The sequence below is a fragment of the Manacus candei genome, unplaced genomic scaffold (assembly GCF_025592945.1).
Source record: "Manacus candei isolate 608988 ecotype Guabito, Panama unplaced genomic scaffold, ASM2559294v1 h1tg000009l, whole genome shotgun sequence".
Lineage (NCBI taxonomy): Eukaryota > Metazoa > Chordata > Aves > Passeriformes > Pipridae > Manacus > Manacus candei.
The window spans coordinates 2,481,888-2,603,783 of NW_026138057.1; the positions used below are offsets into that span (position 1 = coordinate 2,481,888).

General features: G+C 41.8%; 1 protein-coding gene across 3 annotated transcripts; it reads left to right on the forward strand.

The window, feature by feature from the left end:
• Positions 1 to 41,043: 41,043 nt before the first annotated feature.
• ANO1 (anoctamin 1) lies at positions 41,044 to 121,273 on the forward strand. 3 transcript variants are annotated; one of them, XM_051776931.1, is made up of 27 exons: positions 41,044 to 41,305; positions 74,291 to 74,469; positions 77,611 to 77,937; positions 80,316 to 80,414; positions 81,918 to 82,069; positions 83,352 to 83,406; positions 85,864 to 85,915; positions 88,512 to 88,577; positions 89,074 to 89,129; positions 90,636 to 90,677; positions 94,160 to 94,224; positions 94,796 to 94,930; positions 95,889 to 96,049; positions 99,271 to 99,353; positions 101,812 to 101,883; positions 103,774 to 103,851; positions 105,070 to 105,144; positions 108,856 to 109,057; positions 110,241 to 110,352; positions 110,492 to 110,549; positions 110,662 to 110,762; positions 111,396 to 111,541; positions 112,692 to 112,844; positions 114,400 to 114,452; positions 116,066 to 116,250; positions 117,529 to 117,634; positions 118,594 to 121,273. In XM_051776931.1, exons 1-27 carry the CDS (start codon positions 41,248 to 41,250, stop codon positions 118,852 to 118,854), a joined length of 3,132 nt encoding a protein of 1,043 aa, XP_051632891.1. In that variant the 5' UTR covers positions 41,044 to 41,247; the 3' UTR covers positions 118,855 to 121,273. The 3 variants fall into 3 exon arrangements, with proteins under 3 accessions (XP_051632891.1, XP_051632889.1, XP_051632890.1); XM_051776929.1 differs by lacking the exon at positions 103,774 to 103,851 and having other exon boundaries at positions 41,046 to 41,305; XM_051776930.1 differs by lacking the exons at positions 88,512 to 88,577; positions 103,774 to 103,851 and having other exon boundaries at positions 41,046 to 41,305.
• The last annotated feature ends 623 nt before the right edge of the window (positions 121,274 to 121,896 follow it).

Sequence of the window (121,896 nt, forward strand, 5' to 3'; positions counted from 1 at the left end):
TTTTTTTTTTAAAAAAAAGGCCGTTTCAAATCTGAAAATTACAGAAAAAACATCAAGATTTGAAATGACTGTGAGATTTCAAAATAAATATGGAGTGTAGAAGTGTATACTATATACTGATTCATCCCAGCTGGGAAAGGTGCTAAGGTGAAGAACCTGCAATGGGAAGTTCAGCTAGACCTAACTTGGGCATAACTTTCTGGACTGGTTAGACAGGGAATTTAGGGTGAATAGGTTCCAGATGTAGACACCGTGGAAAGGTCTGAGTCAAAAATAATGCTCAGAGTGTTGTCCTCAGCAGCAGAAATTGCACTGCTGTTGTTCCTAAGCTTGAGAAAAGGGAAGATATGGTTGATGGCCCCATGCTTTGGAATGGGATCCCCCCAGAGAATAAAGATGATTGAAAAGCAGTGGATGCATTACTCATGTAGTCACCAGCATTTTTCAGGTGTGATCAAACAGACACTTTTTTAATAACTTCATATATTTAAAATACACAGAGTGGGGACAGGTGGGTCGAGAGCTGATCTCTGTGAGGTTCCCCTTGGTTCTTCCATCAGGAAGGAGGAAACAATGAAGAAGGAGGGAAACCAGCCAGGAGAGGGCAGAGTCATAAAAGCTAAGGGAGGAGAGGACTGGAGGGGGAAGCACTGGTGGTCAACAGTGCAAACCACTGGAAAACGGGGAAGGGATTCGGATTTCCAGCTTCGTGCAGGGTGGGCTTTGCAAAGGGCTCCAGGGGAGGGAACGAGGCAGCATCTGGGACAGAGGAGAGGGGAGGAAGCCCCAGTCCCAGCTGGAGCTTCCACATCCACTCAGCTGAGTTACACTGCAGATTAACGGGACTTTGGCGACCTACTTTCTTAATCTTGGTGAATGTAAGACTTCAGCAGAGAGGCTTTTTTTGAAACAGGATGCAGTTTAAGGCAAGAATGTTCCCTCAAAAGTAAATAAACACGAAACGGATAGGATGTTATGTTCTATTAACACTAATCATGGACTTTTCTGATTGTTGAATTTTCTGAACACCAGATTCCTGTCAAGGCTGTTCCTGTTCTCTCTCTCTCTCTCCTTTTTGGCTCAATGAGGTTAAAAATCTATTATATTTATTGTACATCATTCAGGGATGTTCAGGGATCATTCAGGCCTTTTATGCCTTCAGTACCTTGAATTTGCATGATGTCTATTGATGTCTATTACACAAGCCTTGGTGTTCTGTATTTGAGTTGACTGATTTTATCATAAATGCACACAACTGAAACGGTGCCCACTCATGTATGACTTTAGCCTGATGTGTTGTTATCTTTAAGTTATCAAAAGTTCCACCTGACATAAAAACTGCAGGCACCAGCAGCAGTTGCCTTTCCTCAAAATGATTGTTGAATTTATTTCCAATCTCTGAGGTTTTATACTTGAAAACAGGCAGAGTGCACATGAAAAAGCACGTAGAAATTATGTGTTTGAGGTACAAATACTGAAGGAAAGCAAATTGTCTTCTTGGTTAAAGGAAGGGACTGTGCCTATTTCTGCAGCCCAATTTTCCTCAGCTGCTGCTGCTGTGCTCTCACATTATGGCACCTGAAGGGAGGTCTCCCCTCCTCGTTTGATCATTTAGGGAAGTATTTACAGATATAAATTGTCCTCTTTGATACCACTAAAGAGTGCTTTCAATGACTGAATTAAGGATGAACTAAGAAGGTCAAAAGCCTTGTGGAAGTCTGTCTTTGGGATGTGAGTAGCATAAGAAACAGAGCACTGCAATGTTTTCTGGTTTAGCTATATGGGTACTATGCACAATTATAGACATAATATATGGTTATTTATACATATTTATGTATGGTTATTTATGCATGGTTATTTATGCATAGCCCAGCATCTCATGAAGTAATTGTGGAAGTCTTTTCTCCTATGCTTACATAACTCAGCAAATGACATAAGAGTTTGGAAATACAGCTACTATTTAAATAAGATGGATGAACACAGAGTATAATGGAATTAGACTAATATTCTGCAAAGGCAATGCATCTCCTTGTTTGTCTTATGTAGATAGACCCAAAGCTCAACGTGCTGAGTTACAAGTTCATTTTAATGCCAGTAGAGTTACAAGTTTATTTAAATGCCAGTAGATGGAGCTTGACACCTCTTGGCAAGATCCCCTCAGTTTAGAACAGCATGGGAATTCTTACTTGAAACAGAAAAGTAATCTTTATTCTTTTCCTTCGGGTTTAATTCGCTGTTGTGGATAAGATTTGCAAAGAAAAACACTGTCAAAACCCTACCTGTTGAAAAGCAGATCCAGATACTATGACTGTGCAGAAAGGCAGTGGGGAAGCTTATTAATGTTACTTTGAAAGTATTGTGCCTCTGGATTGTTTTGGACTGTGTATTTTGGTATAACTTTTCACAGAGAGTCAGCAGAAGTCTTTTATGCTTGTGTAAAACTGAGGGCAACAAGACTTAGTGTGGGGCTAAGGAAGGCATGCTCTGAAAAGTTTTGGTGCTTAGGGATAGAGCTAAGCAAAGTTTTAAATGCTTTGCTGATCCTGGCCTTGGTTGGCCTAATTTCTTACTAACAAACACAGAATAACATAGGAATGTTTCTCTCTTGTGAACACAGAAAATGCAGTTCTTAATCCATGTATTTTGAATAAATCCTGATCAGAGGGGTTGTCTGCCTCATTTTCCTGTCCTTGGGAAGGCTTTACAGAATTGGTATCTGCAAACTAAAAACACTTGGTAAGATAATATGTAGGCTCTCCCACCCTGGAGTTATGAGCTGTTTATTTTCAGGATTACAGGTGGTTTTTTTCCTCTTTTAGATAGTTATTTCTTGTTGTTCTCTGGGTACATAATACTCTCTTTCACAAAGGAGTAACTCAGAAGAAGTCTTTGGTCCTCTGGACAGCAAGACGCTGATTCCCTTTTTCATTAGGAAACCACAGATGCTTGAGAAACATGGGGAGAGGACCAAAGCCAGACCTAAAAATCCTCAATAAAACATGCACAAGAAATGATGAGAACTGAAGGTTACTGTGGGAAGCTGTATTTCATCTTAAACTGCAGCACATGCCATTGCAGTTCCAGTAATGGCCACAGAAACAGGGCTGACCCGGAGGGGTGACAGACCAGGCAGTGGGAGGAGGTGTCCACGTCCAGCCTGAGTCACGGTGAGTTTGCAGATAAAATGCAGTAAAATAGTTTGGCCAGGACAGTGTGAACAGACACAAGGAGAGATAAAGTCAAGTGATGCTTTGAAGGTGGTCTGATCTCTAAATATGCCGGAGATTAGAGAGGCTGTGAGAGGACCGAGGCCTTGCTGAGCAGGGGCTGGATTGTTATTCCCAGCTTTTTCTCAGCATGGGGAAACGAAGGAGTCGTGTTCCTACAGATAATGGTGCAGTGCTGCCCTGCACCCTTCTGCCAAGGCTGTGCAGCCTTGCCTGGTGTCAATCATCTACAGAGATAGCACAGAGTTACACAGGAACAATCCTGACCTCAGATGATCCCCAGTGACTGCAGGAGGACACGGTGTGTTGAACCGAAAGTAATTTTTTTTTTTTTTAAATTCTTTCAAGTCAACTTCTGTGAATAAGGGCCAAACAAGATGAAGAAACTCCCACCACTACTAAAGCTCATTCCAGTGATCTTGCATGGGGCACTCAGCAAGTGGCACCAAAGGGTGTCCTTGATACAGTTCTTTGCTTCGTTTCTAAAAGAAACTCCACTCTTCCTTGTGTCTTGTCCTTCTCCTTTGGAAAATGGACTAAGCTATGTCCTTTGCCACTTTCCAAACTCTTCAGAGTTTATTCTCCTCCTTGGTAAGCACACAAGAAACAATGCTAATGGTCCAGGAAAATATTTGGAAGTATATCTTTTTTTAATAAACCTTCTAGAAACTGATTGCTCATTCAAACAGCTTCAGTGACATAGGATCATGGCCTCGCTCAGAAAACCCCTTATCCCATTGTTTTTACTATCTTTTTACATTTAACCATTCACTTTATTTTCTGTTGCCCACCTACTCTGTGCTATTATATATCCTTCAATCTGGAGATGGCAGATTGTATGTTCTCTGGTAATGGGTTTGTTACTTCTTTCCTGGAGCACTTAGGACATCTTCAGGCTCTGGAGCAAAAGTAAATGCTGACTACTCCTTTTGCTGCAGAGGAATGTTACAACATAGTCCATTACCAGTTGATTAGAGGAGCAGAAATAAACCTTGAGCATGAAGCTGCAGTTCCCTGCTCAAATGACACCAAACCTATTTATAGGCACGGAGTAGGCAGAAAGTAGATGAGGAACCAAAACATTAAGGAAATAATTTTCTCAGTCACTACCAGGCAATGACAGAATTATCTTACCAGTATTTAGCTTTTGATACTGGAGAGCAGAAAAGTGTGTGAAGGGCTCTGGGACAGCCTCACACGACTCCCTGCACTCCCAAGCAGGAGCACCAGAGTGTTTAGGGGCAGCTGTGGGAAGGCTGGGCAGTCTGAGGTGGACAAAGGTCTGAACAGAATGTGCAGTGTCTGCTTTTCCAGGGAAGTGACAGAAATTAATGACATCCTCCGTGGTATTTTTAGACGTTCTCTAATCCCTTGCTCCTGAGGACCCAGTGATGAGTAGAGTAGAAATGATCGTGATGGGACGGTGCCAACATCCAAAGCTGGCAGATGCTAAAATTGGAAGCACTGAAAGCTCTGATGGATGGGACAAGATTTTAAAAGATTTGAAATTTTTGGATGAATGCATTGAAAGTCGGACACACTGAAGTGAGAGCGAGTGATTTTATTTACTGACTCCATTCAAATGACACAATCACATAGAGTAATACCCTTGGTGGAGACAAGAGGCCCATTACTACCATAGTCACAATCTTGCAGAGTAGAAATGATAGAAAAATTTATGGACCTATACTAAAGTTTGATTTGGGCAGAGAGCATTTTGCACCAAAAAAAATTACATTTAGGCCTCACTGTGACTGGATTTGTAGTAAATTGCCATTGACTGCTTTGTCAGGGGAGGTCACGAGACATATAGCAGGTTATGGTACAACATAACTCTGAGCCAGTCCTCTGGGAGTGAACATTAAAGAAGGATTAAACAGCAGGAAAACCTGACATTTGAATAGAGACACATGTGAGGTCACACAGCATAAACTTCTATTTTCCATGAAGTAAAACATTTCTGCATTATATTGGTAGAGGCTGCCAGGACATCCCACAGGCTGTAAATGCTGCATTATAACTACAAGATCTTTAATGATGAAGATAAAACTGGCTGGCTGTGCTCTGCTTCACATCCTGAGTGCTGGTCATTGAAAATGGGGAGGAAGAATTAACCATTCCCTGTTGTCTTACTCTCTTTGCTTAGCAAAAATTGTCCAGTTTAAACAAAGGTCTTTCTTTAGGGACTCTCACTCCAGGACTTCAATGCTGTGCAGTCCTGCATGGGCTTGGTGAACTCTTCGCTTCAGCCAGGCTGTGGTCAGGGAAGAAGGGGAAAAATGAGGTCATCTCCTGGAGCTGAGCGTTATTTCCCAGCTGGAGAATGGGAAATCATTTCCCTGTGGACAGTGATTGCCCTCCTTGCTGCTGGTAAACATACAGGTCCTTCTTGCACTTTCTGCAAGACTGTTTTTCTGGGGTTTTGCTAAAGAGAGGGGTTTGGATGTTTGCTCAGACAACTCAGCAGGTTGAATGTGTTTTCCTATAAAAATGTTAAAACCAAAGCAAAACTACTTAAGAAGTTGATGTCTGAAATCATATAAAACTCACTGTTTGAAAGGTATAATTTAAGAAAGGTATTTGAAATCCATTTCCTTTGATTTCAATGGTATTATTTAGGGTTTATGTAGAACTAAGTGATAACAATCTTCAGCCTGGCCATAGCATCTATATCACAGAGCTACAGAGGAATTGACCTTTCTCAGGAATGCTTCTTGCTACAAAACAGCCAAACCCTTCTGAAACATCAGCCAGGGTGTGATGGGGGAAAAGGAGAAAAATAAAGAGAGAAGGGGGAAAGAATCAGGTCATTTATCTGAGGAGGAGAAATTAATTCATTGAAAGAAAGAGGTTTAGTTCTAGAAGTACTGAAAACGTGTAACAGATCATCACAAACCTGAAGAGGAAACTAGAGTGAGAATGGTGCAGGCAAAATGAAGAAGGGAGGTTAAGACCAGGCTGGGAATTCAAACTCTGAGATTTCACCAAGGTAGTAAACACAGGAGTAATCTGCCAAGTAAGGCCATTAAAGAAAAATGGATGACTTGTGGGGAAGACAGATGTTCTTTAACTGAGAGAGTGGATTTAAGGTTTTAGTGGCACAGCAGGAACACGGAGAAGAGATAAATGTAAAAGGCTTGTTGGACTCAGCACACTTTTCCTTTTCCTGTTCAGCAACGTGTTCAACTCCTGTCTCTGATGTGTTGTTTCTAAACAAAGACAAGCACAGGTCAGAGGAGGACAGTTCAGCCAGGTAGGAGAACCTCAGCCAGATGAGCTCTCAGTGAAAAGCCCCTGAAAGTAAGAGGAAAATAACACATTATGTCAGGGAGGAATCTGAATTGATTTGCCATTTCACTGGAATCAGGTAACGCTGTCTCCAAATTAAGGAAGAGGCATATAAAAATGTCAATAGTTAAAACCTGTCACCTGGAGGGCAGGGAAGAAGAGTTCCCCTCCCCCCCTTCCTTTGGCAGTTCCTGAAAATGTTTGCACAGCTTTTATTGAGTGATTCAAACGGGTCACAGACAGAGGGAAAGACGCTCAGGCAGGTCATTGCATTCTTCATAGAGCTGTTGTTTGAAAGTTAGGGGGAGATGGGAGGCAGAAAACAGCAATGGACAGAACATGGAAGGTTTTTTATTTATTATTTTTATTTCTTCAGGAAAATATGTGTATGCAGTGGTTCTCCAGTGAAAGGGAAACTTGGAGGGCCTAGAATTCACCTGCATTCCCTGATGCACTCAGGGTGTGAAGCAGAGCACAGCCAGCAATCTATACTGTCCCAAAAAATACAAATTCAACCTGTTTCAGTTATCAGTCACTTCACAGGAATATTTTGTGCCTGCTGCCCTAGAGAACAATAATCTCTAAGTAAGCCCTGAAGAGTCAGCTATTTCCACACAACCCTGTGACCAGAAGCTGATGTCTGACAATCATTTTTGCTCACTTATTTTCTTCCATACGCAGAATTCTTATTTTTTTTTTCCCACAGAGAAAACAATCATATCTTCTGACCTCCCTGCAGTCTTATTTCTTTTGCTTTCCTGCCTGGATCCCAGACCAGCACCAATTTTTCAGTTTCTCTCTTATTCTTTTGGGGAAGGACCTACAACTTTCAGCACTGATCACCTTGAGCCACGCCTGAGGATTTCCCTATGACCTCTTCCACGTTTGTCCTGTTATCCCTTCTATGCCCACCTAGTTGTTTGGTGCAGGTGAAGCTGTAAAAAGTGCAAATATTCCGTGAGATACCAAATTTCACACTTGTCTTACAGCTTTACCCTCATGGATTGGAAGCCCAGGACAGCAGGCTGGGGGGGTTTTGTTAGACTGCTCCTTTCCCAGGTTAAAGCTATCCCAGTCACTATCAAGACTCAGAAATTAAGAATTGAAGCTCTCTCCTGTCCCCTCCAGATGACTGGTGAAATCTGCCACATGGAACTGTCTTTTCCCAGGTCTCTTCCCTCCCTTCCCACTTTCTCATCCATCCCTAACACTATGGTAAGAGTCATCATCATTTCTTGCTGTTCTTGGTGTCTTATTCAGATTCCTGCTTGGACATCTCAGCCCACAAATCAATTTTAAATCTCTGCCTCAAAGGAGCAATAAATCTACTATTTTGTGCATTCTGGCTCTCATTTCTCCTCGTGAGCTTTCTTGCTATTTTCACTCCATTTTATACTTCCCATCAAACCTGTTCCCATCCCATTCTCCTCTTTGTCCACATGTTTTTCTTGCAGGTTTCCCTCCTTATTCTCTGCTCATTTCAAATAAATTCCTCCTTATAACACACTTCTTTCAGTAAAGTTTTCAGTGATGATCCCACCCACACACCTTAATCAAAGTCCATTGGAGACTGTGCAAAGGCTTTAATGGACTTTGGATCATGCCCTAAACATGGTGGTCCTTGTGGAATAAACTTCAAGAATATTTAGTGAATCCAATTTAGTTTTCTTCCTGAAACCTAAATTTTTTTGGGTGTGTTTAAAGTACACCAGCTATTTTATTCAATGTAACTGGATGTATTTGTAAATTTAATCTGAAAAGGAATAAATCTTGGATAATCTTCAAACCCAGAGATTGTCTAAATAAGGAAAGGATTGAAAAGAAAGGAAAACACCAGGAAAGTAATGGATTGAGGGCTTCCTGGAGACAAGAAGCAGGTATAGCCAAATGCTGGAGTCGAGGATTATTTAAAATTCCTTTGACCAGTGTACTTCTTTGTGAAATGGATCAAATACTGTTTCTATTAGATGACAGGGGTTCATTTCCTTTCCTTAGATAAACACTTTAAGGTGCCAGACTCCTCTGTGAGATGATAAATGACTTCCTAGACGTCATCATAAAGGAAGTTGTTCCTTATAACTGTTCTAAATCTGTTACATATCAAATTTCCTGTGCATGGCTGCCACTCTGCAGTGCTCTCCAAACTGTATTTCACAAATGCTCACTGTGTCTTGTAACATCAAGACACTCACTTTCCAGCTCCATCTTTGGCACTGTTCTCAAAACACAGGAGGTCATGGATTGGATTTGTGAGTTAGTATAACACATCCTGCCTACCTTGAGTTACAAAAAATACACAATTTGGATGAGTGATTTATGAATTTATAATTACAGATGGGACTGTTCTGTTTCAGTTCAGCCTGGTGAAGCTGAGAACAGCTGAAATCTGCTTATTTCAGTGATAGGAAATTCAAGAAGAAGGTTATTGCCCTCTTTGTTTTGGAAAATGTGGATTGTGGTTTATATGTCATCCTGGAAGTAACAATAGAATCTGAGATTCTACTTGAGCTCATCTACTATCAATCTGCTCGAGCAGATTGCCTGATAGACCAGTAAATATCATGCCAGGCCTTTTGGGTCTTCACCCATTCCCTTTGAAAATAAATTGTTAAAATAAGGCTCTCTTTTTGTGGCACTTGACATTTGAAGCCAAGCTCTCCTTTTCAGATCAGAGCATGCGTTGTTATCAAATTAATGTCTTCATTGTCATAAAAGAAAGTTGCAGAGTCACAGGAAAGTAGTGGCAATTCTGTAAGCAGAAGGCAAAATACCTGATGTCTGTCTCTGTGGTTTCTCATCACCAGATGTTCTTTATGTTGAGATTTGAGACGTGTGTCTGAAAACAGCTATTTTTAATTAAATATTTTTGTTAATTCCTAGCCTTGAGACACACGAGAGCCACTCGTTTCCATTGGCCCCCCCAGCCTGATTTTTTTTTTTTCCTGTCTCTGTGTGCCTGACAATGTCCTTTGGTATTCCTCAGCCTGAGTTTCCTGGGCCTCAAATTTCCTTCACCAAAAAAAAAGTCCTGTGAGACAAACACAATTTGTCAAGCATTTCCATGTGATCTTTTCTTTCACCTAGCAAATTATTCCCCTTTTCACACAGCTCTGCTCCTGGGCTGGTTCTGTAATACCATCATTAAGCAACACACGTTCCTAAAGCAGCTTTCTGGATTGACAAGTTCACAGGCAATTAAATCAAACCACTAAGACATAAACATGTAGTAACCTGAGGCACATCCCATCAAAGGCAGGCACTGTAATGACATGCTTTGTGTAAATGTTGGGAGAATGTTACAGAGGGGCACGGCTGGAACAGCAAGAAATGTGTGTGGGATGGTTAAAGGGATGGTGAAAAAAAAACACAAGTCCTTGACATAGGTGTCTGTATTATTATTTTTGTTTTAGCTTTAAAGCTGTTTGGAACATGGTCATTCTACTGCTTTGCCTTCCAGTGAAAAATCTGAAGGTCTGAGAAAACAATAGTTTAAGTTATTCCAGGCTGGTGTTTATTAGGCAACCTTTCAAACACTAAATATGTTAAAGCCCAATCTGGTTTGGTCAGGAAAAATTTAACAAAGCAACATGTGAGTTAGCACAGAAAAAATCCAGCAGGAATGGGATCTACCCCAGGCTATTATGAAGCATTAAACAGAAGGGCTGAAAACTCCCTCTCTGAATTAAAATGGTACAACCAAAGCACTTGTTCATGCACTGTAGAGGTCACATTATTTCAATGTGAGGTATCTAGTCTGAATGCCTGCAGGTATCCAATGTTTAAATTCTATGTTTAAATTCTGCAGCGTTTTAAGGTGCACTCAGAGGCTGCTCCTCAAATCCTAGAGTGGTTGGCTTCATGAATGGAGAAGAAACCTCTCTTAGTCTGCAGCACAGTGCCAGGACATACAGAATACAGATATTTAATAGAGATGTTTGACCTGGGCAGAACAGTATCTGTCAGAGCCCACAGGGAAAGCCTAAATGCTTCAATCACCTGAAGAGACTGGTGGCAGTAAGACCCAATTCCCTGGGGAATCATCACTTGGATTATGAGAGATCAGAAGACAGTTCCAGTGATATGCAATGTTTGTGATGATGTTACTGTAGCTAATAATGATTTTCAGCATTTATTTATTTTGTTTAATCTGTCAGCCTTCAGAGAGGTGATTAGTACTGTTTTTGAAATCTTGTCCTCCCTTAGTTTTTGCCAGTGAAAAATTCTTTTATATTCCATCCCTCCAATCAATCTTTCTTAGTGTCCCTGAGAAGATCCTGCTTTTCACCTTCCACCTTAGTGGGGTTGCCACTGGCTTTGTTCTTGAGACTGTAAATCAATCCTCAACACCAATTTTCACTTGATCTTAATTTTCACATCACTTAGAAAACCTAAAAATGTCAAGGCATCTGAGAGTGTGACCAGAACCCTGTGACTGATGCTGGCCCAGTATTTCTCCATTTTCACACTGAATGGTCAATATTTTAGTATTGCCTTTTCTTTTCTATTTTGATTACAAGCTCCATGTGAGAGGCAAGTTTTTTGGGCTGTGTGGCACAACAAGCTGAGGTAGAAGAGCTCTTACCTCTGCAGCTCCCAATATGAGAAAGTATTAGAGGAATATGTGGTCTTACACCACAACATGCCCAGGGTTCCAAAATGTTTACTTTTATTTGCATGGGTTTTTTGAGATCCAGTGGTCCCCATCAAAGATTCCTCTGATGATGAATTGTAGCCCAGGGCTCAGCACAGAAAGTGCAGAAAATGCCTTTCCCTAAGAAGCTGTCAAGGAAAAACTCTCCCTAATGTGACCCGCGAGACTGGATGTACTCCAGCACAGGGGAGACCTTTGAATCTAAAATGTATATAAACATGAGTACACAAATCCAGTAGCAATACAGAGCTTAAAAAATGTCAGGACACTGTCTTTACAATAATAGCTCAGGAGCAGGACAGTTTCTCGTGGCTGCTCTGCCTAAAATGGGAAGCAACAGCAGGGCTGGGAAGGAGGCACCACGACTCGCTGGAGCCTCGGTTCGTGTGATGGAGCTGACACCCATGGGCTAGCTGAGAGTCTGCCTCTTGGTGCCTCCCATCTGATAGAGCTTGTTTGAAAAGATATTTAATTTTTCAGTCTTGGAGATAAGGTCTCTCATTTATTTATGATGGTGCAAACTCCTCTGGTGTTAAGAGGAAGCACCGCGGCGTCTGCCCCGAAAGGCACCGAGGTACCTCTCAGTGCCCTGAGGGGCATTAAGGACTTCTTGTGTGCCCATGAAGGAAATATTTTGCAGCTTTGAGCAATACATTTCCTCAGGACCAAACAAGATGTAAAAAAAAAAAAAAAAAACAAAACAAAAAACCCCCCAGAACTGAGACAAATGTCTACATTTTTAGCTGACTTTATTAACTGACAGATCTCCTGGGCCTTAAAATGTATCAAAGACTTCCCAGTTGAAATATGATGTAGATAATGGTTGAATATTAGCACTAATTGTACCTTGTAATGTTTGGGAAAACTCAAAAAGGGCTGAAAGGACAGCCAAGAAAAGCTGAGAAATCACTACCATAATTGATTTAGTGATGTGATAAGGCATGTATAAAACTCTCTGCTTGCAACTGGAAGACACCTCCACTGGTTCTGATTTGTTGCCAAAAGTAATAAAAGAAACAACAACTGAGGAAATACAAAGGCAATCAGGAGTGTAATCCATCTTCATGATCATTATCCTGAAATAAAACATCTTGTGAAACACAGAAGTACCAGAAGTACTCGAAGCAAAAAGGGACTTGTACATTGATTTGAATATTACTGCGCGGAGAAAAAGGAAAGGGGAAATGATTTTTCCATACCTGGTTATAAACTGCATAATCTAAAATTGCTTGATTGAAATCACAGAATCAAAAATAAAAATGGTGACGAAATTTGAGCATCAGAGGCTAAACCCCAAGAACATTGACAGAAATGGATTTATTTATTTCCCTGTGGTGGAGATGAATGACCCCTGGAATTTTAGCTGTACTTCTTGCCTGTTTTCAATGTTCTTCACTGTTTTCAATGCTCAGTATTAATTTTGCCAGAAAAAAAAAAATCCCCAGACCTCCAAACTTTTTAATTGCATAGATGGGTTTTTGTAGCCCAGTTTTGTGGAGGGTGACCTTTTGATAGAATATTATTTATATTCTTTATTCTCTTTAGCTTACTCCCCACAGAGAAGAATTCATAGCACTCGTGGATATAATTTTGCAATATGCAATTTTCAATGTCTGCCACAAGAACAATCACTTCTAATGTGTTTTTATGCCTCTTCTTGTGCTGCTTTTCACACCAGGCCCTGGAACCTGACAGTAGGCCCTGTCACTATGCCAGAAAAAGCAGTTACAACATTTTTAGCTCATTTTCCAGCTTGTTGCCACTGTGATGTTTTCCCTTTGTTTTCGCCCTGGTTTATGCATGGTTGGAACACGATTTTATGTGTCAACTGTTATTGTACAGATGTCCATGCACAGCTGCTGTTCTTTTCACAGAAACAGGCAGAAATCTGGATTTCCACTTGTTGGTCACCAGCTGAGGCTCAACTGCTACAGTGGCCTGATGTCTATGTGTGTTTTTGGAATATAACATTATATTGGCCTGTCAGGATGGTAGATCAGTTGTCATCAGGCTTGTTTGACAATAATCCTAGAGATATTTGCCAGGTCTTCTTCCCACAAGAACAGAATTCAGAAACACAGGTACTGGTAAATCAAATTATGCTTTGCTGCAAAATCTAAGCTAAACCCAGAGTAAGGGCTGCAGGATGACAAGGACATACCATGTGTGGTTTTATTGTGTAATTAGGGAGCAGAAGGGTGCCCAGGACTAGGGTAGTGCTGACGGAAAGCAGCTGGGCCATCAGGTCACAGTGTGCTCCGAGTGTGACAGACACTTGCCAGGGAACTGAGGCTGTGACATCTCCAGGCCAAGAGGATTTTAAAATCCCAGGTCCATATGCTGCAGTCTGTGCACAGAATCTCAGTGCACAGTGTTTTAAAGGCCTATTTGTGTGTCACACATGGGAAAAATATTAGTGAACTTCTGTGTCCACTTCTGGGTGTGCTAAAAGAACATTGAAGGGGTGTTTTTTCAGAGCTGTTAATTATTTGACTCACTGATCTAAACTTCACATACTGAATGCATTTCTAGGTATTGCATCAAATAGTGCATGTGTCTGTAAGGTTATTAAATATTAATACTGGGGAAAGGAAGACTGTTCTCTCTTCTTCCTCTTCTAAAGTCCTCCTTTGATTTACTGCTTTCTGTAGTCCCAAATGTAAATAGTGTCACAGCAAATAAGTGTTTAGTGTCTGTGAAGTTTATTCTATTGGTCTATTTAGGTTCTTAAGTCTGAGTAATAATGCATATAAATTAGTGGCCAGTGAGTGTTGTTTAATTATCTAGAAGCCTTGCCATTGACAAAGTGACCTGTGCTGCCTTTCTTGCCAGGAAGAATTGAAGCTGTTATGTTAAAGTCTGGACAATCTGATGTAAATATTTACCCACTCAATAAAGAGGTGCTAAAAGTAATTCAGCCTCAGGATGTTTTCTCCTGGAGATCACACAGATCCCCATAGGAAGCCAGCTTCATGTTGCACAGGGAAACTCAGATGTCCCTGTAGTAAATGAGCAGTTGCTCTAAGAAGGTGATGATAAGAAGTTTGGACTTGATCATAAGCCCCCCTGAGAAAAATGATATACACACAAAGGGAGATCCAGCTTTCTGTCTGTGCTCCCATATGGTGTCCATCACTGGGGGTTGCCTGAATTTTTTTACTTGTGAAAGAAGGTCAATGCAAAGACATGGATTTGATGCCCACAGTCATCTAGTGCCATCTGAGATGTTCCAAAGTATCCTACCTGGCTTCTACCTGGAGCTCCAGGCGTGTCCTGTCGATCTCCCGGGACATTAATATCTCAGCTAGGCTGGGGTGGCTCAAATGGGATGAGCCAGGGGTGGGTGAGCAGCTGAACAAAGTCCTCATCCTCAGGAAGTCAGAATGATAAACCTCTGCCCAAGGGCTGGAGTTTTGGACACAGCTTCTGTCAAAATCAAGTCACCCTGCAGAGGGTGATTTTTGTTTTAGCAGTTTGTTTCTCTATTCCCTCCCCTGAGGGACAAGGTAACATGGTGTTTGATGAGATGAGCCATTTTTAGTATCCTCTTTTTCTTCTGAGACTTTGATAGGGTTTGATGCTCAGGATGGTGTCAGATTCCTTGGCTTCACGTCACTGCCAGAGAACTCCAACCATTCTCCTCTGGATGTCCATCACTTGCCATGACAAGATCTGTCCGAGAATTTGGACTAAGATCTGTCCCAGATCTTGGAATCCTGTGAAGGATTCCTGCTTGCTCCGTGTGGTTGCCCCTCTGCCACCTCCAAGTGCTTGTTGCACACTGCAGGCTCGCACTCCTGAACATCACGCGAAGAACAAGAGGACCACAGGGCTTGCCAGGGCTGGAGTTCCTGAAAAGATACAGTAGGAGAAGCAGTACATCTCACATGGCATTGCCTCCTGGAGCACTTTGGAAAACCTCAGTGCCCTACAGGGTTTGGGTGGCCCAGGCTGAGTGTGGGGGTGCCCTCAGAAAGGCTGCAGAGCCCCACACGGACAGGACTGAGGGTGGTTCACTCCTCTGGGGACTCTCAGATGTCCCACAGGCAGGACAGAACAGAGCCAAAGGCTTTCATCTCCTTAGCTGCCACCGAGAAAAGCACAAGAGGGCAGTGGAGAGGTAACCCTTGATGTCATTAGTGAGCAGTCAGTGGTGCCAACCCTCTCCTAGAGGACAAAAAGGGAGCAGTGACTGCATCAGCAGCTCTGGGGAGCCAGGTGTGCTGTTGTCTGTGCACGGGATCATGTAGCCACAGGATAATTTGGGGTGGAAGAGACCTCAGAAGATCTCCTGTCCAAGCTCCTGCTCAAAACAAGCTCAAGCTATGGGGTCAGACCTGGTCACTCAGGGCTTTACCAGCTGGGTCGTGAAAAGCTCTTCACGCTCCCCTTCATTTCCACCCATTATCCTCCACGTCAGACAGATTAAAGCCAATGTGGGTACATCTGTGTTGAACTCATACCTTCCTTCAGAAGCTCAAGCTTGTCCTAAAAGCTCTCTTTTTTTTTTCCCCCAACAAAGAAACTGGGGAACAGAGAAATTCACTTTGCCTCCCCTAAATTACAAAATTTACCTTATGTTTGCTGTCTGATCCAAATTAAGGATAAACATTGTCAAGATTATAAGGGAAAGAATATTTTCACTTTCAGGAAAAAAATGTAGCCAAAATTAAAGCAGATCTGCTGAGCTTAAGTTGTTTTCAACTTCTTCAAAGAGAGGAATATCCTAGTTTTCAATATCGTCTTCCTAAACCAGTGATATTTGCAGAGAATTATAGCAAACCCTTTCCTGGGATTTTTGTTAGAAGCTACTAGCAACTTGAAAAAGAAATGGCCTGACAATGACTATGTACACACATATTTGGAATGCCAGAAACTGCTTTGCATATATTTAAAAACACTCAGACAACAAGGTTACTGGCTCCATATACCCCAGAGCTGCCACTTGTTTGGATTCCAGATAAATACAGCAACAAAAAAACAATAAAGGAGCAGGGATGGATTTTTAGCCCCTGCTAGGAAAATACCCCAACGCTATTCTTGATTTGGTTTATGTTTGTCCTAAAGTGGAAGATGAAGAATGCACTCAATAGAAATTTGCTTTTAGGGTTTAATTTTTCTCCTTCGTTCTTCGCGACATAAAATGTGCTTTTACAAGGCATCAAAATCATAAATTGACATAACCAGAGACAAGCTAATTTAGATCTCGGGGAATCTGGCTCCACATGTCTCAGATCAGAGCTTCCAAGCTCCTCTCTCTCCTTTTCCCCTTGCTGTTATCTCCCTTGCTGTCTCAGAGGGGAAACCAAAGGCTCCGACCACCCACGGTGCATCCTCAGCAGCTGTAAAATGTAGGTGCCCAGAGCCAAAATGCTTTTTCTTCCAGCAGTGGCATCTCTTGTGGCTGGGCCTTTGGTTGGCATTGGGAATCAGGTCTGATGGCAGCCAGGAAATTTCTTTGGAGATGCACAAGGATAGCATCCTTGCAATGTTTCCCTCAGCCTGAGTGTTTCCTCCGGGGAATTTGCTGCCCCAAAGAGAGAATCTTAGTTGGGGAGGGGTGTTACTGGGGGGTTGTTCTCTGTTCAAGGCCCAAATGACTCAGATTGAGTGTTCTCAGCACTTTATGGGAAAACAGCCATGGCCCACCTTGGCTTTTATGGGCGAAGAGGAATGTGAATCAAAAAATTAAATTCACATAACTTTGTGGGTGGCCTTCTCTGCTATGCAGAATATCTTTGTGTACACTCATGTCTGCCATGACTTTGAGAAAAAGCCCTTTACTTGTACAGCAACAAACTCATAAGTCAGAGTGTTTACGTTCCTAAGCACTATATCATATTTCCCGACAAAGTCAACGAAACAAATTAAGCAAAACTCCACTTGGATTCGCAGAAAACTCTGCAAAAGTTCTTACAGCTCCTGGTTCTGGTGGTAGCTAAGCGTGCTGGGCTTTATTTTCCTTTTGCTAAAAATCACAAGCCTGGCCTAGTCTTGACTTTCGCATCTCGAGGAACGGAGGATCAGGTTAAAACATTCTTTAAAAACCACGTCCCTCTTCTTTCAGCTGCTCCAAAGCTGCAGTTTTCAAAGTGACCTCAAGGGCTGCTCGGCTTCACGGGGACCTGATGTGTGTTTAAAGTGAAGAAAATGACGGATGACAGGGTACTTTGAACACGCATTTTCCTGACTTGGGTCATGAGGCAAATGAATAACTAAATTCATTCGATGAGAAAGCTGTAAAAGCATGAATATATAAGTGTTTGCCGGGCTGGATTGTTAATGTGGTGTTTTCCAAAGAGGCATTAAGTTTTAGAGAGACCCTGCTTGTAGCCAGTGAAATGCGTGCAGCAGAGCTCCTTCACAGCACATGGGGCTGCACTTCTTCACTTATTTTATATTTCTGATCAGTTTTGAAACATAGGAAAAACAAAGAAGCATCCAGGCCTGCACCTAAAGAAAAAGGATATCTTGAAAGACAAGTGGATCTTCACTTTCAAGCTGGTTTTGCCTAACCAGTTGCAGATTCACTTTCTGAGGCAAGGCAGCAAGGAAAATATTTCAGCATAAAAACGACCAGCTGTTATTCAGGGGATACTCCCACATTTACCTCATCATCCTTCTGCAGCAAATACTTTCTTCAGGAAGGGGCCTCAGGAAGTTCCTCACCCAGGAAGTCCCACTGACTCTAATGGAGTGGGGCCATATGAGTAACCAACCCCAGAGTGTAAAGGCAGTTCAGGAACTGGCCTTTCACTGTCAAGCTCCTTTAGTTGTTCATTTAAGAGTTTCACACCTCATGCACATTTTCTACACTATAACAAATTTCGAGATTAAAACTCCATGTAAATTAAGACTATGCAATAAATCATATATATACACTGCAAATAATATGCTATGTTATTCTTAAATCATGTTCTAGATAAAATGAAATTTGAATATTTGGATATTAAAATACGGATTTTCAATGATGTCTCAGCCAGCTTTCTGTTGATATTTTATTCTTTATATATATTCATGACATAATTTACTAAACAAGAGTTGAACTTTGCCACGTTGCCCGTCTTTCTCCAACTTCTTTAATATTTTCTAACAAAAAAATTACAACACTGCTGAAAATCTACTGAAAATCTATTGACCAATATATAATGACAGGAACATCGTGCCTCTTAAAAATATTCCTCCAAATTCACCCTTTATCTAACTTAAAAAGAAACAATTGGAGTACTAAAGTATGCATAGTTTTACAGGCTTACTCTTAGCCTCCATTTTTAGAAACACAGAACAATTCCTCCAGCTTTTTAAAATAACTGAGACTTAATATGCCATAAAAGCATACTGTAAATATTTCTGTTGCTGTAATGGTGTCCCTGTTACCACAAAGAGTTGCTAGGATATTATCTGTGTCAGGAAGTTTGTTGTGCCTTCATAAAGGAAAACTAACAGTCATTTTGATACATTATGCAAATAATATCCTGTTTTCTCAACGGATTCCTTTGGAGCAACCAAAAAACCTCCCAGTGCAAACTGATGGACTCTGCTGTTGGCATCCCTGCAAGTAACACTTTCCTTTTTCCTGCAGTGATTCCAGTAGTAAATAAACCTGTGCTTAATGGAATTTAGTCCTAGTCATATTGCAGACACACCTATGGGAAGCATTTTCTAGCTCAGAAACAGGAAAAGTGTTTGAAATGTTATAAATAAATCGTATTTCTCATCAAAATAATATTTAGGAAAGACATTGCTAAGCTGACATCTCTGTTTCACTGGTGGCTATTTATGATGTCTTTAATAGAGACAGTCAAGTGATGAATTTAATAATTGCAAAAGAGAGAAATGGTTGCAAAACTTTTCTCACCCCTATGTCTATGACATCTTAAAAGAACCTGTGATAGAATTTTGTGTTATTAGAGTACTTATAACAAAAAGAGGAAGTTGTTTTCCCTTCAAGACTCATAATTTCCACTTGGGTTGTGTTTGAAGTTCCCAAGGTGGGGTTTTGGGTTTGTATGTGCAGCAAATCACTTCAGCCTAGCTTAACTGCAGGCAAATAGAGTCCAGCTTAACTCTGGGCAAGGCACAACTTTGCTGTGCTGCTTTTGAGCACTGAACAATGACAACCAGAAAGTGAATTTTATTTAAACAGAAAATGATACTCCCTGAAATTATTGCCTTAGAATCCAAGTAGGTCACCATAGAAAGTGAAAAAAAAAAACCAAACCAACATTAGTGGTGAAATGTTCACCTGGAAATACCAGCAATAACAAAAGACTTGCAGTGTCTGTTGGCATGTTCACATATATATAAGAGGTAAAAAGTAATTTGGGGCTTTGCTACTTGTTATTCCAAAGAGTCCTTTAATTCCTCAGTCATTCATGTTCATTATTTTGTTCTTTTTTGAATAAGGACTGAATGAAAGTTAAGGCCTCCCAATTATGGCTCTTGTTCCTTGTTGCAGAAATCCAGTGATGTCAGTCTTTGATTAAACATATATGATATAAACTGTGGCCCAAAATTTAATCAGATGTACTTAATTTGTGTGGGGCTTAACACGACTTTAAGGTTGTTTGTGTTAATTGTCTGTGCATTGCTTGGTGGTGGTGATTTGCAAAAGGCTTTAAAGCTGCACAAGAACATTTAATGCACTATTTCTGACCCAGCTGGGCAAGGAAATGTCAATATGATGGGAAGGTCTCGTGAGATCTCCAGTGTGAATTCCAGGAAAAAGTTATTCAAACAAGTATGAAGTGAATGACACCGAAATCTGTTTTGGTTTGACTCATTGCTAATTTGGTTTTCTAGGTGACCACTGAAAAATTGAAAGGAGGAAAGGAAGTATTTTTTTTTTTTTTGTGAGATAATCAAAATGGAATCTATGGTAAATCTGGTTTTATCCAGCACTGGATTTGAGGTTGAACAATAGCACAGTGGACTTATTATATTTGTTCTTTAGACAAAGGGAATTGTGAAGAAAGGGAATTAGATATCTTCACAGGATTTGTTTCTTAATTATCCAAAAGTAAGCTATGAAAAAAATTCATTATCCTATATCCAAATACATGTCCTAAATGGTTTCAGGTGTAGAAAACTATCCCCATGTGTTGGTATCACAAGACCATTATTGATTGGTCAATCAGAATTATTTAGGTTTTAAAGCCACTGCACAGGACCTGCTTCAGTAATGAAAGGAGAACGTTGTAAGAGGTGTTCTGACCAGTCTTCAAAAACCCAAATTTTCCTTGCCTTTAATAAAATCAGCAGCAGGTCCTGAAGAAAACAGCACCAGGACTGATGGGGCTTTGAAACTGGATCAAGCAGGGAGGAAGTTTTTGCCAAGACACAAGGTATGAGAGCACCTTCACCCCGTAACACATGGCCCTTATCTTCTGACAATTTTACCTGTTCATCTTGCTCCCTTTATTGCACTATCAATTCCCAGCTGTCACAGGTCTTAGAGACAGCCCCAACTAGAGAAAAAGGTTTACAGAAATGCTGGTGACTTGGGGCAAATATTTTATACTTTGAAGAACACTATCTATAACAGAAAGTTAGCTGGAAATATTCTTTATCAAAAATGAATTTGTTTTAATCACTTCAAGAACAAGTGGCATATTACATGCATGTATTTAGCATTTATATCACTGATGCATTTATTTTAAAAAAGTGAATTATGAAGTATTTATTTTAAACTGTGCATAGGAATAAGGATGGACCTGTGATGTACTCAAAGATATATTGTTATTTTTCTTTTATTCAACTGTCTAAAATAGTAGTGGGGTGGTGGCATAATTGGATAAAATATACCTACTACAGTCTTTAAAGTAAATATTGTATCATAGAGAAATCAAGTATAAAAATAGCTACTGTGCTATAATTTAGATGAAGAAACAAGTCACATTTGTCATATGTACTATTTGAACTCCTTTACAATGACATACACCGTTATTGTAGCACAGTTCACACAGCACATAACTAATTTTAGCTGAGAACATTAGAAAGAACTATGAATTTCTAAGGCTAGAGGTTTTTAACGAAATCATTTAACTTGAAGGGTTTGAGAACAGAATGTATTTTGGAGGATTAAAGTGAAGCAATAATAACATCACGCCGATTATTACTTTCAGGGAGTCTAAATATTTCATCACTGCTAATTCCCACACAATATCACCCATTGCCTTTAAATCAATGGTCTACATTTCACTAGGTAAGAAATGAAAAGCAGAGAAACAACTTGGGGTTTTCTTCAGCTCTCCTGATCTGTAATTCAGGTGAAGCTCTTCACCATTTACCTGCTCTCAACAATCACTACACACCAGCCTCCAGCTCTTTTTACCTCATATTCTCCCACCAAGATCGCTCAGCACCTTTATTTTGGTGCAAAAGGCACGAAATCTTAATTCTGGTGAAGCAGAGAGCAAAGCCTGGAATTTGTAGACTCTCACCAAAGATGCAGCCTCTGTTTATGCCTTTTACTTTTGTGTATTCGTCCTCTGAGGAGTGAAAACCCACTTGGAGAGCAAAGAGTGTTGCCAGATGCTTTGTTTGTTTTGGTAGGGTGTCTGCAGCACAGTGAGAAGGACTGCAGCTCATCACCAGATTAAAAAATTTCCAAAACACAGTTATATTCAGTCTCTTTAAATTAAGTAGGTACACATCCCCATTTCCTTAGGGAAATGCACTTCAAAGGAGGTCTCTCTGCAGTGGGAAGAGAAGGGTAATTTCTAAGGCACAGAAGAAGAAGAAGAGGGAATAAAAGCTGCCACCTAAGCTTCAAACTTAATTTTCCTGTATAACAGTTTGCTATCAGGTTCGTTGAATCCCAAGTTCTGCTCATGGGCAATAGGATTGACTGTGGGATAAAAAATTCTCTGCTTGTGGGATGATTTGAAAACAGGCACAATGCCAGCACCTCCTTCTGCTGGGAATCACCAACCCAGAATTCAGGTTGGTAATTTTATCCGTAGCTGGTGTAAAGTGAAAATCTGAGCCATGTAAAGTTCTGGCAGCAAAAATACAAAACCAGATTGAGTTTATCTGATTTTTCTCACAATCTGAAGAGGCAGGCTTACAAAAACGTTTAGCAGTTTTGGTGAGCCTCAAAATCTACCTGGATTAAGCTTTGAATTCTAAAGCTGATTTGTCTTCCAGGCTTGGGGAGATAGGGAGTGAAATAACTGTTTAAATTCATGTAGGAACTCTGTACTGGACCCGAGAAGTGAACTTCATTTTCCTGAATCCTTATCCAAAGCCTTCTTAGCAACCAATCCGTTTTTAAAAAATTAACAGTAATTTTATTGAAATATGGTAATGATAATGCCCAAATGTGATCTGTGTTTCTGAGAAGGTACAATCTAAAAAGACCTAGAATAGAAAGAGATACAGGCACAGAGAGATACTAAAGGTCATGCATTACGTGAATTAGGTCCTCTGAGTACTGCTACCCTGCTATCCTTTTTCCTGCAGCTTTTGCTGCACTTTTGGGATTCCTTTGAGAATCACGACATGGAAACTCCCATGGACCAGCACTTTGAGACAAGCATCAGAATCTTGAGCAGTCTGCGTGCAAAAAGAGCCAGGTTTCTTACAGTTTCATTCTGAATACTGATCATATTTTGCAGCCACTTCATATAAATCTGATCACTTTAATTCAGACTAATTATAATGCAACTCCTTCCCATGCACTGTTTCCTGGAACCTGGGTGTTTTTCCAAAGCACAACATATCTTATGTGATAGAACTTGTGAAAACTTCTAACTCTATTTTAATGCTCTTGGTTAGAGGTCTTACAACTGGTTGGTCAAGCCTACAGTTTGCCTTGAAATGTTCCTGGGATCTCAAGAGCAACTCCTAATTATCAACTGCTGTTAATAACCTCCAGAAACACCTTTGGCCAGAGCGGTGCAGGAGCTCACTGTGGTGTGGTGGAGCTCTACAATGAGGGTAAAAATCACCTACAGAGACAGCAAAGCTTCTTTCCAAGTCACTCCATCTCCTGACGGTTTCCAAAGGAGCTGGTGGCCATCCTAAATGTCACAACCTTTCAGACAAAGTTCAGGGAGCATGTCCTGGATGCTGATCTTTCTCTGATTTGCATGCATGGCTCCGTGTGCCTTTTATACACGTGTTGGTGAGTACATCATAAACCACACTCCACTGTACACACTTCTCCCACTGGGAAGATGGGAGAGCAAGCCCGTGGCAGATGTCAGTCTTGTTGCTGAAACACTGATGAAGGGCACTGAGACAAAGCAGTAGTAAATGGGGTATAGAAATCCATGGAAAAGATGTATTTCTACATCAAAGTCCATGACATGATGAATCCCGTTGCTACCACTGACTCACACTCCCAGGCAGAAACTCTCCAGTTGGAAAATGAGAAAGAAGAGACCTCAGAAGGAAATGTCAGGGTAGTCATTTTCTCATAGGACTCTTTTTTTTCTTTTTTTTCTTTTTTTTTTTTTTTTGGCAGCTGGAGATAGTGGCTCTGCAATAACATCTTGAAGTTTTGAAGGGGGATCCCTCCAGAACGGAAACGTCCTCAGAAGGACCATTTCCCTGATTGTGTTCAAGCCTGTGGGAAACTATTACCCTATGACGAGTTCTTCTAAACGAGATAGGGTTTATATTTGTTCTTAAATTGTGCTTTTATTTTTGGCAACTCCCCCACTGTGACTTTGACATCTCAGAAAAAAAGACCCTTCGAATTCTCAGAAGCCAGAAATGCCCCTGACAGAACTAATTCAGAGCTGCCTTCATCAGCTCTACTAGCTTGATAACTTTCCATTCAGTTATTCCCTTCTCTGCTAATTCTGGAACAGTTGTTGTGCATATTTAAAAAAAAAAAAATTAAGACCATCTTGCTGGACATTTATAATCCAAATCAAGAGAAGCAAAGAAAAGAGCTCTCTGCTTAACCTGACTATATTTCTAGTTCATGAAGTTTGGATTTTACATAATGAGACTTAGAAAGAGGTGCTGAAAATCTTGGGAAGCAGCCCAAATTTTGGGGTATAATTCTGAATGTATGTTGAGAGCTTTGGGGTACCTTAGTTTTGTGTCTAGGAAACTTTACTCCACTGAATTTCAATCGTAATTCATCTCAGCTGTGACTGTAGTGGCTCATGTGGCATTGAGCTGCTTCTTAGAGGGTTTTTCCCCTTCCACTGCAGACCTTGCAATCTCAAGGAAATCTTCTGAGACCTGAGAATGAGACTGGATCCATTTCTAATTGCACACCCCCATGAGAAGGAACGGATTTGCCAGTTTTCCCAATGCCTCCAGTGACATTTCTTCATCTCATTAACCCCTGGAACTTTATTAATGTGAAGTGTACTCCTCTAATAGACCATTCTGCTGATTATGTGCAATGTAAGGACAAACTCCAGATCAATATTTTCATTTTACTGGTTGTTCAGATTTGGCAGCCACGGTGAATGGTAAAATCTGCTGCTAATTGAGGGAGAGATTCCACACAGAGAGAGAAGCTGACACCTTTCCAGACACTCAAAGCAGAAGCACAGTCCAATATTTTGTCCTTTACTTGACCTGTAAGTCTTCCAGTTTTCACACAAGGGTGAGAATTTGGTGACTCCTGGTGTTACACTTCCCACCAGGCTCTTTAGTTGCAGTGAGAAACAACTGCTGGAAAAGTTGATACGAAGAGAGTAATTCAGGTTTTGCACCTGAATTCAAATATTCCTACTGTGCTTTGTGTTAGAATTTAGCAAGGGTGGGATTAGCTCCTTTGCTGAGCATCACTACATCGAATATTACACTTCAGTGACCATTATTTTCAGAAACAAAACTGAAAAACCTTTCTGAAATTAAACCAAACCACTCTTCAACGCTCGCATTCAGCTCAGAGTTAAGATTTCAAATTTATACCAATAGACAGGTAATCTGGAGGTTTATGTTATGTTTTCTCATGCCTATGAGTAGGCAGGAACGATTAAAGCAAGTTAAAATCATTGAACTCTCCTTTCTGTTGTAATTGAACTTGGAAAAACAGTGCTGAATTTTGAGTTTTCAAAAAGTTAAAGACTATTTTTATTTCATTTTTAAAGTTGTTGTGTTCTTGTCATAACAATCTTGAATTACTTGCCTGGTAGTGTCAGGCACTTACAGAGCCAGGTAATGTCAAGTATTAAAAATCTTTTGGCAGACTCGATGCCATACCCAAAACAAAATGTATGAATTTCAAGGGAAGAGAGAGTCTTTTGCTTGGTCTGAGTGTGCCAGAATGTCTCTTCTCTATTTTGGGGTGATCCCAGATTATCTGTGAGGGAAAAGAGAGGGTGTAAATTCCAGTGCCTTAGCGGGGGGGGTCTGAGGATTGTGAACTTTCTCCTTTCACAATGTATTTGTACAGGTAGGCTTGCCCCCTTTTTTGTGCTGTAAAAATCCAGTGCTTATCATGCTGGTGGGTTTTTACAGCACCTCTGCTCTCAGCAGAGCACACTCTGCTTTGAAGGAATCTTGGATGAGCAGAGTCTAATCAGGCAAATTATCTCTCCTCCATCTTCCACATTTTTTTTTCTGTTCCACTTGTACATTTGAAACCTTTATGATATGCCCATATAAAGACATTCATCCCTATTTTTTGGTAATTTAGCACCTCTTGAAACCAGACTTGCCACCCAAACTCATGGGCAAGCATTGACATGTGTCTTGTGAGATCAGCTTCTTCCCCTTGAATAAATGCCATCAGCGTGTGGGGAAGTTATGTGATGATTCATGTCTGAAAACTGTAGGCCAGGACAATGCTTTTAAAAGCTGCATCTAAGTTTAGGCTTAGATTGCAACAGATAACTAACCTGGAAAATGGGATGCAGAGCAATGTGAAAACCCTGACACAGGCTAGACTTCCAGTCACTCAATATTGCGCAATCTAAGATAAATAGAAATTTTGGTTATGAAGCTTAAAAAAAACCCCTCAGGATGGAATGCTTGTTGAACACAATACTGTCTAATTTCTACTTTGTCAGCTGTAAAATTCATCTCCTCATTAAAAAAAAAAAAAAAAGTTTAAATAAGCCAAAGTTTATGAAACATATGTTTGCGTTTAAAACTGTTTTGCTGTTCACTTTGAGATGACTTTGGAGACATGGCCTGTGTTATAATACCACTTCCATTAAACATTGGAGGCTCAGCTTTTTTCCAAAAAAATTCACACAAACATTCTGCTCTTAATCCAAACAGAGGGGTTATGAACTGAACCTTCAAACAGAAACTCTCAGTATTTGGCTTCTCAGCTCAGTAGCACCAATATGGGATGCCAACCAGCATGCAGTGTAATTAATAATTGTTGTAAAAAAAAAAAAAGGTCCTTAAGGCAAAATACCCAGTGCATATAGCTTGTCTGCTTTTTTAACCAAATAAGGGAATAGGGCATTTCACTGTTTATAATAGCACCATGAAATACGATGTTTCAAACTGTTAAAGAAAACACATTTAAACTTTTCCTACCCATTTCCAAGTTTCTTTGACTTTTAAAAAAAAAGTAAAAAAAAATAAATATGGCTACAACTCTCTGGCAGATTTATAGGAACCTCCTCTTTTCACTTTTCAAAACACTTTATCAAAGCTCCAGAGATGAACAACATATCACCCAAGTTCTGGCAGTTATGCAAAGGATTGTACACACAGTTCCCAAAGAGTAAACATGCAAAAATCAATTCCAGGGAATGACAGAAAGCGGAACTAATTAAAGACACCAAAGCCAAAGAGATCATTTTCTAAGACAAACATGTCAATATTTATCACATAAGTGAAGTTGGTGCCCCAGTGAGTCTGGTGGTGTTTATAAACATACATCTGGCACAATAACCTGTTGGTAATTGCAAAATGAATGCTAATAAAATATGTATAAATACTTAAGCCCTGCATTAGGCAACTCTTAAAGTATTGCTCTTATCAAAGCTTAAACATCATATTGTCTGACAGCATCCTGAAGTTCTGTAAGGCCCAAACATTTGTCATTGTTTCCACTTACATTATAATTTTTTGACTTAAACAGAGTTGCTTTTGGTTACAGCAGTGCAAGGAGACAGTTCAGAGCACGAAGTCCCCATTCCACATCTTTCTTTCCTTTATTTTTATCACCCTGCAAATCCAGTAGCTGTTGAACAGAGTTCCCTTGGGCTCTCCTGCTTGTGATGCCATTCCTATCCCGTGCTGATTACCCCTTCCTCTTGCTGGAGGTTTTCTTGGCATCAGACCCAGGCCAAGGCAGATGAAAACACATCCTCAGGATTTTATTCCCTGCCACTAGTCTGCCTTGTGCTTTGAACAGAAAGCTTAAATCAGTGGGGCTTCACTGCCCAGAAAGAAGGGCAACTAAGTGCATTTAGGAGGAAAGGATGTCTTCCTCAGTCCTGACAAAAATCACCAGAGCTGTTGTAATTTTTAAAGCTTTGCAATACTCAAGGTGATGCTGGTGTGGTTCTGCCACATGAGGTTTTTCTCATCAGCTGAGTGTTTGGTGTTCAGTGACAGCAAAGCTACGCTCTCCCAGAACGCTCAAACTACTGCCAAGGCCTCCCTTTTTTCACAGCCAGGTTCTTTCAAGGCAAAGGAGTGCATGCTTATTAGTGCTTTGTTTTGTTTCTACCGTGGTGTGCCACTGAAACAGAGCCACTTGAAGAGGAGGCAGCTATTGCAGGTCACTGGAAAAGCACTTCTGTGCTCTGGTGCCAAAGACAGAGGGTAGAAAGTGGGGAGAAGAGATGAATGAATGAATGTGTTACACGAGCTCTGCACACTTCAGTAGCCAGGCCAGTTATCCTTTTCTGATTCCCTGGTGTATTTTATTATCTAGTATGGCTGAGGTTTCTAACTGCTTCTGAGCTTTACATGTGTCAAAAGCATTCAGGAAACACTGATTCCTTGTAAAGCACAGCTCTAGAGCTGATCAATAAAATTCAGCTCTGCAGATTGAAATTCATATCCCCCCTCAATACAAATTGAGTATTGCAAAATGAAGGGGCAATCTGCAGCAAACCTGCACAGCAAAGAAAAGTTAAAAAAGAGCACTATGGCTCAAAGGCTGTACTTTAGAGTTTGAGTTTTTGGCTTTGGAAAAGTCAAGGTACTATTTCTTTCTATTTTTTGATTGTCTTGGGTGGAAATTTGACTGTAACAGCAAGAAAGCCAGGTTGTATTCATCATTTGACTTTATTTCTACTTGGTTGGTTAGGAAGAGAATTTCCTGTCTGCAGGAAAGTTCTGTGCTTTGGAAAGAACACTATTTCAGGTGGATTGAAACATTATATGCCGGAGTTGACATAGTGAATGAAATAAAGTTCAGGAAGTTTTCATTGCTGCCTGAAAGGAAATTTTATCAGACCTGACATCCCTGATGTTAGAAGTTCCAGTATTCACAAAGGGGCATTTTCTAACTTTTCTGTGACTGACTCTAGTTCAGGCTCTTTATAAGTAGCTCTTTGCCCTTTTCAGAGCTGCCTCCTGCTCTGCACCACCACCAGCATGTGTGTTGTCATTCTGAGATGGTTTGAGGAACTGGTTCAACTGAAAACAAAACAAAACTTCCCTTTTATTTTTTCTTGTCCCTATCCAGCCAAGTTACCTGAGTAGTTTCTTATAGGTTTGCATGCCCATAGTTGAGGGGAAGGAGTGAGTGCAGCAATAAAAGGCCCGGGACGAGGGATGGATTAAGCCAGTGTTGCCACCAAAAGTTGTTCATGGGGGATCTCAGTCACTGTACCATTTCATTATCATGTAAGGACTACCTTGTTTCCTCAAATCACCTCCTCCAAATCCCCCCAGAGCTGATTCATATGTCTGAGGAAGATGTATTAAGTACCGCGGGTGGATAAGAAGCAGATGTTTGATGTGAATGTTAAAAATTCCAGGACAGCTTTTGCAATGACAGAGACTGCTCTGGTGTCCTTGGCCAGCTTCCCTGTATTGTGTGTTGTTTGGATACACTGCAGAGATGGATGCTGCAGTCATGTTTAGTGTAAGGCACCTATCAGAGGCATCCCAGAAGCCCGGGGCACACGTGAAATATCCGTAGATAAAAGAGGGAAAGATCATAAACTCAAGGAAGGCAGAAAGAACAAAATGTATTTATCTAAAGGAGAAAGAGGAGGCGATCCTGAACACAACTGCAGGAATAATGACTCCTGGAAAGTAAGCAAAACACGAGGATGTCAGTGCACATTGATCAGTGCAGACCTGAACAAAAGCATCAGGTGATGATGCTCAGTTGGCATTTGTAGTGAACAAGCTGGTTGTTGAATGTCAGACAGGAACAGCTCTGCTTGAAGTGATGTTGTGCAAAACAGCACAAGCAGCACTCGAGCTTTTGCAAGTGCAGGAATTAACAGTGCTACAAACACACACACACACAAAAATGCTTGTATGGTGAACACCATTGGAGACGTGGCCTAATGCAAGTAAAATCCTCTACTATTTTTGGAATTAAGTAAAAAGAGAGAAAAATTTGGATCAGCCAACAGTTGGACACTCCTAAACTAACCTGCTCCTCACCTCCACTCCATCCCACCGCCTATTCAAGATTAAGTGATTGGAGAAAAAGCCTCTCTCACACACCTACAAGCTTTCTCAAGTCAGAGATTTCCCTGATTTCAAGGGCTGGTAAGTGCAGCGGGAGCCCTGAGGGTAAGGTTGGAAAAGCCAGGCTTTGGTCTCAAGTTTGCAGAAGTGATGTGGTTCTTTTCCTCCTAACTAGGCCTGTTGTCAGTAGTGGACAAGGTAAACATTTACACGTGGGGAATAAAGCACAGACGAATTAGCTGAGTCACATTCACAAGCAAGGTGGTTAATGGTGTGAAAAGGATTCACACCTCTTGACTCCCTCTTCTGTGTTTTATCCACAAACCCATTTTTAAGTCTTGGGATACTTCTGAGTTTGTGATGAATTTAAAGAACACATTACATCTTCAACACACATATATACATTTACAAAGCCAAAAGAGTTTTCTCACTCTGGAAACCACTTATAAACAGTTCTACCTACATTAAATAGGTAAGAAATAAGAAAAAGTATTTTAGTGGCTGCAAGCAACTGTATTTTCATGTCCACAAGTCAGAGCAAAGAAACTTAGCAGCTGTGATTACACAGCAGTCAAAGGTTATACCTGCAAGCAATTAGTGCAGAGGGACTTTTAATCCAACAGTGTCCTGGTCTCTCCAGCCTCCACAGAGACCTTCTGCCCTTTTTTTGGGCCACAACCACCTCTGTCTTTGTTGTGGGACAGATAAATTGATAGTAGAGGTTATCCCACGGGCAAGTTTCAGTATCTGAGACCCACATGTGGCAGACAGACAAACACAACAGTGAGCAGGCAGTTCATAACCCAGACGAACACAGAGAATGGGAAAAGCAATTCTGTGCAGGTCCAAACATAGCCAGTTATCAGGAAAATCTGAGCCATGAGATCTGTGTCATTGTACAACCATTTTCCCAAGCAGAATAACAGAAGGCTTGAAACCTTCATACTTGGATCATCATCTCATGAATGGTATAATTGACCTGTGTATGGTATGACTACATTGCAAAGACATTTTAACTCTCTATGGGGCTGTGCAGGGGCTCAGCTGTGATTTTTAAATGAAAGAAAACAGTGTAACACTGGGAAAAAAATGTATTTCCTCCTTGTGGTTGTTACCTGCTGACTTAAGCATCCTGCCTAAACAAGCTCTCAGTTACAGAGCCCCCATGAGACCCCATTTGACCTGGAAAGTGTTAATGTCTTTGAAAACTCCTTCCACCAGTGTTTGTTTAGGCTGGGAAGAGGGAAGGGCTAGAGGGAGAGTTACCTTGAGAATCAGAAGAACATAAAAAGAAAATCCAGGAGGAATGAGGGTGCAGCTAAGAAAGCAGGAAACACCTCAGGAGGAAACCTTCAGCGTCTGAAGTCAAAAGAGGAGGAAAAAGGGAAAGTCGGGAAAAGCTGAAAAGAAAAATACTCTGCCAAAACCATTCACTGAAGCCCCAGAGGTGCCTTTGCTTCCATTCACTGCACTGAAACATCGTGTTCCTTTGAATGCAGCTCTCTTTTATGAGCAGCAGTGGGAAAATGAATAGCAGCTGATGTTTCCCATACGGAACCTTCCAACCTGACACGGGGCCTTGCAGCGGGGCTAGAAAAGCACAGCAGCAACTCAGCAGTGACAAAGGTGCTCAAGCAGTGCTTAGATGGCCTTTCCCTCACACCACAGCTCTGCTCTGGGGATTTTCGTGGGCTTGGGTCTCGTGCTCACTCTCTGCACTGGGATAAATTCCACTGTTCTGCTTGTTTGTATGTGCAGATGCCCATATTTCAGCAGGTGGGATCACACCATATTAAGAACTTTCATATCTTAATTTATCTCCCAAGACTTCCTTTTTAGTCAGCTTTATTGTGGAAATACAAAGAAATTGAGAAAGGACTGGAAATTTGAGTAACACGAGCATAACTGATACTTCTACAGTAAAACAAACAAACAAACAAAAAACTAATGGTCCTTTATCTCAACTTTGCATTCTGGAGGGTATTTGGTATTTTTTTGCTTCAGAGCTGGATTCCTCCTTTACAAAACCAAGAACACAGGATTCCACCTTCCTAGGGAAGCACCTGTGGTGGGAAATAATCCGAATTCTACCATGTAAAAGAAATGAGGCAGCACAAGATGCACATGGCAGGGATTGCTTTCCCAGTCGTTTCAGATTCAAGAGAGATAAAACATTACATTGCTTTCCTTTATTTCCAAAATCCATCTCATTTCAGAAGGTTATCAGGAGTCGTAACAGGGTTTTTTTCTGATTTATTGTATGTGAACAGTTTCTGTCTTGCTCCACTGGCTTGTTGGTGCCCCCTCGTGTTTAAAAGAACATGATAAAGATCAGTTGTGTTCATAGAGAAGAACTTAAATAACCATACCTAAGAAAGGTGTGAAAATTAGGGCAGAGGGGGGGAAAAAAAAGATTCTTTAAAGCTTTTTTTCAGAGTTTAAAACAGAGTTTTAGCTTGTAATTTTTCAGGAGTGTTTTTGCATTATTCCAGATGTTACTAAAGCCACTAATAAATTACAGGCACTTATAAGTTTATAATAAGTGTATTTTTTTAAAGTATTTTAAAAACACTCAAAAGGAACACTGTGATTTCTTCTCTTCATTTAAGTTTAACGTTCCCATGCATATAATCAATAATTAAATAATACTCTCTGTGTTCTGATGGTGAAAGGTATCTGTGGACTTGTTTTCAGGTACTTTTATCTCAAGGTGTGTGAGTTGTTGGGTGTGCAGGTTGCACATGAGAAAAAGGAGCTGGAGCAGAATCAGCCTCTGGAAGTTCTCTTAGTTGTGTCACTGGTCCCTTTCAGACCTTGTGCCAAGTACCTCACCTCATAGCTCTTGATATCCTCATCCTCAGTACATGTGTTGGCATCTTCCCACGGGAATTCAACCTGCTGTTAAAGTAAAAGAACTGTGTAGAAAAAAATTATATATATATATATATATAAAGTCTTGTCTTTTTAGCATTGGAAAAGCTGATAAAATAGGCCAAAGAAAAGTTACATATGTGGTCACTAATGACCAGATCTCCCCCTTATTCTTGTGCAGCAATGCAGGATGGGGGGAAAAAAAACAACCAAAAAGCCTGGTTTTCAGTTCCAGGATGAACACAGATGGATTTGGGTCAGTACCATGTTGGCAAGTAAACATTTTGCTGTGGTCCTGGAAGAAAATTGTGTCCAGCAAGTTGGCTGTGACTCAGGAGCATGAGAGGAACCCTGTCAGCAACCCAGCAGCTGAGAAGGCTATGGCAGCATGTTATGGGATGACCAGACACGGGCTGGGTGGGTGGCAACCATCCCAGCTAAAAAAAACCAGAACCCAGCAAATTTTAAGAGCTCTTGAAGATCCAGTGTTTTGAAAACAAGAGCTGATTTTGAGAGGAAACTGCCAGAACCATCAGAAATTTGTGTGAATGTATCTATTTCCCACTTTGACCTGCATAAATGATTCACACAGAACTTCCTAAAACCACTCAAGTTCAGTTTTCCTCTGTGCTGTGATTTGAGTTCTCCTGAAAAACAGCTCCCCTCTGAGAAAAAAAACCCAACAGACTCCTTCATGTGGTACCTCTTGGATCACAGTCCTGACAAAAACAGGTGTGGAACAGCCTTTCCTCTTTCCTTGAGGACAGTCCGGAGGGCGAGCTGCAAAAAAATTCTCAAATGACAGATCAACTCCTGAGCGGTGCAACTAAAAAGATTTATTGAGATTAGGGGGAGAAGGTGGCACTGGAGCTGAAGGAATGGCCTGGATGTCACACCTACCCCTGACACGAGCTAATCAGAGAAGTTTGACTTTGGCTTAGTCACGGTGAATAAGGCTCCAGGAGCGCACAAACTTTTTTTATCAAATCTTTTTATCCCTCCTTGTCCAGCCCTCCTCTCTTATCTAAACCTAGCCCATGGCTACAGGCTTTTGAGTCACCTTGGGTTTATCATCCCTTCCTCCTTTGCCTGACTTCCCACCCTGACTTTCACGTGCTTTGAAGAAGGCAGAGACCTGTGGGAACACACAGGACCCAGTGTCAGCCACTTGTTTTTAAAACACCAATGTGTGTGTGTGCTCTGTGCTGCAAGTGAGGCATTTTTATGGCTCATTTGTGTGCAATAACAAATGGCATGGCTCTGTTAATCTTAATTACCCATCTGGGTATAGACAGGCCAGTTGTATTCACAGATGAAACGCAGGGAAGTATGTGGTGTTCAATCCCACCAGGAAACAATCACCGCTGCCTTATTTCATTTATATAGATTCAAAGCACAACATAAAAATGTCCATATTCTTTCTTGGATCCATTTGATGTTCAAAGACATGCACATGGAGGATACAACCATCCCTGACTAGCAAGACCATCTGCTCTGTCCTACTAAGATCTGCATACCCTGTCTCAGAGGGATGACTGCATATTAAAACATCCTTCTTCAAATTCTTCTGTATTTCTTTCTTTTGGTACCTGCCCTCCAGAAACACAGCTTGAGGCTGAAAAACAGAACACTACTTTAACCAAGCTCACCATTCTCAGTTTCTCAGGCAGGTTACTGGTATTCATGTTTTGGAAAATGTTGGTGAATCTCCATGAACCTGCTGTTGACTCAGCCCCAGATTGGGTTCTCAGCCCATTGTTCTCTTGTTTCTAGGGAGTTTTCACAGAGATCCCAACTGAAATCGTGATTCAAGTGTTTAAATCACAAGCACCTTGGAGATAAACTGTGAATATTTAAAAAAAAAAAAAACAAAACAAAAAAAACCCCAACCCAAACAACCAAACACACAAAAAAACCCCGGTAACCACCAGTTGTAACACAATATATGAAAGTATAGAATCTAAACCTACAATCCATTGACAGTCTCATGTGCAACTTCATTGGGAATGTCTCATGTCCATGGAAAGGCCTTATAATATTTGTAGGTAATTGGTGTATAGACCATTTTAGGGCACTGTAAGAATTAAATTCTTAATTCTTAATAAATAGAAATAAAAAGCAGACCCATGAGCATGTGGAATATTATCCAAATATTAGTGCAACAGGTTCTTTGCTGTTATACCACAAATGGTACTGTTACTACTTTAGGTCTTCGCTCATTTACAGAAGTCCAAATTTTCTACTTTTTGGGAAGTGTTGTTGTAAAATAATGGTCTGAAATTGTCAGCTGCCACTGCAGAAAATGCCCTTGTGACAGGATCACACATCCCAGCGGTGGCAGAAACCTGGAAAGTTAATACAGGTTTTTCCAGCTGTGGCCACACTGCCAGCTGGAAACCCCTGAGTGAAGAGGAGCAGCCTCAGCATCAGGGAAATGGGAGCTGTGGGAAGGGAGGGATCCTTGAGAAGTCACCAGGGAATAAAAAGGCCTTGGGCTTCTTGGTTTGTGGCATCTGAGCTGGAGGCAGGAAAGGGAGGTCAGTCTGGGCTCCTGGGGCTTGGGAGGTGGGATGGACAGGGAGCAAAACACCATAGTTTGGGTCTGTAGGTGTGACCTCTGTAATCCTGGGGGGCTGGAAGAACCAGCATCTCCTTCTGCAAGCACTGTCAAGCCTCTGAGCTTTACAGAGCCTAATCTCCAGTGGATAACAAATCTTGAGCTGTTTTAGTGGCATATCTGCTGATAATGAACGAGGATATGAAAGTATTTAGGTCCTGGCATGTGAAAACCATCGGTGCTCACGGCAAAACTCCCATCACTGTTAATGAAGTGCTAAAAACTTGTCTCTCAGTGGGCTGCCAGTCTGTGCAGGACGGTAATTCTGCTGTAGAATGACTGTAGCACATGGGCTGCAGCCTTCCAGTATCCAAGCCACTTAAAGGGTATTAGCCTGAGTCATTGTTAGTGCCTCTTTGTGTCTTATAACAAAAGGCTTCGCTGCTTCAATTATAAATGGTGAAACAACTGCAGGTTCAAAACGAAGTTGCAGAAGACACTTAGACTAAATACCTGTTGAGGGAGATGCTGGCTCCCATAAATGCAAAGAGTGGCAAGTGGAGTCACAAGTAAAGGCTTCACCTTTTTTTACTCTTTATGATTCAAGTGACTTAAGCTCTAGGAGTAACTTCTGGTAAGCAATTTTATATATTATATATATATATATCTTTTACCTTCATTGCTTAAGACCAAAGATGCAGGGGCAGGTTGTAGCATGCAGCTGCACTTTGCACATGGGAGCACTGTGGGTTGATTTTTGCTTTGGACTGTACACCACAAAAAAAAAAAAAAAAGAAGCAAAGATACATGAGAACTATTTTGATTTTTCCCATCAGATTCAGTTCAAGAAGGTAATCAATAGCTGCTCCTGTTAGTCACAGATCAAAGAGCAGGGAACATACACTGCTATGTCTAATGGAAATGGCCATGGACCAGCAGACTTACCCTATAGCAAGAAGGGATTGAGATTAGGAAAAACTTCTCTAAATGCAAGGGTAATTTTAAGCATAGCACCAGATTCCCACAGGAGCTTGAAAGGGATGATGGCAATCTCATCAAAAGGAGTCAGGAAACTCAGATCAGCAGTAGCTTGGGTCCAGTTGAATCTGCCTTGGGACAGAGGGGGGGACTGGATCCAACTGCAGAGAGTTTAAAAAAATTGGGAGTGGGCTCGGTTTCACTCCCCCACCCCTCTGGCTGGTGCAGCTGTGCAAGCCAAGGCTGTCATAATTTCCTTCCATCAGTAGCAAGGGGAGAATCAGAGACCAGCTGTGACTCACATGGTCTGAGTCAAACCTTCTCCTGTGAACACAGCTTACAGCATCTCCTAATTTCATTTCAAAGCCCTGGCTGGGCTCTTGGGTGGTGTTACTTTCAACTGTAAATTGCAGAGGGAAGAAGTGGGAGGTTCCTCTGACTTTTTGTAAAATGACACTTGGAAACTTGGGCAGCATTAATGGGAAAACCCTGCGTGTTTCCCACCCTAGTGCCTAATAGCAACTAGTGAAAGTGTTTCATGGGGACGTGAGAAAGGGAACAGTCCTCATGTATGTAGAAGCAGGGAGAGGATTGTCTTTTAATTTCTTTTTTTCCTTCATTTTCCACTTCTCTTACATCGTCTAAACTTGTGAAAATCAGTCATCCTAAGTATTTATTCTTAATTTAGGCAACACGTGACCCCCAGCCTGCTTCTGTCACTGGCACAAGGCAAAGACCTGCAAGGTAGTGGATGTTTGTCACTACAGGCATTGTTTTATTCAGTCCTTAAACCACCTGCAGATTTGAGCACATGGTGCATTGTTACTTACAAACAGCAACGTTTTTCTCACTCAGCTTTGGCAAAATGTTAAAACACACACACAAAATTAAAAAGAAAGAAGCAGAGACGGTTCACAGAAGTAATATTTAACATAAGCATGCACAGAAGTGCCTGTGCTTGACGTGAATGAGTTCAAAACACACAAAATATTCTGTGCTTTAGGTACATGAGCTCTGGATATATATATCCAGCCACGAGAATTGCCATACTCTGAGGTCCATCTAGCCCAGGACCCAGTGTCTGTCAGTGGTAAGCAGCAAGAAAAGGAGATTAGAAACAGAACATCCTTCCCCACAAATGCCTTTCCAACCATCAGAGGCTTAAGAGCTTACTCAGCTGAAAATTATAGCCAGACCACTTTGTACAGTAGACACCACCGGAGCTATTTTTCACAAATATTTCTCATCCCTTTTCAAAAAAAAAAAAAAAATTGCTTCTGACTTGACTTGTATCTCATGAAAATGTAACAATGCTCTGTGTCCATAGTTTTGTTATATTTACCATTATATAGTAATTTACACAAGAATCTTATGGTTTCAGTTTATTACATGGAAAAAACCCTTTTCTTATTTTTTTCATCTTGCCACCTACTAATTTCTGTGGGTATACCTTAGTTTTTATATTGTGACTTACCATTCCCTGTTTATCTTTCCCACGTTGCCTGTGCTTTTGGGGCTCTCTGGAACATGATTCTGTACAACACACCCACTTTTTTTGCTTGTGAGTCAATGACAGGCAGGGAGTGTGTTGTGTGTAGTGGTGAAGGTGAGGAGCAGGGGCTCCACTGCAGTCACAGCCACAGCCAGGGTTTGTTTCACCATCATGTGATTGTGTTCATGCTGTTTTCGGGAGGCTGCCAGGGATATGGGCTCTTATCTCTGGATGCCCCAGCTGAACAGAGAGCTGGAGCGTATCCCTGCCTTCACTGAGTGCCCCTCAAAAGTGTAAAAGACCTCATAAAAATAGTTCAGAGGCAACTCCAAGGCAGGAAGGAGGTTGGTGGGCTGGTTGGTGGGTTGGTTTGGCGTTTGGGATGGTGGGGCCGGCGTCACACGCAGGCATTTCCCGGGAGCGTGAGCACCCTGAGCACCCAGAGCCTCCGCTCAGCTTCCAAACACAGGAGCCAAGAACTGCATTATTATTGTTATGAAGGTACGCAGTACATTTTGCAGGAGCAGACTGTGAATATTTCCAGCAATAGGTGTGGATGCCAAGCTTCGCTGTCGCCTTCCTAGCCGTTAAGAAGGCACTATTTTGTTTTATTGCACAGACAGTAGATCCTCCACCCCTTCGCCACCCTTCTCACAAGTACGTGTTGGGATGGCACACTGGGTTTATCACACGCTGAGGAAGAAAACTGGAGCTGGAGTCTCTGCTTCCTGTCATCCCAAGAGCCTATTTTAGCTCGTGGGGCTCTTGAAAAGACAAATCGTGTTTCCTCTGCTCTCGTGCGTGGTCGGAGCCTGAGCAGTTCTGTCCCTTCAGGTGCACCAGTGGTCCAGCCCGTGGTAATCTGCAATTAAAAAGCCCACGTGCCCACACAGAGGAGCCCAGGGAATATTAAAAAGTAAAGAAAATAGTGTGGAGAAGCAGGACAGAGGGATGGAGGTCAGGCAGGCTCCGTCCAGATGTTTTCCCATTATCTTTATATCAGTTTCCAACAACAGGCTTCTCCAAAGCAGCTCAAGGATGTGCTAGAGCTCATCTAGGGGAGAGGGAAGGAAGCTTGTTGTCCTGCCTCTCAGTACTACTGGGTGGAGCACAGGTTCCACAGCACACGGAGATTTTTCCACTTCCACTCAAATCTGGGCCATGTCAGCCCCGGGACCTTCTGAAATAATACCAGGCAATTCATGTATTTTAATTTTCAGGACACTTTAAAAGTAAAGATTACCCGTTAACACTTAAACAGCTGGAATGAGGCAGTAATGTCAACTTTATTTTTATTTTTTTTTCCACTTGGGGAGCTGGAATACAAGCTTAATTTTGGAAATCCTGCTTGTCAGACTAAAACTTCCTAAAGCCTCTTGCAAAATGATGCCATCAATCAGCTGGTCCACCTCTGGCTGGGCTTTCAGTAGGGAATTACCCACAGAAAAGGTATCACTTCAGTGGTGAAGGCACATTCTGTGCTGCCCTGTCCATATATCCAGGCTGGGTTCCCACCCCAGCTGTACTCAGCAGATGCTCGTGGAGTTTGTGGTCATGATGAGATAGGACACTGGAATCCAGCATTATTTCCAGATTTCTTTGTGTTTCACATCCGTAAAACAAATATATATGTTGGTCTCATGCCCACATTTGGTTCTGTCGCAAATCTCCATCCAAAATAAATTAATTTCAGGCAAAGGGAAAAGAGCACGTTCCCAAGTGCCTTTGATCCTGGGTTAATCAAGCTGGTAACTGAGGCTTCAGTGCAACACAATCTACTCGCCCTCTCTTCTGCTAAGAATAAACTAAGTGATGGGCATTTTAAAAATAGTCCAATCCATACTGTCCCAAAAAAAATCCCAAAAGTCAAAAAAGGAGCTAAAAGGTATGAAATGTAGCCTGAAAGCATCCGGGCTCAAAGCCTTGAGGGTTTATATTCCACGAAGGAAAAGTCAATGCATGTAAATTCCCTGGGTTATGTATTTATTATAACGTGTTTTCTGTCCCTCCTGTCAAACTTCCAACCAACCCAGGAAAGATGCTTTTACAATTTTAAGAACACTGTCCCCCAGGGATATCTGAGCTGTAACCTGCTGTCTTTTGGGTAGCAAAGGGGGGCTGAGGGTGGAACTAGACCCCTGATCTAAGTGAGAACAGTGTCTGCTTGCTGTCACCAGGTGGGCACCCCTCTGCTACCCCTGGGCTGGGCTCCCTGATTCCTGAGTACCACCAGCAAGATGCCACTCAGCAATGTCCCTTTTGGGGGTGCAAGGGGACCAGGAAGGGCCTGGGTGCAGCAGGAGCTGTGACAAATGTGGGGTGCTTGGGGTCTGACTGCCAGAAGCTGGGAAGCCTGCCAAGCCTGCTTCCTTCTGGCAGAGCCCTTGCACGCTTCTCTTCGAGTTTTTGAGGGTTAAGTGCTTGTCTGAGATTTAAAAAAAAAAAAAAATAAATAAGGGAAAACAGTCAGAGAATGGTGCAGATAAATGTGTGTCAGTTTTGCCTAAGAGGGTTTCTGCAGCACAGCACAGGCTCTGGCAGTGAGTTTGGAGAAGACCAAGGAATCCGTGGGGGGCACTGAAGAGGGGTTTAAATCCGTGGGGATGAACAAGCCTGGAATCCTGCTCAAAATCCTGCACAAATCCTGCAGCCACCCAGCAGGAGGTGTAAAAGGCAAGTGGCAGCTGTTTTACAACTCACATTCCTAAAAAACAAAGTTGAGAAAATTAACCCGGTGGTATTCTTTGAGGGTGTGACTTGGTTGGTGCGTACGGTGACATCCAGAGCATCCCTCCTGGACCAGAGCTGGGAGAGGAGGGGGGTGGCAGTCACAGCCTCCCCGGGAGATCAAAGAACATGCCGAGTTGGAAGGGACCCACAAGGACCATCGAGTCCAACCCTAAGCCCTGCACAGGACCATCCCCAAGAGACAGGGCGCCCCGGCAGCCAGCGGGGCGGAGGACAAGCTTTGTCACCGCTTCCCCACTTGCCAACCCTGTCACCTTTCCCACTGGGATAGCAGGAAACACGGGGCGGCGAACCGGGGAGGGGGCCGGTCACCCCCAAACAACGCGGGGCTTCAACAGCGCACCCCGCCGCGCTTTTTCTTTCTTTTCTTTTTTTTTTATTTTTTTTATTTTTTTAAATCTCCTCTTATTTTTGCGAGACGGGGAGGCGCGGGAGCGTGATAAAAAAAAAAATAAAAATTAATAGGAAAGGGAGCGGGAAATCACTTAATTGCGGCTCGGTGCGAGGGTCTTTAGCTCTGTTGGCGGAGCGCTCCCCACCGCCGACCTTCCGCGGGCGCTCCGCGCCCAAGGTCAGCGCAGGTACGCGCGGGGGCTCCGCGGGGGCGGCGCCGCCGGGAGGGAGGGAGGGAGGGAGGGAGGGAAGGGAGGAAGGGAAGAGGGAGGGAAGGAGGGCCGGCTGCCCGCGGAGGGCCGCGCTCCGGCGGGCCGGGCCGCCCGTATTTAAAGTGTGCCGGGGGCGGCGGAGCCGCTCGCAGGGTGAGCGCGCCCTCCCCGACAGGCGCCGCGGGGAAGGGGGGGAAAAAAGGGAGGAGAAACAGCAGCAGGAGGAGGAGGAGGGATCCTGGCAAGTTCGGTGTGGTACCAAGTCCAGGCGGGCTGCAGGGCTCGGACGGGCGATGGATAAGGATGAGATCCACCTGCGCAGGCTGCCGGCCGCCGCGCCTTGGGGACCGCGTAAGTGTCGCCGGCCGCGGTGGGGACGGTGCGGGATGGGGAGCGCTCCTGCCCGGCCGGGGACGGGCTCCGCGGGCCGCCCCGCCTGCCCCGATAAGGGATTTATTATTAGCGTTTCATCGACTATTTTTAAAAATCCAGAAATAATCTCCGCGGAGTAGCGGCGGAATGAAATAGCTTTGCCCCATCTCCGCCCCCCCCCAAAACGGTGTAAAGTCCTTTTAACCTGACTTAATATTGTAATTAAAAGCTCGTCTAGCCCCGGGAAGCCAATCTAATTGTGGGAAATTGCCGGAGTACAAAGTATATGTGACAAATCCTTGAGGTGATGATTGCTGTTAGTTCACGCTGTGCCGCGGAAGTCGAGCTAAAAAAAAAAAAAAAAAAAAGAAAAATCTTACTAAATGAAATGGGTCTGTCCGAGATTGTCAGTAATGCTTTTACAGAACTGACTAAACCATGTATCTGGGTATCATTAACTAATGTGTGCAGCAAAATAAATTATATATATTGGAAGGGGACAATACATTCCTTGGCTGAGAAGTTACAGAGCGTTTGGAGCCAAAGAGCAGATCGTTTAAGTGGTAGGGGGTGGGAATTTCCTTGGCTTCCCTCTAGAAATAAATCACAGCTCGGTGCCTGTGTGCATGCATGTGCACCCACATGTGCATTTATATAAAATCTTCACACACACACACCCTGTGTATATAAAACCTTCGCACACAGGCATTGGAACACAAATTTTGTGAGTACTATTTACTGAGCGCATTTTTCTCCCAGTTTAGAGACAATAAAACTGGGACTGAGATGCTAACCAGGAACATACTGGAACACATTTGATTATCCGGCTGAATTGTATACAAATGAAGTAAATTTAGCATGGCACCATTTATAAATTCCACGCTTTACAATCAAAATTCCAAATCTAACTGGTGGCAGCTAAGAATAGCACAGGGAGCCCTTTTCTTCACTCCCTCTTTTTGGATTCCCACGAAAACCGTTATCCTGGAGCCTACTCATTAAATGGCCAGATATTTCATCAGAGTTCAGCCCATTTCTAAAAGAAATGCTGTTTGCTCATCAAACCATAGGCTGGTCAGAGCGCTCAGAATGAAAACTTTAATGTCTGACACAAAACAGGTGGGCTTTGTATCTTAATACCGGGGAGACTGGGTTTCTGTGTTCTGCTGGTTGTCCCACCTTAACTTCTTTATGAAAATAAGGAGCTTGAACTTTTCAAAACTGTCATGGAAAGCAGGGGAAGCCGAAGTGTTGTCACAGTACATTGACGGAGATATCTGTAAGAGGACTACATGATAAAATGGCACTAGAAACTCCACCATTACTCACGGGGCAGGTGGCAATTTATCATGAGGCAATCGCAGCGATAGGGTGAGAGTCCTGAGAAATCTTTTTGAGTGGCTTTTTATCTTTGGAAAATGTAGTATTTTGCAGTGATGTTATTTAATTTACTGAGTCACCCATTAGCAGCACGAGCACTGTACACCAGCTTCATTGATGAGTTCAAGGAGCAGTTTTTGCTCTCTGAAGTGCATGTTTGTGTTTCTGTTGATAACCTATCCAAAAGAGCTTGTTTGTAAAAGCTGGTTATAAGATGAAACTCCTTTCTTATTACATGGCACAGCCATGTATTGGGGTACAAATCCTACCCAGTTGTTTGGTAATTTCTGCATTTATTGCTGGAGAGACGTGTGGAGACCCAGCCTTGATGTTTGTGCTTGGTCTTTGTACTCAGAAAACCTCCCCCAGACAGCAAAGGAGACTTGCTTGTTACGAGGAGTTGGGGAAAAAATTTGGGGTCAGTGAGAGGATGATGGAAGACAGGAAAACAAGGGGGAAAAACCTGTGCTCCTATAAGCTCTGGGTAAATATTATCTGTCGCCTACATCCAAAGGACTGTTTAACTTATGGCTCACAAGGAAAAAAGTGACCTCAGCACATTATTTTTGGCTCTTTTGGTGGCATGAAAGGACAGGTGTCCCCAGCTACATCTGTGCCCTAAGGAGCCAGGCGTTGCAGCTGATGCCTGTCAGCTTATTATATGCAACTCCTTCTTTATGTCCTGGGGTAACAAGTGCATCTGATAAAGACTGGATGAGGGTCAGAATTGGGGTGGGCTCAGGGGAAAGGTACTGGCATGTTGGCTTCTAAGAGGATCATGGTGATGTCCTGTCACTTCAGAGAAAAGCTTAGAGGCACGGGGGACAAGTGCTCAGGACTGAGCACAGGTTTAGGATTCAAAAATTCCCTGAAAACCCCCTTTGAAAACTCTCCCATGGGAGAGTTTTGTCACCAGCTTAAATGTTGTCAGACTCTCACCCCAGAAAATGAAATGTTTTTCCCCTTTTCTCTGGAATACACTGCTCAATCCAAGGCTGGGACTTCCAGCAGAGCTCTGTAGGTTTTTGGTCCATATTGCCCTGCTCCCCATGGTAGCACTGCAGCTATTTCCATTAACAGTGAAAATGATGAAGCATATTAGGCTAATAATTAATCAGAGATGACAAGGGACTAATAACTGTATTGATTTAATTAGGACTTCTTTTCCAGCTCTGTAACTTGCAGTCATGCACATCATTAACTTAGCATTTTAATTTGCTGTGATAACTTATTAATTTCTGGGGGCGAGCGCGCGCGCGGCCGGGGCAGCAGCTCCGACTTTGTGCCTCGGTCCTGCCCAGGACTGGCAGCAAGCAGGGCGCTCTGTCAGCCCCTGGGAGCTGCTCCTTCAGGGCACCGAGGCAGTGGGAATTGCCGAGCCAGGTGTGGTGGGTGAGCCGGGAAGGCACGTGTGGCTCTCCGGCCGCTCGCTGCGGTCGTACGGGCGTGACGTGAAATATGGGGTAAAAGCAGCGTGCCAGAACGGGAGGAGGGAGAGTGACCCTGGGAAGGAGCAGCAGTTGTTGGCATCGGGAAGGGAAAAATGTCCCTCCTGACTTGCGCTGCACCCTTTGAATTCTGGCGATTTCGAGAAGAGGAAATGCTTGGGGACGTGCTGTGGTTGGAAAATAAGGCTCACTTTAAATTAGAATCACTTTGGGGAGAGGAGGAAAGGCAGGGGCTGTAACAGGCATGATAAACAGGAATTTACTGTGTGAAAGGCTGATGAATGCCAAGTTTACTCATCTTTCCCCCCCCCCCCCAGTTTTGTTGGGGGTACTTGGCACTCGCTGGGCATGCCTGGCATCTTATGCAGCTGGTCCTCAGCAAGATCCCCTCTGGTACACTGCTGACCAGAAACTTCTCCAGCAGGGAGAAGCTGTTCCCACTGAGATCATAGAGCTAAATAGATGGTTGTGTTGCACTGTGCAGCAAGGTTTGGGACTTGTGGGGAAAGAGATCCCATCAACCTCCGCTCAGAGCTGAGCATCCTGCTCTGTATTATCAAGGTACTTGTAAACCTTTGCCCTGTGCCGTGGGAAGGCTGATTCCTCTGCTTTATCCTCGTTTGCTGCAGAGGGCAGTCAGCACAGGGACAAGAGCTGTGCAAGCCAGAAGCACCAGGCAGGCTCCATAGGAGAGCCTGTCCAAAGTCCTTGTCCTTGGGCAAGATGATGGGGAGTTTGGAGAATTTACCCTATCAAATATGCATTTCATATAGAAACAGGTCATTTTCATGTGGAAGTACTGTTGGGTCACTGTGCAGGTGAACTGTTGGTCTGGTGAGCTCCAGGAACAGAAGGCACCACTTTCCTTATTTCTTACAAGTGTTTTCAGAGATTCTGAGAAAGCCTTTCTGCACACAGCCTCATACCTTATTATACAAGCCAAGCTGGAAATAGTTGTGCTTAATTTCAGAGACTGCAGAAGATGTTTAGCTGAGGGTGGGAACATTAACCTTTCTGACCTCACCCGTGTTTGCAGGCCAACTGGAGATTATGGCAGGACTTGCAGTTCTGCCATAGGTACAAACCCCGAGAGGGGTTTTACAAATGACAAATTTTCAGGGGTTGGCAGCTTTGCTGAGACCCTATCAGGGTGTTATTTTCAGTGGTGCTAAGTCATCTTGTGCCAGCTGTTAGATCTAAGCAATGTCACTGACGCTGCGCGACTCCCTTCTGCCGCTCTGAAGAGCAAAAAAAAAGATAGTGGTGTTACCTCTCGTTGTTCCTGAGAGGTAATTTGTGGTGAATTCAGGCCTTTTAGCAACAGCCACAGAGGCTGCCTCGCTTGGGAGGCTGGGAATGCACAGGAAGCAAAGCTCCTCGTGCTGGGCTGCATTAGTCACCACGGCTGCTTCGCAGGCAAGCCCACAGGCCCTCCAGGGAAACGGATTCTTATTTATTTGGTTTAGCCTTTGATTTGTATCCCTCGTCCCTCTATTTCTGAAAGTAGTACTACATCCTGGTGGGAGGGCCAGCCCTTCTCCCTGCCCCCTAACCTCCCTGTATCCTTTAGCCTTTATCTGCAGCAGCTGACCCGTGTCCCCGTGTACATCCTCGCTCCGTTTGTTCTGTTCCTTTGTACTGCTCCGTGGGTCCTCCCGTTTCAGCTCCCTTTGCTGTTCCCAGTGTCTTGTCCCTGCCTCTGCTCTGTGGCTGGCCCACATGCCAGTGTTTTCTGTCTTCTTCAGACTCCCACAGTTCACATTTTTGAACCTTCTACTGGCAGTCTGTCCTTCCAGCCATTACGGGAACTATTTCCAGATTTGAACTGATGGAGGGATAGTGGCAACACCAGATCCAGTGCCATTCCTCTTTAATATCTTTGCCTGCTTACCTTATCTGCATATCTGATTTATTCTTGGCAGCTCTGTATCCGTGCTAGGACCTTATTCCTATCAGTGGCATATTAATAATGTATACAATTACTGAGATGTCCTTTCGGACTGCAGCTCTGCAAGCTGGAACCTTTTCTTTTTTGAAGCTGACACAAACACCTAAGACTTTTCCCACGCAACTGTAAGTGATCTGGGGGAGTTTTAAAATCTGTAATCTGTTATGAAAAGCCTAAGTGGTTCGCAGGCATTAACTGCTCTTTTTATATCTTAGAAATTATTTAACTTCTGTCATGACAGCAGTGATACACAACAATACAAGTTATGTGTTCCTGGCTCCCAGTCCTGCTCTTTTGCCTCTCCCTCTGTTTGTATCCTACGGAGGGAGAAACTTGATGAGTGTGTACTAAAATGAGAAAAAAACCCCTCTGTTTTCTAAACACATTGCAAATATTTGTTGCCCCTTGTACTTCTTCATTGACGTCAGCTGATATCCTGCTTGGAATATTGCAATAGGGATCTGTGTGTTGATAAGTGACGTTCAGTAAGAAAAAAAATTGGTCCAGGGAGAGAGAAATACATTACAGAGCATTAAATTAGTGAAAAAAGGAAAAAGTCTAGCAACTAAATTACATTTCCAGTGCAGATCCAGGACACATTGTTAAAAAATTGAATAGGAAAAGTGAGCAGATACTGACTTCAGTGACATCATGGAGGTAAAAGTAATGAACTCAGAGTCCTCTGAATACATTTTGAAACTCTACTTTTTAACCTGATGTAGCGGGAGTCTTATAATTGTTCTTCAGAAGCAGAAAAAGAGCCAAGGTGGACGTTTCAGGGCTGAGCATCATTCAAAGTTTTGGGGTTTTTACTACTTTGAGGTAGGGAAGGTGACAGACACTAGTTCAGTGCAGCAGTAACAGTCAAAGAAAACCCCATCCTGTATTTATGTCTGACCATTTGTACTATGGCATCTTGGCTGACGGCGCACCGCTAGATATGTCAATGGATGTGCTTTGCAATTCTTCCCAGATTTTGGCAGGCAAAGGCTCAAAATATGGTGTGACTTTATGCTTGTGGTATGATTGCCCAGGGAAAGAAAAAAAAAAATCTACTGCAGACTGCAAAAGATGGAAGCTTTTATGCAAATACCATCCCATTCATCACAGTGTGTTGCAGTGCTATTGTCCTGAAAAGGTTTTGTAGTGATGGATTCATGGAATTTTGGCAAACCAGGGAGAGAAGGAAGAAGAAGGGTTGTGTGGGCGTACTGCATTCACTGCTGTGTGCCTGTGTGCCAGCTCCATATTAAATCACCTCTTTGGTTTTCATTAGCATTGGCATTGTCGGAGAATCACAGAATGGTTTGGGTTGGAAGGGACCACAAAGCTCATCTCGTTTCAAACCCCCTGCCAAGGGCAGGGACACCTTCCACCAGAACAGGTAGCTCAAAACCCCTTCTAGCCTGAACACTTGCAGGGATGGGGCAGCCACATCTTCTTTGGGCAACCTGTTCCAGTGCCTCACCACCCTCACAGTAAAGAATTTCTTCCTACTACCTAATCTAAACCTGCCCTCCCTGCTTGAAGACATTCCCCCTCATCCTATTACTACGTACCCTGGTCCAAAGTTCCTCTCCAGGTCTCCTGGAGGCCCTTTTAGGGGTTCTAAGGTCTTCTCAGAGCCTTCTCTTCTCTAGGGTGACCAACCTCAGCTCTCCCAGCCTGTCTTCATACATGGCTCCAGCCCTCTGAGCGTCTTCATGGCCTCCTCTGGACTTGCTCCAGCACATCCACATCCTTCTCATGTTGGGGACCCTCAGCTGGACACGATGCTCCAGGATAGAGGTGCAAAGTCACCTCCCTCAACCGGCTGGCCACGCTGGTTTTGATGCAGCCCAACACTGACAGCTCATATTGAGCTCCTCATCCACCAACACCCCCAGCTCCTCCTCCTCAGGGCTGCTCTCAATCCATTCCCTGCCCTGCCTGTGTCTGTGCTTGGGATTGCCCCAGCTGAGGTGCAGGACCTTGGTCTATTCCCATGGAGAAGCTGATCTAGACCTTGAGACCTTTTCTCATGTGTTTAGCCTGGTGGGGACACCGCTGATGGAAGGTGTGTGTGGAACAGTTTGGGATGTACCAGCTGGTGCCACGATGTGTCTGGAGGGGAGGTACCAGCTGTGGGACCACTGGAAGGGTGAGACTAAGCAAACTGTAGCAATGTGGTGAAAGCACCCTTTCCCCAGGCTCACTAGTGGAAACTACTGCATTATTGCCTGCATCCTGTGCTCCTGGCACAGAGTCTGAGACTGGTCTAAAGAAGGAGAATGGTTCTCTGTGTGTAGTCTCAATGTTGGTATTTGGTCAGCAAACCTCATCCAGATGCTTGTATCTCGCTGCATACTTTTGAATGTTCTTTTTCTGATGAATGGCAAGGACAGGTTTCTAAAAATAAATTAATGGTTTTCCCTTTTTTACTTCCTGTGACTTAATATACTTTATTTATCTATATAGCTACTAGTCATCATCATTCTTCAGCTCACTCGAGTATAAACAGAAATGAGCCTGAGTCACAAAGTAAGGATGTGGAGCCAGGCTTTTTCCAGGATTTTAGCCAGGTGTAGGAGTTCCAGCTTAGGGGTCGTGGAGGGAAGAGGCTGGCCCTGGGACTGTGCCTCAGGGGTCTCACACATGAAATGTGGAGATGAAAGACTGCCCACTGCTGCTTTCTGCATCTTCTTCCAAGGTGGTAAGACCTTGCAGCTCTGGGCAAAGAGTTAAAAAAAAAAAGTAATTAAAAGTATTTTAAGAATTAAAAGTATTTTAAGAATTAAAAGTATATAAAAGAATTTTAAGGTTAGTTTATCGCTAAAATAATAAAAACCAGAGTGAGATGCCAGTTAATTATTGCTCTCACACAATCCCTAAGGATTGTTGATCAGCCCAACATCCAAAGCAACAGGTGCTCTCATTTAATCAGCTCAAGCACCATACTTTCACAAATTCACTCTCCTGGGGCATACAGGCAGTTCCTCATGCTGCTGGTAGTGTGGCCCAAACCAACCATAAACTTGAATGAAACAGATCTGAAAATAAATGAATGTTACCAGGAATTTTAAGGTAGTAGTCTCCTTTTGGTATTTGCCCACTAAAATTTAAGACTGCCTCTGCACATCAGTAGCAGAACATGCTATAATTTTGTTTACTCGTTAGAAACGTGAAGCAATCTAACCTAAAACATCCTGAGCATCATTTTCTTGGCCAGAATATGCCTTGGGGGTACCTCTCTTTGTGGCTAAGCAGCACATCTCTCTGTTAGGAGGTATGTGAAATAGGAAAGACATAAGATGTACTGGACAATAGGATTTGGTGCTCTCTGGAGCTCTGTGTATCAAGGTATGTGTCCTGTGGGAGAAGTGGACTTGCTGGCTAACAGAATAATGAAGAGTGAGTGTCAACATACTCCGTTGTTTTTTTTTTCAATCAGCAGGACTGATTGTTCAGAGGGTGTGAATTGAGTGATCCTTAACTTTCCTTTCAGGGTTTCTGGGGATATGGATATCAGCACTGTACTAGTAGGGTTGTGTTTGCAGCTCCATCAATTTGTCTGTGAACAGTCTTCTGGGGTTTAGTGTTGACATCGACAGGGACATAGATTCGAAATGTTGTTTCATCTTTACAATTGCTGTCAATAATCCATTTGGCAGGAAGCTGAGAGTGCCTAAAGGCACGAGGGAGCAGCTTAAGGTACGTTGCCAGGACATACCTCAGCTAACAGAGACAATTATTTCTGTGCTACAGATCTGTACTTCAAATTCAGTCATTTTGTAGAAATATTTTTACTTCATGTGCCCTGAGATGTAAGATGATGTTTGGGCTCTTGGAATAGGAACAGCTCCTCTTTCTGAACAGTTGTACTCAAGGACATGCAGGCGATCCTTCTTTAGCTAATGGTGGTTGGGAATCAGGTTGAGAGGCAAAGGCTGAACACCCAGATCATGTCCCAGCCCTTTTGCACATGTTTTAGAAGTGCAAAGTATTTCTTTACCTGTGGATCTTAGAGGACTTCACAAATTTTATTGAGACATCAAGAGAACCCATCAACTTAATTTGCATTGTGTTTATTTGCTGTTGCACAACTTCTGTTGTAGGACAAGAGTGAATATGTTGAATTTATGGGCTTGACAGGTAACAGAAAACAAGAATTGTCATTTTAGTTCACTTGACATGGGTTCAACTGAGAGAAGAGAATAGTTGTCCAGGGTAAGACCACGTGCAATATGTAGTGAGGGTGGAAGCAGAGCAGTGTGTATTAAATTAAATAGGGTGAAAGTGCTCTAAGTGCTCCTTAGTTCAGAACTGGAGTTTAGACTATCAGGCTGTGCTTATTTATTCTGCTGTTTACTTTTGACTGATGGGTGTCATCACACTCTAAAATCTGACCCAAATGAAACAGCTTATTTTTTTAAAATTGCAGCTGATCATTTTCATTTAAGAAAGAATCTGCTCTCTCAAACACACCAAGAATTAATGATAAGTCGTGGATTGCAAGAGAAATTATGCTCACCGGTACCATTCTTACTCTGCTGTAATGACTTGTCTTTTTTGTGTTGGGATAAAGTATTTTTGATTAATCCTAACCATTTAAGGCCCATCTAACAATATAAATGAATAGCTGGGTGATAAAAACCAAAGACCACGTACTAACTCTCAGGGGAAGAGCAGAAACTGGTTTTGGGTTAGATTTTAAACATTGTTACATACCAGAGGCATAGAAATCAAATCTAAGCCTTTTAAAGCTAATAGTTTCTAAATGGCAGATGAGTTAATTGAATTTTTAAAGTTCCTTCTTTTAGCATCTAAGGAGCTTTCAGTTAAAAGAACCGGATTATCGTTTCCAAAACAAGATCTTTGTTGTCTTGATAATATAAATTAATGAAAGCTTTCCTTTCTCTCTTTCTCCTCAGTGTGTTTTCTCAAAATAGCTCATCGGGGCTGTATCCTGCAATTTGCTGTGCCCTCTGGCCCTCGTCCAGGAAAGCACTTAAGTGTACAAATAGCCCTGGTTTTGGTGGCAAGTGGGCAACTGAGCAGGAGACCCTCCCGTGTGTCCCAACAGCTTCCACACATCCCTGTTTTCACGGGAAATCTGCAGCTCACTCCCCACCCTCCACAGTGTCTGCTCCACCTGATGTGAGCAGTATTTCACAACACAGTCCTGGCCCTTCGTTCATGCCTCTGTTTCAGGGGGTTTGAGGATTATTTAGTGAAAATCCTTGCATTTCAGGTAGCTTCTCACGAGCTCTACTCTGGAATCCAGTGGGGACTTTGCCACCCCTCTTAATTTTGGAAGCGAAGCACATGTCTGATGGTAGTTAAGGAGTTCAGCCTCTCCTCAGTCATGGCACTAAATCTTTCAAGTAAAACCCCGTTGAAGCAGTTCCTGAGAGCCTGTGATTGATTTCAGTGCAGCAATTGCTCTGTATTGACTGACTGGAGCACGCTGTCCATCAGGAGCAGAGTTGGTTTGCAGGAAGCTTTCATGTCCTTCACGTGGCAAATAAAATCAGGGACCCTACCAAACATATTTCAACCTTAATGTGAACAACCTGATGTTAAAAAAAAAAAAAAACTACAAAAAAAACCCAACAAAAAAACAAAAAAACAAATAGGCATTTAAATCTCGTGCATTGGGCAAAGGGTATATATTGTGCTGTCATTTAATAATGTAAGTAGGAAAGTAAATATTTCTCATAAGCAGATTATTACGGGGGATCGTCTTTCCTCTGGAGTTTTGTGTTGCTGTCAGACCAAAACAGGGAGCTAATTCCAGCTTTTACCCCTTCTCAAGTTTGAGACCATCGCTCTTTCTGTTTCTCTCCATCACATTTTTCTTGCCACTGCTTTCTTTGTTATCCTTTTTTTTTAAAAAAAATTAGTTTTTAAAATTCAAAAGATGGAGAAAAGTGGATATTACAGAAACAAAGCCAGAACCGGGTAGAGAAAATGTTTCAGCCATCCACAGGCAGGAAATCTGAGCTCCTCTGGAACCTGAATGAATCCTGGAGCAGCCCTGTTATTTTTATATATTTATTTCCCCGTTCGGATGTTCTGTCTGCTTTTCCCACGTTATCATCAAAGTGGCCCCAGAAGGGACAGTTGTGAAACAGAAACTATCTGTGAGTGGAGGAACAAAACCAGAGCTTTTAAGCTTGGTTTTAGCAAAAACAAACAGCTTTAATTACCCTAAGTGTTTGCAAATGTTGCTGCTCTCTTCTAAGTGTGTTTTAACATGGGCAAAGGCAAGGAGAGATGTTGGTGGCAGCCCCATCTCCTTGAAACTTGGGTTGAGCCCGTGCAGTGGTGGTGGTTTCTCCCTCTTCCCGCTCTGTGCCCTGGCCAGACTTAGGTTTGCAGCACTGAAGCTGAAGGAAAAAATAGTTTCTTCCCCTGGTTCACATGAACTGCTTTGAACTGGAACAGATGTGGATGTACAGAACTGTCTGCTCGCAGCGACCGTTCCATTTATAACCACGGGTTTTCTATTCAGGTCTCTTTATCATTTTTAACTTATTTTCTGTTTCCACGTCCTTTTCCACAATAAAATATTCCTAACTAAATGGGTTTTCAGCTCACATCCAAAACCTTTGCAAGTGCTGTTCCTTGCTTGAACTTACGGTGCCAACGTTATTGTTCAGCGATTTTTTGCTAATAATGATGCCCAGAGGAGGCAAGGTTGAGTTTGGTTTTGGGGTATTTTTATGATGGGGTTCAGAATATCAGTTTATTACCAAATTAGGGCAGAATCTGGAGTGTGGTGGTGTTAAAATCTCACAGAAGGTGTTTGTAAGATCTAACTTCCAAATGGCATTCCTATTAATTTTCTGCTTTGTTGAACTGTGTTCTACTCTGGTGTACAAAATAAGTTTGTGTGCAACCCAGACCAGAATTGTTCCAGTGAGTACAGATAAGGGATTCACATTCAACCACAAAAATTCAGTCCATGGTGTTGTTTTTTGCTTTGTGTTTTTCACAAACTCCTGCTTCAGAGTACATTCATTCACTGTTTGATTTGATTAAGTGCTCAGTAATTAATTCCACCAATGCTCTGCTAAGTGAGAAGGTGAGTCCTGCACTTCCCAGTGACCAAGACACAGGGATGTGTCCTGGGATGAAGAAAAAAATGCATGAAAAGGTGAAATCAGTGGTGGTGTTTGGTTCAAGCTGATCAGTTATGCCTCTCCTCACTTGAGCCGACCATGTGGCCTTTATTACAAAACTAGGAATTCATTTTTTTAGAGTTACTTCAGCTTGTCTGTCCTCTAATTTTCTGTGGAGACAGTCAGTTGTTTGTACATTGGGGACCGTACGTGTCAAGTTCTTTGTTTTAGTTCATTGCCTTCAGTTGACACAGAAAACAAAAATCTCCTCGAAATTGTGGAGACAGATAGGATTTTAATCTAAACCACATGAAAAGTCAAAACCTTCTGTGGCCACGGGTTTTATTGGGGTTCAACCTCCTGCACTCTTTTTGGGAAGGCCAGAGATTTTTTTTCATATCTGAAGGCACTTTTCTTTTCTGGTTGACTCAATGCCAGCTCTAAAACTGGATGATACAGCCCTGTGAAGCAATGCCTGGATGGTGTTGGGATGTTCTGAGGAACAGTCTAGGAACAGTACCCTTGGCTGTGGATTCCTCACACCACTGGGCAAGAATCACTTTGCTGTTGTTGGGCTACCTTGACATCACTCAGGTTGCATCAAGTGAAGTCAAAATAAAAGTAGATATTTGCAGTATGGAAAAGAGAGTTTCAATTGTTCAGTTGTAACGAAGAAACAAAAGGAATTTTTGTGCTTAATCTGGTTTTACCAGTGGTAACAGATAAGATCTCTATCTGTCAGGCTGATATGGTGTAGGCTGGTTTCTGACACATCACTTACACTCACTTACACTCACTCAAACTCGTGTGCTTGTACCCCCAGGATGCACCTTCCAGTTGTAGTGTTTCTCTTGCTCTTTTCTCCTTCCCGTGATCCGTGCACTTTCTATTTCCATAGCTGCAGTTAGCTTTATTTCCTCAGTTTAATTTCCATTTAACTTCCGAGGAAAAAAGGTACAGATGTTCAACTGCAACCATTTTTTTTTTTTTTAAACCTCTTTGAATGCTTTTGGTTGTCCTGTAGGTTTCCACCGCCAAGGAAACCCTCTGCGCGTCAACCCCCGCGACAGAACTTTTCTCTTGAACTCCCCTCGTGTCCTCGCACTACCCTTCCGCGGCTCGAACGAGAACTAAAGCTCCATGGGAACATCCCCAGTGCACAACCACATCAAAGCTGTGGTTGGAGTCCAGCTCTCAAACAGCCCCCAAAAGCTGGCCAAGCCTGGTGTGTGGGTTCTGGTTTGATATGTTGTGTAGGGGCCCTACGTGCAGCGTTCAGCGAAGGCTGGAGACCAGACACCGAGTTCCCAAGAGCTAATTGCTGTCTGGACTGAGGCAGCATCTCCCTTATCCATCTCTGCAACTTGTCCACATGAGTTGTTTAATCCTCTCTTTCACCAAAGCACCACATAATTTGTCTGGTTTTAATGCTGACCAGTAGTGAATCCTTGATGTGAAGAATGTGCAGGGAGGGAAAATCTGTTTACGGTTCCAGTTTTTATTCACGTTTGCCAGTTTTATTGACTTTATTTTTAAGGAAAAATAATTACACTGAGTCTGGTTTTAGTCAAGGACTTTTCTGGTTTATGTGAGGAACAGACAAAGACCTGTCACGTTGGAAGGGTAAAATCAGGTGGGGAAAAAAAAGTGTTCTTTCCCTTCAACAAATAAATCAAGTGCTTCCACCCTAGAAGAATATCCAGTAATGTCACAAGTGTGGGCACTGAGGATAAGCAGACACATCAACAGAGGGAAATCTCTGACAAGTTTTAGGTGTGTCACTCAGACATGGGATGTATCTTAGTAGATAGTCTGTCACTTTTATTCCCTAATAACTTTTGACAAGAGACAGATAATACTGCAGAGTTTATTTTAAGGTAGATTGTTGAATTTTGTGTCTGTTCTCTTTCTTTCTTCCTTTTTTTTTTTTTTTTTTTTGAATACTTTCTCTTTTTCATAAAAAATTAGTGCCCCAGCTATTTGTTGAGCTGGTTCTATTTGGGGAGGAAGCAATGGATGCAGAAAGCAGCTGGATGCTGTTGAAGTGTTTTTGATTTTAATTTTCTTTTTCTTTCTGGGTGCTCGTTCTTTGCTCAGCTGAGCAAAGAGAGCACTGGTGAGTGCTCAGAGTGGTGCTGGCAGAGGTCAGTCACAGCCCTCGGGTCCCTGCAAGCCCCAGGCCTCCCCTGGCACCGCTGAGCAGACCCCCAAACCACGTGGTTGTTCAACGGTGGATCAGATGTCTAAAAACATCGATTATCTGAACGGTACCTGTGGCCAAAATGAGATTTAAAGATCTGGGTCTCCAAAAAAGCAAAGGGTTGGCTTGTTAACCGGTGCCTGAGCATGCTTGGTGCAGAGCACTGGTGCTTTGCTGTCTCTCTGTGTCCAGCTATGTTCTCACAGCACCGAATGCATCCCAAGGCTCGGCACCCCGAGAGGTGCTGAGTGCCCTCGAATCCCATCTCTTCCCACGGTCAGAGGGCACCGGGGAGGAGCAGAGAGGCAGAGGCAGAGCCAGGCAGCTGTGTGGCCACAGTGCCTCGCTGGCTCCTTTGGGATGGAGGATTCAGGACCAGGAGAAACATAACAGTCCTCTTGGGACAAATGTGGGAGCGTAAGGGCATCCAGGGAGGCTGCACCTGGGAGGAAAGGGGATCTTTTTTAAAGCTGTTGAAAGCGGGTAATTTTGGGTGATCTCAGCCTTTTCGAGCTTCTCCTCTTACACAGACTGATTTGTTTTACATCTGGGGCACGATCAATAGATAAGGCATGGGAATATTTACTCACCAAATTGGAAGGGCGCAGGAATTTGCTGTGGGAAACCAGTGCATTCCTATGGGCCAGATCTCCTGGAAGCCACAGGACGTGTTCCAGGCATATCCCACAGCCTCCTCTGAGGAGGGGGCAAGGATTCTTAGCCCAAAGAGAGGGAGGATAATTTACCCCTCAGGAATTTTCTTTCATATTCATAACTTCTGATGAGTTCCACATCAGTCGGGGAAAATGTTGTTTGAGAAGCTGTTTTTGTAAAACATTTGTCATTCCTGAGTCCGGGATGCTCTGCTTCAGTTGGTGTCTTTTAGTGAGAGTTTGCCAAAAATTTGTGTGAACGAGTGTTTTGCTGTGCATTTTCTGTGTTTTAGTGATGTTGTACAGCAGTGTGGGTGTGCAGCACAGGATCAAGGAAAAAAAAATAGAGGGAAAGCCCCGTCTTGCCTCACTGAATTTGTACAGTGAAATGATCAGCTTGGACCACGAGGGTTACAACTGTAGCATTTCTGAGCATCAACAAAGTGCTTTGCTTTCTGTTGTGTGTGGGTTTAGAAGCAGGGATTTTACAGCAATGCCAGCTTTAGCTCTTCAGGAGCCTTTGCTCCATCCTTAGCATTCTCCTGCTTAAACAGGAGAATGAACAATCATTTATTGGTTGAGTTTGTGACATGCAGCCTTCACCTTTCCTTGGAGTCTCTTTTCCTTCCTTTCTTTCCACCCTAATTTACACTATAATCTTACAGCTTAAAGCTTCAACCCTGTCATTCCTTACTTGATTCATGTAAAACTTCAACCCAATCAAAAAGTCCAGATGGAAGTGAAGGGATGGGTGTGTACATGGATGTCTAAAACCTGCTGCTATACTAAACCTTTCTGGGAGCACTAAAGAGAATCTGATCCTTTAAACTCTCTTTATAAGGCTTTAGGAGGGAATAACTTGCAGCATTTATTTTTCATGGTGGAGCTATCATCAAGCAAAAATCTGTCTGGAGTAAGTGAAACTGATAGTCACCAAAGTATGTGTTACAGTTTGGAAATGTCTGTGAGAGGCTGTCACTGAGAACAGGCCAAAAATGGAACCTGAAAGAAAAGTTAGAAAGGAGTTGGAATGTTATTAAAGCTATAATTATAAACATAGGAGGCATTTTGATATTGTTTCTTTTCTTTAAAGCTTCCATGTGAACAGGACTGGGAGTTTGCTGTGGGGAATCCAGGAACCCTTTTTTAGGACAGAGGGGAAGATGCACATTGTCTCCCCAGATTTATGCATTCAAATAATGAATTATGAGTTGTAGGATTTCTAATATTAGTGTTTTCCCCTGGCTGTAACCAGGTAATTGATTGAAAGAAATACAGGCTGCCCCTTCACTGGAAAATGTTTGACTCCTGTCTGGTTCAGGAATGTGAAACCCCTGGTCTGCTCCCAGAATCACAGAGTGTGTGGACATGGCCCATCATCCAGCATGTAGATGCAAATGTTTTGGAAAGGGCTTTAGAAAAGTATTTCCACCTCTGTTTTCCTTGGTACCAGCTTCTGTTGCACCCTGAAAATAAAATGAGAGCTGTCTCCTTTGCCTCTTAAGGAAAGGGCACGTTGAACCAGTGCTTGGAGTTTTATGTGTTCAAATTTCACATGCTGCTTGTTTGCTTGGTGTCAGAAACGTTCTGTTGATGATTCCAAAGCATCAGCCAGGTCGAGGGATGGACTCCAGCAGTAAAGAAATTGTGTAGGTGCCAGGAAGGACCCACCTTTGCAGGTGCCTGCTGTGATCTGTGTCTATCATAATGTGACTTTGCCAGCATCAGGTGTCACCCAAAAAAAAAACCCATCATCTTCAATATACCACGAAAACTCAGAAATGGTATTAACAACACAAAATATTCCCCACCCTCCACATTTTCCATTTACATCTCCTGTTTCCCTAAGTTCAAAATTCCTGTGAAAGCCCCAGCTGGGGAGGAGGGGGGGCATGGAGAGCACAACTGGAACACATCCGTGAGCTCCACAAAAAAAAATAAATTAACATAAAGGCGGATTTTTAGAATGCTCCACACGTGAACTACGAGGCAGCACGTGCTGCCAGGGTTACCCATCACCTGAGGGGAGAGGGTGCCCACCGTGGTGGCCGTGCTGGTGGCTCAGCCTGTGAGCTGGAGCAGCATTGGGCTCCCAACACTCACTCCATGTAATTAAACCCTCAGCAGAGCCAGTGGGCAGCAGCTGCTTTGGAAATGACACGATGGGGACGTGTCAGGACATTTTGGTGGCACCCAGCCTGTGCATACTTGCAACTGAGAGCGCCCCGTCTCCACTCTGATGCCCCTCTCCGTGCCCTCGTCTCAGATGTCCTTAAGGTTGGCTGGGTTAATGAGAACTGCTGGTTAATTTGCTTAAATTCGAAAAGCTGTAGCTCCTGGAGCATGTACATAGCTCAGGGCACAGGAGTAGCCTCGTTCAGGGCCGTTCTCATGTGCTGTGCTTATCCCTGGAGCTGTTACACGCTCGTTTAGTCTCCCTGCAGCAAAGTAATTAAACCCACTTGGTGATGGGCGAGGAACAGGCTCTTCTTCCACCCTCTGCAGTGCTTAAATTTAATGGCAAATTTCACGAACAGGTGCTGGCAAATACTGTTTGTGAAGGGTAATCCTGACAGCACATGCTGTCTCGCAGTTTAAATGTGGAGTGTCCTAAAAATCTGCCTTTATGTTCATTTTTTTTGTGGAGCTCAAGGGTGTGTTCCAGTTGTGTTCTCCATGCCCCCAGCTGGGGATTTCCATAGGGATTTTGAACTTAAGAATACAGGAGATGTAAATGGAAAACGTGGAGGGGGAGGAATGTTTTGTGTTGTTAATACCATTTCTGAGTTTTTGTGGTATATTGAAGATTATCGTTTTTGTTTTGACACCTGATGCCATCAAAGTCACATCATGATACAGATTCACTTTCACAGAGAGTGAAAATGAAGTGTATCACATGGGCATTATTTGTTGTGTAAATGGAGGGGTTGATGGTTCACAAACCACTGAATATTCTGAGTTGGAAGGTAGTTGCTGTTGGAATGGGGGTTTTTTCCCCTCCCTGTGGTGGCTTTTGTGTTCATGTGTTTCATTCAGCTGCAGTCTTAGGAGAACTTTAGCTGTATTTTTAGTTTAGTCTCGGGTGACTTTCTGGTGAAGGCGGTTCTAGAAAAATATTTTACTGTTATATGGGAGTATAAGAAAAAATGATGTGTTTAGAGAAACTTGTATGACTCCAAATTTCTGTCCCTTTGCTTTGTGATGTTATTCCTCATCCTTGTCACTACTGATGCTTTTGGAAACACCTTTTTGACTTGGTTCTACCAGTTAGTCAGCAATGAACCAGACCCATCCAGCCTGAGAGATCTCTGCTTAGAATCAGCAAGAGGAATGAACAGCTGAAATATGCACAGGTTTGTGTTTTCCTTGATCAGGATTGACATGTTTGCCCTTGGTGTTGTACTTAACTTATTTCCAGTTTCTTTATAAATAAGGCCTGTTAGTCAAGTGATCAGAGAAGGAGCTGTCAGTCTGATCGGGGCTGTACCCGTGACTCAAATTGCACTGAGTCAACGTGCATCTCACCCAACCCAGGCTGAAATCTCAATTATTAAGACTAGCTGCAGTAAAATTTTGCATTTGGATCTAGCCTGTGTGAAGGAGAAGTGGTTTTTAAGCCATTTCAATGGGGGAGTTTTAAATGAAGAGCGGGATTTTGGCTTGTTTTGGGGTTTTTTTTCCCAATCTGTGTTTGTGTTCTGCTCCACCGTGTGTTTATTTTAAAGTCTGGTTGTGCATCAACATATTCTCAATCTGAAATGTAGATCTCACACTGACATGTTTTAAATGTTTGAATTGAGTCCAGCTTTAAAGTACCACAGTTATCTACGAAGTACATCAGAGTTTCCTTCAGTGTTCATTCCTCATTATTATCTGTTCTGGAGTGCTGATTGTTTTTCAGTGTAATTAGTGTAAGTTCTCTTTTTGATCTCACATCAGATGTGCTCTCCTGTTTACAGAGAAGAGTCTCCTCCAGAGTTTTGCTCTGTAAAAAAACAGACTTTTGCCCTGATTCCACATTTTCAGGTATTGGATCTGTGTATGATCAGGTCACTCCAAAGTACTGGTTTTGTTTTCTATGAGTGTGGGCACATATGGTTTGTACTTCTGTCAAATTCCTCACAAAATCACCCAGATGAGTTAATGGCAGCTCTGTTCCTTTATGCCAGCTTCAGGCTGGACACGGCAGGACAGTTGATAATAGATCTAAAATAAAGCCTGCTGATGCCAAGTTCCCCCACCAAAAATTTCTTGACACTTGAACCGGTGCAGTGAGTGTGTTCACCCTTCAGCTTTTTGTGTTTATGACTGGGGAGTTTTGGATCTGGTGCCAGCAGCCTTAAATCTTACCTTGTTATAGCAGACTTTTGTTGCTTATCTTCCTGGAAAAGGATGTGCTCCCACGACTTGAGATGAGCTCCAGACAAGTGCAAAATCCTCCATCTGGGTAGGAATAATGAGCCAGTTAAATAGCAGTTCTTCAGAAAAGGGTCTAGGACTCATAAACTAAACATAAATCCACAATATCTTGTAAGGGAACATGTACTAATCCTGCTCAGGGCTGGAAAAGCCTGACCTGGAGTACTTTATCCAGTTTCAAGCATCTTTTCACAAGAAAAATGTGTGTCATACAGTTTAAAGCCAAGAGGGGAGCAACAAAAACGAAAAGAAACCCAAGAAAATACGTCTTGGAAGAAGCTGGTGGAAGAGAGGCATTTGGCCAATGGGGTTTGCAAACTTCACTTTGGCTTCTGGGTAGAATTGTTGTTTGTGGGACACTGTTTGTCATCCTTGTCCTAGTCTGAGGTGCTCTGTGTTAATGCTGGGATTTGTTTGTAGCTCAGAGGGAAAAGCCTACAGGAGAGGAAAGGAAACAGTGGGAAACCCTGTGTGCACACGTGGCCTCTGTGCCAGCTGCTTTCGGGAGCTCCTGGGTCACCATGTCCAAATCTTTGCTATTTCGGGCAACCACATCCCAGAATCCCATTCATAAATTTCTCAAGTACCACTACAAAAATAGTTTGGGTTTATTTTATTTATTTATTTATTTGTTTGTTTTATTTTATTCTTTTGCCTCCATTGCTCTGGTATGAACCTCCTGCCTCTGCGCTGGAGCCTCATCTAAACTGATCTCTGAACTGAGCATTTTAAATGTTGATATAGTCACATGGGCACTTCATTTGTTCTTCATTGCCCTTTGGCTTCTTGACCACTCAATGAGGTAGGAGGAAAGAAGGTAACGAAGGAGTAGTTTTCTAGTTCTTTTACTGTCCTCTAGCAAGACAAGCTTCTCCCTCCATCACTGCCACCACCCCCCCTGTCATTTTGCATGTTTAAATTTGAGCTCATGTGTCTGAAATAGGGGATGATGAGTGCTGCAGGCAATACCCCACAGAGAAATGCTGCTGTTGCTTGTTCATCTTTACTGGAAATACCTTGCTTGGTATACCCTGAACTGTAATTTTCCTTTCTCTGAGCTGTGTCTCACAGAGGGACACTTGTGCTGTGCTCAGCTAACACAGAAGGAGGGAGTCCTGAAGCATCCTGCAAATGCTAGACAGAGCTATCATGTGAGAAGTTTAGGAACAGCCTGTGTTTGAGCAGAACCACGTTCCACCGTGCTGAGAGCCCTGATGGGCTTGTTAAAGATTTACAGTCACAGCAAAGCTATTTTTGTGGGTGTTCCTTGAAATCGAGAAGTCCTGTTTGGGCACAGGGTGGGCAGGCAGTGGGTGTGCAGTTTGATCTGAAGGTGTTGGCTGCAAGTTGGTTTGGCACTGCTTGCTGCTGTTCTGATCTGAGAGCACCTCTGCTGGCAGTGGTGGCTTGAAGTTCTCAGCAGAAGGTGTCTCCCAAAAACAAGACAACAGGGCTTGAGCAGAAACATCCTTGTCTTTGGTATTTACAAAATAAGGAGAGAACTGTCAGTAAATGGTAAAACCAATAATATCCTTCCCAAAAACCAGAAGGAAGGGTAGAATGGACCTCCAGTTCAGGGGTAGAATGGACCCTGTGCCAGTGGTGGGGATAATGATGCATTTTAGGGGTGCAGAAGCTTGAACTGCACCCCTGAGGACTGAGCCCCTCGAGGATACAACCAGAATGTCTGGTTTGGTTCCTGGTGATGAAACAACAGGGCTTCACTCGGAAGGACAAAGTTTGAAAAGGTCCCTGCAGGTGGGAATTTTATCTGTTGCACTGCATCTGTATTTTGCAGTCTGTAAGTCTTCCAGCTGTGTGATGTGCCCCAGTGATGCTGGTGGGTTAATGACAGATAAATGGCTGTCTGCACAAGAAGATCCCATTTTCCCCACCTCTTTTTTTTCCCCTAAGGCATAGATTTCCTAAGGCCTAGCAGCGCCACAACCAGTCCCTTTGGTTGTGCTGCTACAAAGTGTTTCCTTATTTAAACAGTGCTCCAGATTGTTTATTGACGTGGGTAAGTGATACAGCATCCAAACCTCTGGGAATCACACCGTAAACTTCCCAAATAAATAGGCATAAGGAGAGGAGCCAAACAGGATACAAGTGCTCAAAAGCCTCAAGATGAGCAAGAAGTGTCCCTTTCCAGCAAGCAGTTGTTTTACTATGAAAGACAGATACACATTTTTCTACAGTTGGCAGATTTTGGTGCTTGGCTGCTTAAATCTTGTCGAAAAGGTCATAGGCTGAGTCCCTTCTAAGAGCCTGATGGCTGATTAGCAAGTGTAAAAATTACCAGACAAAGCACTTGATATTTTCTAGTCCAGGGGGATCCCAGTGGGGTGATGTGGGCATTGTTACACAGGCCTGGAGTAGGTGCAGTGATGCTTTTTTTTTTCCCCCACTGGAACATCATGTTCAGGAGTGACAACACTGGTCTGTCGATACTTTCTCCTGCGAGAACTGGCGCTCCAAAAGCTTTGGGTGGGGTCGAGTCGTACCTACTGGCTCCAATTTTCAGTACCATTAGAGCACCCAGCCTTCCACAAAGTACAGTTTGGTGGTGTAGCACTGTGGGATGTTAATCAGGAAGATTTTCTTTGGTCTGTGAAGTTTCCTCGAAGCGTCTTGTTGGGCTGTTTTGTCTGGAGCTGTGCTGTGGTGGCATTTGCTGTCCTGCTTGCCCTCGGTCACAAGGACAAGAACCAGCCTGCAGGTGGAAAAGGAGTAAAGAATTCAAACTACTGATCTGAGTTACAAATAATTCCTGAAGGAATAAGGTTAGGGACAAGAGTTCTCAGGAAAGGAGTCTCAGTTTCATCTAAACAAAAATCGCGCTTGTGTTAAAATTAGGCAAAGAAAATAAGTAGATTCAGAAACATTACAGGTGTTGCAATATTGCTGAAATACTTCTTTATGTAATATGTAGTTATTCACAAAGGTACAATTGCTATGACCTGTTTGGGGGCACTAAATTTACATGTGTATTGGTGGTGGAGGAGCTGATTCAGTGGAAGCTGTTCCTCAGGGAGGAGATCTGACATAGCTTCCCCTAATCAAGTCCCCCACCAATTAGCACCCCTGTCCCTCCCAGTGTATGGTCTCTTATGGGCTATAAATCCAGGGTGATGGATTACACACACATTCTATATCCAGTACATTTGCTGCTGTTCCTCTGTGGCTCCCAGCTGGCAGCAAATTTACGTCACTTGGAAGGTTGTCTTGGGTTTTTTTGAGATTTTTTTATCATGTGAAGGAGGGAAACAGGGCCACGAGAGGGTGATGCCCTGATCCTGTTGAGCCAGGTGAGCTGCCTCCCCCCTCTGTACATCTTTACCAAGCAGCTCATGGAAAGGGTGCCTTGATCTTGAGTTGGGCTGGAGCCTGACAGTGTGAAAATAAAAAATTACACCCCTAGGTGTTTTTTTTGCAGCCGCTGCAACCGATTCAAATATTTTAAATATCATGTGTCCTTCAAATGAGTGCACTGTGCAGTATCTGATCCAGTGCTGTCGTGCCTGTTCCACCATAAATGCTGTTGCTGTATCATATCACTTCCCAAAGTATCTCAGATACATGCCCAGTCATAATAAAAAAAAAACCAAAAACAAAAAATAAACGAGGTTAGTAAAGCAAATGGTTCAAGGCTGTATCTCCACTCAATCAGAATTGCAACAGCTTTGTTTTTATTTAGCTAGTTGCCCTCTGTTCCTTTAAATTCCAATATTGACATCACTGCTGTGATCAGGGAGAAGGACTTTTCTTTCTCTTAATCAGCAATAAGTTTTTTGCGGGTTTAAAAGCAATCACTTCAAGATAATTTCCAAAGAGCTTGAATATTTTCTTAAAAAACCCTAAAAATATAGAGACTATTTATGAGACTAGAATTGTAGCTGACAAAAATGCATCCTGTGTTTTGTAAACCAGTTGACTGAACCAACCAGTGTAGAATGTGTTATTAAAAAGCAATAAAGTTTTCAAATAACAGTTTACAATATATTTTGAAAGAGTTTATGGAATAACAGATACACTAAAAGACAGTATCCAAAAAAATTACTTTTCTAAACATTTTGGTAAAACAAGATTTTTTTTTTTCATGTAGAGTATTATTTTTCTAAATGTTTCAATGCTTGAAGATAAGCAATATATTAAAGTTTAATTCCATTTTATTCTACTGTTTAGGGTTTTTTAACACAGAACAGATAAACATTTACCAGATAAATGAACAGCACATTTTCCTTTTTCAGAAAAAAGAAGACAGAAAATGAAATATTATTCTGCTAACCAAAACAAAAAAACCCCACCACAATCAAAACTTGTCTTAAGCTTATAAACTTAATCACACTTTAGGGGAAAATAAATTCCTTTCCTAAATTCTAGCATGAAACCTTGACCCTCTATAAATAACAAGGTTACCACATCTTCAACGTCTTTCTCAGGAAATATGAAAACAAATAATGTTTTCTCCCTATCTGAGTTGATGTCAAATGTTTGCTCTTGGCAGGAGTTGCTGTTTCCTTTCTTACCCAGAATATCTTTGGGCAAACCCTCATCAGTCGTGTGCATGGGATGTGTTTTGGTCTGATTCACGGTGGAACAGCCACAGTTTGGGAATTAACAGAATATTTGGCTACAGAAGGGAAACACTGTTTGAAAATACGCAGTTTCTGGGCTTAGTTGGTTGGGTTCACACATCTGTGGTGCTCAGAGTTGTTTCCTCAGTGGAGGAGGATTCATACCTGATGACAAGGAGAGAGTAGTGAGAGTTTGTTATGGGAAGCCTGATGATGATGCTACTTCTGGTTGCCAGTCTCTTTCTGGGGATGATTTCTCAAAGAATAAGGAACAAGACAGGGAGGACTCCCCCTTTTGCTGTTTATCTCACACTTTTTGAAATAAAACACTGGACTGCAGTTGCCCTTTATTATTAGTGCATTAGTGTTTTACATGCTTATCGTAATTAGAAAAACTGTCTTTTTTTGGTAGGACATCTCTTTGATTTTGCCAAGATGTCCTTGTTTGTACATGGATGGAACACAATGATCTTTCAAAATATGTCTGTCTCAGGTTCTCATGCTAAGAATTCATCGGATTTGCTGTTTGGTTTTTTGGAGAGAGCAGTGTTAAGCACCTGCGGGCCAGCTGTGGACCCAAGTCCCTCCGGCAGAAATCTGCTCCTATAATCCATACCTTTGGGATGGATTCAGAGCTCCTCGTGGAAAAGTACTGCTGCAGAACAAACAAGAACGAGTTAGGAGTGAAACTTAGAAATTTGGAGGGAGGTTTTGGCCCCTTTGCCTTTGACCACCTGCAGCAACCACAGAGCCCTCCATGCTCTGCTCCTTTCCATTTTACACTTGACAGCAATTCCATGGCAGTTTCCTCTCCTTTGTTTTTCAGTAGGAAATGTGAATTCATTGATTTTTTGAATAAGCCTTTGGATAATCCAGGCTTGTTAATAAGCCTGTCCCCTGTTACAAAACCTACAGGGCAGCTCTTAACACTTGGATCTTGGGTGCTCCTTTGATAGGAAGGTGTATTAGATAATAAATATCGTCAAAAGCTCCTTAAGGAAGGGGATTGGTGATCCTGGGCTCGGCCCTGCTGTCATTACCAGCTTCCCTGCTGAGGGCTAAACTGCAAAGAATGTCTGTCCCTGCTCAAACATTTCAAGTGTGCCTTTCATCTGGAGGTCTCAAAATGCCTTACCAAGGCACTGGCCCAGTCCTTCCCCTTGCCTGCGCTGAAGGGGAGCTGTCTTTGCTGATGGATTAGCCTTCTCCTCCAAGAATTTTGCCACTCAAGATGGGACCTAAGATTGCCCACTTCAAGATGGGAAACCTAAGGAGTAGTATCTTATTTTCCTGCAGGCTGTGTTTCTGCATCCTTTGGCAAAAGGGAAAGCTTCTTTGGCTGGCACGTGGCACCTTCCTGGAGCATCAGCCTCTCTGTGGCAGTCAGATCTCAGCTCTTTCTGAAAAACATGCCTGGTTGCATCATCACTTCTTAGGTCTTCTGCCTCTGGAATGCCTCAGCTTAGTTAATTAAGGCTGGGGAACGCAGGGAATGGCATTCTCATGGATAGACAAGAGTTAATAGAGCTTTCCCCAGTCATTGATTTGCATTCCCTTGCCCAGGGAGGGAAATTATTTCAATGGCCGGTGAGACTTGCCCGTTTGTTGTCATAAATCAGTGCTGTTCTGCATCCAAGTTAAAACTGCAGGGGTGTGAAGAAAACTTGAGAGAGCCAAGCTTTTACTCAGGGCAGGATCTGGTTTGATTTCCTCAAAGAGCACAGAGGTAGAGGCTGCACTGGGACCTTGGCTGAATATCCCACACCACCATCTCACTGGCAAATCAGCTCCACCTGCCCTGGCACACCCAAAAAACATATAGAAACAAGGTGGAGCTCTGCCCTACAGAACCCAACCCCGGGCACAGTGACTGCCTCTTCCAGGGCAAACCTAGAGGAGCTGCAGCTCCTGAATGTGGTGACTGTATCCCAAACCTTTATCAGGTTAGCAAAGCCTTCCAAGGAATCCTTGCCTAAGTGTCTGTGGTCTGAATGCCCTGGTGACTTTGTTTGGAAATGTAAACACGAGTGCAAGTGTTTCAAGATTAGAACTTTAAATGGGAAACCTCTGGGATAAAGAGCAGCTTTGCCAGTCAGTGCATGCCACGGCCTGAGCCTCAAATTTTAGTCTGTGACTGAGATTTTACAGTAAAACTGGTAATTTTTGGACCCTCATTTTCACATGTTCGGTTTAAAGAGCCTTTTGTAATAGCCTGGTAGAGGAAAATACACTCAATATTTTAAGTGTATTTAGACATCTTAAAAAACTAGTAAGAGTTTAGGTGTGTTGTCCCAATACATACCAATTCCCTCCCCATAATCTCTATTTTAGTATTTTTTTCCTTTCATCTTGCTGCTTCCATTGATAAAAACTCTTCCCTCAGAACATACAGAAAAAACCATGGGCATCATAACCCTTCAAAATGTAACTAACAGAATTCATAGAACATGGATTCAGTGGCTCTTGCATATCTAGTCCATTCTCATGTTTTCATGATAGACTTGAGCATGGCTTTAGTGCCAAAAGAAGCAAATCTGAAATGTTTTTCTGGTGTCTGGCAGAAGAGGAGTGCTGAATTTAGGTATGTTAGAAATCTGTCTAAAAGCAGACTTAATAGACCATTAAATAGTTGTTGGTAATTGGGGTGGAAAAAAGTGCAATTTGTTTTGGGTTGGGTTGGAGACTTTCTATATCTTTATAAAATGTCAGATTTCACAGACTCTAAATAAACAGACAGTGATGTTATGGTAGAATTTATATTTTCTGGTCCTTTATGTGCTGTTGAAAAATGCCATTTCAATCAAAAATGTTCATTTTACTATCACAGGAGTTTTCAGGTGATTTTTGCTCTTTGTTTTTGTATTTCCCACTTCACAAGGCTCGTGTCAGATCAGATGCATTCAAGCCTGGGGCTCCAGACCCTGCAAACAGGGTAAATGAATCTTTAAAAACAAAAATAGAAGGGCAGAAATAGAAATGATGTCGTAGCTGTGCGTCCTTCTAACCTGCATTTAAGATGTCAATGATAATAATAGATCAATAACTTTAAAGCTGCAAACAGCCTTCCAGGAAAGCTGCAGCCCCACTCTAGAGACCCACCATTCTCAGTACTGAGAAGCAGAGCTAAGCCATTCAAATAATCCTGCCAGGAGCTGAATTTTTTCCACCCATGTGACAGACAGCAGTTGGTTTTCAGCCTCCCAAATACTGGACACAAAGTCTCTGTCCCTTCAGTGTGATGCAAAGGGCCCACAAAGTTGTCGGCGTCAGGTATATTAAGATTATTAAGATTATTCAGCTTTAAAACTATTTCTAGCCTGTAAAGGAAACTGTCCATGGAGTCCAAGTTTTATTTTGCTGTTTGATGTTTTTCTTTTTTTTTTTTTTAATGGATTGGGTCATAACATCACGTTTGATTCATTAAGGTAATAACCAGTACAGTTTTAAAATAAATGGAAAAGCAAAAGAGATGGGAGAGTTCCAAGGTGTCCCTACTTAGCGTGGTGTTGGGGAAGATGAAAGGGGCATTTCTGCAGATCCTGAAAGGATGGACAGGAGGTGTCAACATCCCCAAAGGCATTAAACTTTGCCCCAGGGTAGGTTGGTTGCCTTTTCCAGCAGCCCTTTGCCTGCCAGGCCAGGCAGCGCTAGGAGTGAAACCCGCTGCCTCGCCACAAGTAGCACAGCTGGAGGCAACATCTGGCTGTTCACAACTGGAGAGGTGAGGGAAAACTTAAATCAGCTGGCCCCAGGTGTGGATCTAATCAGGGCTCAGCGTCTGGGCTTTGAAGAGAACAGAAGTTCAGGACATGCGGGAGCGCTCCTTGGAGAGCGCCGCGGTTCCTGCTGCTGGTCCCGGGCCAGCGCCTCGTAAACAGGTGTCAGCAGCCCAAAAAAGAACTACCCTCTCTGCCAGCAGTGGGTATCCTCGCTGGCATTCCCGTGGCAGAGATTCCAGGGCCGGCAGGAATGACCCATTGGTCAGGAATGAGACGTGCTGCTGGGGTGGCAGGCTGAGCCTCCCCTGACATTTGCCTCGCCTTGTTTCTCCTGAGGATGAAGGAGGGATTTTGGGCTCCAAACCTGGCAGCCTCTATATATACAGTATATATATATATATACAGTAGTGTACCAGGAGTGGGCTAAGAAAAGGAGGAAGTGATAGGTGAGTCACTTGTGAGAATTGTATTTTTTTTTTTCTTAGCCCAAGGATTAACCTCCGACTTTGGAAGATGCAGGAGGCAAAGAAGTGGGTCAGAGTGTGCTGAAGAGGGATTCTGCTGCTAGGGGGCAATATGTAGCAAGCAAAACCACATTAAGGCATTTTATCTCGGTATCTTATCAAAGTTTTTTCTTAAAAAAAGGACCCAAATCCAAAAAAATAGCCCACATGTTGGTATAAACAAAATGTTCAACCTTTACTTGTGGGTAATGTGTATTTCTTTTAGCATATGTGTGTGTGTTTGCAGATGACTTCCTTAATATGCACCCTCCCTATCTCAGCAGGGTCATTCTGAGTGACTCTTGAGTTTTCATTCTGAATTCTATCATAATTTATGTAAAGCAAAAGGATAAGAATGTGGACATTTCAAAGTCTTAAATCACGTGGTCTTGTAACTCTCCTGCTTCTTCCTTGTTGAGAACAACTGAGAGAGTTAACTCAGGTGTCTTTATGGCTTTTTTGTTCTACCACTTTCTTACACTCCCTAAAAAAGAAAGCAAGAGGAGATAAGGGAAGGCAGCTTCAGCAGCATTATTGGTTTCAGGGAAATAGTTGTTCATTTCTTTATATATACTCATGCTGACCTGATGATGCTCATCTTAGAAATAGTGCAGGATATTTCTGTAAAAACTGCATGGTGTGAATGTAATATTTATATTCATTTTAATGCTAAAAATATTCTTTTTGTCTGAGAATACTCAGCAGCTATGCCTGATTATGACTGCAATATCAATCAGCTGCTTGACTGAGCTTGTGGCTAGTCAGGGAGAAAATACACCCATTTCTGGAGCAGGTTTTTGGTGCTGGTTCACCTGGTGATCAATGGAGAAGTCCAGTTGTCTAAATGAGGAAAGGCTACAGCATAATCTGCCAAATTTCGGTGGTGGGAAATTTATCACTACTTAGTGTTAATTTTTGCAAGAAGAGTTTGAGAATTTTCACAGCTGCAACTGAAAACTGAACAAAGGAGCAGGTATTTTTGAGGTGTTTTTTTTTTTATGGATTCAGTCTTGTTTCCCATGTTGTTCAGAGTGAGAGACTGACTGGAGATTCAGAGGGAGAAGTAGCTGCTGTGGAGACACCAGCCATGCACAGACCCCAGTTTCTGTCCTCGTGTTCTCACCTCTGGGGTTCACAGGGGTTTGTCTGCTCCAGGTGAACACAGTGCTTGCTTATTCTGATGCATCTCACAGGGAAACAATTTCAGAATCTCTCTAACTTTGCTGCAGTTTGCAAGGTTGTTGTGGCATCTCCATGCTCTGGATTGCAGCTGGTGGCTCAGTGTAATCCACAGCATTCCAGGATCTCTGGGAGAACTTCCACAGAGAGCAGAAAGGTGGTTTAGGAGCTGCTGCAAACATCTGTTTCTATGCCTTCTCCTTCTTGCTCTCCCACGTTACCTCACTCCTAACAAAAAAGGAACAGCTTTAAAGGTATTTATATGGTCCATAACCTATGGAGCTCTTCTAAACACAAATGCTGCCTGAAGGTCCGTTCTTTTATTCCAGCAATGAAAAATACAGGCTTATTAACTGCAAATATGGGAATTACCTGGCAGTGCCTGTGCTAAGGAAGGTAGAAACTCCTAAGCATCTGATTTTCACCAAATGCCTTCTCAAACCTGGTTCATGGATGGGATTGAAATTGATATCAAGTGCTTTTCAGTTTTCCTACACTCTTACAGAATGTGGATGTTTTGAGTCAACTTTAAAGTATTCCTTTAAAGTACTTAAAATTCTGTGCTGTACACTTGGCAGGGTGTTTTGTGATTCATAGCAAATATTGGGAAATGACAAAGCAATACATGATAAAGTCTAAAAGAAGCATTGGGTGGGTCTGAGTCTATGTTCCAGGAATATTAGGGACTTCTGCTGACTGGAAATCCGTGGGTTTTTAAACAATCACCTGTGGATACAGAGGAGAAAGGGTGGATTGGTTTTATAGCTGTGTTGAAATATATTAAGTGCTTCTTCGAGTCTTTGTTGTAGTGTCTTCTGCTTAGTAAATAGAAGAGAGTGGGTTAGTCAGCATTAGAAGGAAGCAAAGCTGGCAATTTTTACAATGCTCTCTTCTTTCAACTCCCAACAAAGAGATTAGGATGTCACTCTACCTGAATTAAGGCATTAATGTGATTTGCACTCTTCATCTAACACCTACTATCTTGCCATAAATAATTCTGAACATTAATTTATTTTGAGATTTAATTATTGCCCTTGTTTAATATAATTAGCACAAAATAGAGATTCATGGTTTTGAGTCTTCAAAATACTCCATTTCATGTAAAAAGTTCTTTTGTGTTCTGCAACAGAAGGCTTTGACCTCTGCCAAATCAGCACAAGTGAACTGGTTATAATCCCTGTGTGTTTGTGATTACCAAAGTGGTTTGGATGGCTTTACTGGGTATTAAATCCTGACATCACCTCTGAGTACAGAAATCAAACTTGTTGTAATTAAGATTCTATCAAGAAAGCTCTCACAATTCACATCCTTTCCAGTAGTCATAATAAACCAGAATTGTGTGATTCACTGCCTACCTGAAGCATTTGTTCCTTCCGATATTGCCAGGCTACTGATGTGTGAACAGAAGTATAAATATTTACCTGGGGATGGGGGATTGTTTGGGCTTGCACAATAGTCCTGAATCATCTGAGCAGGTCTCCTTGCTCTGTGCTGTGGACTTAACAAATACTGCTCAGAAGTGCAGCTCCAGGGCACGGGGAGGTTGTTTGGACTCAATGAAGCTTGTGATTTTTCTGCTCTAAAGCTATTCCATCCCAGCTGTAATTTCTAAACTAGGACTTTTCAATTCACAGGTCCATTATGAGATGTACTAACTATTCAGATTCATAGTCAGGAGAAGGTGCTTCCCTTCCAATATCCTCTGTAATCTGCTGAAGTCACTTGGTTTTACTTCATACAGGTGTGAAAGGAGGAAAAAGAAGAGTGGACTTTTACAGCACTTAACCCACTGTTTATACGGAGTTGTTTCAGACATCCTTCCAAATAAAAATGCAGGTTGTTACGCTTATGAAGTTCCAAAAGTTATTTTATTATTTTAGGAATATTTTACAGCTTGAGTACACAGGGTTCTGCAGCTGATCACACTTGTTTCAATTCCCATTGTTCAGGGATTCTGCCTGTATGTGCATGTATATGTTGGGAAAAAGAGAACATACCTATATAAGGAATTGTTACAAACATGCCAATTGCTCCCATGAGACAGAGGATTTATTTTTTGGGGGGCTGCATCTCTATATTATTCCAGAAAAATCTTTGACTGTTACAAGTGGCTCAGCGAGTTGGAAGACGCTGCCCCAAGATCACAAGCGTGGCATCTGTTCTGAGGGAGCTATTGGAGACTTTTAAAGAAAGGCCAAGAGCAGCAGCACAGATCTGCAGAGATGTGGGTGTTCCCTGCTGTGCACACGGATATATGAGGATAGTTGATGCCCAGATTTTATGGTGAGGTGATGATGTTAATGAGCACTGAAGTTCCCAGGAAAGCAGCCTGGAGAGAGCCGCTTGGGGCACCAGATTTCCCAGAACTGAAACGAAGATCCACAAACTCGTGGTGTTTTCAAGTTCCAGACAAGCATAACTGCAGCTGTGACTTCTGTAATAATAATAATGTTTATCTTTCTCTGATAAGCTCAAGAGATGTACCAAGGTCTTGGCTGCATCTTCCTCCTCTGCTGCTGCAGGTTGTTCTCCATGTGAGCTCCTGCACGTCCCCAGGTTCTTTCAGTGCCCTCCCAACATTACAGTTGGCTCAGGTTGCTTGGGGCCACGTGTGGTCGAGCTCTGACCATCTCCAGGGATGGATGGAGATTTGTAGCTTCGCTGGCTCCTTCCCCATCATGTTGTCACTCTTGTTGTTAGAGAATTGAGGGTTTTTTTTTTTAATGTCTGGTCATAATTTCCTTTGTTGCAACTCGTGTCTGTAGCCTCCCATCCTTTTGCTGTGCACCTGTGGGAAGAATCTGGCACTGCTGTGTCTGTGCCTGCTCAGTTTGCAGTGGAAGGCAGGAATGGGAACCTAACATTTGCCTTTTCTTTGGGCTGCAGAGACGGAGTGTTGAACCAGTTGCAGCAACCACTGCCTGTTGTAATATAACTGCTATTATAGTGTACTCCTCTGCATGGTTTTGTTGTTTGGGAAAGCTAATTTGGCAGCCCATTAAAGGCTAAATTCTAAAATTCTTGCTTTATCTTCACTCTTTAAATGAGCAAGTCCTGCTCCTCTGTAGTTTAAAAAAAAAATAAAAAATTACAGTGCTGCAGTATTTTACTTCGATGTCAAAATGAATAAAATCTTGGAACACTGTGCCTTGTATTGCTTGAATAAGTGCACACATGCAAATACTAGTTTGCATTTTGTCAGTTAGCTGGTTGCTGAGTTTGTAGTGAAATTTTTATATTAAATCCCTTAGCCTATCTATATACTTAAGTAGTAAGTGGGAACAGTTTAGATCTGTGGCAGGCTGAGAGGGAGAAAAGCTCAGATTTTCAAGACCACTTAAAGAAGGATGGTTCAGTAAATCTGATGCAGTATACAGGTACTTGAAGGGAGAGTCTCAGCTTAGTTTTTCAGCATGAACAGGTGCATGTTGAAGGACAAAATGCTGACTGAAAAGGGGAGAGCACCTATCCTCACCAGCTCATTCTCAGGCAGTTTTCCTCTTTTTCCCTCTTTTTTTTCCTTCTGTTGCCAAGAAATAGAATCATTCTATGAGACCATAAACACATCCTGGGACACCAGTGCAGGGAAAAAAGTTAACTGAGCACTGAGTTAACTGAGCACTCCTCCTCTGGATGAGGAGGACACCCAGGTAGGGCTGAAGAGGGCTGAGGAAAGCTGAGAAGGGAGGCACAGAGAAGGGGTGGGAGCCCTGCCCGAGGGCTCATTGGCAGAAGAAGGCAGGAACAGGATACGTTTCAGCTTTTGGGCGGCTCTGGGAGGAGCAAGGGTTGGGAATTAAAAGTGTCTTGATAAAATTGGTCGTTTTCTTTTCAGACGGAGACAGTGAGTTTCATGGGGTGGATTTTCTGCCAGAAGATCTCAGCGAGGTTCCAGAGGAGACAGGAATGAGGGTGAACAAGAAATACTCCTGCCTACCTGCTGAGGAGAAGGGGATCCACATCATCAACATCCAAGCTATTGAGGACATCGGATATGACCAGCACGAGAGCACAGTGAGTAAAGGACTTGCCAGATGTCTCATAACAGCCATCCTGCACTTCACCCCTCAGCTTATTTCTCATTCCTTCCATTCCCAGGGTGCTCTGAAATCCTCTCCCTCTGGTTTTCAAAGGTGCTGGGAAGGATTGCCACCAGCCACAGGACAGGGTTTGTTCTTTGATGTGTGAAAAGGGGAGGCAAGGGAGCCTTGTTTGACATGTAGCCTAAAAAGGGGGTCAACTCTTCTCAGAGTGAGGAATCTGGCAATAAGGCTGTGGCAACCTCCTTGCCCATATGGAGAAGAACAGAAAAGAATGTCTAAAATTTCGTGCAAAAGCTGTTGTTGTCATAGGTAACATTAAACTAATATTGTGTAGCACACAATAGAGGGTAGATATCCTGTGTCATTAATTGTGCCTTAGTTAAATTCTGTAACACAGAATTTAAAGGCAATTAGTAATATGAACACCCAACGTGATTACGGGTCGGTTATGTCATAAACACGTAAAAAGAAGTTTGTTCAGGTGAAGGAATCAAGGTGGAGTGGGCTGTGTAACAGATCTTGCTGGGGAAAGAGGTACCAGAAAAATCAGGACGTGTTTTATTGTGCTTGGGCTTAGTTAGGATGGAGGACTAATTTGTCAGGGTGTAAATATCTCTCCTGCTGTGGTAAAACTGAAATGTCTTTCCTCTGTCTCGTTCTCAACTGAAGGGACATGAGCTTTACATGGTCTAAGTCCATGCAAGTCTGTATTTCAGCACAGCAGCCCTGCAAGAAAGCCTGTGGCCCATGAACACCTTTCAGCATTAATACCCCACCCTTAAAATAATCTGGCCACTTATTTCTTTGCATCCTGTTTGCAGTGGGACATAGCTATTCTCATATATTAATAAGTTTATTGAGCCTTCAGCAGCCACAGTGCAGCACCTTCTCCTAAGTTATCAGCTTTCCACATGGTCAGCTTTCCAAGAGGAAAGTCCAAAGAACTGTGAAGGAGCTCTCATTCTCATCTGGTGGTTCAGCCCAGTTTTTCAGGAACTGCTGTTTAATTAATTAACAAGATCAATGCATCTTTAAAAGTTAAATACAATCCGGTTAGCTACCATTTGTTAGTATTTGGTTCCTGTAGAAATTTGCATCAGTGAGTTGCCTGCCACAAAACTGGCTTTAAAAAAAAAACCCTCCTGGATTCACAGGTGCGTGCCAGTAATCATGAAACAATTGGAAATAACAGCTATTAATGGTCTTTTATGTCAAAGTTGTGCTTAAGAACTAAATGGGAATATCTAGGTAGGGCACAAACATGAACAGCCTGTGCCCTGAAGAGTTTGTTATGGCTAAATAACCCTCCATGGAACAGGGGAAAGAGGGAAGAGGACAAAGAGTGAACTCCACGGTGGCACCAAATATTATATTGTTTTATTATGTATTTATTTATTTGGCGTAAAATGTTCAGGTTAGTGGAAAAGAGAGATACAATATATCTGATTACACTTGTCTAATGACTTCTTCAGCATGATTTGTCCTCCCTCCAAACCCACAGAAATGGGCTTTGCTGCTTGAATTTGTTGCCTGGGTAAACATCTCTCCCCAAGACAAAAAGGGAGGGACAGACTGTCCCTTAAAAAACACTGATTTGTACTTGTGGCAGCTGGGACCTGCCCTCCCCAAAGTGAGGTTCAGACAAGTGGCCAAATCTGTGTGACACTGAGTGGGTTTTGGTGAAGTTTGGGCTGCATTGGCAGATGTACAGTAAGCTCAGAGGCTCCTCTTTTCAACTGGCATTTAAAGATTGGACTGTCTTAGAATCTGCTCCTTCCCAATAACTTACATTCATGGTTTTATGTACAAAACAAGCAGGTTTGCACATCCCAAGTGGATTTTAACCGATATGATTTTCAACTGATGGCCAGTTGCTTTCTTTTGTAGCAGAAATCCTTTTCCCCATGCAGGGCATTAACATTCTTTTGTAAAATTAAAAGCCAGAAAATGTCCCTGAAAAGCTACTCCCATGATGAGTATTTTTTGTAAAAACAAATGCAAGTTACTAGTGAATTCTGAAATTCTTTTTTTTAATTTTTTTTTTCTTTAGTCTGTGCATCTCCAAGAGTAGAATTGTGAATTATGCACGAGAAATGCTGCAAAAGTAGAAATGAATAATTGTTAGTACATTTTTTTATGTTTCTGCAGTTGTGCAGTTTTCAGAGAAATGCTTGGAAATGGAATCATTTCTAAAACAAATGCAAGTTCCTAGTGAATTCTGAATTTTTTTTTTAGTTTTTTTTTTTGTCTGTGCATCTCCAAGAGTAGAATTGTGAATTATGCACGAGAAATGCTGCGAAAGTAGAAATGAATAATTGTTAGTACTTCTTTTTATGTTTCTGCAGTTGTGCAGTTTTCAGAGAAAGGCTTGAAAATGGAATTGCGTTGAATGTCTCGCCTTCCTTGCATCTTGCAATGCTTACACAGCGTTAATTAAGGTTGGGAATAAAGCCTTTGCCACCATCAGGTTGCATAGTGACATAGGTTTTATAAGTGGGGGAGAAAAAAGTGATGAAACTCAATAAGCAGCGAACCCACTTCCCTGGCCACGGTCCATCCGCGGTTTTGGCCGCGCTGCAGGACCAGCTGGCTCCCTTCAGTCTCTATCTAAGATGATCTCTTTCTCAGATGATATGAACTTGCACTGGTAGATAAGAGAAGTGAGAAATGTTTCCACATGATATTAATCTGTTTGTCAGAATTGCAACATTGCAGATGTCACGGGTGGAAAAGGACAGATGATCTTAGTGGCGATTAACCCCCAAAGGAGAAAACCAAACCCACCAAGTAGCTGACTTATGAACTAGTGTGCTGGTGATTAGATTAAATCCCAGCCATCTAATCTATTTATTTCTGGCCAATAAAATCCCAGCTGGCTATCAGTAAAATTGAAGGTGTTAACTTGCAAAAATTTTGTGAGTGAGTAGCACGAGGGGGGGGGGGTGACGGGACTCCTCCCATCCGCTGGCTCTTTGAACGCAGGTCATCGTGTGCTCCAGGCAAGAAGGAGGCCTTGATACGAGGGATGGTCTGTCTGGTGTCCGTGTTGGCCTGTGCATTCATTGTTCCTCTCTCTCTCCTTCTCTCCACACCCCCTGTTCCCTGCTTCCAGCTATTAAATTCCCTGTCCAAAAATCCGGATGCTGACTGCAAATACGGGCTCTACTTCAGAGATGGCAAGAGGAAAGTAGACTACATCCTTGTTTATCACTACAAGAAGTCCTCAGCAGGGAAGACACTCGCCAGGAGAGCTCAGCAGAATGACTCAAGTGTCCGAAGCACCAAGCAGGACCAGCCGCTTCCCGGGAAGGGAGTGCAGCTGGAAATGGGGGAAAGTGAACCTCACATGGATTACCATGAGGACGACAAGAGGTTTCGCAGGGAGGAGTATGAAGGGAACCTCGTGGAGGCTGGTCTGGAACTGGAACGTGATGAGGATGTAAGGATCCATTGCAAACAGTTAGAGAGGATAAGTGGTGGCCAAATCCTGGGAGATGCTGAGCCCCTCCTGTGAACCTGACTCTGATCAAGGTTGCACAAGCCCAGCTCTTGCAGAATTTGATGTCAGTTCTGGCAGTGCCATCCTCGCCCACGGATTTAATCCGCATCACAGGAGTGTGCCAAGGTGTTGTTGATGCCCCAGTGAGGTGAAGTCCCTGACTTTTCCTGGCCAGGACTCGTGGCACATCCACTATTGCAACACAGCTCCTTGGCGTGTTGTCGTATCTCTTAGCCAGGCTTAAATTGCTCTGAAGGCTGAGCCCAGTTTGGTGGGTTTACAAAATGCAGTGCTTTGAGTCCGCTGGTAATTCCAGTTCTGAGGAAAAAAAAAAATACCTGATACAGGGACATTTTTATCCCTCTACAGAGACCAGAAGGGAATTTAATTTGCAGGGGAGGTTTCTGGTGCACGCTCAGGCGCGTGGGTCCGTGCTGCAGTTTGCTCTTTCCATTCTTAGACATGGACAGTACAGCTTGTAACTCCTTTCACCTGTACCCTGAAACCACTGCATTCTATTAAAAGGCCATTAGCCTGTGTAAAAAAATGATGTGTGTGAAGTGCTGCCAGTGTGTGATTAGTAGGAATAGACACAGCCATATTCATTTCAAAGAAAGCTATTAGAATTAACTGATCCGACCAATATGCCAGAAACTCCTGAGGGAGAGGGTAAACATTTATGCTGGTTTTATTTACAGGATCTAAAAGCTGAGATAAACATTTAGACCCCCTGAAAAGAGTGTTAGGAAAATAAATCCACCACCTACTACTCACAAATTTGACATTTACGTATTTTATATATTATATATATTATATATATTATATATTATATATATACGTATGTAATATATATTTTTTGCATGGTCTAATGCAAAAAAACCTTAACAAACCTTTCCCTTCTCTGTCTTCCAGTGAAAATAAGACTTGCTTTCTGTCCAACTTGCAGGTTGTTGCAGTGAACTGAAAGCTTGCCTGTGCCAAGTCACAGATATTTAAATCCTTTGCAAGATGGGAGGTCCCACCTGTGACATGTAATCTGATTTCAAATTATGCAGAAGGGCTCAGGGTTCAAGCCAGGGCACTGTAAAAGAGAGAGAACTCTGTCCTTTCAGTGCAAGATACCAAACAGATCAGGAAAGTATAGAGAAGACTCAGGGATTTACACAGTATAGGGGGGAAAAACCTGCAATCACTGGGGCTTGAAAAGCCACAAAGTTGCATGAGAGGCCTTACTGATTCCAAAAGAGCAAAAGTTTCTTTAACAGATGATGATGAGTCACTTTATAAGTCACTTTAACTCTCTTCAATGAAATGCCTGGATGGGCACACACAGAGTTGTGGTCAATGGTTTAATGTCCAAAAATAACTGATTAAAACAAGACAGTCTGGACAGGGCTTGGAGCAACCTGGTCTTTCCATGGCAGGAGTGTTGGAACTGGATGATCTTTAAGGTCCCTTCCAACCCAAACCATTCTCTGGTCCTCTGATTAACCAATTTCTGGAAATCCACTGAGGAGTAAAGCTGTGTGAGAGCTCATTATTGTACTGCCTGAGCTGGTACAGCAGCAAGGTTAGAAAGATGCATTAAAGGTCATTTTTCTTCTGTTTGCTGAACGCCTCCTGGTTTGATATCATTTGTCCAGTGCCTTTGAAATGATTGCTCCAGTGGGAGTAAACATGGGTGTATGTGGGAGTGCCAGGAGCAAACATCCATGTCCAGAGCTCAGAGAATTAGTGGGCTGCAAGAACACCACTAACACTGTCATTAACTTCTGTCCTTCTTTCCTTTTGTTCTGTTGAGTTCTTCCCACCGGTTTTCCTGATCATAATGTGTAGTGTTTTAATGTAAATAACTCACATTCGGTTCTGAGGCCGCTCCTTTGAGACACTGGGCAGCTCTCAGGAGGCTCTCTCAGCCCCAGTAATTACAACTCACTCACAAAATCATGCCATTTGGCTGCATGCCTGTGCTTCACATTTAACTGGCTTTGCCTGTATTCGTGTCCATAGGCATTAGCTTTTATTTCCCGAACAGTTTTTAATCTGTTTAACCTTGTGGTAGTTGTTCTGGAAGACAATGGCATTTTTGAGTCACATTTTATGGCAGCTCAGCACAGTGAGGTGTTCAGTGATTGTCCTGTTGTTAGAAACCAGCTGTCTCAAACAAATGAGGTTTATCACGTTGGCCGTAATGGACTGATTGTTCCTTAAATACGTATCAATCACAAGGGGGAAAATATTTAATTTTCTCTCATCAGTAACCTTTTCTCCTGGTTTTTTTTGTGTTGTTGTTTTGTTTGTTTGTTTGTTTTTTAAAGACTAAAATCCATGGGATTGGATTTGTGAAAATACACGCACCATGGAATGTATTGTGTCGGGAGGCAGAATTTCTTAAGCTCAAGATGCCCACAAAGAAGGTGAGTCATGATTTTCCTTTTTCCTCCTGAAGGCTTATTTTAAATATATGCTCACCTCAGAGCACCTTAATGATGTTGAATTTTTTTTTTTTAATTCCCACGAGCATTTTAAAAATAATTAACTAATCTGCACCAAAAATGAGAGTCACAAACTTACCTGGGGTAGCAGGAAGAATAAGGGGAAGGAGGAATGGAAATCAAGAATTTCTGTCCACTACCACTATCTGTACATGATGAGAGTGATGTCATCCTCAGTGTGTTTTAAAAGAAGAGGTTGCAGTTGATGATGAAATTTCTGTGTGTGTTTTGGACGTTTTTTTCTCACTTGAAGCACCAGACTTTTGAAAATGAACATAAGGAATTGTCTTACTGGGTGTGGTGACTGTTCATGTACATCGTGAGTCACGCTCGCAGGAGTTGGGGGCCACTCTCCCACAAAATAAATTGCCTTTCAGAATATTTGAAATACCATTAAAGAGATGACAGTATATTTTCATCAATTCTAAATCACCCACGATAGATGGCTACCTGTTCAGTGAGCACAGCTTAGAGATGGATTAATATTTAAACACAGACTAAGTGCGTGTCCCAGACTGCAGAGGGAAGTCTATAATGGAGCAAGAGACAGTCTCAAAGCCCAGCATCATTTATGACAACAGAAAAACTGCACTTTTGGTTTGGATTTCATATTAATCCCCATTATTGCCTCACTCACCACCCATTTTAGTCAGAAGCACAATGAGGTTAAAAAAATCTGTTGCCATCCTGTGGTTAAAGCTGCTTTGCCACAAAAGTAAAGTTCAGGTGGGTATTTTGTGAGGGGGTTTTTTTGTGTGTAGAAGAGGCCACCTAACCCTGCAGACATTGCCCAGGAGAAGCCACGTGCCTGGCAACACCCTCAGATCCCCAAACCCTTATTTCCAGCTGATCTTCCTGTGGTGGGAGCCCTGCCATGGATCTGCACGTAGTTTCTGTGGCTTGGAGAGGGAAGCCTATAATCCTCTTTTTTGACCTGCTAACACCACTCCTGCATTCAGTGCTACAGAATTGCAGTTGGCAATACAAGATTTTTTTGGTTCATTTATATGGAAGGGGTGAGACTCCTGAAATACAACCAGTATTCCCAGGAAAGCCCCCTGGGAGAGTTGTTTTGCAGAGGGACCCTGTAGCTCCTTTATTTCTTTGTTCCACTGCACACAAAAAATTGTAAAAGCCAGAGGAACCATTTGGCCTCAGGAGCCAAATGCTGATTATTTGGAATCAATCATTGGCCAGGTTTTGTCTCAGTGGAAAAGCAATAGGTTTCCTCTGCTTGCCTTGGTTTTTGACTTTCCCATCCATCTCTGTCATCCTGAATGATTTCAAGAAGGTAGCCCGTGCTCCTTGATTGTTTGTTGGGATGTACTTATTTAATTGCTGCTTTGTTCCTTACAGTTCACCCTGACTTATGGAAAACCAAAAAACCAATGGAGTTTTACTGTTTTTCCCTTTGCCCCCCTTCAGATGTATCAGATCAACCAGACCCACGGTCTTCTGAAAAAGATTAATTCTGTCATTCAAAAAATAACAGAGCCCATCCAGCCCAAAGTGGCAGAACACAAACCTCAGACGGTGAAGCGCCTCTCCTACCCCTTCTCCAGAGAGAAGCAGCACTTGTAAGTGAAAGCTTTCCCTAAATTTCCACATCAGCAGGTTCCAGCCTCCCTGGTGGCAGCTGAGGCACCAAGAGGTGAATGGAGAAACAAGCACCAACACTTCGATAGGGATTACTGCTCCATTTTGCAGCGAATTTAGGTTTTTGGGGATTTTCTTTTTTTTTTGCTCACTGTTGAGGACTGAGTCTTTGTAGAGCCACTCTGTGAAATCTCTGTGTGTTTTATCTGCTCTTGTGGCACTATATAACCGTACACTTCAACTGCCAAACACGATTTACAATGTGGTTTGCAATGGTCTCTTTTCCACATAAAATAAAATGCTCAGTAAAATTTGTAGCCAGAGATGTGGGCTGATAAGTTTTTTTTTTTTAGAGTAATTTCATTTATCTGGTGTGGGCAGATGACACAGGTTCTGCCAAGCCAGGCCTTGCCTTTGAAGCTTTATGAAGTCACTGGTGGCTTTGCCATCGATCTCAGATCAGTAAGAACAGCTGTAAATGTGGGTGTAGGAAAAAATCATAAGGTGGGGTCCAGCCAAAGTTTCTGCTGCCCTGAATTGCTTTGCTTTGCTGCTCTTCCTTGACCAGAGTCCCAGCAGAGTCACTTTGAAGGCTGTGTTTAGGGATGTGCCAGCTGGAACAAATAAGTCCCAGGGCAGGATTTCTTCACTGTACCTACAGTATTTTTAATTTTTCATCAAGGGGTGCAGAACACTGATGGAGTTGTGTGTGTGAGTTGGGTCAGTCAATGTGTGTGACATCTGACACGGTGTTGGACTTGCAGGAAATGTGTTTATTGAGTGTAGGATGTTCCTGCAGTGAAGGAGCCTGGTGGCTCAGAGGAGGTCCAAAAGATGCTCCTGAGCTTGGGTGTGGATGTGCCTTTTGCTGTTTGGCTTTTTCAGGGAGACCAGCTGTGTCTTTGCTGAGTAAGGGAGGCAGGAGTGGCCCCACGGTGTTTCAGGCACAGAGGAAAATGTGGAGATGATTAGGGGACATTCAAGGCCAGCAGTGGTCAGGAATTCAGCTTCAATGAGCATCAACAGTCTCTTCTGTGCAGAAAATCCCCTAAACATACAAACTCAGTAAAATGTATAAGCAGCCTCTTTAAATTGTGGGAGTTGGGCTGGATTTTCTTTTCAACAGTTTTTCTACAAGCTGCTCTTTAGTGGTAGCTTTGAGAAACCCCCTGGAGAAATGAAAATATTGAAGGGGTCAACAAGAGCAGGAAATTACTGACTCTTTTTTTTAACCTAATGGACTTCCTTCTAATCTTTTAACAGATTTGATTTGTCTGACAAGGATTCCTTTTTTGACAGCAAAACAAGAAGCACTATAGTAAGTACTGAATATAAATAATTTATGGTGGATAGTGCCTTAATTGTTTGTTGTGTTAGCAGCCCCTTTGCCAGCTTTAATACAATGCTTGTTCAAGTTTGCTTTTCTTAACCAAATGCCAGGGTTCTCCTGTGCCATCAGTTATTAAAATTATAAATAAAGCATTTCCACATTTAGCTTCTGTGCTGAATAGTGTTTGATGCTAACAGGCTGCTGCTTTTTGGAAAATCATTTGGATCTCCTTTCTAGTTCACATTTAATCTGGGACACAGTTTCTTAGTAGAGATATCACCAGAAAGGGATATTTAGATTCTGCCACCAGCTACCTGCGCCCCTGTTGACTCATTTACCTTTTTGTAACTATGATGTTACTCTTTTTGCAAAATACTGGGAAATACCCCAAGAGAAATTCCAATGGAACAGCCAGGTATTTACAGGGAATATTAGTTACAGTTTGGGAGGAGGGGGGAGTTCTCTAGGATGGTATTAAAAGCGTTGAGGTACATGATTTTTATCTGACTTACAGAGAGTGGGGAAGAAGCCACTGAGGGGGGAATTGAACAGACATTCAGGGCAGCTGGAAGGGACTGTGCCAAGCAGCACTTGCTGCAACACTTTTCAAAGTATAACATGGACTCTTTGCCCCATTCCACTGCCCCTAACTGGTGTGTTGGAATGTGACTGCAGTCCTGCTTTTATCTTGTATTTAGCATTAGCCTTGTGGGATGCTGAGTGGTTTCAAAAAGAGCTTATATCACAGTTTAGAGCTGCCTTTTATTGCTGAGGTGATAAGGGGTGTGAGATATCTAACTCTACTTTCCCTCTTTGAAATTCCAGCGTATTCTAGTATTCTATAACGTAGTTCCCCTCTGGCTTGAAGTGCAGTGGTTTGATGTGAGTGCAGGTTATCAGGACAAAGAGAGCTTGGCCAGGGAAGGCAGATGCAGCAGCACAGAAATGGGAAGGAAAAGGACAAACATTGATTTGGTTTGTTTGAGATAAAAACATTTAACTCGAGATTGAAAAAGTAAATACCAAAAAGGAACAGATTGTAGGCTTTCTTTTATAAATGTCTAGATCTAAGTACTACTTCCTTGTAAGTAGAAGGAACTTAAGGGAGCAAGTGAAGAGTTAAAATTTGTGATAGCAGGCTGAGCAAGACAGAAAGACAAGATGGCACTGTATGACAAGAGGGTGAGCAAGACTAACTAAAAGATGGACTGACACAGTAGCTTGTAGCAGAGGCTGAGAGGAAGAGGAGGGATAGGGTTTTTTTTAAACTACTCAAGGAACACTGGACATATATCAGTAATGCTAGTGGTGTGCTGCCTTGTTTTAAATCCCTGTAAAAATCACCCAGCAATGAAGGGCATATTGAATGCTTCCCAACACCATTTTATCCTGTGTTCCTTTCTATTTGTATTCCTCTTTCTTAAAAGTTCTCCCCTGCCTCCCTCATACGTATTTTTGAACCACAGTGCAAATATTGACCCTTCCACCTACTGCGGAGTGAGCAGGAATCTAGTCACTACCCGTGAGTCTTTGCTGGATAGAAACTAAGCCCAAGACCTTTTAGTTATTAAAAAAAGAAAATAAAAAGAACTTACAAGTGGAAATCTCTCTGTGACAGCCCTTTAACTCGCCGGGGTTACAAGACAACAGGCAGATGAGCTGTGGGGCTTGCCCCGGGTGCCCTCGCTTGCTCCCTCACGTGAATTGGGCAGCAGCCGAGTTAGCACATGGATTAGGGAGCCAGGAAACCAGTCCCTGACTCCTTGAACAGGCCAGGCAGTGGGCAGCAGATGCTCTTGCTCCCGATTTTCCTGTGCTGCCTGCTCCCCTGCCAGCCTCGTGCCGGCCGGGTGCCTGCCTTGCCCGGGAGCGGCCGAGAGCTCGACCTCTGGGGCAGCCCGCTGAGCCGTGCAAAGGTTATTTGACAATAAATGCAATAAATCCCAAAATAAATACGTCTGCTCTGCCACTGAGGTCAGGCAGGCTCAGAAATGTTAAGGTCAGCCCGTGTTAGTCCCGTTTGATAAACGGCTGCGTGCTGTGTACGCGCCGTGAGACCGAAGCTCTGCTGGAGCCCTTGGACCGGGGCCAGCCTGTGCCACTGGAGGCGAAGGAGGAGCTGGTCTGGGGAGAAGAGGGCTCCTGATCTTCAGTCAATGCCTAACACGAGCAAAAATAGCATTTTTGGGTAGATGCAGCCCCGTTTCCCCCCGATCAATTCTCTTGGTAGCTGGCTATTTAGTTAAGCATTTCTCCCTTGCACGGATAACTCGGCGTGGAAAGCTCCAAGCCCTGCTCTCCTGAATGCCATGACTTTTAGTAAAGAGTGATGACTTCATTGACATCTTGGTTTTGCCAATATTGGAGCTGTACACAGAAAGATTGTGCTTTTTCACTGGCAGTGTCTGGAGTAACCCTTTCCTTTCTTTTGTTTTGCTCCTGCAGGTCTATGAAATATTGAAAAGAACAACATGTACCAAAGCAAAATATAGCATGGGTAAGGAACTTTATTTAGCTTTAAGATCAATATCATTTTCAGGTATTGAAAACAATTGCACGTTGTAAATGGCTGTGGAGTTTAGGTTCTTCCCCTGCTCTCTAATTTGATGTACGTGGATGTAATTGTTTTATTTGGAAATTTGATTCAATCAGCGTAGCTCTTTGACATTTTTTCAAATGTGACTTTGGAGATTCGACTCTAAATTAAATGGTAAGTGAGCATTCAGCCCCTGCAGATGTTACTGAGGGCTTTTGCAGCAGAGCTGGCTGCTGATACAGACCAGTGAATAAGCTGTGCTCTGCCCTGGCTCAGTTTTACCCCCACTGAAATGGATGAGGGTTATCACCACGAATTTCAACAACTGCAGTGAAAGTCTTGGCCCATTATCCCTTTAAACAGGAACCTCACATTTTATAGGGGTGTGTCTTTTCAGTGCCTTGAGTGGAATGGTCTTAACTGATGACTGCCCAAAACGCTGTCCTAAGTGGAACTGAGATTACTCCAGTGGAACAGCCAAGGACTAAGCCTTGCACTGGATCTGGCCCTCAAAACAGTTGTTTTTCTACACAGGGTGTAGAGTTTCTACTGCCATGACCAATAGTTTTAGGACTTCAGCCTTAGGGTTTGTGCTGTAGGAATTAAATTCATAATGCAGGTAAAACATGAATTGCAAATCAGGTCACCTTAAAGATTTGTTGGCAGCTTATCCTGTTCAGCTGTTATAAACTTTATTTTATACATATTTAGGCACGTACTTGACCATGGGACCAAAGTTAACAAATAGTTAATGGTAAATCAAAATAAATAAGCTAGAAGGGTGAATTCCCAAACAAATTCCTATGAGCAAAGTGCATGAACATGGGAGAAAATGTTTCATAACTGTTGAAATCTGTTATAGCGTTTATTTGCTTACAAGCAGTTAAATAAAACAATGAGAACTTGAATTACAGGTAGTTCTGTTCAATATTGACCCATCAGCTGCTTAGAAAGACAGCAGATAATAGAAGAATAACCATGCCAGAAATCATTTCCATGCTTTGGCTTTTGTGTTGAAGTAACAACATACAATGTACAATTGTTGACTCCTTATATACACTGAATTTTGGTGTTCAGCCAGTATTAACAGAAGTGCTGTTCTCTGTAGCCTGGGAAATCCAAATTAATCTGTGACTTTCAGGACCCTTTTCAAGTCTGGTGCTGGATCATTTTCACTGGAAATTACGTCGTTGCACTCTTGAAAGGGGAAGGTCACACAGCTCAGTTTGAATTCTTGCCTTGGAGTTGGTTTCTCACTTGATTTTTTTTTTTCCTTTCTTTCTTTTTTTTTTTTTTTTTTTGGTCCAGAAATGGGAAACACATTAAGGATTAGTTGAATAAGGCAGAGGCTGAAGGATGGTAGAGTGTTAGGATTCCTGGATCGTTCTTCTGCCTAAGAGTGGCAAGGCCACACAATATACCTAATAAAAACATCCTTAGGCCAGGCCAGCCCAGCCATGGGCACTCAGCATAACTCAGCCACATCCTTTGTGTTCCAGTGCTGGAATGCTGGGTTACAACCCAGCAAACAGATTTGAGCAAACACAGATAATGCTGCAACATTGCTGCCCAGCAGGAAAAAAGGCAGCTGCCCAGGGAACACTGCGGTCTTTGTTATTTATTTTGAAAATTTGTGAAAATGTGACTCTGTCCTCATTGTTAAATGTAGAGGGGGGGGATTATGTAGCTCCTTTTTCAGTCACACGGCCCTAGAAAAATAATTTATCTGCTCACCAGTTGTTTCTGCCAGAACATTTGCAGACAATTCATAGACCTGTATAATCTTAAATAGGGCTTTGAAAATTAATGATACTGCAAGATACTGAGCACTCCTGGAGCTGTTCCTCCAGCAGGTGATTAGTATCTCGAAAATGTTAATGAACTTGAAAAATTCCCCTTTCAAGAGCAATCAGAAATGACTCTGTGAACCTACAGTGTTCATAGTTCATAGTGGCTCATAGTGGTTCCTGGTTCATAGTTGCTGTTCTTTCATGTCCAGTCCCACACTCTTTTCTTAGCAATGCACTGATGGGTGACACAGAGCACACTGTAGCACATCATTTTTCTTTTCTTTTTTTTAAAATCCTTTTGAATTCTCCCCAGTGCCAGTGGCCAGGTATTTTTTTTTTTCCCCAGTTGGCATTAATCACCCTTGCCTTGCACAAAGGCAAGTGCTCGCCTTAGCCCTGATTCAGCACCCAGAACTGGTTCACTGACTCCCCAGACGGATGACACGACACCTCCAGACGTGGTTAATGCACCATGATCAGAAGTTCCTGTATTAATGTCAGCAGAGAATTAGAGGAGTAATGAGCTTCAACCCTTCAAAGTCCAGGTTCCCAACCTTTGGGAATGGTGCAGGGAGCTGCAGTGTTGTGCTCCTCCAGACTTACACGTTTAATTCCTCCTGCCCCACCCATCCTCTTATGGATGAGGGGGATCCCAGCCCTGGGAAGGCAGGATGCCTCACAGCCCCTTGTGCCACGTACATTTATAGATGAAGCATTAATTGCTTTCAGCCTCATGCATGTTCACTAATAAACGGATGTGTAAACAGGGAAAGGAGAGGGAAGAAAGAAGGAAACTACCCTTTTAAATAAAAGACGAAAATGTGGTAAATATGGTAAGTATTACGCCAAGGTCTTCGCAAAGGCTTTCCCTACAATTTCTCTGATCAATCTGAAATCTCAGTTCAAAACTCTGTGTGGGTGATGTGTGTGGATGTGTGTTTCCATGTGCCATCAATTCCAGCCATATCCTCCTTGTGATCCAGCCTTCTGCTACACTTTCAAATCTTCAGGCTTGCCCTTAAATCAAACTGACTTTTCAGAAAATGTAATTTATTTTAATGACTAATTTCAAGTCATTGGCTTCTACTTCTTGATTCTCAAATATATATGACTTCCTCTTGCTCTCTGCAGTTTTCCATTTCATAAAATGAGTCGTGTATAATAACCTATATGATTAAAAATGAAACTACATGGGAAGGAATGAGATGACAGAAAAATCATTATCCAATCAAATGACTGTTATTTTGAGGGAAATCTCCAGGAAGGATGATAAAGTGAGACTGTCTAGCCTTGAAATTATAAATAACTATTATGTCTTTATTTTTCAAGGGATCACCAGTCTGCTTGCCAATGGAGTTTACAGTGCTGCATATCCCCTGCATGATGTAAGTGATCTTGTAATACATTTCACGTGTCTGCTGCCTGTCACCAAAAAACCCTTCGTGCGTTACGTGTTAATGGCATCATCCCAGACAAAAGTGTTTTGGTTCCTGACTTCCTGCTCGCTTGTACCACGACTGTAGGAATTCCTGCAGGTTGTTTCCATTGTTCTGCTCAGTTTTAGTGGATTCCCCCACCTCTGTCTTACATTTGGTGATCGTGAGTGGCACTGGAACGTAACGTTAGAAGAGTTGTTTCGGGGGGTTTAGCAAATTAAATACTTCTGTTATTTTCTGACCTTCTGCTCAGGAGATCCCTGGCAGCAGTGCTGGGAAACATATTTATTCCTGGGGCACCAAGGGCTGGTTCCCTCGTTGCCTCCCTGAATCCCCCCTGGCTGCATGGAGGTGTCAGGAGCTGTGTGTCTGTGCCATCGGTTGCCACTGGAGCAAAAACCATGAGCATTTTCTGAAGTAACATATTTCCTGGGACTGGGTGTGACTGCAGACCTTCTAACTGATGAAACCTGCTTTTGGGCAGTTCACTAAGATGTCAAGAGTGTGTTCAACTGTGGTGCTTGTGAAGAGGGTTATTGAGGGCTGAGGAATTTTGGTGACGCTCATACCCGGGCTGCGGGTCCCCGTCCCGCCAGAGGGGCACACAGCTGGATGCTGATGGCATTTTTACTTAGAAGTTCGAGGTGCAGCTAGAACTGACAAACACACACTCAGAAAAGCTCAACAGATGTCAAGGGGACGTGGCAGTCACTCTCTGTGTGAGCATCCGAGGGCTGTCGAGCCTGGTGCCGGTTTTCCGGCCTGGGATGTGAGGATGAAACGTGTCTCCCCGGTTTTCTGCTCCCCACACTCACACTGTTTTCACATGGGACTGGGAGAATTTTGTCTTGGAGTAACCAGGAACAGAACAGCCTCTTTATCTGCCTGATGTTTATCATGAATGTCAGGACTCTCAAACTGCAGCCGTATCATGTAGAAATCAAGAAAGGCTGAATAAACTTCTCTGCATGTTCTTGCCTCACGTCTTTAGACAGCTACTGATAGTCTTGTATGTAAGTTATTTATTGTCTTAGTTTACTCCTTCATCTTATTTAAAAATAGCTCCAAATTAAAACCTCAAATCTAATCAGCCCTGAGTGGTTGGATCTGGATAGGGATCAGCTCTCTCAGCTGGTTTCTTCTCTTTCAAGTGGACTGAGCTGAACCCCAAATACCATGGCAATACCACATCCTTTCCCCTGACATTTTTAGGCCACCTTTATCACTTATTCATTCCTTTTCCCCCAGTGACAGACACTATTACTCTTTCTTAATGTGCCTGATGACAGAGGACGAAGTGTGCCATGACAAATGGACTCCTAAAATACAGCATTATTTTACAGCTTGCTTTTTCTGGTTTTGATGCATTAAGTGAGTGGGATACAGGGGAATGCAAATACAGAGCAGTCCAGGGCACAACTCACTGAATGACGCAGATTTTCTCTTTTTTTAAAGGGTGACTATGAAGGTGAAAACGTGGAACCCAATGACAGAAAAGTAAGTTGATACAGAGGGGGTTTAACATATTCACAAGAGTCCCAGCCTGAAGAGTCACCTGTTGCAATCTGGATGTTTGCCAAGATTCCACAGAAAATACTGCAAAAAAGGCACTAAATGCCAAGCAGTAGAAGTGCAGAAGTACTTCCCAGCTTTTAAATTTGCCCAAAATGTGGAATGCAGTGTAACATGTATAAATAAGCAGTGTATATGGTATGTCTAAATAAGGAATATGTATAAAGTACCCAGCTCGGTAGTGATACGTTTCATGCCACGTTAGTAAGAATATTGACAGCATTTCTGTGTGACTCCTCCTAAAGTTCAGATGATTTCAGGCCAGCTCTGATGAGAATATGCTCAGTCACATTCTGGTATCTGTATCAGATACAAATCCTGCTTCATTCCATGGCAAACTCCGGTCTCAGCACTGCAAACTCTGCTGAATTAATTTGCTGCTGATCTGCAGTGTGAGGATCAGAACTGGTGTGGGGGGGAGGAAGCACCTGAAAACACAAGCATGAAAGTGACTGGGAAAGATAAATGTGGGATATTTATCAGGAATAAGAGGTCCCCAGCAAAGCTTTAATGTGGGCTCTTCAGGCAGAAACTGCCCTGTGGATGCACAGCGTTTCCTTTCAGTCCATGGTTTAAATTGTGGTTTTATTGTCTGTGTAGTGAAAGACATCAGTTTATTGCGGTAAAACAAGTGGGAATTATTCTAAGGAAATACTTTTCATAAGAAAAAGAAAAACAAATTTTTGCCCTTTGTGGAAATGTTGATTTCTTAAATTCAAAGTGCGGTTACTCCACCCTCCCCATCACACTTCCCTGAAGAAGTCTGGCTTTTGTCTCTGTGTGTCAGACAAAACCTGAAGTAGAGAGGTTACAACCAGTTCTCTCAGGAGGAGCTGCTAAATTTGGGTGTCATGTGGTGGCTTTTAGACCTGAAACTTTGCCTTTCCGGTTTGTTTCGTGGTTTCGTCTCCAAAGAAATGCTCTGGACGTGCATTTCTCGTAGGAAAAGGAGATCCAAAGACTTGCAGGTTGGACATATAAAAATAGGTACCCAAAATTAACAGTCTGCTGGGCCTTTAAGGTGCAAATGGCTCATCAAAGGACAGTGGATGTTGTCCCCCTCCCTCTATTGATTTGTGTTAAAAATACCACATACCTGTCATTTCATCTTTAAGCAACACAACACCCAACCAAAAATAGGATTAAAGTCCATATTTTATGGAAGTGTCTGGATTATCTTCTTCACTGCTAGCATTTCAAACCTCACAAATTCACTCATTTCACAAGTTCCTTGTGTGTTTGGAAGTGTTTACCTTGGCTTTTGACTTTAAGTTCCCTCAAATAATCTTTTGGTGTCTTTTGGCGTGTTTCTTCTGGTTTCTCGAAGCTTTCTTTAATCTAATCCAGTGCAAAGCTAGGTCTGTGCCTTTTTTTAACAAGAAAATTAAAGATTTGAGGCATAGAAATGAAGTAAATATTTAGGTCTAGTGCACTGATCTCCTCTAATCACGTCTTTGAAGCTGTGCTTTGAATATCAGGCTGATAAATGTCAGGATAAATGAGATAATTCATTTGTACTTTAGACACAAATTTGGTTTCGAGTTGCACAAAACTAAAACATGGCACTGATGCAAAATCCCTTTAGCTGAGTATTTTCCTGATATGCCTGACAAGCTTAGATCACAGAAAAGGAATCCAATTTACAGCACAGACTTAGTTGTAAAAAAGAAATTAAAGCAGAGTGCACATGGATGTCAAGGTGCCCCAAATCGTTGCTTCCCAGACATGTGCAACGGGCCTTAAACTTATGGAAAATGTGGTTAAAAGAAACCTAAAGCAGAATAAAAACAAAATATACAAGAATGTTGCTGTTTAATAAAGGCCTGCTGTTAGGATTCAGTTTCTGCCTTTACTGTTGTAAGGAAATTAATAAAGATTAATGATTTTGTATTGCTGAGGGGAAAACCCACAGTCCACTTAACATTTTTGACGTCACGTTTCTGTAAAAGTTAAGGAGTTGCTTTTTTTTTTTCTTTTTTTTCTTATAATGACTCGAACCATTTGCCTGAGAAGTACGGCAGCTGAGCTTGGAAAGTCTGTGTTAGTGGTTTGTTTGGCAGGAGGGTTCCAAAACTGCTCTAGAAACAGTTGCTGGCTGCGTGACTTCTCCGTGATAGAAGTGTGAGCGGGAGGAACGGGCACGGGCAGCGGTCAGGCTCTGGTCTGCCCTTCCTTTCCCTGGGGAGATGGAGGAGTTTGATATCTGTCAAGGTTCTCATGATAAAATAGCCTGTATATTTAGGGAATAACATCCTGTTTGGGCTGTTTGCTGTGAACAGAATTCATCATGTTGCCCTCCCTCTGACGATCCTGGTTTAGGTCTCGGTTCCCCTTTGGGTTTCTTGCAAAGCTGCACGGGGTGTGCAGCCCTCACCCCACCCGTGGAGGGTTGTGTAACCAAGCTCTGACATCTTCTTTTTGTTTCATTACCCCACATTCAGTGAAAATAAATACCTCAGCAATAATCAGTTTATGCTCTTACATTTGGGGGGGGAGGGGGAAGCGATTGTGTTGTTGAATTAATAAAAACAGAAGTGACCGTCCAAGGGTCTCCTTGAAATATCAGTGCTTGCTCCAGGAGCATTTACCAAGTTTATGAAGCAGGGAGAGAAGCAGTAAAGGGAGATCTGACCTCACAAGCAGATATAAAGCTGTTCTTCCCCCACAGAGGAGGTACTGGGTGGCCTGAGAGCCCAGTTCATCTTCTTCAGTATTTTTTGGGTTTCTTGTTCACTCCGTTAGCTGAACAGAATAAATAAAATAATCAGGGAAGAACTATTTACATATTTTACAAAATAAAGGATAAGTTGAAGGTCTCAAAGGAACCTATTTTTGCGAGGGATTCGATTTTTTAAATCAGTAATGGGGACCATTGTTTTCCTTGGGCCATATCCTAACCAAAAGGAAGAGTGGAAATCGTTGGGTTCCTGTGGCTTAAAGCTGAAAAACATCCTAAATGCAGCCTTCGAGGCACCTCTGCCCAGCACCTCTTGATGGATGCTGAATTATATAGTTTGTATAGCAAAAACAAACCAGTTTATCCTAATTTTTTTTTCTGTCTTCTAAAAGCTCAAAGCATATTCATCTTTCACATCCATTCTGCTACGGAGCATAAACCCAGGACTGCTCTCCCTGTCTCTGCTGTGGTTATCCATCAGTCCAGTTGCTGAAGAACCTTTTAATGTGCTAGAATTCATCACTGTGTTAGAGCTTGCCAAATCAGCACATTTATTTTTTAATACTTAATGCAGACCGAGTGCATTGGCATGTTGTGTGGGTTGAAACCACAACGGGGTGAGACCAGAAATCTCCCCCCCCACCACCACCATTGTGAGCTCTGCAGTTTGCTGGGGCCAAAGGAGAACACGCTGCTCCTTCAGCTCTCACCTCTCCTTTCTGTTTTGCAGCTCCTGTGTGAGGAGTGGGCGAGCTACGGGGTGTTTTATAAATACCAGCCAATCGACCTGGTGAGGTGAGAGTTGAGCCCTTAAACATCGTGTTTTCCCGGGGCAGAGGTGAAGCTGTGCAGAGAGGTGCTGATGGGGGTGTCCAGGCGGGGTGTCCGTGCCCTCAGTGCCACCCCAGGGGATTCTGGAGAATGGGAAACTGGGAGAAAAGGAGTTTTTTGTGTGAGTTTAGAACGTGCTGGTGCATCCCGCCTAGAGCGAAAGCTTTTTAATTTTGAGTCAATTCTGTTTGCTCGTGAGGAGACTCTCTGAAGAAAACGAGGTGCTTTTTTTAAGAGGATTCGCTCACAGAAGATCTAAAGATACCAATTTTGCAGAGCAGAAACGTGGGGGGGGGGGGAAATGACTAGTTGGGCTGGCTTGTTTTCATGGTGCCTGTATCTCTGGATGAACTCCAAGCATCATGAGAAAGAGAGTCCTCTGAGAAGAAAAAAATTCCCACAGGTCATCAGATCTTACTTTCTCCATGCTTAATCCATCTGTGATTCATAATTTTAGCCCCGTTTTATTTTAAGAAATAGGAAACATTTTTCTCTCTCTCTCTCTCTCATTTCTTTTTTTAAAAATTTATTTCAGAAAATACTTTGGAGAGAAGATTGGGCTATATTTTGCCTGGCTGGGAGTTTATACACAAATGCTCATTCCAGCTTCCATTGTCGGGATTATCGTTTTCCTCTATGGCTGTGCCACTGTGGATGAGAACATACCCAGGTAAAACAAATAAATAAATAAATAGATTCTGTTGCTGGAGGGCACTGGAAACTCAGAGTTATCTTCCTTTAGAAATGTTTAGAAATACCCCCTACCAAGGGCACAAAAGAGCCCATTTTAATCTCGTTAGCATTTATTGTTAATTTTACATGTGGAGTTTGCATTGATGTGCTACAAATAATTCTTGGCCAGTTGCTCAGGTAGTTGGTTTTTTTTTTCCTAACTGAGATCATTATGTTAAAACAAACCAACAAAATACTGCTAATGATGGGGTTTGGTGCTTCCCAGCACAAAGTGCTGAGGGAGGACATTGTGTGACTTAGAGATGCATGGAGCATGTACATCGCTGAAATAAGCAACTGTGATCAGATTAACAAAGTCTTGATGTCCTCCTATTTTTAATCCTTTAGTAAGTTTTGCATTATGATGTTTTTAAAGCCCTCTGATTTTGCATTATTTGCCCTTCATGCATCATCAAGCTGGAGATGCAAATTACATGGTTTGTACAACAACCATGAGCCCTGAATAACAAAGCAGATAATGGATACAGAAAAATAGATTTATTTTTTTTTTAATTCATTAAGACTACTTTGTACTGCTTCCAACAGTTAAAGAAAGTCAAAGGGAGGGTCACTGTTGCTATTACACAGATGGAACACAGAGAAGATAAATTGGTTGAACTCCAGTCTCTTGATACTTGTACCTTATCTATCACTGTAGTTAGAATTTCAAAACAAGAACAGTTTTATTTTATTCTGTAAGATCCTATAGTAAAAAGGGATCAGCAGCCATGAGGATTTCAGCCCCTGCCACGGTGGAGGTTACAGACAGGACTGCTCTGAGTTCTCTGAGTGGTCTCTGATGGTCCTACAGACCACCAGAGGAGAAAAGACCCTCAGAGCATGAAGAGGGAGCCACACTGACCATGCTTTTCCCACATCTCGTTGCTTTGTTGCAGTATGGAAATGTGTGACCAGAGGAACAACATCACCATGTGCCCCCTGTGTGACAGAACGTGCAGCTACTGGAAGATGAGCTCTGCCTGTGCGACTGCCCGTGCGAGTCATCTGTTTGATAACCCTGCAACTGTCTTCTTCTCAGTCTTCATGGCTCTCTGGGGTGAGAAGATCTATGCCTTCATGTTAAGTTTTTAATTACTTACAACAGGAAGGAAAAGAAGAGATAAAGCAGTGTATTTATACTCAGGCAGTTAATGATGTAAAGAACGTCTCTTTTTTTCCTTCTTTTTTTTTTTTTTTTCCTTTCCCACGAATCTGCCACGCCCAAATTTATATTCTGGACTGGAGGCTAAAATTCAAAAAGTTGCTCAAGCTGAATATCAAATGAAATTGTTAAGCATCTGTCATAAAGCTGCTGCGTGGTCTGTCAAAATTTCATTAACGGGATTGCACAGCTTGCCAAAAAAAAAAAAAGAAAGAAAAAAGTCTTTGCAGAGCCAGCTTCCACTTTAGAACATTACAGAAGAAATGTATTAATGTACTCTGGGGTTGAGGGGAGGGCTCTGGGGGGGGAAGTGTAATGGCCTTTAGCATCTTCAGGACAGAGCAACATTGATTCTTGAGCGTGCTCCGAGATGCAATTAAGTTTATCAGCAGGCAGACCCTGAAGTGGGAACAGTGGCTTTGGAGGTATTTTTCCTGCTGCTGGCTGCCCTCGTGCTTTGAGCACATCACTTAACCTTTCCTGGCTTGTCTCTGGAGCTTGGGTAAAGGTATTAACCCTCTCGTGAAACCTTTGTGAGAGGGTCTTCAGGAATGGTGATGGAGGGCTCTTCTCATCCCTGCTGGAGGAGGGGTGGGGACCCCATCCCCAGGCATGGGCACTGGGGGAGAGGAGTTTTGGTGGCCAGACACTCCCAGCATCAGTGAGAGCAGCACAAGATGATGTTTGTCTTCCTGCACACCTTGTGAATTAACATAACGTGTTTTGGATTATATTCCATCTTAATAATATACCCTGAGTTTTTGTTTGTTCTGGGAGCTGCTTTTACATTACCATACACCTGAACAGATTTAAGGGAAATTCTGCATAATTCAATTTCAAGCAGTGTCTTTTTGGCCAAGGTCTCTGTTTGAGATGATAATGTTTTAGATGATGCAATTCTAGGAGCTCATTATCAAGTACCTTAAGGAGAAGGACTAGGACAGAGGGATTTCGGGAACAGTGGGGTGCAGGTTTGGAGGGAAAGCTGGGAAGTGGGGGGGGGAGGTTGAGCTCAACCAGCTTTGCAGCAGAGAGGAGGGATTGCTGTCTCTCAGATCATCATCTGGCCATGCAGCATTTAAGGAGAAAGATGCAGTGTCAGATTTTAAACAGTCCAATTCTCTCATGCAGAGAGTCAAGTATCAAGTATCAACTTCTGTCTCCCTTATTTACCGTTATTGTGAACCCCACGTGGATCTTTGACCCTGTTGTCCAAAAAGTAGCAGTTTGCCTCCCTTTCCATAGCAAACATGGGTCTCTTCATCCATTTTTTTACGGTCTTGGGCAAAGTAAAGAAGACTGGCAGAAGCCAATTTCTGGGCTCTGTACAAAATCTGAGAGTTTTGAAGGGGGATGTGAAGCTCCTCAAGTTCTTTGGAATCAACCTAAAATTTAATTGTGATGCAATACCACATAAAACAAATGTTGTTGCAGAGAGATCTTTTCCAGTTGGGAAAATAAGAACTTTTTCCACGTAGTTCTGAACTTGTATTATTGAATTCATGTACAGTTGAAGAGCTGAGGCAGAGGAGACCCAAGTAACCTGCTCAGGACACAGGGCACCCTTAGCACAGCAAGAAGATAAGCCCAAGTTTAGGGGTATTAAGGTGAGCAAACATTAGGCCAGGCTTTCTTTGTATTGCGGTGGTGTTTTAACACCCTGGCAAACTCTGCTCCCACAAGCCTTAAACTGGCTATAGAACCAAAATGAGCCCTGGTCAGAAGTTCAGTGTTAAACATGGACTCTAGCCCAGTGCTGTTTGGTATTAAATGGCATTAAAAATGTCAGAGAACCCAGATAAGATCGTCTGGACAGCAACCTTTGGGAATTTTTAAGCTCCACTTACGCTTAACGAGCGCAGATGAAATATGAAAATGCAGGTGTTCCTGGCAGAGCAGTGCTGCATCACTCCCTGGCACCTTCACTGAGGGCTTCTGACACGAGCTGGCTGTGTTTCAGACAGTCTTTTCATCTTGCCCTGTTGTAAGCCAGTGCCACAGAAGGGTTTCTAGTAGCACGAGGGAACGACATCCCGTTCGTTCTCCGTGTTTCTGGCTGCGCGCGGGAGCTGCGGATCCCGGCGTGAGAACTGCTGAAAGAGGGGAGGCAATTCCAGGACCATGACACAGACCCTCTTAAGGCACAGCCACGGCCATCCTGATTAACAGGAAGCCTGTGGCTTGTGAAGAGGCTCGGTTGTAACTTTTCCATGTGAGAGTTTCGCTTGGAAGGCGAATGAGTGTCACGGCCCCAGCCTGGCTCCAGTCATGAGGGTGTCCTTTCCTCTCTTTTCAACTTTCTTACCCTCTCCCTGCCTCTGTTTTTCTCTGGATATGAGTGTTTCTGAGCACATCTGTTAATACTCACTGCAGGAAACTCCCCTGGGAACACCATTTCTTGGTAGACTTGCCTCTTTCATAATCACTTATTTATTATACAACTCTGGTGTATTCCCAGCATCTAAATATGTCCTCTGAGAACTCGCTCGGTCTCAGGGGCAGATAGACTGATATAGACTGGGATCATTCATTGGGACTCAAGAATTGCTTTAATGAGTTTTTTTTCTCTAAGTCTTCTCCATCAAAAAAAAAAAAAAAAGGCAGTGTTTTTAGTGATAAAAACCCACAAAGGCTTCCTCTCTCACAGCCTGCCCACCACCAGCCATGAGTGTGTGTGATGATTAGAGCCAACCATACTGTTCAGACCTTTAGATGGATGTAATTACATGATATAAAAATGCTTTATCTTGACACCTTTGAGGGAATAACCCTACCATCAGTTCAAGGTTAGTTAAATCACTCACGTTTTATACAGATAAAACAGGCTTGTTTGCACTTATGGATGAAATTATATGCAGGTGAAGACCGTTAATCACACGTACAAATATTTAAATAAGCTTGGGTGCCTGACTTTCTTAGACCCCTTAGAAATTGCAGGCACCTTTCTACACGAAGCTGTGGGTGCAACAAATGCCCTTTATTTTTTTTTTTTTAGCTTACCTAGATAAAACATTTGACTCCTGACCCATCAGTATTTCCCAGACAGACGTGACTTGTTGAATACAAGAGAACAAAAATGAAGTTGTGTGGTATTACATGTCAAACTGTTGTTTCAGCTGCCACCTTTATGGAACACTGGAAGAGAAAACAGATGCGTCTCAACTACAGGTGGGACCTGACTGGGTTTGAAGAGGAGGAGGTTTGTCCCTTCAGTTCTGACTCTTTCGCTTCCACCGTGGTGTTACCAATAGCTCCTCACCCTGACCTGACAGACTTTGCCTCATGGGGAACCATTCTTGGGATGTTTCCATCGTTTAGCAGAAAGGAAAATCTCTATAACATGAGCTGTTCGAGGTTTTTTTTGTAGCAAGGGTATGACTAGTACGCCTTGTTGCCGTAGAAACGTAATTGTATAGCCACAAAATGTGATTTTATTTATTTTTTTTTGAAGCGTGTAGTCGGGTCACACCTAGTGTGTAGGCATGGAATATACAGCTCAGAGCTCACTGCTGGGCTGATGTCAGGGTGCCAACAGCTAAGGACCTCATTCATCACACACTGCTGTAAACCAGGGATGAATGTACCGGAGCTGATAAAGTTACAGCACTGTAAAATAAAGCACTGAGAAATTCCTGTTAACTTTAACGATGCAGGATCAAGCCCTGACTTGGAAAATACCTCAGAAAGCACTGCCAGACCTGTGGGCTTTGGGGCATTGGGAGGGACATAATGTGGAGGTGGTGGGTTTTTTCTTCATTGACTAAAAAAAAAAAATATTCCCCAGCCAAGGTCGTACTAAATATGCTAAAGAACATAAAGGGGAAAAGGGCTGAATTTGTATGAAAAAAGGTCATCAAAATCAATGGAGGAAAGGAGAAGCTGAAAAGCTGCATCCCACCTTTTTGCTTTTAATTCTGTCACTTTGCAAAAAAAACAAAGGAGGCACCTTCCTGGAGCAGAACACAGTCCCAGCCCCCCCCCAGCCCCAAGCCTTGCCCTGCTGTTGTTATTAAAAGAACTATGACCTCCCTTGTCATATCTCGAGATGTTCTAAATAGATACACAACAAATACTGCTCACGTGAAACAAAACCCTGCCCAACTCACCGAGCCTGGCACAGGCACCGTTCCCCTCGCCCCCAAAGTCTTTCTGTCTGAATTATCCCCTCCCTCCCCTTAATATGTTTATCTCCCTTCCTTAATATATTTAGGGGCCCTGTGCCAGCAGCCTCTGTGCCGTGTGCTGTGCTGGTTCATACCTGTTTACTGGGGTTTAATAGGGGGATTTATTCCCTGGACACTATTCTGCTCTTTTATTTTTGGCAACTTGTTGTTATCACACATGAAAGTGGAGAGGATTAAGTGTATCTTTCCGATGTCTATCCCCTTCATGTCTGAGTTCACAGCCCCACAGAGCAGCTGCTAATACAGTATATTTTATTCTGTGTTTTGGGTAGTCAGTGCTGGATAATCTGGTCATGTGTTTAGCACCGAATTTAGGCTCCTCCTGCCTCTGATTTGGGGGAAACTTAAGCTGGAATCATGTTGAAGAATCAGGGTTTCAAGTGAAATGTTAAAACCCAAAGTATCTCATCTTGGGGTGTTTTTAGGGGTGCCTGAAGTTCACACAATACTGACAGTAATGTTACTAAATGCAAAACACGAGTAGACTGATTTTTGCCATCTGCTGTACCTGTGTCTGTTTTATGTAATTTTGAAAATATAAATCCAGTATGATCTGCAACTGTTCAGTAATCAAATTTTTGTTTATTTGTTTTTTTTTTCTTGTTTTTCGTGGGTTTTTTCTGGTTTCCTGAAGGAGGCAGTCAAGGTTTGGAAAACATTTTTTTTTTTTTTTAAAATCGCTCCTACCTTTTTTATTCCATGTCTACTGATGAATGCCATCTTTTGATCTCCATTTCTTCTTTTTTGAGCATCAGATTTTCTTTAGATCTCCCACTGGTTGCTTTGCCTTTACACCCTCCCGCTCTCCACTTGTTCAGACTTTTTTCAGCTCCGTTCTGTTTCCCATCCAACGCATAATTTTGAATTCTGACTCTTTTATGAATGCATAATTATTGTGAATCTGTGAATCTTTCTGAATCTTTTGGCTGTCTCTTACTTCCAATTGTTTCCTACACCTTCTCCTTCAATGCACATGGAGAATCTGTGGGTGCTGTCCAAGACAGAATCAGGGGAACGCCCCAACTGACAATTCTCTGGGATCCCAAAGCCAAGTATTTTGCAAACCTACAGCAGAAAATTGTTTCCCTCACGAGCTGAGGATCACTGAAATTACAGTTAATGACATTCAATTTTTATCAAAAATGTAGGTAATTAAAATCCAAGCATCATGTCACTCGGTATGAACTGTGCTGTCTGCAGGTTTTGCTGTGTATCTCATGTATTAAATTTAATCTCTGTAACATTGCACGTGGGTGTCCACATTGTTCTGCAGTTGCTGCTGTAGAACTGTGAATGATACAGGATTTAACATTTTTTTTAAGTACAGTCAGTTGACATGAATGACATCAAGTAAATTGGGATTCAGTTAGAAAACTCAGAAATTATCAGGAAATCAACCTGCAAACAGCCCATGTGTAGCTGATACAGAAAACAAGCAATTTTGCTTTTTATTGAATGTGACTTGTTTCACAGGATCATCCAAGAGCAGAGTACGAAGCTAAAGTTTTGGAAAAGTCACTGAGAAAAGAACACAAACATAAAGAGGTATGGTAAAAATATTCATTTGTTTCACTTAGAAAAGACTGAAAAAGAAGGTTGTTACAGCAGGCACTGACCCAAGACTAAGGAATAGGTAAAAAATAGAACTATTGCTCAATTGTGTTTAAATTCCAGGAGTCTTCAATCCTAGAGTACTTGGTGTGTGCCAGGGCACAACACCTGATTAAGTCTAGAAATGCTTTTAATTATTAGATTGAGGAGTGTGGCTTGGGGAAACTAATTGAGCCCCATCAAAGGGGTGCTCCTGTCACATGAATAAATCAAGTTTGAGAAAACCGCAACAAACCGTCTTACTCTGTGCAGTAAAAGTACCTGAAGCCTCTCAGGAGAAGTCCTCTGCCGTGCTAGACTTTCTCTGCAAATAAAAAACATTACTGAAGAGCACTAACAGCGATTTCCACGCCAAATTCCAGCTTTCAGAAGAACTCTCTGCCTTTTAAAAGCACAACTTCCATTTTGTTCCACCGAACAGCGCAGCGCTCACTTTTGCTTTTAACTTGCTCTTTTTGCACCCTCGTGAGAGAGGTGCTGCCAGTCATCCTGAGAGCAGCTAATCACCCCTGAGAGCAGCTTCCCTGCCCTTTCCCCGAAGGCTGTAATTCTTTCCCTGTGACTGACTGCCCGTTATCAGCAGATTGATTGGAAAAAGCTCCTTTTCTCCCCCATGTACCGGGTTCCACCCTACCAGAAGTTATCCCCCCCCCCCTTAACTGCAAGAATTTAGCCATTTATGTGCTGTGTTTTTAAGAAGAGAAGTAAAAACTCCAGCTTAAACCAAACCTGTTGGCAGAATTTCCTCTCCTGTGTCTGTTGCCAGTGGCACAGTAGCGTGGAGCCATTCCCTAAACAGGGGTTTTATGACAACCCTATGAAAATACTAACTGCAATAACAACATTTACACAATATACTCTTTAGGGGCAGCATATATAGATTGGGCTGGTGTTAAAACTAAATTTATACTTGAGTACCGTTTTCTTAAAAGATGCTGCAGAGCTGCCAGTGGTTTGTTCCCATTAATCTGTAGGATGCTCTAAGTGGTTCAGTGCCATGTGCAATACCTTTGTTGCAGCAGATCAAATCCCTTTCAAATCCCTTGCAGAAGAGAAAAAATTTGGGTTGCTGCCCTCTTATAGGCTGGGTAAACAATTTTGAATACAGACTTCACTGTATTCTGCTAAAAACCCGTAACATGCTGTACTTCTGAGTATATTAAGAATTCAGGTCTTAAATGTGAAAGACTAATTGAACAATTAATTAATGGTAGCCCCCTAAGAATGAAAGTTGAGCAATTAAGAGGGTTTTGTTTTTTGGGTTTTTTTAACCAGACTATTTATAAATTTTTGGGCTGCGTTCAATTTGGATGTTGCTAATTTGGGAAACGTGAGAAAAGGAGTTGTTTTTTTTCTGAAAGACTTGGTGGTTATCTTTCATTGGGATCTGGTGTGTTAAAGTTCAAATTCAACAGTTGTAAGACAACTTGGAAATCTTATCAAAGAAAAAAATATGTAAAGCTAAACCAAAATTCCTTATATTATTTTCAAGAGAAATGCAATTAAAAAATAAAAAATTAAAGGAAAATGGTTTTGGACATTCTTTATACTTCATAAAAGAAGGTCACAATCCTGTATTAGAAAGGGAATATCCTTTGCAGGATTGCCTGAGGTACCCCAAGGCTTTGGGGAAAGTATTTGTCTGTTGTTGTTGTGTTTTATTAACTCAAAGCTGAAACACAAAGCCTTAAGCAAACTAAAAGAGCGTTCACTTGTGCTCAAGTGCTGTGTCAGCTGAGGCAGTAGAGAGTGTGTAATTAATTGAGCAGTGCTTTGTAATGCCATATTGCCCGACCCTTTCTTGTTTCCTTTGGCTGCCGTCAGAAGCACCGATATTTTCCAGAAGAGACAGCAAACAAATGGAGACAAAGAGTTAAGACAGTCATGGCTGGGGTGAAATTGGTTCTTTTTATTCAAACTTATGAAGGAACTCAAATTATGAGTAATTATGGAAGACACAAATCAATTTGGTTTTTTTTTTTGGCTGTTGAACCTTTGTTTAATATTCACATTCAGTTCTGGGTTTCTTCCCCTTCCTCCCCCTGTTTCTTCAGCACCTTTTGGGACGCTGTTCCATGCCTTGGGAATGGCACTGCATGGCTAATCTTAGATTTCCCATCCTGGGCTGACTTTGTTTTGCAGTGGAGCATGGGCCACGTGTTGAGAGAGTTGCTTGCACTTCCCCGAGACAACGTGCATGTCATGAAAATAGAATTTGGCTAAAAATTTTGTGTCCGTTACAACGTGTGCATTCGTCTCCTGTGATGTTCCTTTTCTTGTTTGGTTTTTTTTTTTTTTCTGGTGTTTCCAAACAATTCCGGGCATCAAAGTTTGTGAGGGACTCTGGATGAGCAACACTGTTCTAAAGGAATTTTTCAGGGCCAAATTCAGACAGTGGCCGGTTGACTGGATTTAGGGAGTTCCACAGAGACTTTTTATACACAGAATCACAGGATGGTTTGGGTTGGAAGGGACCTTAAAGACAGTCTCATTCCAACCCCCTGCCGTGGGCACGTTAACTCCTGTTGGTGTGACCCATTGAATACCAAGGGGACAGTTAAAAATCACTCATATCCAAGGAATTCAAAGTCTCATACCACACACCAAAAAAGATCTTCCCTGTCAACTCTATAAGTTCACCTTGGAGTTACTCCATATCATACTTAAATCTGTATTTCAAGTGAGCCAGTTATGCAACTACAAAGCTGCAAATGTTAACTGGGGAGGGAGAGAGGAAGGAGGAGAGTTTTTTCTAGGGGAAGCAAAAGAAAATATTTAACAGTAAGAGAGACCTTACTTCATGCTTTCTGACAGCCTATTTGCATGTTTCCTTCAAAAAAAGTATACAGAAAAAAAAAAATCTGGTTTATTTATACTCCCAGTGCAGGCCCTTGACCAGTTTGAACCTGGATCTGGAGTAAACAATTTGCCTGTGTGGAATTGTAGCTGTAAACACTGTGTCTGCATCTTCTGACTGGCTGTGTTTTTGCCAGCCTTTTCTTGCCCCTCTTTGGTTTTGTCACACGTGCAAAATCACACGCTGCCTTTTTTTTTTTTTTTTCATTAAACGTGCCTTTTTTTTTTTCTTTTTCCCTCCTCAAAAAAAAAAAAAAAATTTAGACAGATAAAGAAAAGCTGACGTGGAAGGATCGTTTTCCAGCCTATCTAACCAATTTTGTTGGCATCATCTTCATGGTAAGCACCTGAAATTTTTGTTACTGAGTCATTGTGTACAATAGGAGTGATGGAAACATTAGTGAGACTTTATCAGGTGGAGATGTGGCTCACAGTGGCTTTTTCCCAGTGAAAAAACTCAAGCATTTTATTGTTTCATAATCTAAAATCTTTTCAAGGGCTTGAATTTCTAGAATTTCTACTTTGCCGTCTCTTCCCAGTAAAGAAAAAAGAATCCTAAATTAGGGCAGGGGAAAATGAGGGCACAGAAATGGAGATTCCCACCACCACTGATGGGACAAAGCCTGTCAGGAGGTGGCCAGGAAGTAGAGAACAGCCCCACTTTAATACCAAACTCTTTGAAAGAAATGAGGTTGCCAGTTGCAATCCTGATGGCAAGGATTTTTAATGCATCAGCCAGGTTTGGAGCTACCCCATCTAACAGGAGAATTGCAAACAGAGCACTTAATTCAAGCAAAAGGTAAAATAATGATGAGAACAGCCTTCTTCCATTTGCTGATAAAGCATAAGCATTTAAAACAAATGTTGACAGAAATGACAATAGCTCAAGATATGGAACAGATTGGCAGGCAGATAAAAAAAAAAAAGCTTAAGCCCTTTCCAAAAGTAGAATTCTCCAGACTAAACTAAATTGATTTGGGTTTTTTTTTTAGGGGATAGGGATTTTGTTTTGGGTTTTTTTTTTTTTTTTAATGTTTGCATTTTTAGAGAATGGAAGTGCAGCAAATCTAATGTTCTCAGCCGAAGAATCAGGACCTTTTTAAGAACCACCTTTTAAAATTATTCCTCCATTTAAACAATGAAAAACTGAGTGAGATTTTACTTTGCCAGGAATTGTGTTGATTTAATCAGGTTTAATTTCAGTTCATGATTGTGAAAGCACAACAAGCCTGAGTAAGGGATTTGAAGGCTTGTGTTAGAGTTAAGCAGAAATACACCTATTTTTTTTCAAACATGGCTTTTTTATACTAATAGAGGAAATACATGTGTATATGCTATTACTGTCAGGGCTGAAAGCAAGCCCACTAATGATTTTAATATGTATTTATGTTAATTATTGATAGATAATATTTTACTATTTAGTGCTCAGTATTTGGTTATTAGTAATATATAAATTTTTTTTTAATACTACTAAGCAAGATGCTGTTGGTGTCAGGGCTGAAAGAAAGCCCACTAATACTTTTAGTATTAGTATTTATATTAATTAGTAATACATAATGTTTGAGTATTTATTGTTCAGTATTTAGCAATTAGTAATATATAATTTTTAAAAATACTAATAAGCAAGGTGCTGCATGTGTCAGGCCTGAAAGCAACCCCAATAATATTTTTAATTAGTAATTATATTCATTAGTAATAGATAATATTTTACTATTTAGTTATTACTGATATACAGGATTTTTTTTAATACTACTAAGCAAGAGGCTGTTGGTGTCAGGGCTGAAAGCAAGCCCACTAATACTTTTAATTGTATTTATTTTTATTAATAATAGATAATATTTTACTATTTAGTTATTAGCAATATACAGTATTCTTTTTAATACTGTTAAGCAAGATACTGTTGGTGTCAGGGCTGAAAGCAACCCCACTAATATTTTTAATTAGTATTTATATTCATTAGTAATAGATAATATTTTTTCAATTTAATGTTCAGTATTTAGCAATTAGTAATATATAATTTTTTTAAAATACTACTAAGCAAGATGCTGTTGGTATCAGGGTTGAAAGCAAGCCCACTAATACTTTTAATTAGTATTTATATTTATATTAATTAGTAATAGAGAATATTTTACTATCTAGTTATTAGTAATATATGGGGTTTTTTTTAATACTGCTAAGCAAGATGCTGTTGGTGTCAGGGCTGAAAGCAAGCCCGCCAATACTTTTAATTAGTATTTATATTCATATTAATTAGTAATAGATAATATTTTAGTATTTAGTGCTCAGTACTTAGCAATTAGTAATATATAATTTTTTAAAAATACTGCTAAGCAAGATGCTGTTGGTATCAGGGTTGAAAGCAAGCCCACTAATACTTTTAATTGTATTTATATTCATTAGTAATAGATAATATTTTACTATTATTAGCAATATATAGTGGTTTTTTAAATACTGCTAAGCAAGATGCAGTTGGTGTCAGGGCTGAAAGCAAGCCCACTAATACTTCTAATTAGTATTGATATTTATATTAATTAGTTATAGATAATAATTTAGTATTTATTATTCAGTATTTAGCAATTAGTAGTATATAATTTTTTAAAATACTAATAAGCAAGGTGCTGCATGTGTCAGGCCTGAAAGCAAGCCCACTAATAATTTTTATTAGTATTTATATTAATTAGTAATAGATAATATTTTACTATTTAGTTATTAGTGAATATAGTATTTTTTTTAATACTACTAAGCAAGAGGCTGCTGATGTCAGGGCTGAAAACAAGCCCACTAATACTTTTAAATTAGTATTTATATTTATGTTATATTTATGTTAATTAGTAATAGATAATATTTGAGTATTTATTGTTCAGTATTTAGCAATTAGTGATATATCATTTTTTTAAATAGTAATAAGCAAGATGCTGTTGGTGTCTGGGCTGAAAGCAAGCCCACTAATACTTTTAACTAGTATTTATTTTCATTAGTAGTAGATTATATTTTACTATTTAGTTATTAGTGATATATAGGATTTTTTTTAATTCTATTAAGCAAGAGGCTGTTGGTGTCAGGGCTGAAAGCAAGCCCGCTAATACTTTTAATTGTATTTATATTCATTAGTAATAGATAATATTTTACTATTATTAGCAATATATAGTGTTTTTTTAAATACTGCTAAGCAAGATGCAGTTGGTGTCAGGACTGAAAGCAAACCCACTAATACTTCTAATTAGTATTGATATTTATGTTAATTAGTAATAGATAATATTTGAGTATTTATTATTCAGTATTTAGCAATTAGTAGTATATAATTTTTTAAAATACTAATAAGCAAGGTGCTGCGTGTGTCAGGGCTGAAAGCAACCCCACTAATATTTTTAACTAGTATTTATATTCATTAGTAATAGATAATATTTTACTATTTAGTTATTAGTGATATATAGGATTTTTTTTATTACTACTAAGCAAGAGGCTGCTGATGTCAGGGCTGAAAACAAGCCCACTAATACTTTTAAATTAGTATTTATATTTATGTTAATTAGTAATAGATAATATTTGAGTATTTATTGTTCAGTATTTAGCAATTAGTGATATATTATTTCTTTAAATTCTAATAATCAAGATGCTGTTGGTGTCTGGGCTGAAAGCAAGCCCACCAATACTTTTAATTACTATTACTATTTATATTTATATTTATATTTATATTTATATTAATTAGTAATAAATAGTACTTTAGTATTTAGTGCTCAGTATTTACAATATTTAATGTTTTTGATATTACCAAGCAAGCAGTTCACATTTGGGTGCCTTTAAAAAAAAAGCCTTTTGCGCGTGATTGTGGCGTCGTCGCGTCCCTTTTTCCGAGTGATTCTCAAGTCACTGGCGAAGGAGGATCTCTTCCCGCAGCTCATCCAAGTGTTTTTGGGAGCCTTTAGTGCGGGAATTGGGTGGCGCTGGGATGTGGCCCAGAGATCCTGTATTTGAGGCTGTTGCTGAGTCCCAGACGGAGCATTTTTCGGGTGGCTCTCTCACCAAAGGCCGGGCCGTTCTCCCCGGCAGGTCGGGCTGACGTTCGCCATCGTGTTCGGCGTCATCATCTACCGGATCTCCACGGCCGCCGCCTTGGCCATCAGCTCCACGCCCTCGGGGCGCTCCAGCGTCCGCGTCACCGTCACCGCCACCGCCGTCATCATCAACCTGGTCGTCATCATCATCCTGGACGAGGTCTACGGCTGCATCGCCAGGTGGCTCACGCAGATCGGTGGGTTTGGGCCCTCGGCCGGTACTTGCTAGGCCGGTTCTAAACGAGGAGGATGTGGAAAAGTGCAGAAAGAGGGTGCTAAAAACACACTGTAAGGGAAAAACAAAAACTTTTTGAGTCGTATCCAAAAAGCGCCGGTAAAAAAAGGGTTGAGGAACCTTTTCAAGTGAGTTTTCATCCGTCTGCAAATGGTTGTCGTGAAGGTCAGCCAGATGTGGAATGAAACTGGAATTACTGTTGTGATGTGTCTGAATGGTGGGATCCTCAACAGACTGACCACCCACCTCAAGAGATGTAGATATAATATAGATAGATAGACATTATATAGATTTTATATATAGATGTATAGATTATAGAGATATTATAGATAGATATAGATAGATATCACCTCAATAAATATATATATTTATATATTGAGAGAGAATATATAATGTATATATAAAATATATATAAGATATATATACAATATATAAATATATAATATATATTTATATAAAAATATATTATATATAAAAATATATATTTTATATAAATATACATAATATGCATTATATATAAATATATAAAAATATATAAATATATAATATATGTTTTATATATAAATATATATTATATGTAAATATATATTTTATATATAAATATACATAATATACATTACATATATAATATATAAAAATATATAAATATATAATATATGTTTTATATATAAATATATATTATATATAAATACATATTTCATATATAAATATACATTATATACATTATATATAAAATATATAAAAATATAAAAATATATAATATATATTTTATATATAAATATACATAATATACATTATATATAAAATATATATACAATATATAAATATATAATATATATTTTATATATAAATATATTTAATATGCATTATATATACATAAAATATCTATAAAATATATTTTATATATATAAAAAAGTATATAGAGATACATATATATACATATATATTATATAATACATTTATTATATTTTATATGTATATAAAAAGTACAGATACACGTGTATATATACATATATATATAAGGCTATACATAAAAACCCCTTTGTTTAAAGGATGTTTTCCCAAAATCTATTCATGAGATCTTGAAGTACTGGAGGTAGGATAATTCCTTAACGCTTTTTTATCCCATGTCACATTGGTTCCAGAGGTGCCAAAAACTGACAAGAACTTCGAAGAGAGGCTGATTTTCAAGGCTTTCCTGCTGAAATTTGTCAACGCCTACACCCCGATTTTCTACGTCGCCTTCTTCAAAGGCCGGTGAGTGATGCCCAAGGGCTGCTCAGGGTTTCAGCTTTTCAGCCCCAAACACTCAAAGGCGTGGATTGTGGCATAAATTGCTCTAAGAATAAAATATCAGGAAGTATAAAATATATTAACTCTGACCACTGTGCCCTAGATTTGTCGGACGTCCAGGCGACTACGTCTACATTTTCCATTCTTTCCGGATGGAAGAGGTAATTGCATTTCCAGCCCGTCTGTGATCCTGCTGGGTGGGAGCACCCTCTGCCCCCGCCCCAGGGATGCAGCAGGTTGTTCTGACTGTCCTTTCCCCTCTCCCCACCCCAGTGTGCTCCGGGCGGTTGCCTGATGGAGTTGTGCATCCAGCTCAGTATTATCATGCTGGGCAAGCAGCTGATTCAGAACAATTTGTTTGAGATTGGCATCCCGTAAGTAGAGACTTTTGTTTTTTGTTGTTTTTTTTTTTTAACAAGTGTTTTTTACAGTGCCTGCAATGCACTGTGTGTGTCCACTGCCCCTGGGTGTGAACGTGGCTCACAAGGCTGCGTGAAAGATTTTTCAGTAAGTCTGTGTTTGTAGAGCAGCAGGAGCTGAGGGGGCTTCAAAGCAGAGTGGAATGACCTGTTCTAGGGAAGGTGTCCCTGCCCATGGAACAAGATGAGCTTTAAGGTCCCTTCCAACCCAAACCATTCCGGGATTCCATGCTTCTGTGACTGGGAGTAGCTGCATCCTTGCTACGATGCATCCAGCAATGCAGGTGTCTTTGAAAAGTGCTGGGCAATCTGTTGCTTTCCTGCTGGTTAGCAAGAGGTGTCATGGTGAACAAGTGATTCAATTACAACCATATTTTAGTGCCTGACCCCTTTGATGTATACTTTTATAATACACACCTAATATACTTCTAGCATATTGTGGCTCTTGCACAGTTCTTATGAAAATAAGTGCAGTGCAAGCGTTATGAAATTATGTAAGAATTATGAAAATGTCGTGCCTGTTAATGTAAATAACTGAGAAACGAGCAGAGGATGGAATTGTAACTGAATCATTTCCACTTCCCTCAGAAAAATGAAGAAATTTATCCGATACTTGAAATTAAAGCGTCGGCGCTCTCTGGACCATGAAGAGCACATGAAAAAAAAGCAGCGTTATGAAGTGGACTATAACCTGGAGCCTTTTGCTGGGCTCACCCCTGAATACATGGAAATGAGTGAGTGGGGTGGAAAGGAGGCATTTTGAGCCGTAATTATTCTGACTAATTGGGATGGAGGGCAGAGCTTTTCGAACTGCAGATTCAGTGGACATGAGGGTAACTTAATTACTGATGTGTACAGTCTTGGATTGCAGCACGTTTCAGCCAGCCCTGGCTGCTTGAGGGCTGAATTGTGCTCCCTGCTGTTCACAAGCCCTTACTTTAGCACGACATTGTAGATATTTTCTTTCAAGCCATGTGACATGTCACTGCCAAGTTTCAAATGCAAATGATTAAATGGCATATTTTATCACCAAGCTCCACCCTACATAGGAAATAAATTACTTAATTAAGATTTGGTAATTTCCACACCAGAGTCTTTGGGTTTTTTTCTGAAATCTGGTCTAACTTCTGAAAGAGAGATGTGTCTCTAGGCCAGGCTGTACTCAACAGATCACACTTAATTTTTTTTTTTTTTCAAGTAATGCCTTATATTGAATGAGACAAATTAGAATATGTGGTGACCTTGATGTTCAGAGCACTTGAAACAGATGGAAATCTAATGCTACAGGCTAAGAGGTCATGCTGTCAGTTCCTAAAAATAAGAAAAGATGCAGTTACTGAGATCAGCACTTGGAAGTAACAGAGGCAGAGAAGGATGGGGCACTGGCAGTGCCAGGATGAGCATGACATCAGTGCAACATCCTCAGCAAACAAAAAGCAGATACATCCCAGGTTGTAGGAAGCAAGTTATTCCCAGCAGTTCCCAGAGAATCAGTCATGTCCTTTCCAAAGCTTCCAGTGGGATTGGTGAAGGCTAAAAACCTGCCAGGTGGAACATGGCAAGTTTAGGCAGAGCTGACACTGTTGCTGCCATAACCCCGCTCCCTCAGGTCATTCCTGTGCCAGCCTTGCCCGTGGAAAAATTGTTTTAGGAGCTTCCCCATCCTTTTGGTTACTTTTCCTCGTGTTTTGCGAGGTGGCAACGGGCCCTTTCCATGCCTGAGTGGAGCAGCCATCATGCAAACTGTGCCTGACACAGAAAATGGGATTTAATCTCCCAGAACTTCTCATCTTGTCAGACTTTGGGGGATGGCACTGACGTGGTGCTGGAAGCATTTGGTAAATACTGCCCACAGCCACTGAAGGGGTTTCTTTTCCTTTCCAGTTATCCAGTTTGGGTTTGTGACTTTGTTCGTTGCATCCTTCCCTCTGGCACCTTTGTTTGCTTTATTGAACAACATCATTGAAATCCGTCTGGATGCCAAAAAGTTTGTTACTGAGCTGAGGAGACCGGTAGCAGTGAGAGCAAAGGATATAGGTAAGTGCTTATTGCTGCTGTATCCCTGTTTGCTTATTCCTGGATTGATGGCAGGATGCTGTTGTGCTGAGTTAGTTTCAATAACAGGAAGATATTTATAGGAAAATTCAAAACATTAGGCTGTGGCTTAGCTGTGAACCGCCATAACTCATCGAGGCTTTGCTTTTAAAATAGGAAGACCAGAGCTTTAAATTCAGATTAATATTTTATTAAGCAAACATTATCACTTTTTAGATCAAAGCAATCAATGCAGTGGCAAAATATCTCACATGCTTCTGCACAACAACGGCCCTTCCCGGCAATGCAGTTTTCTTGCAGAAGCAAAACTTGCTGTGTTTAATAACTCTGGACTGGCCTCAGAAACACCCTTGGGAGTGAGAGGAGATTCAGAAGGCTGCGAGTAAATGTATCCCTACTCAGCAAGAACATCAGAAGGGTGAAAGCTGCAGTGAATGTGGCTGGAACTGGGCTCTGCTGTACAGACCAGTTGCCCCCTTACTGGGGAAGGCCCAACAGCTCCGGGTGTATGTGACAAGGAAGCTGTTTCTCCCAAATGTTGGTTATTTGTGACTAAAAAAGGTCGTTAAAATAAAAATAGAAATAAAATAATTGTCTTTATTACAGAGCCGGCCAACAAGAGCAGAGAAGTTTGTGACCTGTTACTAAACTCAGGGTTCATTCTGCTGTTGTCCAGGCAGAGTTTTTCCTTGGGCTCATCCCTGTGCCCTGGGATCACCCTAAACTTGAAGAACACATCGTGTTTTGTCAAGGGCTTTGCCATGACTTTGCTTTGGGGGTGTTTTTTTTTGTGGCTGCCTGATTTGATGCTGTGGGTTGCTGGTGGAGGTGGTGGGGAGAGTGTTGTTGGTTTTTTGGTTGTGGTGGGGGTTGGATTTGTTTGGGGTTTTTTAATTTGTTTTTGAGAGGATGTTAATTGCAATTCACTGCAATTTGATCCCGGTGGGTGAAAGCACCTCACTTCTTTCAGAGACATCCTGAAGTCACACTGAGAGGGCCACAGACAAAGCAGACAAGTTTTTTAGCACAGGGATTGCCAGGATCAGGAGAGGGACAAGGTTCCACCTGCCTAAGGCAGTGGGTAACCACAAACAGAGGTCTATCCCTGCTTCCACAGACACTCTCATACCTTTTCCTGAAGTTCTGTGCTCTGCCCAGGCTGGTTTGTGTGTGCTCTGCCAGAAAGCCAGGCTGGAGGAGTCTTCCAGGGACATCACCCTGTGTAAAGCCACCTACATCTCCCTTTTATGCCAAGCATTCCTCTCTCTCTCTCACACTTGCCTTCCTCTTCCTCAAAGAAGCTTTTAGCTGAAAACCTAAAAAAAAACCCCAAAAAAACAGGTGCTCAAACATAGCTTTGGAAGACAGATTTGGGCTCCCTTTGCTTACGGGTCATTAAATTCATTTCTTATAATTTGTTCTTTTTTTATTTAAAATATAACTCTAGTTTGAGTGCCCTTAACACTGTTAACTAAAAATGCAATTTATGTAATTTTAGGGACTAGAACAGAATTTACATGTCTGTCTCTTTCCTTAGGAATCTGGTATAACATCCTCAGAGGGATTGGAAAGCTTGCTGTCATCATAAACGTAAGTAGATCAGCATGAACAAAACTTGAATTCAGTAGGCCGGCTTTTCCATTCTGCTCCATTAGTTTTATTTCAGCATAAATCCCTTAAATCAAGTGAAAGTATATGATTTAGAAACTTTTGGGACTATCAGAGAATTAGCTGCAGTGTTTATTTTAAAGTTGTGATAGTAGTAGCAATAATATGAAATAGTAGCTAGTCATTGCAGCTTTTTCTCCAGAATGTTTTCATAAAACAGCTTTGCCCTTCAAACAAATATGACCACGGCTGCTTACTTTTGCTCCTTTTGAAATACTTTCACTAAGATGATGTATTTTTTAATTTCAGTGCTATTTTGGGTCTGGTATGAGATGAGAATCAGCTCAGCTCCTCAGAGCACAGTGTCCCTCCGTTGAAAATCTGCCCAATGCTCCAACCCAGAGAGTGTTGAAAACCCTGAAAATATTTTTATTTCAACACCAAAATCCACATCCCAGCCCTTAGAAAAATTTAGCACACCTGGATATATTAATGTATGTGCTTCTGTAGTACTCTATAGGAATAGACATCCACAATGATCATCCTTCTTGCACCCCAGCTGGGGAAAGATGAAAACAAAAGCTGTTTACAGTGCAGCAAACCAGGGACTGTGTGGGGCTTATGGCCACATGTCCATAGACTCACTTGGGGTTTTTTTTTTACATTATCCAGACTGAAAATCCCTTCAGTTTGTCCCCAGGGGTCTGTTGGGCTGTGGCAAAACCATTCTTTTGGTTATTTGGTCTTCTGCCTTAGTTTGTCTTTACTATTTCTCCTCTTTTTCTTTGGAAATAATTTCTCTATGTTTTTTCTCTTTTCTTCTGTGTAGTCTCTTTGTCAGTGTTATTTTTCCCTCTTTGGTCAGTGTACTATTCCTCTTTACCATAAAATAAATAAAACATTTTGTACTGTGTTTGTTCCACATGTACATGAGATTTATGCCACTGAGAATGTTTCATAACAATGATAAATGAGGAAGGCTAAAGTTATGGAGAACTCAGCCAAATTGGCTGTTGTGCATTTTCTGTACAATCTTTTTTTAAAAAAAAAAACAAAAACAAACATTTTAAATAACCGACTGAAATGCAATTTCTGTGACCACAAAAATAAAACTGGGCTCCGTCTGCTCATCCTTTTATCTTGATGGAGTTAAAAAACCACACACAATTAATGGCCCTTTTGCAGCGCAACGAGAACCTGAGGAGTCGATTCACTGCCGGTTGTTTGCAGGACAGGAAAAGCGCTCGGAAATCAATCACTTGGACCTTGTGCAATGCACCAGGGACAAGCTGTGACTGGGGCAAGGGGAAGCAGTGCTGGGTTAGCTCTCCTCTGGTGCTGGGGGCACAGCTGCTCCGTTCTCTGGGGGGCTCGGATCATCCGCGGATATCTCAGTTGGCGTGGAATTACTCCGTCTGATATGCTGCGACTCAGAAGAGCAGGGCAGCAAACAAGGCCTCGTTGCAGCAGTGAACGCCCCATTTTTAGGGCCCTGAAGGCTGCAGCGTTGCACGAGTTGTTTGGGCAATTAATGAGGGTGTTATTAACGAAGCAGTGCCTGGATATTGCGCTCACTCTTTACTCTTGTGGCTTAGGCATTTGTGATCTCATTCACATCCGACTTCATTCCACGCCTCGTGTACCTGTACATGTACAGTGAGAATGGCACCATGCATGGCTTCGTCAACCATACACTATCCTCTTTTAATGTCAGCGATTTCCAAGCAGGAACAGCTCCAAACGACCCCCTGGATCTTGGCTACGAGGTCCAGATATGCAGGTACTCCCTTCAATGATACGAAGTGTTTTCGCAGCCGGCCGAGGACGTGGCAAATTTTTACATCCCTTGTATTTTCAGTTCCTTTTTAGCACCTTGGTAGCCTTTATATCCATTGTCTTGAACACCCTGGCTTACATATTAAGCAATCACAAAGCCTGAATGTGAATTGCTGCTTCTCTTTTGGGAAATGGAGATTAGCATTAGTTAAATTCACTGTTTGTCCGTGCAAAGAGAACAAGGAGGAAAGAGACATTCCAGGGGAGAAAAAAAAAGAAAGATGACTTTCACATGTAGTGAAAACTTACAGAAATTTATCAGGGAAAAAAAACCCTTGCCTTTATAATAATATTAATTTTATATATATTTTTAAATATTTTTATATATTTATTTTTATATGTATTTATATTTTATATTATTATTTATAATAATATTATATTTATATTTATTTATATAAAATAATGTTTTTATTTTATATAAATATACATATCCCATTTATATAAATATACATATCACATTTATATTCTTTATATATTTGACAGTGCAAGTTAATTGGCTGCAATGACCTTTAAACAGAAAAATCACTCTAAGATGAAAGGAAAAAAAAAAAACAATCAAAATTATATAAGTATTACCTTTGCTTGCATTTACTTTCTCCTGATTCCCTTCTGGTGATCTCTGGGCACAGGATGAATGAGGCTGGCAAACAGGTTTTAGCACAGAACTCACTGAACAGCAGTGTCAGTGTCATGGTTTAAAAGCAAAATGCCAAGTTTATTTGCTTTCTAATCCCAGGCACTTTCTTCTTGCCATTCCACCAGTTCTTTAATAGTTCAAGGACTTTTAAATCACTTGAAAATATGGGGCCCTAATTCTTTCAAAATATTGACAGGATGCTGTGGTTTTAAACTGGTTTTTACTGAGATCAGTATTTTTGCCTTTAAAATTAGTTTGAAAAATAGATGTTGTCCTTTTACCTATCTTGAAACGAAATAAATCATCTGAGCTGTGTATTTTACTCCATCTTATGAAAAATTGATATTATTTGTACTAAGCAGAGGGTATTAAGATGGAAGACCTTTAAATATGAGTAAAGCTTGAAGGTTATGGGAGACTTTCAGCTGTGCCTTGCTTCTGAAAGGTTGATTACAGCATCATGCTGTAGTAGTGAACTTTCTTTTAGACAGTTCCACTTATTGTTTGACTCCTTGGTATTAATTGTTTATCCCAGTGTTGAAATTTCTGAATGATATCACTGATTTACTGAGTCTTGTTTTGCAGATACAAAGATTATCGAGAACCCCCCTGGTCTGAAAACAAATATGACATTTCAAAGGATTTCTGGGCTGTCCTAGCAGCAAGATTAGCCTTTGTGATAGTTTTCCAGGTAGGTTACACTGCAGGCCGCCCTTGGGAATGAGTTATTAGGCCAAAGAAATATCTTCTTTCACAGTTGTGAAAAGCAAAAGAAATTTGCCCATCCTCAGCACCCTCTTTGTACCACCAACCCAGGTACAGGTATATCCTCAGCGGAAAAATCCATCCCCAGGGATTCCCTGAACCGGTTTGGTGCAGAAGAACTTAATGACTTCAGAGAGCAGCAAAGCACAAGGCTGATACTAATTAAGTCCCACCAATTTCTCCCATGGGACATCAACAGTTTCAATGAAGCAGCATAAATTTCATCCAAAATCATTTTTAGAGCTAGCCAAGACATGAAATTTCTGAAATTTTCCCAGTTGCAGTTTAAGTTGCACCTGAACAAGAAGGCAAAATATTGTAATTTGTCCTCAAATTACATTATTCCATCACAACAGTGACGCTGGTTATTGTGACACAAGTGTTTTAAGTTTGCCTTACCTGAAAAACTTGTTTCAAAAATTTATGGGGTTTTTTTTTTGGATAAAATATGTATCTTTTTGTGAAAGACACCCCCCTCCTTCCCTTGAATCAAGGTTTTTAAATCAGAAACATTTAATTGGAATGTATTTTACGAGCTGTCGCCACTTTACCTCTTGCATTTGCTCCTGCCTTCCTTGCTGCAAAACTCCTGAGCCATTTATCACTGCCAGTATTTCCTTTGGAATTCTCAGTGGCTGTTTCAGTATTTGTACAGACATCACAGAGATCTGAGCCTGAGGTATTTTTTTTTTTTTCACTTCTAGCATGAGCAAGCAGTTGAGGTGAATTCAGTTCAGCACCAGCCTTGTGACATGCAGCTGATCCCAACTCAAATATTGTCCTTTCTTCATCCTTCCTCCCTGAGTACACCAAAACCAGCCCCTTTCCCCACAGCCACCCTTTTCACTTGACCTTGCTGACATTTTCTCACAACTTCATTTCCAGAACTTGGTCATGTTTATGAGTGACTTTGTGGACTGGATTATCCCAGACATTCCCAAGGACATTAGTCAGCAGATCCACAAAGAGAAGGTTCTCATGGTGGAGGTCTTCATGAGGGAGGAGCAAGGGAAGCTGCACATGCTCGAAACCTGGAAAGACAAGGACAAGAGAAAAGGTGAAAACTGTAACAATCACAGCCCCAGACTCTCCAGGAGCCACAGTGGGAGCTTGTCCTCCTGCCATTCCTATCCTCTGGATGTGTAGAGGAGGAGGGAGCTGAGTATGTCGGGGCATTCCACAAAGACACAGAGGGCAGGACTCGAGTAATGGACAACCTGGTGCATGTTGGAGGATGTGCTGCCATTTCGCTCCCATCTTTGTGAGAAATGCCCTTCTTGCAGACATGGAGGACCACATTCTATTTCTGGTAACGTTCTTTTTCTTTTGCACAAGCAGTAAATGCAGGGAATTTTTATATTTCATCATTAGATAACACTCTCGACGTTGGCGTGCATTAATAAATGCAGGTACTTAGTACATCTTGCTAGAGATATTCTCTGAGAATTTGACCTTAGCCTATTAATAAATGGATGAAGTAAAAGGTAAATTTTAAAATAATAATAATAATAACAAAGTATTTTTGGAAACCCAGGTTTGAAGGTCCATGGGGTAACTTGACAAATTATATGCAAAATCAGCTCTAGAGTGGAGAGAACCCACGTAAAGCCTCCCAGACTGACTCGCTTTCCAAGACTGGGTTTAGCTCTGTGCCTGAAACAAGCAGAGCTTCAGTGTCACACCAGGTGTTTAGGGCACTTGTGGCAACTTGCTGTGCATCCAAGACCTTCAGAACCGTCAGGAAAGGGAATCTGGAAAGTATTTTTTTTTTTTTTTGCCACTGAGCGACTGATGCGGATGGAGCTACCCCGGTGCCCCAGGCTGCAGTTCCCAGCAGCTCCCTCCCCTCGTGGCCAGGCAGCAGCAGCAGCACAATTTTGGGATCCTCCCGGCAGGGAGATGATCACAGAGCATTTTGGGAAATGCCCTGAACTAACGAGCACACGTGGAGCTCCAGTGACTCACACTGCCCTGCCCAGTACTCGGACACTGTTGTTGCTGAGGAAAATCCCCTTTTCCCTGTTGTTTTAGCACATCCCCTTTCCCAGCCAGGTTTTCCCCTGTAGCCCTGTGTCCTCTGCAGGAGAAGGGAGGCTCTGCAGCCCAGTTTCTCCCACAGATTTTTCTGCTGTTGAATGGCATTTCCCAGAGGCTGTGCCAGAGGAGTTAAACCCAAAACGTGTCCCACTCACTGTCTTCAGTGGAAGTTTTGCCTGCACTGGGGCTACAGGACCAGACCTTCAGTTAGTTACAGGACTCTTCTTTTGTCTTAAAATACTCTTATCTTTTGTACAAGGAGCTTCCCTAAAGTATAAGTGTAAAATCCTTACCTACCATGCCTAGTTAAACCCCATCAGTACAACTCTTTTTAAGCATAATACATTTTAGTTTTGCTTTGTCTACCGATAAAACTGCACTTCCAAATAATATTGGTGCAATTAACCTAATTTCTTTTATTGCTTTGTCTTGTCCATGGCACTTGCATTGCAAATATAAAACTGAAAAAAGAAAATAAAAAGGAAAGATTTCTTTAGAGTCTAACTACTGTATGGTTTGTTAAAAAACCAAAAGTCAAAAGGCTGTTTTCAAGAGAAGTTGGTTATTTCTTTTTTCCTTTTCCTTTTTTTTTTTTGCCAAACTAATTTAAAGATTAATGCTAGAACTTTAAAAAAAAATTGCCATATTTAGCTTTTGATATATTTATTTGTTTTAAAGTATGTGATAAACTTGATATTTTTCTGTAGTCTGTCCAAAGAAGGTACCAGAAGAGAAATTATGTGGAAGAAAGAAAATGGTATTAACCAAATATTCTTGAAGCTTATTTAAAATATTGATCCAACCAAAGATTTTTATTAATAAAGGGCTTATATTTTGTTAACTCTTGTTTCTGTTGTATTTTGACTTGCAGGAATGTCACTATTTTTAAAATTTGTAACTTATGATAGTGTGTTACTGGAGGGCCAAATCCTGCCTGATTTATTCCCACGTTAAGTGTTATTCCTGGTAGTGAGTGTTTTACCAGATCAGGCCCACTGACTGCAAAAGGACTGTGAGTGGGAATAATTCAAGCAGAATTCTGTCCACACATCTTGTTGAAAACATGTTCTTCCTCTCATTCCTTGGTAGCCCAAAAGATCCAGGAGAAAGACAAACCTGAACTACCTGTTCTGAAGAGAAATCTTAGGGAACGTCCTTGAAGGGGGATTTAATCTGTAAATACTCACCTGAAAGTATTCCCAACTTAATACTGACATTCCTGTAAATGATAGAACTATATCCTGAACACATACTTAGCAGAGTTTTTCATTATTTGCTGAAATCATGAAATAGTAAAAGTTGCTTATACTTTCTTTTGTACAGTAAATTGTTTGAAATGGAATTTTGTATATAAAAATCTGTATTACTACTTAGATATCTATAAAATTCTTTCATGGAATCATTTTTTTTAAGAAAAGCAAATATATACTAAATCTGTTTTATTTTGGTTTTGGTTTGTTTTTTGGTTTATTGGGTTTTTTTCTTTTCCTTTGAACACTTATTTGAAATAAACTTAAATATGCAAGAGTTTCTCCTGTGGGACAGGTTCTGTTCCCAGCTCTCCTTGTGCTCTGAGTGTACAGACATCTTCCTGACAAAGCCAAAGGTACATCTGGGGTTTTGAGCTGCTTGGAAGACCCATATGGAGATAAAGTGAATCCCCCCCTTGAAATCCTCCTGTCTCCAGGAGCACAGAGGGAGTTTTTGGCTGCACTGCAGACACTAAATATTAAGTGATGGCTCTTAGCCTGGGAGCTTTCATTTTCTTCTGATTTAATCTTTGGCATTCAGCAGAGCATAACGTGTAGGAGCTTTCACTAGGACATTTGAAATGGGCTCCTAACGAGGGAGAATGCTAATTGCTCCGTTCTTTTAATTTGAAAAGTGGATTAATTACTAAGAGTGGAATGGTGAAACCAAAGGAATGAAGCTCAGGGATTCCTTTGACTCAACTCTGAGGGGAAGCAGAGTGGATGTCACACTCTCGCTGCCTTGAGGGACCTTCACAGGCAAAGCTGGGCTCAGAACTTGATTTGCTGGTTGAAATTTTTTCATCTTCTCCCATTTAACTGTTCTGTGAGAAGGCAGAGCATGAGGCTTCGTGCCAATCCTCCTTTTCTAGCCAGAAAATATGAAACACTCTAACCCGTG

Excerpts from the sequence above, each read along its gene's own strand:
- ANO1 (XM_051776931.1), top strand. The coding sequence starts at position 41,248 with ATGGATAAGGATGAGATCCACCTGCGCAGGCTGCCGGCCGCCGCGCCT. Across the intron at positions 89,130-90,635 it reads CTGCATATCCCCTGCATGAT|GGTGACTATGAAGGTGAAAA; the intron begins GTAAGTGATCTT and ends CTTTTTTTAAAG. Across the intron at positions 90,678-94,159 it reads TGGAACCCAATGACAGAAAA|CTCCTGTGTGAGGAGTGGGC; the intron begins GTAAGTTGATAC and ends TCTGTTTTGCAG.